The sequence below is a fragment of the Notamacropus eugenii genome, chromosome 1 (assembly GCF_028372415.1).
Source record: "Notamacropus eugenii isolate mMacEug1 chromosome 1, mMacEug1.pri_v2, whole genome shotgun sequence".
NCBI lineage: Eukaryota > Metazoa > Chordata > Mammalia > Diprotodontia > Macropodidae > Notamacropus > Notamacropus eugenii.
Genome location: NC_092872.1, coordinates 430,390,456 through 430,534,634, shown reverse-complemented (window position 1 = coordinate 430,534,634; position 144,179 = coordinate 430,390,456). Strand labels below are relative to the sequence as shown.

Below are 144,179 nucleotides of genomic sequence, written 5' to 3'. Positions count from 1 at the left end.
CCTATGGACCTCTGACTACATCAGATAATCCCACAAACCTATGAATATATTAGGAGAGAAAGATAAGAATGCACCATAAGGTGAGTGCAGTGTCTCTGGTAGCATGTAGTTATATAAACCTATGGATTCACCAATCACTGACCTTTTTTCAGACAGATCTGAGATCTGAACCTGGGACCACAAACCTCCCAAGGTCCAAGAATATAATTCAGGAGGACTGTGAATTTGGATGGGAAGAAAAATATTTTTACTGACTTCTAGCTGAAATTTAGCATTTCCTCTACGTTTTAAAAAGCATTATTATTCTGAGAATGAGCCCCCTAGCTTCACTAGACTGCCAAAAGGGTCCAGGACATAAAATCAAAGAAAAAGCGCCCACCCCCCCCCCACCTCAGACATTCTCTTCAAGGCCTCTGGGGGAAGGAGCCAAGTCTGACTAGCTGTAAAACCAGTTCCTCTAACTATGACCTGAACAAGTCAATTAAACTCTCTGAGACTCAAAGTTCTCTTTAAAACTGAGATGATGCTTCTTGTACCACCTACCTCAAAGGGTTGTTTTGGGGAAAGTTCTTGATAAAGCTTTTAGTACTAGAGAAGTGTGAATTTTCTTTATAGTGGAATAATCCAGGCATCCTGGCCTCATATAGAAAGTGGCTCAGCCCAAGTGGCATCTCCTACAGAGACCCAGTCCTGATACTTCTAAGTACTGGTGCTACCACCTCCCCCTCCCACACACACATTACTTTGCATGTGTGATGTATTTACTTCTCTGTGCACATTATTCTCCTTATATCAGGATGCAAAGTCCTTGGGATCAGGGCCTGTTGGTTTTTGACCTGACATCTCCCAGGTCTAGCCCAGCACAGGCTCGTCACATATTTGGGATGAGATTGGGACTGTACCTGTGATTGCCTTGGTACGGGGCACTCACAAGTGAGAAAACTGCACAGGGTCACACCTTCTCTGCAACATGGTTTTAAGCTAGCTACTTAGACCGACAGTGTCCAACTCAAATAGAAACTGGGGGTCATTACTCTAGACATATTCCTTGTAGGATGCTTATTGATTTAGTTTTAAAATGTATCTGTGTTTTATTGTATTTTTTATTTAAGTATTTCCCAATGCAATAGGAGTGACTGGCCATGCCTTTGACACCTCTAGAGCACTTAGAGGTTAAAGTCATGACTTGCCCACAGCCAGTATATGAGAGGGAGGGGGGGAAAGGACTTGAACTTAGGTCATTCCATCTCTGGGGAAGAGGTGTCTAACCACTGCTCCATACTGCCCCTACATAGCAAGTAGACACTTTACAAATGCTTACTGGGGGGGAAAATGCTTGTTAAATGTTGAATGAATGCAAAGACTTGGCTTCCACTTAGTTTCACAAAGGGACCATTAGCCTTTCTGTGAACTTGGCATGTCTCAGAAAGCTTTTTTGAATCATGACTAACCTATTCCATTTCCCCTAAATATACTTACATGTCTTCTTGTTTGTGCCTACCATAAAATCTCTACCTGCTGAAAGCTGTGCTCCTCCACTGAGGTCAAGCTTTAATTTGAGCTCCTTCAAGAGGTATTCATTCATTCCCTGAAGAAGACAGCTCAAAGGGACATCTGCCACACTCAGCACTGGGCCCTTGGGGAGCCCATGTTTGCCAAAGGATATAGTGCATCTTCACACACAGGGGTCTTATTACCTCACCTAAGCGTGAGCTCAGTGAGTGGAGGACCAAAGTTAGAATCCCAGCCTTGCACTGATGGTTCAACCTAGGACAGTTGTCATTTCCCCCTTTGCCCTCAGGATCACAGAATCAGTATTGAAGAGCTGAAAATGTCCTTGGATCCCTGAGTTCACCCTCTAACTTAAGTATGAATCCAATCAAACACATCCCTTGACAGGTACCGTGTTCAGCCTAGGCACTGTGGAATGCTAATGAAGGCACTGTGGGAATTCAGAAAAAGATGAGCAGTATTGATCAGAAAGGTGGTTCTTTGGGGACAGGCACAGTATCAGGAAGGGCATCCGTGCTTACCAGGGTGGGAATGAGCAGGTGGTGTTTGGGGAGAAAGGGCATGAGAGGGCCCAAGATAGCAAGGTTTAGTCCTAGAATCAGAGCACCTGGTTTACAAGCTGGTTTCAACACTTCAGCTAGAAGCTGGTAGCAAGGCAAAGTACGGGCCTTGGAGTCAGGAACACAAGTTCAAATTCTACCTCACATACTTACTCGGTGCCATGGTTTTCTCATCAGTAAAATAAATAGGTTGGACTCAATGGCCTCTAAGTCCCTTCCTATTCTAACTTTATAATTTCGTGACTTAGCAGGTATGGCAGTAGAAGGGTCACTTTGTCTCTATGAAGTATTTTCTCTTTTGTTAAATGGGAGTAGGAAATCTATGGGATGCAGCCAAAGCAGCACTTAAAGGGAAATTTATATCTCTAAACACATCAATAAAATAAAAGAAGACCAGATCAATGAATTGAGCGTGCAACTAAAAAAAAGAACAAATGAAAAATCCCCAATTAAACTCCAAATTGGAAATCCTGAAAATCAAAGGAGAGATGAATAAAACTGCAAGAAAACCATTGAACTAATAAATAAAAGCAGGATCTGGGTTTATGAAGGAAAAAAAATAAACTATTGCCTGATTTGACTAAAAAAGAAAACCAAATTACCAGTATCAAAAATGAAAAGGGTGAATTCATACCAATGAAGGGGAAATTAAAGCAATTATTAGGAGCTTTTTTGCCCAATTATATTTCAATAAATCTAACAACCTAAGTGAAATAGATGAATATTTACAAAAATATAAATTGCCTAGATTAACAGAAGAGGAAATAGAATACTTAAATAACCCTATGTTTAAAAAAAGAAATTGAAGAAGGCATAAATGAACTCCCTAAAATGGAAGTAGGAACATACATACTCGCTCAAAAGGCTGCTATAGAAGCACAACCAGTTACTAGCAGACAACCCTGTTGATGGGGATGATGTTTGCTTCTGGGAAAAATGAGTTTGGATAGGTATTGTGGGACCAGACTTTGGAGGCCCTTGAATAGCAGGTTCAAGACTTTGGACTTTATTTAGATGACAAAAAAATTGTAGAAGCACTGACTTATGGCATACTCAAGCAACCAATCCAACCATCTTAATTAACAAATGAGAAAACTGAGGCCCATAGAGGTTAAATGACTCATTAAAAAAAGTGATTTTAAGCATCCTTGCAGACACACAATTCTGATTAATCAGTCAACCAACAAATTTTAGTTGAGGGTCTACTTCATGCTTCCTTCTAGGAACTCTGAAGAAGACAGAAGCATGAAACATGGCTCTGAGTCTTAAATTTTTATCCCGTAGGCAAATAGCCGACCAAAGCCTAACTGGATTCATACTTTGTGGAAAGGAAGATTTTGGTGTAAGGTCCTCAGAAAACAATCCAATATCATCAACAGACAGGTATAATACATCTTCTATGCAAAAGGAACACTCTCCTAGGTGCTGGGGATATAAAAAAGCAGAAGTTCTAGTTCTTACCTATCAGATAGTCATCTACACACTCTAGTTGCAAAGACAAAATAAAATAACAGACACAAATAAAAGCCCAAGGTAGTCTATTACTGCCAGTGGGTTAGGTAGTTAAGCACAATGAGAGCTCCAAGAACAGAGATCTTCCTATGATGACATGAGCAATATCTTACTTTGAGCAACTTTGAGTAAAGCAAAGCAGTGTGGTGGAGGGGTGCATTCCTGACAGAAGAGGGAACAACTAGATTAATTTGCATTCACCTTTTGGATTCAAGGGATCACAAAGGGCAAGAGCTATATTAGGAGCAATGGGGAGTCTCTGAGGAGTGGAGCAGGGAAGTATGTTTAAAGCAATGTTCATGGAAGATTAATATGGTGGTCATATGTAAAATGGATTGGGGGCAGTATGGATACTATAGACAGATGACCAGCTAAGAAATTACTACACTAGTCCAGGCATGAGGCAGCAATTGAACTAGGGATAGATATAAAACAGAGTGGAACCAAGAGACACATTACAAAAATGCTCACTTACTTATAGAATCCAAGAATGCCAGAGCTGAAAGGAACTTTGGAACAGAGACTATTGGGGCTGGAAGAGACCTTAACACATAAGCTACAGCTAGAAGATCTTAAAACATAAAATGTTAAAGTTGGAAGAGATCTTAGAAAATAAACTGTCAAAATTCAGGGGGATTTCAGAAAAGAGTCAGAAGGGCCACATAGTGTGGAATGTCAGAGCTGGGAGGGGACTTAAAACAATGTCAGAGTTGGAAGAAGGTCTTAAAAAGAACTTGGACTGGAAGGGGCTTTAAAAAATAATAATTTGAACAGGGAGAGGTCTGAAAACTAAGAATTTGGGAGCTGGAATGCTTTGTCTAAACCAGCTTCTTCATTTTAAAGTTGGAAAAATGAGGTTAAGCAAGGGAAATGAAAGAACTTATTACCACATTTAGTTCTGTCCCTGAAAATCCAGAACAAAGCAAAAAAAAAAATGTCACCACTTGGAAACTTGGGAAAACTCATATTTAAACATGAACACCACAGGAACTGGAGTTAGCTGAATGACAGAGGGAAAATTGTAACACTGACCTGAAATATCTGAGTAACTCAATACTGGCAAAGCACAGAATCAAGGGAAACCTACAATGCCTTTGGCTGAGTATGTTCTTTCTCCTTGTTGAAGCCCATGTGTATTTATTAGAAATTTGAGTTCATGTGCTTCTGATTTATCCACACTTAACTCATCCCTAGGCTAGTCTGTAATAGGCCTTTGATGTGGAAGCAGCCTTAGTCCATAAGCCTCTTTAAGACTTTGTTTAGCCAACAGTAGATACGCTAAAACCTCCAGAAATGAAAAATGCAATCCCTGGCTAGACCTTGGCTCTCAACAGTCGGGGTGGAGAGTGAGACCACTAGAGACAAGCAACAACTCCAGGCAGCCCAGCCAGGGGGAATAAAAAAAAAAATGAGTAATACTGGAAGGTCTAGGTCTGGGTTAGCCCCTAATTCACGGTGCATCTTTTCACAAGGCATTTTTCTCCCTGGACTTGTTTTCTTATCTGTAAAATGGGAGAAGGTGGTTGGATTAGATGATTTCTTTAGGAAGAAAACAATAACATGAATTTGACAAACATCAAACAACATGTGAATTTTCTTATAAAACAAAGAACAGAGAAAGAGAACAGTCTAAGCCACTGTGAGTCAGATTGGATCAGGGATCGTCAACCTTTTTTGAGTCATGGACCTCTTCTCAGTATGTTTTAAAATGTATAATATAAAATACATAGAATTTCAAAGGAAATCAAATATAGTGCAATAGTTATAAAAAATTTTTTTTAAGTTCATGAATTCCAGGTAAGGAACCGATGGATGAAATTATTTCTAATGCTCCACCTCTCCCCTTACCTGGACATGATGCAGTCCAAGGTCCTTCAAGTTCTTAATGTTATAATCAACAATTGGTGAAAAGTGATATACTAGGTTGGAAACGAACACCTCATATCAACAGCAGAGTATACACAACTTCTTCATGTGGACAAGGCAACGTGGTACAGTGGTATAGAATGCTGGATTTGGAGTAGCAAGACCTAAGTTTAAATCCTAGCTCTGCCATCTATGTGAGATGGGCAAGCCACTTACCATCTCTGGGTCTTAGTTTCCTCATCTATGAAAAGAGGATGTTAGGCCAAATGACCTACAAGGTCTCAAAAGAAGATCCAGATCTATGGTCCACTTTTCTTCAAGGCTTTAACCTAAAGGCACTCCTATTCCTAGACTGTCCTTAAAGCATAGCAAATTCCCTCTGCCTCACCCAGACTCTCTTTTCAGGTCCAACCCAAATTCTGATCATCTTGTTTCCCAAACCATTACAAACCCAGGGTACATGGACAAGAGGATTAAGGCCTCTTCTTCAAACCTTTTATCAGACACTTAGATAAGGCAGAACTAGACTTCTAAGGAGGCTGAGAAGATAATGACCTTCACAGGACAGAAGGAGAGACTGAGTCTAGGCTTCCAAAGAACAGAAGTCTTTGAAAGAGGAGCTCTTGGGTTTAATACACAGATATCATTAAAATAGAGTCTCATATGAGAGAATCCTCACTATACATGGTAAATGAATTTTTTGTTTGTTTGTTTGTTTCAGGTTCTGGCTCTCAGGATGCTGACAGTGAAGACTTCCCTTGCCTAATTTCAGGTTAACTCTATTCTGTAGTTAAGACTGCTGGTCTTGAAAGTTTGAGAAAATGGGAGTTCTGAAAGGCAAGAAAGGAGGAGTATAACAAACTGCCTTGATTTCTCCCCCTCTTAATGGTTTAAATATTTGAGACATGGTCTGTATGATGAGTGGTTATTTCATGAATCATGGGTTTATGTGACAATTGTATTAGGCTTCCTAGTACAGAACTGTGACCCTTTTTGGGGACACCGCAGTCCTTGAGCTGTTACTGAGCAGGTCACAAGGAAAATCAAGTTAGCTCTCTGAGTCTTCTTCCTTCAGCTTCAGCAGAAACACTCCATGCCAGCTCGGACCCGTTCCATCTCACTCAGGAAGTTGTAGAACTGAGGCAGGGTTAACTCTAGGGAAAGGAAACTCAGTGTCAGGTAAATGTTTCCAATTTTGATAGATGCCTCAAAGGGTTACTTTTCATAAACAGCTTTTTAAAAAAAAACCAAAAAACCTTCCCTTCTGCTTGGCCTACAAATACTGAAGTGACCAAAAAAAAAATCACATATAAAAGGATGAAAAATGACAGATTTCCACAGAATGAAGGACAGTCTTCATGGTGTTCAGAGTGATTTCTTCTAGAAAGATAGTTTTTAATGTTTGTATTATTTAATTACAAAGTAAGCTTCTTAAGAGCAGGGACTCTTTCATTGATGCCTTTGTATTTTCAGAGTCTGACACAGAGTAGGCATTTAAAAAAATGCTTGCTGACTAATGGATTTACAAACATGTTTTATTTCCCCTAACTATAAGTTTCTTGAAGGCTAAGTCATGCACTGTTCATCCTTATAATCCTTTACATGTTTACCAGAAAGCAGTTTCAATCAGTGTTTATGGGATAGAATTGAATTTTGAAGAATTTTAATCCTTGATTTCTTTCTCTTCTTTTTGAAAATCTAACCCACTGTAGACTGTCCAAAGTTGCTGATTTCTTGTTACAGACCTCCCCACCATATTTCTGATTCCACTTGGAAGGCCCCTAAGTGGGCATAGCAGATACAACACTAAACTGGGTATCAAGAAGACTCCAAATCAAATTCTCCCTCAGACACTTGACTGTGTAAATCACTTACTCTCTCAGCCTCATTTTCCTTATAAGAGCACCTACCCTGCATGGTGGTTGTGAGGCTCAAATGAGATAATATATGTGAAAGACTCTGCAAATCCTAAAGCACTATATAAATGCTGTTATTATTATTAGTATTCTACACTATTACATGCACGGTATTTTTCCTAAAAGGAAGACAAGGACAGAGTTCCTGCTCCCATATTCTTCCCTATTGGAGACTCCAATGCACAGGTTGCCATAGGTGGTACAGTGGATAGAATTCTGGGCCTGGAGTCAGGAACACCTGAGTTCAAATCCAGCCCCAGATACTTACTAGCTATGTGATCCTGGTCAAGTCACTTAACCTTCTGCCTCAGTTTCCTCAACTATAAAATGGGAAAAATAATAATAATAATAATACCTCCCAGGGTTGTTGTGAGAACTAAAGAAAATGACAGTTGTAAAGTGCTTAGCATAGTGCCTGACACATACTAAGTGCCAGTTATTATTATAAATAGAAATTTTCATGTAAACATAAAGATCCTTATTTCAGAGAAGGGAAAGCTCAGGCTCTAAATAGGGAAATAGCTTGTCAAAGCTCACTGGTGATGGCACTAATCCTTGAATCCAGACCCCAACTGCCACTCCCGTTTACCCTAGCCCTCTCCTGAGAGCTCCACAAATGAAGAAAAGCTAAATATGGGTCCAAGTCACAGAGAAGAAATGCTTCTGTTCTGTAATAGCCCTGCTCAGGAAAAGGGAGGTAGGACTCACCTATATACACGTTTTCAGTCTGGTTTCCTTTTTTAACCACCAACTTCAACTGACAGAGAAAAAGAAACCAAATCCAAAGCTGCTGGTTTTTAATTTCATAGTTCCCTGTAAACAATCTGATTCTCCTCCCAAACCCAAGCTTCCTAAGTGTATCCCAGTACTGGTAATCAAACATTTTACACAAAACAACTGAGTTCCATTAACCTGATAGCATTCATTAAGGTCACCCCTCCTTCCAACCCCTCAAAGAATTTCAGAGCTGGAGAGTTGAAAGAGAGCTCAAAGGTCATCTTGTCCAACTCAACCTCACACCAAAGCCCAAACCCTCACTACAATACCACCTGACAAGGGGCTATCAAGGAGCCTGGGCTTGAAGCCTGCCTGTGATTAAGCCCTTTATTCTAATAACAAGTTAGGGATCTATAGGGAGTCCCAAAAGTATTAGTGCAGGTTTAGGCTACTGAAGCTTAAATTTGCTAAGCATTAAGACTTTGAGGATTCCCTGTACTTGTTTCTATGAATATTCTCTGGCAACATAATGTAGATTTGATCCTAATTACCTTCATTTAAAAAGATCAAATGACCAAAAAAAAAATGCATATTTCCAAAAAAATTTTTGGGGGGGAAGGGGCAGAGAGGGAAGACTTACTTACTTGTAAAAATATACTCCCCACTTTCTGCAGTTCACTGCTCCCTGACGTCACTGTGACACAGAAGGGAAAATTGAGCATGAGATTTATTGAGAGATACTCCTGAAAGGCTTAGAAGTGTTTGAGAAGCTTTATTTACATACATATCTTATTGGGCAGCTGCTTTTGGACAGCAGTTTTAGGACTCAGGCTTTCTCCTATGTGTTATTATTCCATTTTTCAGATAAGGAAAAGACTCAGGGAGGTGGAGGGACTTTCCCACTGTTGCTGAGTATGCCTTATGTAATTATGCCACACTGGTTTTCCACAGGAAAGGCAGTAAACTAGTCACTGGCCCAAGAGTTACTTAGAAGATCCAGATTCTATAGACCATCTAATGGATGGATCATCAGGGCCAAGCGGAGACAGCAAAATTAGAAGTTTTCCCAGGACAGTAGGGTCTAGAAGTTAGAGTTATACATCATTTTGTTATTTAGGTAACAGGGTTCCCACTGAATTAACATAAACACCCTTCTATGAGAGGGCAACATCTTGCCCATTTCAAGTTCCCTTTCTTCCAAAGGAATTTATCCACACTTCCCCTAACCCTCCCATTAATTTCAAACCTGGCTGAAGTTAGTTACCTCCAAATTTCCATTCCATATCTATAAGCTGGTTGATCATCAATGTCTGTCCTATTGCCCATCGTGCAAGTGTAGGAGATTTCTGTTTCCACTGCCAGAATAAAACCAAATTTAAAAAAATCACATGAAGAGAAAAAAAATCTTTCTTCTTTCTACCATTTCCCCCACTTCCACCTCTCTGCCCCTCCCAGTAAGAGATTCAGTCCTAGGCAGTAGTCATAAGAGGAAGGCCTACATGCCCCTATCCAGAAAAGGGACAAGGAAGAGGGAGGAATTTAAATTTCTTCTTTCTTTCCAAAACAGCAATGGTAGTTGGTATAAAAATAGTGAAATATCACTTATTGATTCTGAAATGTTTAAATCCAGCCTAAAAGGGGAAAAAAATATGCACTAAAAGCATTACCCCATTTATATGATGATAATAAAAGCTCACAGCAATATAGCACTACAAAGCTCTTTCTTGACAACAACCCTACTGAGTAGTGTAAGTATTATTAAATTCCCTTTTAATATCTAGGGGTCAGAATCTGGTCAGGTCCCCTGACTTTAAGTCCTGTACTTTTTTTCTTTTCTGAGGTGTAGGGAATGCCCAATAAGGAAACTCCCTCTACCAAAGTGGAGAGTACAAGCACCTGCCCCATAACATACAGTCTTAAAGATTTAGGGATGGGGACAGAAGGGGAGAATCAATGGGGCTAAATGACTTGCCAGGGGTCACACACGGTCTTTTTATCAGACATGGGGCTTGAACCTAAGCCCTCTTAACTCTTGCATCGTGCCAGGTAGCTTTTCCCCAGTCCTCTTTTCTAATGACCCTGTGCTACTGAACGAAAACCATTAAGCCAACAGAAGTTATCTGTGGTTGATTGTTTTCTCCAAATCAGTATTTTTCCTTTTATGAAGTAAAACATGAATACCCACATGAATGAGATCACAGATGCACTGGAGTATTGGAAATAAAACAAGAAATCTTAATTAATCCTGATTAAAAGGAATTGAGATACCTTCTCAGAAAAATAAGTGGCTTTCTCTTCACTGAGCCCTGAGGGAGAAAAGAAGGAGGATTAGCATAATAAAAGGCACCAATCACTTAATATTTAGCAGAGGCAAATAAAGGGCCTACCCAGAGTAATGAAATCTGCTCTGACCTGCTCAGCAGTCATATTCTTCTTCAAGGCACCTAGGAAGCAGAAAGACAAACTCGTTTTAAACCTGGGAGCAGTCAGCCTTTGCAGGTTTAATGAGTGTTCTGGGGTGTGCAGGGGACACCGAAGAAATAAAAGACTTAGACCCATATACAGTTTAAAATCTAAAATGGAGAAAGGAAGCAGGCAAGAATTAACAAGGCAATCTGATTGAACATATTAAGCAATGTGCAACACAGTGTACTAGGAATTAGAGGACACAAAATCTGAAGGTCCCAGGACTTAGCAATTGAAGGGATATAAAAGATCGTTTGGTCTTTATTTTGTAGAGAAGGAAACTAAGGCTCAGAGAAAGGAAGTAAGTTGCCCAAAGCAACAAAGTAGCAAGTCTTGAACTAGAATCCAGGGCTAAGGATGAATTTATGAACTCACTGCATGAAAGCCCTGGGACAGATACAAAGGTAAAGTGACATAAATGGTCTTATACTGTGCCCTTAAGGGGCTTCTACTGTAACCAACAGGATGAAGACAAATGGCCTGGTGTAGGGACTGACTTTGTAGAGAACAGAACTGGGGCTCTGTGTGAGTCAAGGTTCTAGTTCTGGTCTGAGAAGTCATTTCTCTTCCCTGGACATCAGCTTCTTCCCCTGTTAAATGAGTTGGACGAGGATTCTGAAGTGTAAAAGGAATAAGAGAACAGACTAACATGGGTAATCTGGGAAGGTTTCCTAGAAGAGGTGGGAATCTACTTGAGTCCTTGAATATGTTATGAATAGGTAGAAAAAAAGGTGAGAGTGGGAGGAGAGAAATCATTTCTAATAAAATTCAAGGCAAAGTAGTTTACAGGGGAAAGCAAGAAAGGATATTTCACAAGACTTAAGGTTTATAGATTATACTGAACTCCTAATCAACTTGTAAGAAACCACCCTTTTCTTTGTAGATTCTACTAGTTTAAAGATATTAGCTGGATCCTATAGGAATTAAACTTGTGGCTAAACTGTCAACCTGCTGGCCTACAACAGCTTAAACTCTAAAGTTCCTTCCTATTCCCCAGACTAAGTCAACCCCTTGAAGCCCTAAGGAACAGCCCCTGCTGTGTTTTCAAGTTCGTGAAGTGATGTTGGAGAACAAAGTGTTTATGAATGTTCAAATCTTCTCTAGGCTTTGGAGACCAACTTTTCAACCAAAATTCTACAGTAGAAAGTCACAAATAAATGCCTGGTGTCTATACCACTGACTTTTCCCCAAACCTCAAGATGACGTTTAAAGAATAAGAAGGGAAGATAAAAGCTCTTTTTGGCCCCAAACTGCCTCCTTCCCTTATTCCTTCAATACTCAGACATGTCTATGGCCACAAACACCTGAAGAGAAACCATTTAAACAAAGAGAGGAAATCTTTCATCTCAGAAATTTGACAGGACAAGGAAGTCTAAAGTGGAGAAAGGCGAAATACCAGGAAATACCAGGAAGCACTGTGTGCATTTGGGCAGCCTGGGCAGGCTCAAAAGAGTCAGCCCACAGTCCCATCTAAAACGCCAAGACACTGGATCCAGTGGGGCTACTCTGGAGGGCCCAAGGAATCTTTTATAACTCCTGAAGTTTGCCTTTGCAGTGGGTTTATTAAAATGAACTTATAAAGTACTATGTAAGAAGTATCAAGTTAAGTAAGCTCTAGAGATAACAAGGAGAAAAACAATACTGTTTTGGCTCTCAAAAAGTTCACACTCTAAATCAGGAAGATGTAGGGGAGTTCAGCTACAGAGCAGTGTCATGGGCCCAAAGACCTAAGGGTATCTCTACAAGGTGTCTGGAAAGGCCCAGATACCTTGGGGATGCATTAGGGTATTTGCCTCATAGAAGTAGCCCACCACGACTGGAGAGGAGAGAGTTGAGCGAGAGGGTCTAAGTGGAGAGGGACTTCTAGGTTTCTTCCATAAAGGTAAGGGGCACTGGCAGGAAGGCAGAGGGTGGGCGGATAGTTAAGTTCTGCATTAAATGCCTGGGTCTTTCATACTTTCTGCCCTTCATTCATCATCCATTCATTGAACAAAGCTTCATTGAGCACCCACTGTGTACACTGCACTGTGCTGGAAGCTATATACAGGAACACAAAGAAAATCCCTGCCCTGATGGAGCTAACAGTCTAGTAGGGGGTTAAGCCACGTACACCTCCAAATAAGTACAAGGGATAAACACAGCATTTCATTGGTGAAATGAGTTCCCAGGTTTGGAAACACTTTCTACCAATCCAGGTCAGTTGCTGATCTGGAACTTAAGAGTTGTCTAGAGTACCGAAAAGGGAGTGACTGGTCCAGAGTCACAAAGCAAGAATGTGTTGCAGGACCTGAACTAGTCTTCCTAGTTCCCTCTCTATCCCCATACCATCTCTGAGCTAGATGAACAGAATACAAACTAGATTACAATAAGTACATGAGATTAAAATGGGAGTCAGAGGGAGAGCCCTTTAAGAGGAGGAAAGCTGCCAGGATTTAAAACCTCATTTGAATTTGAGCTAAATCTTTTAACAATCCAGAGGATATTCTCTCAGGCCCCTTCTCTCCTGGGACAGCATACGGGAGAGCTTTGCTTGAGAAGGGCATGGGCAAGAAAGGCCTGGTGTCTTGACTAGGGTACAGGAGGTGGAATCATCTGAGTGGAACAGTTACAGGCTTTGGGGCCAAGACTTTCTCATTTGGGCTTTGGGTTTGGTGTTTTTGACAGGAATTGCAAAAGTTATTTCTCAGAACCTTGTTTATTATCATTAGAGAAGAAAGGTCCCTAGACTGAGTTATTGTGAAAAAAATTTAGGGATCAACCTAGTCCTTGGTACTTTTACTCTCTACTAAATCAATGAGAGCAGAAAACTTAATCTGTCTGGATCCTTTCTCAAAGCAGGGGCACTCAAGGACATATTATACCTAGTACAACACTCACAGTAATAGGTAGTTGACATGACTAAAACAGAAAGGGGAATGTGTGCCTCAGTTTGCTCATCTGTAAAATGAGGAGGGAACACTTAAGGTCCCTTCCAGTTTTAAAGTATTATCTTAAGCTCCTATGTAAACACTAAGGGTTATAAATCACTGAATCCCATCAGGAAGGGAGAATTAAGATTTTCTTTCCCTAAACACAGATAGATTTTGAACTCAGAGGCAGCTAGACAGTATAGTAGAGAGCATGCTAGACCTGGAGTCAGGAAGACCTAAGTTCAAATCAAGCCTCAGACATTAGCTATGTGTCCCTGGTCACGTTATTCAACAACTATGTCTGCCTCAACTATAAAATGAGGATAACAACAGCACCCTTCCCAGGGTGGTTGTGAGGATCAAAGAAGAGTATTTGTAAAGCGTTCAGAACAGTGCCTGGCACATAAGCTTAATGTATGCTTGTTTCCCTCCTCCTTAGCCAGTTTTGCAGGATACTACAGAACAATGGCCTAGGAATCAAGACAACTGGGTTGAGTTTCAGCTCTGATACTAACTTGCTGCGTGATCTTGGACCTAAGTAACCTGTTGGAGCCTAAGTTTCCATATCTGTAATACAAGGTCAGTAGTACTTGTTCCACTAATCCCATTAGACTGTGGGAGATGAGTTAGAGAAGAGATTGCTAACATATGCCATTACTAAAAAGCCCCAGAGCCTTATTTTTGATAGACAGAGCAATTTTGGTTAGAACCCCCTCCCACCCCCCCACACCCCCCCCATCACTATGATAGTCCAGAGGGAAGTGAAGGGAAGGGCAAAGATTTTGTTTTTGTTCAAATTTGTTGCAAAATTATCAAATATTGTTCCTCAGGCCATCAACCTATATAATCTTGTTTGGTGTAACAAGAGAAGAAGGATGTCAATGTGAGCCTACTGTGAAAAATTCTAGAGGGGGAAAAAGAGAGAAAGAACAGAGTTTCAAGAATTCAATAAATATGTACTAAAAAGATCATCTAGTGATACCACACAGCTTACTATCTACTTAAGTCTCTTAGAACCCTTGTCTACCCCTTCTAGGTTCAGCTGCAAGGCCACTTTCTTTGTAAAACCTTCCCTAATTCCCCCAGCTGAACCAGGAAATCCTTTATATTTATTTAGCATTTACTTATCTTTGTACAGGTTGTTTCCCCCATCAACTCCACTCCCAGGCCAACATAAGCTCCTTGAGGTCAAGTGCACACTTCTATTTTTGTCTTTGCTTCTCAGCTCCCAGGACTGTGCCAGATACAGCCTGGATATCTATTAACTAGTGGGCGAAGTTAAAAAAAAAAAAAAAAGATGATGATTGACTGTACCTGACCCTCTTCATATACTTGGCTAAGATTTTCCCTTGAAAACCAAAAGGTGTGTAACTTCTGAATCAATGTTGGGGAGTGAGTTTTAGAAAGAACTGCTTTTCAATATAAAATTTTTGAAAAACTGCTTTTGAAAATTAGTCGATGTAATGTTTATCTCTTGAATAGCATGTAAATCCTTTTTTACATTTTTTTGCCTTTGAATACCTCACCCCACATAATACCTAGCATATAGTAGGTACTAATAACTGCTGAATGAATATCTTACTGCCTAAAGCTTCCTGCAGCAGTAGAGGTATCTACAACGGCAGTCTCAATTCTAAGGACCATCATCAAACCCTTACTGAACGGCCAATAACAGCAATAAAAGGCTTCCAGAGGTACAAATATAACTTATCCCTATTTAATATGGGAACAGAATGTGTAAGTGACTTGCCCAATGATACCCAGCTGGTGCTCCTTCTATAGGACTATGGGGCTAAGTGTTAAGGATATAAAGAGGTATAAGATGGGGTGAGGAACTTTATCTAGCTGTAAAGAAAAGATAAATCAGAAAATAAATAACAAAAACAATAAGCCACGTCTTCTTCTGTGAGACAGCAGAAAAAAGTATGAGCTATTACAGTAGTTCAGGCAAGAGGTAGGGAGGGTCTGAACTCTCACAGTGGCTTCATGAGGGAAGAAGAGACAGATGTGAGATATGGTACAGAGTTAAAAATAACAGGATTTGGCAACTGATTAGATGCCAGGCAGTGAGGAAGAGGGAGAGAAAAGGGTCAAAAAATGTCTCTGAGATCATGAAGTTGTGTTCCTAGAAGGATAGTGATGTCTTCAAAATAAAAGAGGAAAATTTCAAGTGGAGAGAGGGGTTTGGGCTAGCAAGCTATCTTTTTAAAGTCCAGCTAATGGCAAGCTACCCTTTTAATTCCATCAAGGAAGAATTCCCTGACACTTCATAAAGGATAGCAAAATGACAATCCTTCTTTGCACTGTGTTCAAAACATTAATAGCTTGTCCTTGTTACCTGACTCTTCTGTGATTTCATCACCTAGGGAGGAGGCGGGGAAGGGAAGAAAGGAAGAAAGGGAGAACGAATAACCTTAGTTAGTCAAAGGTGTCCAGACCAACTCCCTCCCCACACACATCCTTATACTTATAATCTATTTTGTATTAAGTTACTTATATCTGTCTCACCTCCACTGTCAGATTGTGAGCTCCTTCAGAGAAGGAACTAGGTCTCTTCAGGGGCTTCTTGAGCACTTAACACTGTCCTTACATATAGCAGGTGCCCAGTATTTGTTGAATGTCAAGACCACAGCAGCAACACAGACATGATTAAGAATCTCGCCTAGGGTAGTTGCAGGGGAGATGGAAAAGAAGAGACTCATAAAGAAAGACATTATGAAGGAAGAACTGAGAGGACTTGCTAACTAATTGAGGGAAGGGAGAATGAAGAGTTAAAATTAATTCCTTTTTTTTTTTTAATCTTAGATGATTAATAGAAAAAATAAAGTCAGGTTTTAGGGGGGAAATATGAGAAAGGAAGAATAATAGCACAAATTAAGGAAAGGGAAGAAAGGCTAAAAATGATAGCCTTAAATCTGTTCAAAGTCAAGGATGTTCCAACCAACTAAGACCCTTACATAAAAACCTGAGAAAATGACAGTTTCAGGCTCAGATGAATGCATAACTAGTCTTCTCTTTTACAACAATAGACATTTTATTTGATATGTTAGCTTTACTTTGAGGAGACAGGAGGCTGAACTGTTAAGACCATGTAATTGTGCTTTCATCCAACATTTCTTAAATGCTGACAGTATATAGGGTGTGTACGTGTGATCTCTACTTAGATATGACAGGAACCCTGCCTTCATGAAGGTCATAATCTAACAGGGGGAGAACAAAATATAGAAAACTGGAATCCACAGAATTACATGATAAAATAAATATACACAAAATACTCTGTGAGTTCCAAGGAAAAAGGTTGTTATTAACAATTGGGTTTGGGGGAAGGGAAGGGAGAAGAGAAGAAATCTTTTTGGGAAAGGCATTTTAGCTGTGCTTTAGTGAAATAACAGAAATCTACCAGCAAGAAAAAAGGAGACTATTTAGGGCATAAGAAAGTACAGAAAGGGGAGGTCTTAGTTAAGCTAACAGGTCTGCAGAGCTCTTGAATGAAGGTAATATGGTTAGAAAGGGAGGGAAAGAGCTACCTAGGAATGTGACAATAGAAGCCACTAAAGATTTCTAAAGAGGTCTAACAGGTATTCCTCCTGAGAGGGACTCAGTACTCCCACTTCAATGCCAACAGAATGTAAGCTGGTGGAGGGTAGGGCTGTTTCATTCTTTGTCTTTGTATCCCCCGTGCCTATCACAGAGCCTGACATATAGGAGACACTTAATAAATGCTTGCTGACTGAGTGAATGCCCAAAGGCATAGTCCTCCTGGACAAAAGATCAGCTCTGAATGTCATTAATAAATATTGACTAATAAACAAATAGATCATGGTAATCGTCTAGTTGGCTGCTGCTTCCCGTTCTCTTCCATTCAATTCATTTCACCTAGACCAGTAATGACCGAGCCCTACCATGAAGTAACCAAAACAACTGCTGGTCCCAAGAAGCATACAGTCTTTTTAGGAAAGCAAGACAGACACTAGTGAAACAGGCCGCAAAAGAAAGACTAGATTAAATGGTGAAACAATACAGATAAGTATTGCAAACATTTATTTAGCACCTATTATGTGCTAGGTGCTAGGGATAGAAAAACTCCTCTAGGAGCTTCTACTTGACTGCAGATTTCTGGATCTGAACTGTGGTGTGAAAGCTGGATGGGCACTGTGCAGGGGAGTTTGGGAGAGGAAGAGGTAACCTGGTATAGGACAAAGAACCTTGGTCTGGGTGTCAAGAGATTCCTGCTCTATATTAACTCACAGAGTAACCCTGGGCAATTTCTTTCACTCTTTGAGCCTCATTTTCCTCTACCTTAAAAAGAAGGCAGTTGTACTTAAGGTCTTTTTTGAGCTATGGAATTCTATGACTGGCTGGAGATTAGGAAATCAGGAGAGCTCTCCTCAGAGCTAAACTGACTATGGTACAGAAACATGATAGCATATTACTGTGTCAGAAATTATGAATATCAAGAAAGTTTACAAACTGAAGTAAAGGGTAAAGTGATATGCACAATGACAATGATGAAAAGGAAGAGAACAACAAAAATCCCTGAACCAAATACTGGTTAACTGTAAAAATCAGGGTTGGTTCCAAAGAGATGATGTACTTCCTCCTTTACTTCTTTGCAGAGGTGAGGTACTACAGGTGTGTGATGCTGCATAGACTGGCAGACTTAGCTGATGTCAATTTTTTTAAAACTTCTTTTCTTTTTAAATGGTATGAACGATGATGCCGAGATGGTAGAGTCTCAAGGAAGAAGTACAGATAAGCTCCACATGCAATTGGGTACAGAATTCCATTTCATTCAAGAAAAAGGGAAAAGGAAGAAGGAAGAATTAGTCCTAAGCAAAACAAACTCTAACTAAAAATATACAAAAATGTCTGTGGCAATTCTTTTTGTGGTTGCAAAGAATTAAAAACTAAGGGGATACCCATCAATAGGGGAATGCTCACATATGGCATTTCATCTCTTATCTCCTTGCCTTTGTCCTGGTTGTTCCCTACTCACCTCCACCTCTGAGAAGACCTGGCTTCCCTCTCAAGACTTCACTCAAAGGTCACATCCATAGGGGGCCTTTCCTTAGCTTTCTCCTAGCTGTTGGTTCCTCTCTAAAGTTACCTTATAGGAATATAGGAATCTTATATGTACCTATTTTATCCACTTGTCCTCCATTAGAATGTAAGTTCCTTGAGGAGCAGACTATTTTTGCTTTTTCTTTGTAAGATCTCATCCTGAATCTCCCCACCCTCACCTTCCCAAGCACTTAGCACACTGCAGGGCACACAATCAGCCCTTAATAAATGCATACTGACTGAATGTCTGACAGAATATTTATTTTATGAGTGAAGGCTGAGGGGGAAAAGTCATTACCAATGTTGTGGAGCTCAAATCAAAGAAGTGCTATGTGGGTTGGGCTTCAAAGACTGGGGGATATTACTAACAAAGACCTATAGCAAGAGATAGAAAGAGAAATCCCACTTAAAGTTATGGTAGACATTATAAAATATTTGGGAGTCTACCTGCCAAAACAAACTCAGGCACTATATGGACACAATTACAAAATACTTTTCTCACAAATAAAGTCAGATCTAAGTAATTGGAAAAACATAAGTTGTTCGTGGGTAGGCTGAGCTAATATAATAAAAATGACAATTCTACCTAAATTAATTTACTTATTCAGTGCCATACCAATCAAACTACCAGAAAATTATTTTTGAGAACTAGAAAAAATAATGTTAAAATTCATCTGGAAGAACAAAAGGTACAGAATATCAAGGGAATTAATAAAAAGAAATGCTAGGGAAGGTGGCCTAGTCATACCAGATCTCAAATTGTATTATGAAGCAGCAATCATCAAAACCACTTGGTACTGGCTAAGAAATAGAGGGGTAGACCAGTGGAATAGGTCAGGTACACAAGACACAGTAGTTAGTGATTATAGCAGTCTACTGTTTGATAACCTCAAGGACCCCAGTTTCTGGGATAAGAGCTCACTGTCTGACAAAAACTGCTTGAAAAATTGGGTAATAGTATGGCAGAAACTGTGCATAGACCAATGCCTGACACTGCACATCGGAATATAGTCCAAATGGGTACACAATCTAGGCATAAAGGCTGATACTATAAACAAACAAGGAGAGCAAGGAATAGTGTATTTGTCAGATTTATGGAGCATGGAGAAATTTATGACTCAATAAGAAACAGAGAACATTATGAAATGCAAAATGGATAATTTTGATTACATTAAATTGAAAAGCTTTTGCACAGCCAAGCCCAATGCAACCAAGATTAGGAGGGAAGCAGAAAACTGGGAAAGAATTTTTGCAACTAGTGTCTGTGACAAAGGCCTCATTTCTAAAATATATAGGGAACTGAGTCAAATATACAAGAATACAAGTCATTTCTCAATTGATAAATAGTCAAAGTATATGAACAGGCAGTTTTCAGAGGAAGAAACTAAAGCTATCTATAGTCATATGAAAAAATGCTCTAAATCACTACTGATTGGAGAGATGCAAATCAAAACAACTCTGAGGTACCACATCACACCTATCAGATTGGCTTAACATGACAAAACAGGAAGATGATAAATGTTGGAGAAGATGTGGGAGAGTTGGAACACAAATTCATTGTTGGTGGAGCTGTGATCCGATCCATCCATTCTGGAGAGCAGTTTGGAACTATGCCCAAAGGGCTAAAAAATGGGCATACTCTTTGACCCAAACAATATTTGACCAATATCACTTCTAGGACTGTATCCCAAAGAGAACATAAAAATGGGAAAGGGTCCCACATGTACAAAAATATTTATAGCAGCTCTCTTTGTGGTGGTCAAAAACTGGAAATCAAGGGGATGTCCATCAATTGGGGAATGGTAGAATAATCTGTGGTATGTGAATGTAATGGAGTACTATTGTGCTATAAGAAATGATGAACAGGAAGACTTCCGAGACATCTGGAAAGACTTATATGATCTGATGCTGAGCGAAAGGAGCAGAATCAGGAGAACTTTATACACAGCAACAACCAAATGTGTGAAGAATTTTTCTGGTAGACTTAGTATTCATTGCAATGCAAGGACTTAAAAAATTTCCAGTGGACTCTTGAGGCAAAATGCTTTCCACATCCAGAGAAAGAACTATGGAATAAGATCCCAGAATGAAGCAGACCATTTTCTTTTGTATTATGTTTTGTTTTATGATATCTCCTATTCATTTTAATTCTTCTATGCAACATGACTAAGGTGAAAATGTATTTAATAGGAATGTATGTGTAGAACCTACATAAAATTGCATGCCATCTCAGGGAAGGAGTGGGGAAGGAGGGAGAAGGAGGGGAAAAAAATCTAAGATATATGGAAGTGATTGTAGAACACTGAAAACAATTTAATTTTAAAAAATATAAAAATAAAAAAAATAAAAATGGGAAAGGGTTCCACATGTACAAAAACATTTATAGCAGCTCTCTTTGTGGTTGCCAAGAACTGGAAATCAAGGAGATGCTCATCAATTGGGGAATGACTAAACAAGTTGTAGTACATGAATGTAATGTAATACTATTGTGCTATAAGAAATGATGAACAGGAAGTCTTCAGAAAGGCTTGGAAAGACTTATATGAACTGATACTGAGTGAAAGGAGCAGAACCAGGAGAATTGCGTACACAGCAATAACCACAGCGTGCAAAGAATTTTTCTGGTAGACTTAGTCCTTCACAGGAATCCAACGACCTAAAATATTCCCAAAGGACTCTTGAGGTAAAATGTCATCTACATCCAGAGGAAAAAACTATGGAACAGAATGTAGAATGAATCAGACTATTTTCTCTTGCGTTAGATTTTGTTTTGGTTTGGTTTTTCTCAAGGTTTCTCCCATTCATTTTAATTCTTCTATGGAACATGACTAATGTGAAAATGTGTTTAATAAGAATATATGTGTAGAACCCATGTAAGATTGCATGCTGTCTTGGGAAGGGAAGGAATAGGGAGGGGAAGAAAATTTAAAACTTATGGAAATGATTATTGAAAACTGAAAACAAATAAAGTAATTAATTAAAATAAAAAAAAGACTGGGGGTAGGCAGTAGGAGGGGAGTAGGGGGTGGGAAGGGAGCAGCCCTGGAGTCAGGAGGATCTGAATTCAAAACCACCCTTAGACACTTGACATTTACCAGCTGTATGACACTGGGCAAGTCACTTAACCCTGACTACCTAGCCAAAAAAAAAAAGATTAGGTAGATATTTAACAAAAGAAGGGGAAAGGGAAAGAAAGAGAAAGATCTCTTGAGAGGGAACACTCTAAGGACACAGCAAGGGGAGTCCAAAGAACATCTTCAGGGAAGACTCCAATATGGCTAGAGCAGAGAGTATAAGGAAGGAAGGAAGATGAAATACAGGTGAAAAAGTAGCATGGCATCAGGGGTCTGTGATGCTAGCAAAGGAATCTAAACTTACTTAGTAGGCAATAGGGATCTGCAGCACTGAAGAGTCAGGGCTCACACATTCAGAGCTAGAAGAGACCTCAGAGGTACTTGTTCCAATTTAACAGATATAGAGGAAGAAAAAGCATCCAGAGAGGTAAGTGGCTCACTTAAAGGTAAGGTGCAGGATTGCAGCCCAGGATGTCAACTTCAGGACCCTTTTCCCTGTACTATACTCTCCTCAGATGTGATAAAACCAGATCTAAGCTTGAAGAAGATAAATTAGTAACATAAAGGATGAATTAGTTGGAAAAAAGATGGATGGAGCTGGGAAACTCCATATGAAGGCTATTTTAGTAGTCTAGGTGTATGTGCGGGAGGGGGGGGGGTCTGTCCTGGGAGGTGGGAGGGGAGCATGAGAAGACAGCTGCAGAGGTAGAAGACATGGCATCCACAGAATCAGCAAGACTTAGAAGTCATCACTTAGGCTGAAAGAATTATGGTATGTAATGGAATACCAATATACCATAAGAATGGATGAAAAGGGTAATTTCAAAGAAGCTGGAAATACTGTATGAACCAATACGGAATATATCAAGAAAAGTCAGTAGAACAATTTACACAATGACAACATCATAAAGATAAAAGATACTGAAAAGCTTAAGAACTCTCCTCAACACAACGGATTAACTACAATTCAAGAGGACTAAAGCATGTTACCAACCTCTTAATAGAGAAGTGATGGATTCAAGATGAAGAATGAGAAATACAGTTTTTTGGATGTAGCCAATACAAGAATTTGTTTTGTTTAACTGTGAGTGTTTGTTAAGAGTGCTTCATTTTTCTTTTCTTTTCTTTTTTAATCAACTAGGGAACAGGGAAGGTGAGAAGAAAAAAGAAATAGTTAATTCAAAGAATTTTGGTTTTGATTTATATTTTTTCAGAAGCCTAAAGGACATATGAATGATAAGGGAGAGAGAAAACACAGAATTAAGTTTCCAACATGAGAGAATGAATGGTAATGCCAATAATGAAAGCATCAAGGGCAAACAATTCACTCACCATTAGGTACCAGAAGAAGGCTTTTCACAATATTTTTTAAGGGCCCAAGGCTGATCTGATTGGTGGCAGCAAAATCAGACAGTTTAGCCAGGAATGTTTCAACCTACAGCACATGCAGAACACAAAAAAACTCCTTACCATTTTAAGAAATTATTTTTATTATAATCTTAATAATCAAATACAAACATTTAAATATGCAATGAACAAAAGAGGATTGTTTATGAAATCATGAACTTCTATTATGTACAATTTGTTTTCAAAGTGTACGTCAATAGAAGAGCAAGGAATTTCTACCTGTCAGATCTGTGGAGAAGGGAAGAATTCATGAGTAAACAAGAGATAGCATTACAAAATGTAAAACAGAAAATTATGATTATATTAAAATAAAAGGGTTTTGTACAAATAAAACTAACAAAACCAAGATTAAAAGGAAAGTAAAAGGCTGGGAAACAGTCTTTATAGCAAATATCTCTGATAAAGGCCTCATTTCTCAAATATATAGAGAACTGAGTCAAATTTACAAGAATACAAGCCATTCTCTAACTGATAAATGGTGAAAGGATATGAACAGCCAGTTTTCAGGAAAAGAAATCAAAGGTATCAATAGGCATATAAAGAAGCACTCTAAATCACTTTAAATTAGAGAAATGCAAATTAAAACAACTCTGAGGTACTATCTCAAACCTATCAGATTGGCTAATGTGACAAAAAAGGAAAATAAAATATATGTTAAAAAGTGGTACCAAAATTACTCATGTCCCCTTCTATAATTTTCCTTTTCTTTTGTATTTTGAAATATTTTACTGATGCTACTTTCTTTCCTCTCTTCTTTCTCTGTTACTACCCTGTAACTGCCCCCTAAAAAAAAAAAAAGGCCCTCTCTTGCAACAAATACATAATGGTTTAACAAAACATTAGACATGTCTGAAAATGCATGTCTCATTCTAAGTCTCTAATCCAGAGAATCTTAATCTTTTTCTGTCATGGACCCCTTTCACAGTCTAGTTAAACCCTTCTCAAAATAATGTTTTTAACTGCATAAAATAAAATACAGAAGATTACAAAGGAAATCAATTGTATGGAAATAAAGATGCAATTCTATACACACATCCCCAGAGTAAGAACTCCAGTCCATCACCTCTCTGCCAAAGGGCAAGAAGCCCTGAGTTACTTTCTAGGCTATCCAAGACAATAGCTTCCCCTTTGAACACTTCTGGTCATCAAGTAAAGGACCTTACCTCCTTGGGTTGAACCAAAAAGTAGAAAATCACTTCGGTCAGTGTGGCAAACTGCTGTGAAAATGAAAATGAGAATTTTAGTACATACATCTACTGAGTCAGATTCCCAATTCAACTCCACTCTAGGCTGCAGTCTCAAAAGAGAAGAACAAGGTAAGACCTCAGAACGTTTGCAGCCCCAAATATCAACAACCTCTTCCTCCCACTCCTCCTCCTGGCTCATTTCCCAAACCAGCCTTTGCCTCCAACACCCTGAAATCTCTTCCCAACAACAAATTACCACCTGCATCCAGTTCACTGAAGGAAAGTTATTTTTAAAAATAGTTCATCAGCACCAGGAAGTATTGACACAGCAGCTGCTGCTACATAAAACTGTGAACTGAGATGAAGACGCAATCTCCATTCTGCTATAGGCTGCAGTACCCGGGCACCTATTATTCTTCAGCAAGGCCCAGCTTCAATGCCACCTCCTTTAAGGAGGCTTCCATATGCCTTACAGTATAGACGACTGCAAAGAGTGCTGGATTTAAATCAAATGAGAGGATCTAAGTTTCTTCCAGCATAGAATATTACAAAGAATGCTGAATTTAAATAAAAGGATCTAAGTTCAAATCCTGGGGCAAGCGACCCAACAGGATTATATGATCACAGATTTAAAGAGAGAACTTCAGAAACCATTTTAGTCCTTAAAGTCTCTGGGCTTCCTTCCAGCTGTAAATCTATATTTCCCTTTGATCCACCCCAGCTGAAAGCAATCTTCACAGTGCCTCTCCAGCTGTTTGCATGAGGCAGTAAGCAGAGACCTAGGTTTGAATACCTCCTGGAATAAGGTACGTGCTCACTGCCCTTGATTAGAAAGCCATGGAACTGTCTCTGAGTTTCAATTTCTTCAACTACAAAATAGGGCTAATACTATTTGTAATCATTACCTCACAAGAATGCGAGGATTAAATCTGAGACGAACGAAAGTAAAGCACTCTTATTTCCTATCTTAGACTACAGGCTCCTTGGGCACAGATCCTAGACTTCCTTTAGCCCACAACACAGTTAATAGGACCCTTACTATATGACTATTAAATGGACAAGAAAACTTCAAAGCTAGAAGACTCTTGGGATCCTCTCCCAATCTGAACCACTGAATGGCTGAATGACCTTTGCTTGAAGACTTTTGGTGACTGTCAACTCTAATACTATTCCATTTTTGAACAGCTCTATTTTAGTAGGATTTCCTCATGCTGAACTGAAATTATTCTAGCAAACATGCACCTAGTAGGTCAGTCAAGCAATCAACTAGCATATATTAAGTGCCCACTACGTGCCAGGCACTGTGCTAAGCTCTGGGGCTATAAAGGCAAAAAACAGTCCCTGCTCCCAAGGGAGAGAGACAACAGGCAAACAACTATATTCAAACAAGATATATACAAGGCAAAGTAGGGGTAGTCTCAAAGGGAAAACACTAAGATTAAGAACTGAGAAAGGCTTCTGGCAGAAAGTGAAACTTTTTACGGAGACCAGGGTAGTTAAGGGGCAGAGAAGACAAGGGCAAGTGTTCCAGGCCTGGGGGTCAGCCAGCGAAAATGATCAGAGATGGGAAATGGAGTATCCGGTTCCTAGAGAGCAGAGTCAGGGGGTCAAAGGGAATGTGGAGGGGAATCAAGCATAAGAATAGAAAAGTGTAAGAATATGGGAAAAGGAGGAGCTGGGAAGGGGCAGGGTGTGAAAAGCTTTGAAAGCCTAACAGGTAGGTCCTAGCCCTCTCCTCCAGAGTAACTAAAGTCCAGTATCTGAATGTGTGATCATGCTGCCCCATCTCTTAGTCTGTTTCCCTCAGAATGAACCCAACATAAACAACCTTTATTGAGACTAAGAAGGGTTTGAATTCTGGAGACTCATGGGCTTTCTTTTAGACTCAGCTCAAACACCACATTTTGCAGAAGACCTTTTAGGATCCAGCCCAGTCCCTGTCACCCCACCCCCAACTCTGCCATCATCCAGAGGAGTAAGCCTTCAGGACATGCAAACTGGCAACTATCTGCACACCTGAGGCAGCCCCCAGACCCTTAGCAGCCAGAGCTAAAAAAGACCAAGGGGAAAAAAAAATCCCAACAAAGTTCTTGGCACCACCAAATACTGCAACATCAGAAAAAACATCGGAGGGGGCAGGGGAGAAAAAGAATTTCAGAGTTTACTTTGTATGGCTTCTCAGCAACTAAGGAATGATTCAAATTGTGGTATAAGAACATGATGGAATATGAGAAATGACAAGAGAATTTCAGAGAATCCAGGATATTATGAACTGATGCAAAGTAAAGAGAGTAACTTATACAAGGTCAGCAACACTGTAAAGAAAAATAAACTTGAAAGACTTAAGATCTCACCTCCTGTCAGAGAGGAGATAGGCAGAGTGCAGAAAAAGACATACTTTTCTGGACATGGCCACAGAATGGACTTTATTTGTTACAAAGGTTTTCCCCTCCCTTGGTTTCTCTGTTAATGGAAAGGGGATTGTTGGGGCAGCAGAGAGGACAGTGGTTAGCAACTGTGATGTCAAAAGAAAAATAAAGGAGGCTATTGTAGCATTTTTAAAAACGCAAAGAGAACAGGGGGAAGGTCAGAATGAAGCATAGCCATCCTGGGCAGTTGTGAAAGTAAACTGCACAATTTATTACATACTTTAAAAAAAACTATCAATATGAAATGGAGATACATCATTTCATAAAGAATTCTCTTATGTTCTGCACTGTGTATGGAAACACTTTTTAAACATTTGTTCAGAATTTTTTTAAAATGTTAAATTATACCAAAGAAAATGTATTGCCACCTACTTGGCTTCAGCAACCTGGGGACCAAGAGACCATTTCCTTTTGACTCGAGGCTAAAACCTCCTTCTTAAATTTGAGTTATGTCTCACATTAGAATATGAGGTTGATCCAGAGGAGCAAGGACCTTTTTGATTTTCCTGGAGCTAAACATAGCGTTTAGAATTTAGTAAGAACTCAATAAATGTTAGTTCTTTCTTTCTTCCTTCCTTCCTTCCTAAGGTTCAGTCATTAGAATGTAAGCTCCTTCAGGGCAGGAACTGTTTTTTGCTTTCCCCCTCCCTTTCTTTCAGTAACTCCAGCAAGGCCCAGGTATACAATAGCACCTAAAATAAATGTTTATTGCTTAATTACTAGCCTTGGGACACTGGCCTCAGTACTCACACAGGTAAAGTAAAATTTATAAACATTTGCTTTATTTATCTTCATGGGTGGCAGAGAGACTCAAATACAATAATATATTAAGCTAATAAGACAATTATCACTTGTATTATCTCCTTAACAGAATTCTAACTCCTCATGGGCAGGGGCAGTCTTATCCATATTCATCTCCTTTAAAGGGTAAGTAAAGAGCCATCACAGGTTAAGTACTCAATAAATATTGTAGAAAGACTAAACATTGAACTCTTTAATTTACAGCCTTGATGCGTTTGCACCCTCAGGGCTAGGCTTCCAGCCCCAAAATAAGCCCAACTCTCGAGTCAACACCCGGGCAGCAATACCAGGGAAAGTTTCTACATTAAGAATTAAGGTTTTAAATCAAATTGCTTACCCTCTCTGGGAAGGCACTGGTAAGGGAGAGAGAGAAAATTTGTAACTCAAAAAATTTTTTAAATGAATGTCAAAAATTGTCTTTACATGTAACTGAGGGAAAATAAAATATTACTTAGAAAAAGAATTAAGTTTTGTGGACATGTGTACTGGTCCAGTCACTGGAAAACTATTTGAAATTATGGGAGAAGAGTCATTAAACTATTCACACCCTTTGACCCAGAGATCCACTACTAGGTATATGTCCCAAAGGGGGGTCAAAGACAGAAAAGGTATGGGGTTTTTTTTGTGTGTGTTTTTTTTGGGTGTGCCAAAATGACTCAGTGGTTGTCGAAAAGGTGCCCATCAATCCATCAATAAACATTTAAGCACATATGATAGTACTTAATAGGCATAGTAGGAGGAAGTGGGGATACAAAAACAAAAGCGAAAAAGACCACCCTCAAGAAGCTTACATTCTATCAAGAGAGAAGTGCAAATAAATAAGTAGACAGCAATTTAGACATTTATCCATTTATGTATGGATATATGCATGCATATACATATATATACATATACACACACACATTATCTTTTACAAGGTATTGGTGGGGAGGGACGTCAGGAAAGACCTCATGCAGAATGTGGCATCTGAATTAAGCTTTGAAGGAAACTAGAATGACAAGAGATGAGATTTTTACAAGCATAAGGAAATCGGTACAAAGATGGGAAATGGGGTGTCCTGTATCATGAATAAGAAAGCAGCTGGTTAGGTCAGATCCTAAAGCGTGCTAGGGAAATAATGCATATAATAAGGCTAGAAAGACGGTCTGTTAACTAGATGATGAAGAATTTTAAATGCCAAACAGAGTTTGTATCTGACTCTAAAGATATGAAAGAGCTACAAGCTTTGATAATGAAAGTAAGAGGATCATACCTGCTCTTTAGGAAAAATAGCTTTGGTGGCTTGGTATAGGACAAATTGGAAAAGAGACTTAAGGCAAGAAGAGTAATTAGGCTACAGCAATAGCACTTGCAAGAGATGATGGGGATTTGAAGGTGAAAGCGATATAAATAGAAAGAAAGAATGGATGAGAAATATGGTGAAGATAGACTTGTCAAGACACATCAATCAATTGGATATGTGGAGTGAAAGAGAGTGAGGAGTGGAAAATGATTCTAAGGTTACAAACCTGTATGACTAGAAGGATAATAGTACTCAAGAGAAACAGAAATATGGAAGTGGGATGAGTTTGGAGGAAATTATGAGTTTCCTATAAGAGATGAGCCTCAAACTGTAGAATTTTGGAGTAGAGCCAATACCGAGTCCTGTTTTGCTTGACTACTCATATTTGCATAAGGGTTTTGTTGTTCTTTTTTCCTTGGCTGGGGAGTGGGTGGGAAGGAGAAAACAAATGCTTGTTGACTGGGGGCAAAATTAATATTAAAAGTAAATATTATAAGTTGTTTTAGACATGTTGCCAGTGGGACATGTAAGCTGAAATGTCCAATAGGCAGCAGGCATTTTTGCATAAGAACTCAGGAGAGAGACTGGGGATGGGTATATAGAAATGTTGGACAATTTATGGAAAATAACTATTATTCCTCTGAAGGGAACAATTACAAATTCAGAGAAACATAGTAAAACTTGTATAACTAGACACTGAAGCAGGAAAGCATTGACTACAGTAATGTAAATGAAAAGAACACTAACAAAGTTAAATATGCTATAATTGTAATAACTAACCTTAGTCCCAGGGGAAATAAGGAATTGCACCTTACTCTCTTTCCTAGGAGAGGAAATGGGGTGGGGAGCAGTGGAGTACAGAAGCTCAGCTCAAACCCCACCTTCTCTTGAGACCTTTTCTAATTCCCCTGTTAGTATCCCCCACAAAAAATTATTTTGCATATATCTGATATTTACTTGTTTGTAGGCTCCTTGAGGGCAGGGACTCTGTTTTGTATTTGTATACCTAACATGCAGCAATGCCTGGCATATAGTAGGCCTATACTATTTGATGCAGTCATTGTCTAAGTAGGTTTTGTTTTAACTGTTTTTGTTGTGAAGGTTCACTGGGTGAGCTGTGATGGTAGGATATTAAAAAATGAATGCTGTAAAAAAAGGAATCAAAGTGTTAATTTTAAAAAGAGGTTTAGATCTTAGTTGAGATTTTCAGCAAGAAATATGATTTATTCTCATTTTTAGTACACAGCTGTACTTTGCAGTTTACACAGAGATCACCTTGTTTTTATTATCATAATATTATCTTAATTTTTATAGACAGATTTTTATGAGACAGCCAGGAAGCAAAACATCCCACTGAGGAATTTGCTGAAGGATTACAATGAAACTTTTATTCCTTACCCCACTGTGGGCAAAGAACTGAGAAAGGCTATGCAGTAATGATAACAGCGGATAACCCTTTTAGGACAGAACTAAAGGTATGATTACATCCACTTTAGAGAGAGAAACTGAAGTTCAGATAATTTAAATGACTTGACAATGGCAACAAAACTAACAGAAGGAATAGGAATTTGAAGGTAGATTTTCTGACCATAAGCCTAGAACTCATTTCAATCAATCAAGGAAGCCTCGAGTTCATGAAACTCACAAAACACGTTAGAATCCTGGAATTTCAAGGGATGCTAGGGTTTTAGAGATCCTCTAAATTAGGGGTTCTAATAACTTGCTGCCTGCAATCTTTTTTTCCCTAAATTTTTTATAATCGTTATTTTTAAAAAATTAATTTTTAACACTGATTTTTTAAAAAAAATTTCGAGTTCCAAATCTCTTTATAACTGTATTTTAATATAATTGGTTATTTTTGCAATTATTAAAAATAATTCTTCTGAGAAAGGGGTCCGTAGTTTTCAAACTGCCAAAGAACACAAGGTCTGCGAAACGTTTTACAAATATTATCACATTTGATCCTCACAACCACCTGTGCGCTAGTATCATCCCCATTTTACAACTAAAGAAAGTGAGTTAGGCAGAGGTTAAGTAACTTGCCCAGGCTGTCACACTTGAATCCAGCACTCTCCACTGCTGCCACCTGGCTTCCTGTAAGAAACATTACCTTAAGTCAAACAAACTTCTTTTAGATGACTTTCTTTTACACGGAAGCTAAATTCGGGAGAGTGAAGGCAGAGAACACACCCTGGACTTACCCAGCCGGCCTGGGCCTGGATGGGGTTCCCTCCCAGAAGCCCTCCGTTCCTATCTGCTCTACTGCACTTCCCGGTCTCTGCAGTCATTCCAATTGTTCCACAGCATCCACACGAGAGCCACTCCTTAGCCTGATCCTCTTCTCCCCACCCCACCACCCATAAAATCTCTTTGACTTTGGTTCAAGGGGTTTTACTTGGGTTTCACAGGATCAAAGGTTCGGGTATGGGATCTCGCTTTACAGAGGAGGTCCCCAAGGGCCAGAGAGGGCAAGCCACTGGTCTAAGGTCACACAGTGATGCGTGCACGGGCAACCCCTGGTCTCCGACGTCCGACACGGAGCTCTTTACAGAACCAATCCGCGCACGCACAAAAGGGAAGCGCGCCCCGAGAACCAGGCCGGGCCCCGCCCCCCGGGAGCTTCTGGGGGACGCCTCTGCCCCTCCCCCACCCCCAGGACGCGCCGCGCGCACCTCCGCGCTGAGTTGGTTCAAGTGCAGCATATCGCTCCCCACGGACTCGGGGATGGGGTCCCGCGTGAAGTGAAAGCGCCCCATGGCCACACGCACGCACGCGCGCCTGCCCTAGGTAGGTGCAGCCTCGTCCCGACCGCCACCGCCGCCAGCCTCGGTTTCGCCGCCGCCGCTGAACGTTGCGCGCGCATAGCCGCGCGTGACCCCACGCCCCTCCCCTGCTCAGCTGGAGGAACCGACAACCTAGTGTCTGGGCGCATGCGTCACTCCACCTGGCCCCGCCCCACCCCATCACAGCTGTGCACGAGCGTTACATTCTCCCTGTAGTTCCCAGCTTTTGGCATGCGTTACACAGCCAGTATTTCCCCCAACTTGGAACGAGTCTAGGGTAGCAGGGAAGCAAACCAAAGCCGAAAGGGTGAGAAGTCCAGTCCAGTCAACAAGCATTTATTACTAAGTTCTTATTTTGTGCCAGGCCCTGGAGATGGGAATACCGGCAGAAAGACGTCCCTGTCCTTCACAGAGTTTACAATCTGACCATTTAAAAGAGGAAGACAACCCATAGAAAAGGAAGCTGAATAGCAAGGGGTGGGGTAGGAGGGAGGTGATGGCAGGGAGAGGCAAAGTATTTTCTATACTGTGTATGCTATATATACTTGTATATACTATGTGTATACTACAGATATGCTATGTATACTTGTGTATACTATGTGTATGCTACAGATATGCTATGTATACTTGTGTATACTATGTGTATGCTACAGATATGCTATGTATACTTGTGTATACTATGTGTATGCTACAGATATGCTATGTATACTTGTGTATACTATGTGTATGCTACAGATATGCTATGTATACTTGTGTATACTATGTGTATGCTACAGATATGCTATGTATACTTGTGTATACTATGTGTATGCTACAGATATGCTATGTATACTTGTGTATACTATGTGTATGCTACAGATATGCTATGTATACTTGTGTATACTATGTGTATGCTACAGATATGCTATGTATACTTGTGTATAGTATGTATATACTACAGATATGCTATGTATACTTGTATATACTATGTATATGCTACAGATATGCTATGTATACTTGTATATACTATGTATATGCTACAGATATGCTATGTATACTTGTGTATACTATGTGTATGCTACAGATATGCTATGTATACTTGTGTATAGTATGTATATACTACTACAGATATGCTATGTATACTTGTATATACTATGTATATGCTACAGATATGCTATGTATACTTGTGTATACTATGTATATGCTACAGATATGCTATGTATATTGTATATACTATGTATATGCTACAGATATGCTATGTATATTGTATATACTATGTATATGCTACAGATATGCTATGTATACTTGTATATACTATGTGTATGCTACAGATATGCTATGTATACTTGTATATACTATGTATATGCTACAGATATGCTATGTATATTGTATATACTATGTATATGCTACAGATATGCTATGTATATTGTATATACTATGTATATGCTACAGATATGCTATGTATATTGTATATACTATGTATATGCTACAGATATGCTATGTATATTGTATATACTATGTATATGCTACAGATATGCTATGTATACTTGTGTATAGTATGTATATACTACAGATATGCTATGTATACTTGTATATACTATGTATATGCTACAGATATGCTATGTATACTTGTGTATACTATGTATATGCTACAGATATGCTATGTATATTGTATATACTATGTATATGCTACAGATATGCTATGTATATTGTATATACTATGTATATGCTACAGATATGCTATGTATATTGTATATACTATGTATATGCTACAGATATGCTATGTATACTTGTATATACTATGTATATGCTACAGATATGCTATGTATACTTGTGTATACTATGTATATGCTACAGATATGCTATGTATATTGTATATACTATGTATATGCTACAGATATGCTATGTATATTGTATATACTATGTATATGCTACAGATATGCTATGTATACTTGTGTATAGTATGTATATACTACAGATATGCTATGTATACTTGTATATACTATGTATATGCTACAGATATGCTATGTATACTTGTGTATACTATGTATATGCTACAGATATGCTATGTATATTGTATATACTATGTATATGCTACAGATATGCTATGTATATTGTATATACTATGTATATGCTACAGATATGCTATGTATATTGTATATACTATGTATATGCTACAGATATGCTATGTATACTTGTATATACTATGTATATGCTACAGATATGCTATGTATACTTGTGTATACTATGTATATGCTACAGATATGCTATGTATATTGTATATACTATGTATATGCTACAGATATGCTATGTATATTGTATATACTATGTATATGCTACAGATATGCTATGTATATTGTATATACTATGTATATGCTACAGATATGCTATGTATATTGTATATACTATGTATATGCTACAGATATGCTATGTATACTTGTGTATAGTATGTATATACTACAGATATGCTATGTATACTTGTATATACTATGTATATGCTACAGATATGCTATGTATACTTGTGTATACTATGTATATGCTACAGATATGCTATGTATATTGTATATACTATGTATATGCTACAGATATGCTATGTATATTGTATATACTATGTATATGCTACAGATATGCTATGTATACTTGTGTATAGTATGTATATGCTACAGATATGCTATGTATACTTGTATATACTATGTATATGCTACAGATATGCTATGTATACTTGTATATACTATGTATATGCTACAGATATGCTATGTATATTGTATATACTATGTATATGCTACAGATATGCTATGTATATTGTATATACTATGTATATGCTACAGATATGCTATGTATACTTGTATATACTATGTGTATGCTACAGATATGCTATGTATACTTGTATATACTATGTATATGCTACAGATATGCTATGTATATTGTATATACTATGTATATGCTACAGATATGCTATGTATACTTGTATATACTATGTGTATGCTACAGATATGCTATGTATACTTGTATATACTATGTATATGCTACAGATATGCTATGTATATTGTATATACTATGTATATGCTACAGATATGCTATGTATATTGTATATACTATGTATATGCTACAGATATGCTATGTATACTTGTATATACTATGTGTATGCTACAGATATGCTATGTATACTTGTATATACTATGTATATGCTACAGATATGCTATGTATATTGTATATACTATGTATATGCTACAGATATGCTATGTATACTTGTATATACTATGTATATGCTACAGATATGCTATGTATATTGTATATACTATGTATATGCTACAGATATGCTATGTATATTGTATATACTATGTATATGCTACAGATATGCTATGTATACTTGTATATACTATGTGTATGCTACAGATATGCTATGTATACTTGTATATACTATGTGTATGCTACAGATATGCTATGTATATTGTATATACTATGTATATGCTACAGATATGCTATGTATACTTGTATATACTATGTGTATGCTACAGATATGCTATGTATACTTGTATATACTATGTATATGCTACAGATATGCTATGTATACTTGTGTATAGTATGTATATGCTACAGATATGCTATGTATACTTGTATATACTATGTATATGCTACAGATATGCTATGTATATTGTATATACTATGTATATGCTACAGATATGCTATGTATATTGTATATACTATGTATATGCTACAGATATGCTATGTATATTGTATATACTATGTATATGCTACAGATATGCTATGTATATTGTATATACTATGTATATGCTACAGATATGCTATGTATATTGTATATACTATGTATACTACATGTACTTGTATGTTATACATAGTATTTTTTATACTACACTCCAAAGAGTCAAGTATGCAACCTAGAGAGAAATGTGAAGACCTGGTTCCCCTGGGAAGAGTTTCTTCTGTCCTCCTCCTCCCTGCTTTCCGATTTTCTGAAAATGATGACAGCCTGCATTCCAGCTTTTCCTTGCTTTCTTCCCAATAGTTTTTGTATAGTTCAACAAATAATCACCCCCATTTTACAGATAAGTAAAGTAAAGCTCTTAAAAAGGAAATTACTCCTACTAAAGTCAGACATTTAAGATAGATATTTGTGTGGATTCCTGGGTACTAGAAAAAGTCCAGTGTGTTTTCTGATTCACCATAAGCCCTGAAAGTGAAATCTGGGTTTCCCTTCTTGGCTCAGCTGTAGGAGCATGGACCCTGAACAAATCACTTCCTTTCTTTGAACTGTTTCCTCATCTGTAAAACAGGCATAGGAATTCTTGTACTATCTTCACAGGGTTGTTGTGAGGAAAGTTCTCTCTACATAGAAGGAATGGGAGCTGCTATCATTATTTCTAAGATAATTAGCTATTTTCCAATTCAATTTAATTAGTATCTATTAAGTACCTGTATATACAAGGCACTATACTAGGTGCTGATATTAAAAGAGAAAAAGAGAGAGAAGGAAAGAAAGAATTGGTATCCTAAAGGAGATACTACCTGTATCTAATAATAATTATTATTATTATTACAAGTAGCATGTATATAGCTTTAGGTCAGGAGAGGGGAACTTGTGGCCCACTAGGTCCTCAAGTGCAGCCCTTTGAATCTAAACTAGTGGATCACAAGTGGCCTGGAAGCCATAGGTTCCCCACCCCTGTTTTAGGGTGTGCAAAATGTGCTAAGTATGTTATCCCATTTGATCAGGAATTGTACTACACTTTAGAGGTTCTTAACCTGAGATCCTTCAACTGTTTGTTGTGTTGAATTGGGTTTTTTTTTTTTTTGAGGTAATTAGGGTTAAGTGAATTGCCCTTGGTTACACAGCTAGTAAGTGTCTGAGGCCAGATGTGAACTGAGGTCCTCCTGACTCCAGGACCAGTGCTCTATCCACTGTGACACCTAAATATCCCACCTTCAACTTTTAAAATTAATATTCTGATAACTGAATATAATTGGTTTCTATTGTAATCTCCCTTATTTTATGCATTTAAAAATGCTATTTTGAGAAAGAGTACATAGGCTTTATCAGACAGCCAAAGAAACCCACTGACACAAAAAAGTGTTAAAAACTCCTCTTCTGGAAGAAATTACTTGTAAGATCTATGAATAGGGGAAGAAGTCGTGGTCAAACAAAAGATAAAGGTTCACAGGAGGTAAAATCAATAATTTTGATTACATTAAATTCAAAAGCATTTGTACAAATCAAGCCATTCCAGCTAAAATGAGAAGAAAAGTAAGAAACTGGGGAAAAGTTTTGCAGCAAATTTCTCTGATAAAGGTCTTATTTCTCAGTTATATAGGGAACTGAACCAAATTTATGAGAATAAGAGCCATTCCTTGATTGATGAGTGGTCAATCTATAAACAAGCTGTTTTCAGAAGAAGAAATCAAAGCTGTCAATAATCACATGAAAAATACTCTAAATCACTGTTGATTAGAGAGATGCAAATTAAAACAGCTCTGAGGTACTCCTTATACCCATCAGATTGGTTAAGATGATAAAAAAGGGAAAATGACAAATGCTAGAGGGAATGTGGGAAAATAGGTACACTAATGCACTGTTGGTAGAGCTGTGAACTAGTCCAACCAGTTTGGAAAGCAGTTTGGAACTATGCCCCAAAAGCTATAAAACTGTACATACTCTTTGACCCAGCAATTCCGCTACTAGGTCTATACACCAAAGACATCAAAGAAAAGGGAAAAGGATCCATGTGTACAAAAATATTTATGTCACCTTGCTTTGTGGTTACAAAGAATTGGAAACCGAGGGGATGCCCATCAGCTGTGGAATGACTGAACATGTTGTAGTATTTTAAGTGATGGAATACTATTGTGCTGTAAGAAATGATGAAGGGAGGGGCAACTAGGTGGCAGAGTGGATAGAGTGTCTGCTCTAGAGTCAGGAGGATCTAAGTTCAAATTTGGCCTCAGACAGTTACTAGCTGTGTGATCCTGGGCAAGTCAATTGCCTCCAAAAAAAGAAAGAAATGACAAAAGGGATGGTTTCATAAAAATCTGGAAACTACAAAGTAAAGTGAGTAGAACCCAGATCACAATGTACATAATCACAATATGTGAAAGATTTGGTAACTCTGATCAATACAATGATCTATCATAACTTCAAAGGATTCATGATAAAACAACTATCCACCTCCAAATAAGGAAGTAATGAATTCTGGGTTAAAACAGATTAAAGCATGATTTTTTTTTCCTTTTTGTTTCAAAATGTGGCTAATCTGAAAATATGCTTTTCATGACTTCATATGTATAATAGATATTGTAATTCTTGCCTTCTTAATGGGGTAGAGGGGGGAGAGAATTCGAACTGAAATAAAGTGGAATTAAAAATTTAAGAAAAAAAGGAACTTTCTTAGATCCTGATACCCTGTCGATGATGTCTTCTTGACATATGGACAGTGATGATAATTGTTGATTGATCACTCTTTGCACCTAGGGTGCAGATGTCAAACAGAAAGCCAGGGGGCACTCCACAACATAGCCAGAACCATATTCAAATGTAATTGGAAAACAACTAACAAAATAAATAAATAAATATATAATTAGATGTAGATAATGTTAATATGTAATTTTCTAAGTCAATATGTGCCAGCAGGGATCCTTATGTATCTTTAGTGGCCCTGTTTCCACTTGTTTGACACCATGGCTCTAGGGAACCACACGTGGAAGAATTGTCCCTAGAAGGAAAGGACCAAGATGAGAAATTCCTGGACCAGGAAGGAGCTGGAAAGTGACAAGCATCCCTGTCTTAGGGATTTGTGATTGTTTTAACATCATTCAGAGCTAGTTCAGACACTTGAGACACATGCACACACACACACATATATACATATACATACACATAGACATATGTGTGTATTCATATGTACAAATACATAATCAATTGATAAACATTTATTAAATGCTTACTGTATGCCAGGTACCATGCTTAGTGCTGTTGATACAAAAATAATCAAAAGAAAGCCCCTGCCCTCAAGGAAGTTATAATCTAATGGGGGAGAAGGAACAACATGCAAAAAACATGCATATAAAGTAACCTATATGCCAGATAAATAGGAAATAATTTATAGAGGGAAGGTACTGGAATTAAGAGGGGTTGGGAAAGACTTCTGTAAAAGGTGGGATTTTAGTTGCAATTTAAACCAGGTAGGTCAATAGTCAGAGAGTATTCCAGGCATAAGGACCAGCCAAAGAGAAGGCATGGAGCTAAGAGATGAAGTTTTTTTGTTTGTGGAACATATGTCCATGTGTATGTACACACACAGGCATAGAGATACATATATACACATGTGTGTATGTATGTGTATGCCCATATACCCTTGGCCTTGGTCTTTTAAAAAATACTGAGTTCACAGGGGGCAAAATAAAAGTTAAAAGAATCCACTAATCACCTCCTGAAAGAGATCCAAAAACAGAAACTCCTAGGAATATTATAGCCAAATTCCAGAGTTCCCTGCTCAAGGAGAAAATATTGCAAGCAGCTAGAAAGAAACAATTTGAGTATTGTGGAAATACAATCAAGATAACACAAGATCTAGCAGCTTCAACATTAAGGGATAGAAAGGCGTGGAATAGGATATTCCAGAAATCAAAGGAACTAGGACTAAAACCAAGAATCACCTACCCAGCAAAACTGAGTATAATACTTCAGGGGAAAAAATGGTCTTTCAATGAAATAGAGGATTTTCAAGCATTCTTGATGAAAAGACCAGAGCTGAAAAGAAAATTTGACTTTCAAACACAAGAATCAAGAGAAGCATGAAAAGGTAAACAGGAAAGAGTAATCATAAGGGACTTACTAAAGTTGAACTGTTTGCATTCCTACATGGAAAGACAATATTTGTAACTCTTGAAACTTTTCAGTATCTGGGTAGTTGGGATTACACACACACACACACACACACACACACAGCACAGGGTGAGTTGAATAGGATGGGATCATATCTCAAAAAAATGAAATTAAGGGGTGAGAGAGGAATATATTGGGAGGAGGAAGGGAAAAATGGAATGGGGCAAATTATCTCTCATAAAAGAGGCAAGTAAAAGACTTTTCCATGGAGGGTAAAAGGGGGGAGGTGAGAGAGAAAACATGAAGCTTACTCTCATTACATTCGCCTCAAGGAAGGAATAAATGCACACTCCTTTTGGTATGAAAACCTATCTTACAATACAGGAAAGTGGGGGAGAAGGGATAAGCAGGGTGGGGGGGATGATGGAAGGGAGGGCAATGGGAGGAGGGAGCAATTTGAAGTCAACACTCTTGGGGAGGGACAGGATCCAAAGAGAGAACAGAAGCAATGGGGGGCAGGATAGGATGGAGGGAAATATAGTTAGTCTTATACAACATGACTTTTATGGAAGTCATTTGCAAAACTACACAGATATGGCCTATATTGAATTGCTTGCCTTCCCAAAGGGAATGGGTGGGGAGGGAGGGATGAAGAGAAGTTGGAACTCGAAGTTTTAGGAACAACTGTTGAGTATTGTTCTTGCATACAACTGGGAAATAAGAAATACAAGTAATGGGATATAGAAACTTATCTTGCCCTACAGGACAAAAGAGAAGATGTGGATAAGGGAAGGGAGGGCCAATTGGTGATAGGGGTTATTAGAATGCTCAGAGTTTTGGGGTGGGGGGAGGGGAGAGATGGGGAGAAAATTTGGAATTCAAAATTTTGTGGAAATGAATGTTGAAAACTTAAATAAAAAAATAATAAATAAAATTTTAAAAAAATACTGAGTTCAGTCTGGAAATGGAGATCGAGAAAATAAGAGGGTGGGAAGTCAAAGATATATAAACCAGTTGGACACTCATGGACTCGGATCCCTGAAGGGAAACTTGTGCTGCCCAAGAGGAGCCATGGGGTCCCAAGGAAAGTACCAGGCAAAAGAAATGGGGGAGCAACAAGGAATTCCTGGGCTAAACCAGGAGCTGCAACTGCACTCCTCTCTGGGAGGAGTTAAGGCATCATTAATGATGACTGATTGATGATTCCTAAATAGTTCTTGTACCTGGTTTACACTCTTGGGGTTAGACTTAAAAGTGTGGGAGAGAATACAGAAGGGCTGCTCTGGGGTCTGCAGAGTACTTGTACTAAGCCCATAAATAATCTCTGGTACCTTCTCTTCCCCAAGAGCCTATATTCCTTAACAGAGTGGTATCATCTAGGTCAGAATAAGGGTCACATCAGTGGAACAGGAAAAGACCAGGATGATTCCTGGGAATGCCCACTTCCATTTCATTTAAGGAGGGAGGGAGGGAGGGCATCTTGAGATGGAGAACAGTGAATGTTGCAAGGAAGCAACACCTAAACAAAATCTTCAAACAAGATAAGATTGTTTAAGAGGGAGAGATGATTGTATTTCAGTCATGGGATAGATGCCCCTGTGTGAAAGCATGGAGGGTACAGATGGAATGTCTTGTTTGGTAGTTTGATTTGGCAGGAACATAACATTCATAAAGGAGAGTAATATGGAAACTTCATTTTCTTCCTCTGTAAAGTAATGTATAAACACATAGTTTACAGAGTTGAAGTGAGGATTAAAGGAAATAATATTTGAAAATCACTTTGCAAAACTTAGAGTGCTATCCAAATTGTAAATGCTAGCAATTATTGGAGTTGGAAGGCCCCTTAGGAATTCAGTCCCTTAGGAATTCAACCCCTTCATTTTATAGAGGAGGAAACTAAGGTCCAGAAAGATGGAAAGACTAACTCAGAGTCATCTATTCACTTGCCAATATCAACCCATAAGCTTTTATTTTGTTTTAGCCTCTAAGCTTTTATTAAGAAACTACTTTCTGCCATGACAAAAAGACAAAAATAGAACAGTCTCTGACCTCAAATTGCTTACACTCTGAGAGAGACAATAGTTACATTTATAGGAATATAGCTTTTTTAAAAAAAAAACAACTGGATTTCTGACGTCCTTAGTATAAGGAACTCTTCCTGAGGAAAATTTCTCTACCAATGTACATTCCATACCTGCAACTTATAGTCTTAAAAGACAGTTGCCTCAGGAACTGAAAAATTAAGTAACTTACCTTGGCCATTATGTAGGAGGTGGGAATTGAACCCAGGTCTTGATTCTGAGATCAATCTTTTATTTCCTAAGTCATACTCCTTCTCTGGATCTCTACGAGGGAGTTGAACTTGATGCTTTGCCAGTCTAGGATTTTATAAGAAAGTATCCGAAATAAGACCTACCATAACCACAAGAGAAATAGTAAATAACTAGAATTACTTAACTGAGAGAGACCTCAATCAATCAAATAACCCACAGGTATTTGTGGAATACACACATTGTACTAAGAGCTCCCTCTTCTCTTTTCTTCTTCTCCTTATCTCATAGCACTCAGGTGCTCCTCTATCCCTGTTTCACATGAAAGTGTCCCTTCTCTTTGCCAAAGCTAACTATCCCTTTATGTACATACATACACAACTGATCCCATTCGATCCTATCTTCTCCAGGAGAATGCCTCCTGCATCATCCCCACTCTCTAATATTTAATCTTTTTATAGCTTTTGGCTGCTTCCCTGTGGCCTACAAGCATTTACATCTTCCTCATCTTTAAAACAAAAATCAAACAAAACAAAAGAGAAAACAAAGAAACCATTCCTCAATTGATCTGACAATCCCCACTAGCTATGTTGTCCTGGATCTCTTCTCCCTCCCCTGGCTAACCTGGAGAAAGTCATTGTTCTCTCACTCTCTTCTAAATCCTTTATTGGTTGACTTTCCATTTTATTCAACTGAATAATGCTCTCTCCAAAATTACCCTTGATCTTTTAAAAAATGTAGTATTTCTTTTTTACTGATTACATATAAAAACAATTTTAACAATTTTTTTTTTAAATTTTGAGTTCCAAATTCTTCTTCCTCCCCTTTTCCCTCATTGAGAAGTCAAGCAATTTGATATAGGTTATACGTATACAGTCATATAAAACATATTTCCCCATGATCTTTTAATTCCCAAATCTAATGGTCTTTTCTCTCTCATCCCCCTTCTTGATATCTTCTTAGCCTGTCAATTACCCTTTCCTCTGGATAATCTCTTCTCTCTAGGTTTTTGTGACATTGTTCTTTCCTGGTTTTCCTTCTATTTGTCTGGCTATTCCTTTTCTGTCTCCTTTGCTGAATCTTCATCCAATCCAGGGATACCCACAAATTATGTGTCTCCCCTAAAGGTCTGTCCTTTGGCCTTCCCATCTTTTCCTTCTATGCTATCTTACTTCATTATCTAATTAGCTCTAATAGATTCAATTATCAATTTCCACAAAGAAGATTCTCAGATCTATTTGTCCAACCCTAGCCTCTCTCAAGACCTCCAATCTCAAATCAATCAATCAACAATCATTTATGTACCAGGCACTGTGCTAAGTACTGGGGATACAAAGAAAGGTAAAATATCCTATTCTCCAGGACCTAAGTCCTTGTGTTCAGCCTTTTGACTGAATCCAAGTTTTACAGAACAAATTCTTTTATTAAGGGGACTTGTTTTGTAAAGTTTGGATTCAGTCAAAGGACCACACTTGAAGACCTAGAGGGCCACATGTGGCCTCAAGAACACAAATTCTCTGTCTCTGAACAAGATCTTCCATAGACATTTCAAACTCAGCAGATCCAAAACAGAACTCATTATTTCCCCCTCCAAACTCTCCCTTCTTCCAAACTTCCTTATTATTATCAAGGGTACTATCATTCTTCCAGTTATCTAGCTATCATTTTAATCTCCTCACTCACGTATTCCACATATCTAGTCTGTTGCTAAACCTGATTGTTTCTGTCTTTGAAACATCTTTCATGCATGTCCCCCCTTCCTTTTCTGATACGACCCCTACCCTAGTATCTGCAATCAACTCATGAAAGTGTTCTCACGTTTCTCTCAATCTATGCCCTTGGCCATTTCTTATGGCACCATAACATTCCATTACATCCATTATGTCATATTTACTCAACCATTTTTCAATTGATGGACACTCACTTTGTATCCAGCTTTCAACCACCACAACAAGTACTGCCATAATTTTTTTTCTACATATTGGTCCTTTCCCTCTGTCTTTGATCTTCTTGTGGTACATGCCCAGTAGTAGTATTGCTAGGTTAAAGTCATAGTTCAGTGACTCTTGGGGCATTGTTCCAAATAACTTTCCAGAAGGGTCAGACCAATTCATAGTTCCACAAACAGTACACTAGCATGCCTAGCTTACAACACAATCTCTCCAACAATTATGTTTTTTCTTATTGTAATTTTTGCCAGTTTGGTAGAAAAAGATGACATGTTCAATGGATCTGTGATCTTATCCATATGGGTATTCTCTCTAACCTCTTTTTAAGCTTTTTTCAGTTGTATCCAACTGTTTGTGATTATGTTGGGGATTTTTTTAGGTGAAGATACTGAGGAAACGGAAACAAACAGGTTCAAGTGTTTTGCTCAGGCTTACACATCCATTAAGGGTCTGAGGGCAGATTTGAACTCAAGAAGATAAGTTTTCCTGACTCCAGACCTGAAACTCTATCTGCCCATTTCATGCTATTACTCTTGTCTATATCCTTTTGCAGATCATCCACAGGACCCATTCAGTACATTAAGAACTTTAAGGCCTCTTCATATTACATAGGATGTCCATCTAGCTCTCACCTTCATTGCATATCTGGCCCACTCCCTTTTCTGGTCATATATTTCTTTGATGACATTGTTCTTGTACAACAGGTTAAAAATGAGCTAGAGCTGATTGAAGCCCATTGTCTTTTGTGTAACTATAATTTTGAGTTCTTGGAGGTTGTGGACTGTTATGATTCATATCTATATAACTTCACTGGGAGAATATTAGTGTTTAAAAGATTGGTTTCTTTTTCAGGGAAAATTTTGAGGACACTGAAGTGCTGAACAATTTTCCAAATACAGTGCCCATACAGCCCATAGCCTATCCTCTTCTTTCTATTCAGTTCTGGGTCTGACTCTTTATTCTTTGCAGTTTCCATCCAAATATATATATATGTATATATATACACACACACACGCACACATGTATATATGTATGTATGTATACATATATATAGGTGAGCTGATGATTTTTATAATGTAATTTATTAGGTCATACTCATTAAAAAAATGTTTTATTGCTACATTTTGTCTTTATATCTCAGTCATTTTGGTGGAGGGAAAACCCTCTCTTCCCCTAGATTGAACTTTCTCTTATGACAGAGAGTAATGATTAAGCAAAAATATCCAGTACAATGACTATATCTGACTATATATATATATATAGCATTCTATCCAAATCTTCCTTCAAATCTCAGCTGAAATCCTACCTTCAATAGGAAGTCTTTCTTAAATCCTCTTAACACTCGTATCTTCCCTCTCTGTTGGTTATCTCTAATTTATCATATATGTGATATATATCATGGGGTGTGTGTGCGCACGTGTGTGTGTGTGTGTGTGTGTGTGTGTATGGAAGCTAAGTAGCTCAGTAGATAGAGTGCTAGGCCTAGAATCAGAGTGATATAAGTTCAAATCCAGCCTCAGAGACTTACTTAGTTGTATGACTCTGGCCGAGTCACTTAACGCTGTCTGTCTTAATTCCTCATCTGTAAAATGAGCCAGAGAAGGAAATGGCAAACTACCCTAGTACCTTTGCCAAGAAAACCCCCAAAAAAACCCAAACAAGGAATCAGATACAACTGAAATGATTGAACAATAACAACTCTCTGTTTCTGTCTCTCTCTGTCTCTGCCTCTTTTTCTCTCTCTCTCTCCACGTAGCTCATTCATACATAGCTGTTTTCCTGTGGTCTCCTCAAGTAGATAGTGAGTCCCCTGAGGTGAGGGCCTATCTTTTGCCTTTCTTTGCGTCCCCAAAACCTACCTCAGTGCCTACCACATTATAGGTGCTGTATAAGTACTTGTTATCTTTCCTTTCCCTTCTAGTGCCTGGAATATTGTAGGCACTTAAGAAATAAATGTTATTAACTATAAGACTGCCTAGGAGTCCCTCATCTCTCTGCCATGAGGAGAGAGAGAGATTTCATTATCTGTTCTCTGGAACCTTTACTGGTTTCTCATTAACTTTTCTCTTACTGTTGATTGCACCACATCCTCCTAGTTACTCAGTCCCACCACCACAGAGTTATGCTTGATTTAGTGATCTTTTTTTATCTTGTCATAGTCATTAAGTATATCGTCCTTTTTATTTGCTTATTTCACTGAGCACCAATTCATGAAAATCTTGCTGTGTTTCCCTGAATTCCTTATATCTGTCATTTCTTATTTCACAAAAACATTTTCTTATATAAATTTAGCATAGCTTTTTCAAATATTTCCCAAATGATGTATACTCACTTTGTTTCCAGTTCTTTGTTATTACAAAGAGAACCACTATGAATGTTTTTCTACATCCTAGGCTTTTGTTCTTGTCTTTGACTTTTCAGAGTGAATCTTTGGGTCAAAGAACATGGACAGTCTAGTCACTTTTCTCATGTCATTCCAAATTGATATCTAGAAGAGCTAGGCTAATTCATAGCTCCTGCCACCAGTTATTATTGCCTCTGTCTTGTTCCATATAGGCCATGTCTGAACTCTTGCAATACCTTTTAGTTGATCTCCCTGCCTCTAAAGCCTTTTTCCTATTCTCTGCTTTGTCAAATTGATTTTTTTTTAAAGCACAGGTCTAACCATGTCACCTCTCTATTCAACAAATTCCAGTGGTTCTCTATTACTTTCAGGCTGAAATTTAAATTCCTCCATTTAGTTTTCAAAGCCCTTTGCCCTTCCTACCTTTCTAGTCTTCTTAGATTTCCTCTCCTCCATAGACCCTGTAATTCAGTGACACCGAGCTCCTTGCTGCTCCTCATAAAAGATACTCCATATCCCTACTTTTTACATTTTCATTGCACAAAGTGCACAGGTTCACCATGGCAGAATGCTCTCCTTCTTCATCTCTGCCTTCTGTCTTTCCTAATTTCCTTCATGTCTCACCTAAGGTCCCACCTTCTGAAAAAAGCCTTTCCCAATCTCTCAATTCTATTAGTTATCTTCAGTTTATCTGGTATATAGCTTGTTTGTACATAGCTATTTCCAAGTAATCTCCCCTATTGCATTGTGAACTACTTGAAAGCAGGGTCTATCTTTTGCCTTTCTTTGTATCCCCTAGCACAGTGCCAGCACAGGCACCTAGTAGGTACTTAACAAATCTTTGTTAAGTTGGACTTGACTTGACAACCCTTAAAGGACCTCATTCAAAAACCACCTCATTCAAGAAGTCTACAGTAGTTCAGGGTTTGATGCAATTAGCACAATCCCAAATAAGAAAGTCTAGAAGACCTTACTATCTAGTAGGGAATCTTTCTTCCATTGGATCAAAAGTACAAGGTGTGAATCAGGAGGATGTTGGGGAAGATAACAAGAAAATCTCATCTATTTCCCTGTCCCTATATAAGACTGTGCCAAAGCCAATTCTAAAGATTTTCAGAGAAATGTATTCTCATTATGTATTTCAGGTTTTTTCTACCCAGTGATATAATAGAAATTAATTTTTTCTTCTTGCCACATTCATAAACTTTATTTCTTCAGCATGTTGAGTGAGCCTCCTTTGGAGGATTTTCAAGAGGACATCTACCAGAATCATACTGGATGAAGGCATAGATATATTGTGATTTGCATCTTTGAAGGATTGTCCATATCATAGACACCCCAGATCCATTGGAGTGCCCAAATTCCTAAGATATGACAACCTAGCATATGCTACTGGCTTCCACTTCACTGTGGACAGCTGGGAATATAGGTCACATGATCCTTGTACCCTAATTACTTACCTCAAGGGCCTTAATTACTCTTGAATAGATATAATAAACTCTTTAGATGGTAAGAACTCTAGATCATTTTCTGGATCAAGAATAATTTTTCTCCCTGGAAATCTAGTTTTGTTCTTTCCAGGAGTTGTACTGAATCACATGGGAACATGGAAAACAAGTTTGTTTTTCTGTAGGTTTTGTATTTTTCTAGGTAGACCAAGAATACTCCCTCTCATCTCTCCTTCCTAACTTCTCTAGTTTCCTTCAAGTTCCAGCTAAAATCACATCTTCTAAGAGAAACCTTTCTTGACTGCCCTTAATTCTGTCCCTTTCCTCTATTGATTATCTCCCATTTATTCATTATGTATTTTGTTTTCATATATTTGTTTTCATGTGGTCTCCCTCACTAGACAGTGAGCTTGTCAAGGGTAGGGACTTTTGCTTTTTTTGTATCTTTAGCATTTTTACGCAGGGTATGGCACATAGTAGATGCTTAATAAATCCTTATTGCCTGGCTACTGAGAATAATATAATTAAGGTATGTGAGAAAAAACCTTAAGAGCAGAGAGCATCAGACCTGGGAGCATTAGCAAAACGTTAGAATATAGTACATTGGAATATAGAATATCAACTCTTAGAGGGACATTAGAACTTAGAATGTTAGAACTTGAAGAGGCATTAATAATTGCATGGCTCAATGCCCTCATTTCATAGAATGCAAATAGACTGCATTTCTTTTTACACGAAGGGTTGTTTCATTTTTGTATTTATGTCTCCAGTTCTCAGCACTGTGCCTGGAATAAATAGGTACTTAATAAATGTTTATTAATTGACTGATAGACAAGAAAACAATTTCAGATAAATTATAAGGTGTATAATATGACTTGTCATTCCAGCTCTATCAAGAAGAAAACTACAATTTTTCCACCGGTAATGACTAAGAATGACTCAAGGAAATAAGTTATGATTCATTTCCTAGACAAAGATTAAAAGAAACTGTCACAGGTATATAATTTGCACTATTTTTTTATTCATGCACCAAGTCCTAATACTACCAGTTCTTCTAAGCCCACTTTGAGCTCCACCTTTTCTTGCAAAGATTTTTCAAACCACTTTAATCCTCCATGATCTTTCCCTCTTGATTTCTCAGTCCTCTTACCAATTTATGCATTTAATCCCTGTCTTTCTTCCATTTCTTCCTAATTGTTTGATAGAGGAAGGAGGATTTAGAAGAAAGAAAACTGAATATGAAGGTCAATGAACTGCTTAGCTTCATTGCCTTTTTAAAAAAAATTATATTTTATTTTTAACATCCTTTTTGCATTTTTAGTTCCACATTCTCTTCCCCCTTCCAGCCCCTCCTCCATCTCTTGAGAAGGCAAGCAATATAATATCAATTATAAAGGTGAAGACATGTAAAACAAATTTCCATATTGTCCATGTTGCAAAAAAAAAGCAAGAAAAATAAAGTGAAAAAAGTGTGCTTCAATCTGCACTCAGGGTACAGAGTTCATTAGTTCTCTCTTTGCAAGTGGATAGCATTTCTCATCATGAGGCCTTTGGCATTGTCTTGGATCATTGGAGTCTAGTGGCACCACTTTGAGGAAGACACTTCCCCTCTCTGGCCCTCAGGTTCCTCAGCTGTCAAATGGGCCTAATAATTTCTATCCGGTCTCCTTTACTGGGCTTTTGTGAGATAATAGAATGAACATGAAAGCAAGGCTTTGTACTTCATAAAGCATGACTGAGTACACACAAATGGAAGTTTTATCATTATTCATGTCTCTCCAATAAGATTGTAATTTCTTCCCAGTCTTCTAGTACTGAGTAAGAATTCTAGATCATTTACCTGTGGTACTTGATAGTTAAAAAGCACTTTTCTCTCTTATGCATGGATGAGACAACTAATACAGGTATTATTATTCCCATTTCAAAGATGAAGAGGTAAATGACTTCCCCAAGGTCACATAACTATAGGCAGCATACTCAGAACTCCAACCCAGGTCTTCCTTCTTGCATTCTTTTCCCTAGTCTTTCATTCCTCTCATTACAAAGTGCTTTATACATTTTTACTGAATGAAAAGGTTAGAATGGGGTAAAGTGAAAGAAACAGAAAACTGCAAAGCCAAGAAGATTCTTGTCATAAATCTATGGCACTGGGCAAGTTCATTTCCCTTCTGTAAGTCTCAGTTTTCTACACATATAAAAAGAAAGAAAGAATAGATTAGAAGGTCTCAGGAAGGTTTGGATTCAAATCCTGTCTCAGACATTCACTATGTGTATGAACCAGGGCAAGTCATCTAACCTCTGTTTGTCTTAGTTTCCTCATCTGTAAAATGGGGATAATATTATCACCTACTTCCCAAGGTTGTTGTGAGGATCAAATGAAGCAGCAAAAGTAAAGAGCTTTGCAAACTTTGAATGAGCTAGCTACTGTTATCTGAGATCCTTCTGACTCTGGTGTTCTGGAATTTCTCATTCTCTGCTGATATCAGTCACTAGAAACCTTGAATGATATCATAATAGTTGCCACTGATAAAAGAAGATGAGATTTTTACCTTTAGATGAGAACCTAAAAGTTGATCATTTCTAGGTTCAATGTTTCTACACTGGGCTGTGGCTCAGATAATTTTAGCTAACTAACACAGATTTCAACCCCATATATGGAAAAATCTTAACAATTGGTGCTATCAGAAAGGGAAAAAGAGTTTCCTCTGGAGGTCATGAGATCTCTATCTCTAGAGGTCTTCAAGAGGTAGAATTGAGAAGAAGCTGGAAAGGAGATTAATGCTTCAAGATGGACTAGGTGATTTCTGAGGTCCATTTCAATTAAGAGATACTATGAGTCTATGGCAGGGGATCTCTAAGGCTGTATAAGAACAGTGGGAGACTAGAGGATAATGTGGAATTGAAAGTGTGATGGACTGGGGTAAAATTGAGGGACAAGTAGATTGGAGTTTATTGCAAATATTATTATTCACTTAAAGTGACGTAACAAGAATTTACTAAGTGCCTACCAAGTGCCAGGCATTGTGCTAAGCCTTTACAAACGTTGTCTCAAAGTAGATATAGGAGGAGTAAAGAATAGAAAAAAATATCTAAGATTATGATCATATAAAATATATTTAACAGAATATTAACCTCATTTGATAAATAAGGAAACTGAAGTAATGGAGGCAATGTGGAAAGAGCTTTGGAATCAGAGGAGGAAGAGGACCTGGGTTTGAATTCTTCTTCTGCTACTTATTATCTCTCTGACCTCAGGAAGTCATCTAACAAGCATTTATTGAACACTTGTTGCTGTTGAGTCCTTCCAGTGATGTCTGACTCTTTGTGACCCTATTTGCTTTCTTGGCAAAGATACTGGAATGGTTTGCCATTTCTTTCTCTAGCTCATTTTACAGATGAGAAAACTGAGGCAAGCTAGATTAAGTGACTTGCTTAGGATAATGCAGCTAGTAAATGTCTGAGGCCAGATTTGAACTGAAGATATGTCTTTATGACTCCAAGTCTGGCTCCCTGTCACTGTGCCACCTAGTTGGCCCTATTGAGCACTTTCTAGTGACCATTTTGTGTCCTTGGATTTGTACTCCTAGCTGTTAGCGCAGTGGCTGATTCATAGACTGGGGAGACAGAACCTACAAAGAAAGGCAAAAATATCCTTACTTTGGAGGAACATGTACCCTAATGGTGGAGACAGCATGCAAATACTCATGTGTATGCTGAATAGGTATAGTGTAAATGAAGGATAACTTCAGAGGGAAGAGACTTGGGGTAGAACAGGGGAGAGGGGGAATCTAGAAAGACCTTCTGAGGAAACTGGGATTAAATGCTGGGTGTGAGAATGCAGAAATCAGAGGAGGAAAAGATCATTGAGGAAGCCAGAAAACTTTATCTTTTGGGGCCTCAGTATCTTATCTGTAAAATGAGAGACTTGGCATAGATAACCTCTCAAACTATGATCCTATGATACGCAGAAAAGTTAAGTGACTCGTCCTGCTTTATGGCTTGGAGCAGGATTTGAACCTATGTCCTTTTGGCTCCCAATCTAGCAATCTATCTTTCATCTCATACTTTTTCCCCTACTATGGTATTCCAGTCACTACATATCAATTGGGTACATGAAAGTCAGGAATCTGTTAAAAAGAGCTTACAAGCAATGGAGCTGAGTCCCTGAAACACTTACATGGTTGGTTAGGTGGCAGCGTATGGAGGCAGAAGGTTGCATACTCTGTGAGCCACGCTCACTGAGAGTTTTCCATAGCTATTTTTCTTTGTTACAGGGGAAAATCCTATGGTAGGGGAGAGTGTGTATGGGAAGCAACTGGTGTGAAGAAACGAAAGTCATCAGTAAAAAAAAAAAAAAGGTTAAATTAAAATTTTTTTTAAAAAACAGCACGGGTCCGGTTTCAAAGACGTTTCTGTTTCAGCTCAATGGATTAGCTACATGACGATGAAGGAATTATTTCACCTCTCCGAACTTCGCTTTTCTCATCTGTCAAATGGAGGTAATAATGCTTGCATTACCTATGTTACAATGCTGCCTGTGATTATCTTCCTAAGCCCCTGCTGTGATTACTATGATTATCTCAATGTCACTCTCTACTCAGAAATTTCTGGTGGCTTTCTACTTACTGCCTATTTAATAAAGCATAATCTCAAGACTCTGGCATTCAACCTCTCTCCAAGTTAACTGTCTAGACTTATAGTACTCTCCTTCACAAGGCTTATGTTCCATCAAACTGAGTCGATCCCAGTTTTCCTTATGTCTTTTCCACTCTCTACATAAATTAAATCTCTATCTGTTCAGTTCAGTAAGTATTGTTTAAGCCCTTTTTATGAGCCAAGCACTCCACTACATGATGGGGACACAAAGATAAAAAAAAATTGGTACCTACCCTGAAGGACTTCACAGTCTACTGGAGGGATGCAAGCATATACGAATAAATTAATACAAAATACCAGGTAGACACCAAATAATTGCCAGGAGTACTAACAACTGGGAGGAGTAAAGGCTTTATGTTGGAGGCAGCACTTAAGCTAAGCCTTGAAGGGAAATCTCTTCCTATAAATCCTGACTCTGGGACCTACCAATCAGTGAACATAGTGCCTTTTGTACGCCAGGCTCAGTACTATTACTTTGGGTCTAAAGACAAAAAAGGAAACAATCCTTGTGCTCAGGGAGCTGACTTTCATGGGGTAAGGATTCAAATCCTGGCCCTGCCATTTATTATTTATATGGCATTGGGCAAGTCCCTTCTCTCCTGGTCTCAGTTTCCTTTTCTGTATAATGAGGGCTTTAAGAAATGTCAATAATCATTTGTTAAGCACTTACTTTGTGCAAGGCAGTGGGTTAAGTTCTGAGGATCCAAAGAAAGGCCAAAACAAGGACCTTTCATTTTAAAATTTATAATCGGAAAAAGTCTTTCTGGACCATTAAGGACTATGAAATACCAAATTTTATTATTTTTATATCTTCCAAGTTGCAAATTCTATGTTTCTATGACTAGATAGATATTTTTTAAGGTCAGGATACCCTTAAGCTATTCAAAAAAGAATGAATGAAAAAAAAAAGAAAGGTCTTTAGTTCCCAAACCATAAATGTTCTTTGTTGGAGGGATGCCCTCCTCAATTTGGGGCATGAGTTCATTTCTTTCAAATTCTGGCCTGCTATTCCATTGCTTTGAATATTTGCTTAACTGAATCCTTTCAGATGCACATGGTCCCCTCTTCCCTCATTAAGGTGATTATAAATTGAATAGGTGGAAAAATGAATAATTATAAAGTCTGTAATGCAAATTGATGGATGTTTGAAAGCCTAGTCTTCTGCCGGCCTTTACCTACATCCTGCTTCTGTTGATATGATCAACAAATTTTGAAATTACCCCAAACAACAAGACCTGTCCTACTTTGCTGGTGGTCATGCAATTTGGTACCAGCTTTTTGGAAGCAATTTGCCTATATTATCTATACCCAAAATAGGTCATGATTTGGACCATTCCATTTCAAATATCTTATCACTAAAAAACTGTGTACAAGGAGGATTCCACTGGTTGTTATAGTTAGTTTAGTATGTGTAAAGGACCTGTGGGATAATGGAAGGAGTCTTGTATTTTTAAGATTTAGAGTCAAGATCTGTGGCACAATGGTTAAAGTGCTGGATTTAGGGTCAGAGAATCTGTGTTTAAATCCTGATTCTGCAACTTCCAAGCTCTGTGATCTTAAACAACTCACTTTAATCTCTCTGGGCTTTGATTTTCTCCTCTGTATAATGGGGATGGGGTGGTGGTGGAAGAATAAATGACCTCTAAGATCCCTTCTAATTTTATGTCTATGATACTATGACTCTGTCCTAAAATTTACTACTTTGGTACTTGGATGGTTACTTCCTGTTTCTGAGCCCCAACTTCCTCATTGGAGAAATGGAACAATATCTGTAGTGCCCACTTTAGAAGTTTATGGTAAATGACAAATGAGAGAACTTTTGAAAAGCCAATTATAAACCTTAAAGTTCTATTCTAAGTGAATTTGAGCCAAAACTATTATAATGATTAAATATCCCATCTGGATTGTAAACAGCTTGGAGGTCAGGGACAGTATTTTAGCCATCATCACATTCCTCAATTCTTGACCCAATTACTTGCAGAGTAGATATTTTAAGAAATATTTGTTGAATTAATTTTAAAGGACTGGAATGTGAAAGAGAAGAAACTACTTGGTAAGGTGTACTTAGAGTCAAAAGGAGCAGCTCTTGGTAAGGTGTACTTAGAGTCAAAAGGAACAGACTTTAGGCAGGTCATATCACTAAGACCTAGGTTTTTTTCATTTATTTATAGAGGATTATATTATTTTCACTGGCATATTGTGAAGAACAAATAAGACAACGTATATAAAAATGCTTTGAGATGGTAAATTGTAAAAAAAAAAAAAAAATTCTCAAAAGAAAAAAAAAGAACCCAAAGCAAGAAAACTGAATGTTGATGGGGTTGTAGAGGATTCTGTAATCTTTGCAAATTTGTAGAATCTCTTTGGAGAGCTGTCTGACAGTATTCAGTCAGTTACAAATGAAATCATGCTCTTTGGCTAAATAATCCCACTGTTTGAAATATACCCTGAATGTTCTAGTCAAAACAACAAGAAAGAGTTACCTGTTTAAAGATCTGCAAGGCAGCATTAACTGTAACTGAAAATACAATTGGATGCAAATTAAATGACCAAGAATAGGGCAAAATGATGCATGGCACATTAACCCAATACAATATTGAAATGCAATTAAGATGGATAAATGTGAGGATAAAGAAATCTGAAAGGAACTTTGTGAAATAATGCAAAGTAGAGAGAGCAGAACAAGTAGAAGATAGGACAGCAACAAGATCAAGTAGAGGAAAATTTATTAGTCTGATTGGACAAAGACCATTGAGAAAGACAGAAAAGTTATAATACCTAAAAAGTTATGTATACCTGAAAAGTGATAATATTTTATGTATTGGAAGGAATTAATTTAAACGAAAATTGTTATCAAGCAAGCTCAGTTAAGTATGTTGCTATTTAACATCCAGTTTATAATAAATCATTTGATCACAAAACTTTAAAATTAGCCCCAAACCAGAACAAAATATCAAGTGCATGTGTTGAAGGGTTTTGCTTTTTGTTAAAAATCAAATCAATCTTCAACAGAACTGAATCTGCATCCTTTAATGACTGCCATTTAAAAGAATATTCTGCAGGCTCTTGATGCTATGCTCAAAATGTCTTCCTCTGTACTTTAAGTGATCATCTCCCTTCCAGCTTTGATACTCTGCTATAAAGTCCTTTCTAGCCTTGATTTCTATGTTCTCTGAGCCCACTCTAGCCTTAGCATTCATCTCTAACATTCTAAAGTGCCTTCAGTGTTTTAATTAAGGTTCTTTCTAGAGGTAATGTTGTATTGTTCTAAGGTCCCTTCAAGATCCAAATCACAGGATCTCAGAATTGGAAGGAATTTCAGAGACCAGTTAGTCCCAACTACACTTAATTAAAAATCTCCTTTAATGGAAAATGCTATTCACATCCAGAGAAAACAATGGTGGAGTCTGAATGTAAATCTGAGCATACTATTTTCACTTTCTTTCTTTCTGTGTGTGTATGCATGTGTGTTTTCCTTTTGGTCTGTTTCTTCTTTCATAAGATGACTCATATGGAAATATGTTTTACGTAATTGTACATATATAACCTATATCAAGTTGCTTACCATTTTAGGAAGTGGGAGGGAAGGAAGGGAAAGTGAAAAATTTGGAACTCAAAATTTTTAAAAAACAAATGTTTAAAATTGTTTTTACATGTAATTGGAAAAAATAAAATACTATTAAAAAAAGAATCCCCTCTAAAACTTGCCCAACAAGTGGGTATCCATTCTACACAAGAAGACCTAAATGAGGAAAAACGCACTACCTCTCAACTACAGGCCATTTCACTTTTAGATTCCTCAAATTGTGCAGAAGTTTTTAGTTATACCAAGTCTAAATCTCCCTTTTTATAACTTCTACCCATTGCTCCTGCTTTTGCCCCTTAGTGTCAGTCAGAACAACTCTAATTCATATTCCACAGATGGCCTTTCAAATACTTAAAGATAGGTAACTTTATCTCAAATTTTGTTTTCTTTTCTCCAGAGTAAATATTCCCAGTTCCTTCATTAGGCCTCATAGAATAATTTTGTTTCCTTTCACTATCCAACTTGCCTTTTTCTGAATTTTTAATCTACTTGAAATGTGATGCTCTGATATTCTTTATTCTGAAATATCTGTCCTATATTCTAAAAGATCTATCCCACATCTGAAATCCCATGTTCTAAGATTTCTTCTGGTTCTAAAATTCCATGTTTCATATTTGAGTCTAAATTTGTTAGGAGTGGTAGCCTAAGTGTAACAGATTATATTGTCACACTTCCACCTCCAACAGGAAAGCTCTGAAGAGGATTACAATCATTTGGATGGGTAAGTTCTGGTCCATTAATTAAAAATGGAATCATATCACTTCATAGTCAGTCATCAGGCCTGCCAAGCAGATCAGACATTGTGAAATAGGCTGGACTCAGGTTAAATCGTATAGGAGATATACTAACAAGTTCTTCCTCCTAATATCTGTCTTTTTAAAAAATTTCTGCCAAGGTTATTACCATGTCTTCCCCTTTCTTATCAAATAGACTTTCTAATCACAAAATTTCAGATTATATTCACTGATTACTTTAAATGCAAATGACTGGTTCTAGACTCCATCTGAAAGAGATTTTAATCCCATCTGCAACCTGTCTTTCAAATCTGAAATCGGGTTCTGATTACTACTTTTTTGCTAAATGTTCACTAGCCATCTACATAATATTGTAGAATTTGTTTCTCAGAAATCAAATTCATTGGCCTACAGTTTACAAAGTATATTCTTTTCCCCCTTTTTAAGGGGTGACAGGTGCTCTTCCCTAGTCCTATGCAACATTTCTTTTTTTTTCTTTTTCTTTATGTTCCAAATATAGCAGTAGTTCAACAATCACATCTACTAATGGGCCCCTGATTAAGGACTCCTCTGGACCCTCCTAACTTTAGCGTGATTATCAATAATAACTGTTGCTGCTTCCCTCCCAGCCTGATCTCTTTCTTTTCTTTGCCTCATTAAAGGGGCTATGCCCTGGCTACTTCTTAAACAGTCCTATTCAGTGAATGGGTGTTGCCTCACCCTAAGTGAGTACCTGCAAAGACCTTGGCCTAAAGGGGTCAGGGTCTCCCAGTGCATCCTAGGTCATCTCCAGTCATCCTGATGAATATCTGGTCACCGCATTCAGATGGCTCTGGAGGAGAAGTGAGGCTGGTGACCTGCACAGCCCTCCCTCACTCAAAACAAAGTCAAGTGCAAGTCATGTCATTTCTCTGATGGCATGGTCTTTTTCGGCAACAAAGAAAGAACATTTTATATATATATGTATGTATATATACACACATACATATATACATATATACATATGTGTGTGTATAAAACTTATTTCAGCATAATTGGTTTCTTTTTTAATTCTATGCATTTTATTTTATGCATTTAAAAACATTATTCTGAGAAGGGGACCTTAGGTTTCATTCAATAAACTGCCCAAGAGGTCTATTCCACTAAAAAAAAAAAGTAGGACATATGCCCTAGATAGAGAAATAGAACTACAAAGCTAGGCAAGATCTCAGAGCTGAGGATATCCTAATTGGGAGGATTCTTAGATCACCATCCTTAGATTCTTAGAATGCCAGAGCTGACTGAGGATGGTCTTATAATGGGAGAACACAGAATGGTAGAGCTAGTATAACCTCTTCATTTAATAAAGGAGGAGGAAGGCCCAGAGACGGGAAAATTATGTGCCCCAGGGAACTCAAGTTGTAGGTTGCAGATCCAATATTCAAATGCAGGTCTCCCATCTCTAACCCAATACTCTTTCTACTAGAACAGGAACTAGGATTCTGATCACTGAAAATTTTCCCCTGGTCACCAAAATTGAGTGCGTGCATAAATTAACAATTGGATTTAGCACTTAAGTAGTATGAATAAAAACAAGAAGTTACCAGATTCCGGGCATCTGAGTACCTAGTTACCTCTCTAGCTGAGCTAAATCAAATTTGTCTTAATTATTTATTGCAATTTTTAAAAACATTATTCCTGGCAAAGGTTGATTTGAGGGAATATTTCATGCTGATTTCCCTAGGGCCTAAGTGTGCAAATCATGACTGCTTTATACTTCAGGTTGACTGCTCCTTAGGGAGTCTGTCATTTTTGGAAGCTGTAGATCTCACCTCTTCCTTTACCATACTCATTTATAGTATCACAGAGCTGGAGATGGAAAAAGGACCTTAGAGGACATCTAGCCCAATGCTGAGGATTAGCAAGGTGAAGTGACTTTCTGAAAGTTACATAGCAAGCTCAGAGCCAAGATTAATTCTAACTGAATGGGAATTAAATAAAGAACTCCTCTTCTTCCTCTGGAAAAAAAAAAGAGGAAGGTCTTTTTAAATAACTCTAAGGTCTCTTCTAACTTGGGGGGTGTCATTATTATTGCAGAATCCATATGAAATTGTCTCAATAATAATCCCTTAGCCATGACCAAAACTATCCAAATTAAGAGTCTTAGACTCCTATATGAAAGACTGTTCCAAATTATGAATAATATGAGAAATGTAAAACATCCTTGAGGTTTCACCTCATACCCAGTAAATTGGCAAAGATGGCAAAAGATGGTAATGGTCAATGTTGGAGGCTCTGTGGAAAGATAGACACACTAATGCGTTGCTGGTGGAAGTATGAATTAGTGTAGTCATTCTGGAAAACAATTCAGAATTATGTAAATAAAGTGGTTAAAATATCCATGTCCTTTGACAGGATAGATTTCACTGCTAGGCATTATAACCCCAAGGATGTTATTGGCAAAAAAGAAAGTTTACATACACACCAAAATGTTTATATCAGTGCTTTTGTGTGTGTGTGTAAGGAACTAGAAAGAAAAAGTAGATACCCTTTAACTGGATAATGGTCAAACAAATTGTGGTTCATGAATGTAATAGAATATTCCTGTGTTACTGTAAAAAATGAATAACATTATAAATACAGATGAATAAAAAAGATGGGCATGAACTGTTGAAAAGTGAAGTAAGCAGAGCCAAGAAAGCTATATATATAAAATGACTGCAACGAAGTAAATAGAACAATATCTACAAAAGAATCAAGATCGAATGTTGTAGAATTAACCAAATCAAACTTAGCCCCAAATTAGAGATATGAGAGGATACCTCTCCCTATTCAGCAGAGGTAGCTTGGTTCTATGGGTGTGGAACATTTGCATGTCAGATTTTTTAAGATGTGTTTATCAATTTTGCTGAATTTTTTCTTTTTTTCCTCTCCTTTTTCAAAATTTTCTCTTATAAGGGGTGGCTCTCTGAGAGGAGGTAGGAGAAAGATACAGGAGGAATTTTAGGTGATGCAAAAACTCAAGACATCAACCTATTAAAAAAAGATTTTTGATGTCAAAACTTCAAACCTATCTTTTAATCCTTTTTTTTTTTTTTTACAAATGAAAAAGGGAGAGAGAATGCTATCTATTATTAAGCTTAAATTTCCCTTAGAGCAGGGCTTTTTAAATTTTTTCCACTCAAGACCCCTTCAGTCCTTCTTAAATTGTGGGTCTTGATTCCAATATGAGGTCTAGACCTAGAGTAAGTTCAGTTCTCTCTTTTGTAGGTAGGTCCTTCAGAGAAGGAAAATTACTTGCTGAAGGTCACAGTTAGCAAGTGGCAGAGCCAGGACTTGAACTCAGGTCTTCTGACTCCAGGTCTAAGAATTTCTGAAAGAATCCCTTTGCTCTTTGTGCTGTAAACTTAAAGGATCTAGAGTCTATCTCAAGTTTACCTCCCTTTGAGTACTCTGGCCTTCAATGATATCCCTTTCCTGAAATCCTATAACTCAGTTTATACCACATAATTTAATGCTTCATAATTATATTTTTGCATTATATTATTAAGTAGTTTTTTAATTATATAGTGACATATTATTCTCTAATTATTTCCTGTGTGTTTATCCTTGCCCTTTTGCCCCAATTAGCAGACCACAGAACATAAAATATCAGAAAAGGAAGATATCTTCCAGATAATTTAGGTAACACCCCAGCCCTTTTTTTTTTAGAAGAGGAAGCTAAAGCTCAGAGATATTAAATTGCTTATTCGACATTATATAGTTAGTACGTAGTAGACTTGGGATGCAACTGCAGGTCCTTTCACTCTAAATCTACAAATGTATTCTAATAGGGTGCCTCTCAAGCTAGACTTCTAAGCAAGGAGTCTGTTCTATATGTTGCTAATGCTTTCTGCCTCTTAAAATGACTCTGTGTGTGTGTGTGTGTGTGTGTGTGTGTGTGTGTGTGTGTGTGTGTGAAAGAGAGAGGGAGGAAGGGAGAGAGAAAGAGAGAGAGAGAGAGAGAGAGAGGTATATATACCCACTCACACTTTATATTGACTTATCTTCATGAAGCTTTTTCTGGTCTTCTCCCTCCCCTCTTTCCCAACTCTCAGCTACTCTTTCATCCCCCTCCCAGATCATTTGGAATCCTTAGAGCTCAGCTGACTCATAGTAGGAGCTTACTAAGTGGTTGATTGAATCATATTGTATCTCTCCTCAACCCCACCGGAATCCACATGCTAGGGTTGTTTTGTTTTTGTCTTTCCTATCTCCGGTATTTAGGCAGAGCCTGACACTTGATGGATGCTTGTTTAGTATCGATATATTCCCCAGTATCCAGTGCAAACTTAGAGAGTGTTGAGCTGAGTAATTACTGTTCCATCAGCTGGAAAGCATTTTAAGGACACATTTGAAGTAAAGTACAGTATAAGGCAGGAGTGGGGAACTTGCATGTGGCCTTCTAGATCCTTGCCTTGGGTGCCTCCTTTTGACTGAGTTCAAGGTTTACAGAACAAAACATTTTGTTAAAGGGGTTTATTCTGTGAAGTTTGGATTGAGTCAAAGGGCCTCACTTGAGGACCTAGAAGGCTACATGTGGCCTTGAGGCTGCAGGTTCCCCACCCTGGTATAGGGTTCCTACCCTAAAGCTTTGTGGATGCTATGGATATATTCTGGTTTCCATCATAGGTGTGGGCTCCTGCCTGTGACATGCCAGTCAGGTGATCCAAGTACGTGCAATTAAATGGAAATGTCCTCAGGATAGGGCAGTCACATGTCTGCTGCCTCCTAGTCTCTAGTGATTTCCATATAGTCCAAAATTGTATTGCCAGGGGTGGGTAGGTGGGATGCCTGGAATTATTTGTTTTGCCCCCAAACAAAAGGGTGTGTGTGTGTGTGTGTGTGTGTGTGTGTGTGTGTGTGTGTGTGTGTGTGTATGCGTGTGTACAAGGGAATTTCAAGGTCTAGAAATGAGCCTTGGGCTCTGGTGCTTATGATAAAGCTTAAATGCCTTCAACCATCCTTTAGAGGATCATAGAGTTTAGAACTAGAAGAGATCTTAAGGAACATGTATAGTTTTACCTTCTCATGTTACACTGAATTTAGTGATACTACTTGATTTAGTGATATAAAAGACCTGAAGATCATTTGACAGAGAAAGGAACCTGAGGCTGAATAAAGGAAAGGAATGGCCCAAGATTATCATTATAAGTTAGCAACACAGCTATGGGGTATCCATTGTGGGGCCAAAATTGTCCAATCTACAATAAAAGAAACTGAGGCAGAGCTAAGAGCCAATAGTACTTTATTAAAGGGTCCATGGCCCCCTCCAATGAAGTGGACCTCATGTCCCTAGGACTTAATACTCAGAAACACAGAAGAGGCGAAGTATGATATGGAATCTCATAGGTTGATAGGCTTTCAGGAGGGCTAGAGATGATGCAGCAGCATGGGTGGTCACAGGATGGGCAAGGCAGGATCATCTCCTCTAACTGAATAGTTATAAGATGGGCCTCTCTTTGATCTAAGTAAGAAAGGTTGGTCTGAAAATGCAAAAATAGGTTGGGGAACTTTTCATATCACATCAAGACATCTCACCCTTGCTAGCCATGATCATGGCAATTAAACAAAAGAGGGTGGAGGTCCCCTAGTAATCATTCTTGTGGAATGGGTCAGGAGAACCTGAGTTCAAATCCAGCCTCAGACACTGATTGCCCTGATACTCTTCTGAGAATGCCTACAAAAGAAGGAAAAGATTAGGTAACTGAACCCTGGAATTTTTATAACAGGTTATTTATTGAACAGTGAACTTATAGCTTCTTATTTATAGTTTGAGACCTTTTATAAGGAAGACTCTATCCTATCTAATTATCCCTAAATATAAAATATATATTAATATAGATAATTCTCATATACAAATATTATTTGACCAGACTGACTAATATATTAATAGATAAATATTCCACTAATAATCGCTCTCCCTATGGAATCACACTAAACTAACTAATACTGATTGGAATAAAATAGGAGTACAATAAATTATTCCTCTCGGCTAAAAAAAAGTGAGTTAGTCAATGAATATTTCTTAAATACTTGCTATGTGCCAGACACTCTGCTAAGTACAGAGGATACAAAGAAGGGTAAAAGAGAGTTGTCTCCCATTTCCTGACTCCCAAGTTTAGTCCTCTTTCTAGAATACTACAAAGGCAGCTAGGTGGTGCAGTGGAAAAAGTACCATTTCAGGAGTCAGGAGGACCTGAGTTCAAATCTCACTTCAGATACTTGACACTCACTAGCTGTGTGACCTTGGGCAAATCACTTAACCCCAACTGCCTCATTGTGGGTCATCTCCAGTCACCCTGATGAATATCTGGTCACTAGATTCAGATGGCTCTAGAGGAGAAGTGAGGCTAGTGACCTGCACAGCCCTCCCTCACGCAAAACAAAGTCAAGTGCAAGTCATGTCATCATTTCTCTGATGGCATGGTCTTCTTTGGCAACGAAGGATGAACACACACACACTACAATGCTTCCCCTGTTTCTTTGGTCTCTTCCTACAAAGAAGCATGATGGGCGTTTAACTCCAACTTGTCTTCCTATCCAGTCACAAGAAAGTTGCAGGTTTCTGAAAAAACTTTAAATCTAAGGTTCCTTCCAGCTGGGGAATTCTATGATTAGATGTTAAGAGGGAAGAAAGTCTGGGATCTTTGGAATTTTATCCACCCAACTCTCATTCAGTCTTGGTTCTAAATCAGAGTAACTCAGTAACGCCTCTCATTTGGACCCTGACAATCCTTCTCTTATAGTTATCAACCTCTTAGTATTCTAGGGTTTATAAAACCCTAGGAGAAATGTTCCTGCCCCAGGGAAGACAAGGTCCTGATCCCAAGAGCCAACACCCCACCCCTCAGGCCAATAACTACTAGCAGGGACAACCCAAATCCTAAGCAAAATCATAAAGTAGAAACAAAGAATATTCTGGCTGGAATAGATTTAGAATACAGAAAATCAAAGCAGGAAAGAACCTTAGAACATAGAATTTCAGAGCAGGAAGAAACCTTAGAATGCAGAATGGTGGAGATGGAAGAGACCTTAGAGATCTTCCAATGCAGGTGCCTGAGTTTACAGAGGAGGCAGTTGAGGTCACAAGAGAAAGAAGGGCAGGGCAGGAATGACTCTTGACTCCAGACTTAGTGCTGTTTCTATACACCTCACTGCCTCAGGTTTCTGGCATGGATGCAAATAATAATTATAATGAGCACAGCAACTCATTTCTCTAGTGCTTTAAGGTATATAAAACAGTACTTTTTTCAAAATAGCCTTATGAGGCATATCATGCAAGTATTATTATATCCTGATTTTACTGATGAGAAAGCTGAGGCTCTCATTCTGTGTGTTGGAGATTTGAACCTTGGTCTCTAGAAATTCTGGAGGTCTCTTCCCTTTATCACTAAAAAAAATAGTGGGGATAGCATGTGATGGGATGAGGAGAAGAAGAACATGAGTTATGTATCTATTTTTATGGGACAGTTAGGTGGTACAATAGATAGTGGGTCAGGCCTGGAGTCAAGAAGACCTGAGTTCCAATATGACCTTAGTCATTTAATAGTTGTGTGACTCTGAGAAAATCACTTAACTCTATTTGCCTCAGTTTCCTCATCTGTAAAATGAGCTAGAGAAGGAAATGGCACCATGAAGAGTCAGATACAACTTAACAACAAAAATCCCCCTTTTATATCCAGGGTGTGTGGAGGGGAGGGACTTGAAGGAAATTGGATCTCTTCTCCTGTCAACTCTGCAACTCTGATCAAGACAGATGGTGAAATGGAGAGGATAGGCAGGGATAGGGAGCTGCTCTGGTCTACTTAGTCTTGGGTTCTGCTACAAATGTCTGTAAGTTAGATATCTGGTGCAAAAGATCTTCTAACTTCTCAGAGTCTCTTTGGAATCTCTGTCATGCCTGGGAAAGCCTGGCCCAAACACCTGCTGCCTGGAGATTGACTCCGAAAGGGGAATGAGTGGGTCTTATAAGGGGAGAGAGAAATGAGATGAGTTCCCAGGTAAGATAGGATAGACTCATTTTATGATTTAGAGTCATAAGGGATCATCCAGGCAATCTAATCCATATTCCTCAGTTTACAGATGTAAAGACTGAAGTCTTGCGGTATAAAATCAGGAACCCTGACTCAGGAGTTAATCACTAACTAATCTAGAGACTTAGTTGTGTCTTTAACTTATCAAGTCAACAAGCATATAATATAATTCTGCATGATATGATAACAATACAATAACTAACACTTAGCTAGCACTTCCAATGTCCCAAGCATTATACTAGGTCAGGCATTGTATCCAGATATTGTTGTCTAGTTGTTTCAATCATGTCTGACTCTTTGACTCTTCATGACCCCATTTGGGGTTTTCTTGGCAGTGATGCTGGAGTGGTTTGTTGTTTCCTTCTCCAGCTCTTTTGACAGATGAGGAAACTGAGGCAAACAGAGTTTGAATTCAGGTCTTCCTGACTCCAGGCCCAGCAGTCTGTACATTCTATACACCAGCTGCCTCCAAAGAGGCAAAAGTAGTACCTGCCCTCAAGGAGGTCACAATATTTGTCTATAAAATAAAAGAATTTAGACAAGATGATCATAAGTTTCTTTTTAGTTCTGACATGATTGTTGAGATTAATGACTTATTTTATTCCCATGCATTTGGGGTTTGAGTTTGGGGAAGTTCTCTCCCTGTGCTTTGTTTCAGTTTTTTCAGCTAAAGGACCCTAGACTTGGAAGTCAGAAGATGGGTCCAGCTCCAACACTTGTTAGCTGTGTGACTATAGGTACAGTACTTTGTTTCTCTGAAACACAGTTTTCTCACTTGTAAAATAAGAACAATAAACACATTCTGCTCTCCACATCCCTAAACAGCTATGAGAAAGTATGATAATAGTTGATATTTATGTAGCAATTCATGTTTATAAGGCATTTTATAAGCACTACATTACCCTGTGAGATAGGTACTTCAGATTCTGTTATCCTCATTTTACAGGTGGGAAAACTGAGGTTCAAAGAAGGGAAATGAAATGCTTAGGTTTGATATCTGAAGTGGAATTTAAACAAGGATATTCCTGACTATCTTAACTGATAGGCACAACAGTTTGCCTCTCTATGAAGAAGGGAACCCCTCATTGTTGGGTTGTCCCAACGAAGCCTATGACTGAGGTGGTACACTTCTTCCTCTTCAGTGAAAGTAATAAGAGGGAGCCTTCTTTAGTTTAACCCAAGTGAATGCCTCCTTCTCTTTCTGAGGCAGGGGTGAGCCTGAGATCTGGGGATCCATTTCCAGAAAGTTCTGCAGAAGGCCAGATTCTAAAAAGACATTAGGTTTGCCTGCTTTGTGAAGAGAGATGGATTAGACCCATCTTGTCCAACTTGACTGAATTCTCCAGCTGATTGGGTGACTGGATCATGTTATGAATTGATTTTGTACCCTCTTTCCTTGCTAAGCTTTTGTTCTCTGAGTGGAAAACAAAAACCTTCTCAATGGGGAAAGATGGATTGTGGTATGTGTATGAATACAGGCCTTGCCAAGGTAGGCAGGACTGAAACATGACCTACCTTTCCCACTGTTTCTTCTAGTTGCTTGTAAAGCCTTTCTATGTCACTTTTAGTACAAAACAAATGTTTCGTATAGTCTCTGTTCTATTTTTTGAGAGAAGGAAGAGAAGACAAGAGGAAAGAGAAAAAGAGAGGAAAAAAAAAGAAGGGGAGAGAAAGCAGAGAGACAAGGTCCAGCAATGAAATCCTGTGATTCAACACTATTCAACATGTAAGGGGGAATTGGAGGGCATGCATCTTTGTAAATATATGTGTAGAGTGATGTCCTACATACCCTCCAAATTCTATGTAGGTCTTGAAAAGAATGTATTTTACGTCAATAAATGAAAGGGTCTCCTTGGATAAGTTGCTTCCCCTCTGGGTCTTAGTTTCTTCCTCTATAAAATGAGCTAAGGTCCCATCTAGTTCTGACTTTCTTTGGCTCTATGAATTCCAAATGATTTCACAGCATGGCTGAGAAATCCCTTATTTTTCCTGATTCTCCTGAAGGTTCACTTTTCCTTTATAGTGTATACCCTCTAAAAGTTTATGTGCTGTTTCTTAGGACCATGATCCTTAATAGATTGATTTCATGTTTCATTTTTAGATTTGTAGAGCTTGAGGATAGAGTTTGGGAAATGCCACTGTGCATCTCTATGGGAGCAAAGAACTATTTTAGCAAGAGGCCAAGGCTAGTGATAGCTAAGACTAATTGATAATTCTCAGTAAGCGTGGAAGGAAATCCTTTTTTTTTTTGTCATTTGAGCTGCTAGTAGCAGTTGCAGATTTAGAACAGAGGATAAAGGATTGGTGAATTTACCTTTTTGAGGACAGGTCAATAGTTCATCTATTGGACCTTTGGGAAGCTGGAACCAGTTGAAAAAGTAGCCAAGTTTATTGTTGCATCTGTCCCATAAAGAGTTATTGATCATCTTCTCTGTGCATAAAATTTAAATAGGCCACTGGGGATACCAAATGAGTTAGATTAGACTTCATCCTCCATCCCTAACCCCCATCTCTACCTTTACTCTTTTCCTACCTCCTAGTTCCCATTCCCTTTCTACACCTTATCTCCTTTTTCTCCTCCTTCCTTACCTCCACTTCCACATTCCTCCATTCATAAGAAAGTGGGAGTAGTTAATGAATCCAGGTTTCTAAAGCTACTATAATAATAATTCAGTTTCTGTTTTGAACAGGTGGTTTTACAATATAAAGTGACTTTCTAAGTATTAGCTCACAAGTGTTTTTCAGCATCCCTGAGCTCCTAGGTAGGGGCAAGGAAGATCTCTGCTGCAAAACAATTTACAAGGTACTCTTTTTCTCTATCTTCCTCACTCCCCACCCTTCCTGCCTCTAACACTACTGGAGCCAGGGTCAGTTGTGGTTAATTTTTATTTTTTTGTTTGAGATTTAAAAAAATTAAGTAAATATTATTTTCAATTTTAAAATCTTTCCCCCCCTTCATTTATTGAGAAGGCAAATAAAACCAAAATCTATATGTATAGTATAGTCATTGAAAATAAATTTCCACATTAACCACATTTCCTCCCCGCAAACCCCCCAAAAAAGAAAAAGAAGAAAATCAGTCTGCATTCTCACTCTATTAGCTCTCTGTCTAGGTAGCTTGGTGGGTAGCATGTTTTATCAGGAGTTCTTTGAAATTGTCCTTGGTGATTGTGTTGATCAGTTACTAAGTCAAAGTTGATTATCTTTACAATATTGCTGCTATTTTAGAAATTGTTCTTCTGATTCTGCTCACTTCACTTAGCATCAGTTCTTCTAAATCTTCCTAGATTTTCCTGAAACCCTCCCCTTCAGCATTTCTTTCAGTACAATAGTATTCCATCACATTCATGTACTATAACTTAGTCATTTGCTAATTGATGGGCATCCCCTCAGTTGCCACTTCTTTGTCACCGCAAAAAGAGCTGCTATAAATAATTTTGTACACATAGGCCCTTTTCCTCTTTCTTTGATCTTTTTGGGGTATAGCCCCAGTAGCAGTGTCACAAGTCAAAGGGTATGCTGTTTAACAGCTTTTTAGGCATAGTTCCAAATTGCTTTCTAGAATGTCTGGACCATTTCACAACTTGTATTTCATCTTAATACATCTATGATCCTGAGCAACTCACTTCCCCTCTCTATTTCAATTTTTCTACCTACAAAATGATGTTGGACTTGATAACTTTTAATATCTATTCTGGATCCTTGAGATATGACCTTTATCTACTACCACACAGACCATGGAGACAAAGACTTTCAAGGGGCATCATTCTAGGAGACCGGGTTTCCTGTGCTGAGGGACCAGCATCCTCCCTTCCCTCCCCTTTGTGGTCTGTGCCACAAAGATGACTTGGTAAAATTCAATCTGAAAGAGACTTGTTAGAAAGCAACTGGGTAGGAAGTCAGATCTGAGAGTTAGTTTCATCATGAACAAATTTGACCAGTTTGGTAGAAGAGGTTTTCTCCCCTTCCTCTTCCTCCTATCAGGTCATACCTCATACAGTGCTTTATTAGTGTACCCTGAGCAGGAGAGGATGATGACTACTGATTTAACAAGTTTATGTTACCTCTTTCACTTTTTGAGGTAACCCAGAGCTGTGATACAATTTAACTAATGGGGGAATCCTTGTTTCACAACTGATTGTCTCAGACCAGGTGACTGAGTTGGGCCTTTTAGGTAGGAGTTTTAAAAGGGGAAATTTAACTACTGGGTCAGTTCTGGGGAGGAGACCAAGATGTTTACCTCTCCAGGAAGGAGTAGGAAGGGTTGATCATATGATATGGCATCCTGTGGGTAAGGGAGTTACATTTGTAAAGGACTTTTCAATCTTCCCATTTGCCATTTCCAATGAGCTCCCCTCTCCCTCTTTTCTGAAGCAGATTTATATAATTACCCCTCTTTTAGGGATTAGGATTTTTGATGGACTCTTCATAAGCATGGATCTCAAGAAATGGAAAAGATCTTAGACCACAGAAGGGTCATAGCAGTATGGGGCCTTTAGCAACTGAAAAACATAGAGAAGAAAGGGACACAGTAGAGACCAGATACTCTGTGGCCCTCTTCTACTGAGGAAGAAATCCAGTCCCATAGAAGTGTGGCTTACCCAAAGTCACAGGGGAAAATGAGAGAGTTGGGACTAGAACCCAGGTCTTCTGATGACTGTGCCAGGACTTCTACAACAATACCAGGCTTCATCTTAAGCCCTGAGACCCACGTGCTTTGTCCTTAGAGCTTTGTGGTTGAAACCTCAGAGGTGTGGTTTCTCTTCCATGTGACCCGTTGAATATGAGTCAGGGGCCTTATGCCCTGCCGCCTCATTTCCAGGTACTATACAATGATATTAATGTACTCCCTGAGAATATCATGTTTTGTCATCAAGCTTTTCAAAGTATTTCATGTTTATTTTGTTCTAGGAAAAGCTTAATGAGGGACTAAGACAGACAGTGGGCTCTTGAAAGGGACCTGGGCTCTTGTTTTGTCTGTTCTACAGCTAACTTGCTGTATGATCATAGGCGAGCCACTTCCCTTTTTTAAACTCTCAGCTTCCCCATCTGTAAAATGAAGGGGTTGGGCCTCATTTTTATAGGTGATTTAAGTTCCCTTTTCCACTCTGCCAATTCACCTCCATAGGTATTATAATAAAAATCTCCATTTAATAACTGAGACCCAAAAAGTTTGCCTTGTCCGAGCTACCAGCTAACTAGTTGATTGGGACTTGGGAGTGCAGGTATCCTCCTCTTAAGATCCATGACAAAAACAGGATGGCCTCGGGCAAGAGAATTTGGCCAGTAAGACTGTGGGGAGCTGTTGGGAGAGATGGTCATTCAGAGTCCAGGTGGTGACAATTTCTATCTGTCCAGGTGTGTGTGTTAGGGAATAATTTCTAAGTAGCAAGGAAAAGAGCTGAGCATTTAAGCTTTTTTATTGGGGTTCTTTGCCCTGGCCTGCGGTGTGACTTTCTTGGAACCCGTTACCCTCTCTGTGCCTCAGGATAATGATTTCATATTGCTGGTACTCTAGGATTTGGATGGTCGAGCCAGCAAGTCTTCCTGGGCTAGGAGAAAGAGGCTTTGTGAACTCTGAAATGTTCTAAAGAGTAGCTCTAAACAGTTTAGAAAGTCCACTATCCCTCTGTTCCAGGACTGGAAGATTTTTTTCGCAGGGATTTTCCTTCCTGGGGATGGGGGTGGGGGGGTGGGGAAAGTTTCAATGAACTATTTCAAATTTCCCTCTCTCCCTCCCCTCCAGCCTCCGCCCCATCAGTTCTTGGGATGCTGAGTGGTTGGCATCTGGGGCTCCCTCCTCCCCTGGCTGGGGGCGGGGCTAGGCGGGGAAGGGCTTGCTGGGGCTTGGGACTCCGCCCCCTCCCCACCTACTTCAGCTGCCCCCTGCTCGCGGCTTCGGTCTCTGCGCACCGCCCACTGTGCTCCGTACTTCTTTACCGGAGCCCTCCTGTTGGAAGGGAAGGAAGAACTCCAGCACCTGGAGAGTTAACCTGCTGCCAAGTAAATATAGCTTCGAGGTCGTTGCTTTGAGATTCGAGACCCGGGAAAACTGAAGCTTTGAGGATCTTGCAAACCCCACGCGCAACCCAGTGCTTCCCAGTCCAGCCGGCCCAGCGGGCAGCGCTGAACTGCACCGAACCTAGCACCGCATTCCCATTCTCACTCTGACCAGTGGAGCAGGTGAGCACGCCCCCAACTTCCCTGGATCCCAGCATGGTGGGAGGGTGGGTGGGGCGGACTGGTGGCATGTGTACTAACTTTTCCCTTGGGACCGAAGTAGTGAGGGGCTGTCTGACTGGCCTTTCAGGGTGGGAGGAAGGTGAGGGGTACCTTCCCTAGGAAAATAAAGGACATCCGCCGGCCCCCACCCCCCACCCCACTCAGATGTGCCGGGGTTTCCGCCTAGAGAGCAGAGGGAGGGGGATATTGGTCTCTCAAGTAAATGATAGTGAGAGAGGGTAAGGAGAAGCATCCATCCTTGTGAGAAAGCAGCTGAGGAAGAAGATGGGAAGTGTATGTCCACTTCCTTGCCACCTCCACCTCCAAGAGAAAAGGGAAAAAAGGGGGTGTTAGCTTTACTAACCTTGAAGGATAAAGGAAGAAGCCCTTCCAGCCCCTCCCCAAGGAAAGCTGAACCATATCCATCCGGGTAGAGAAGGGAGAATAGGAAAAAGAGACATCTGCCTGCTTTCTCTGCCACAGACAGAATGAAATCTCTTATTTGAAAAAAAGGGTTTTAGCCCTAAGGGGCAAAGGATACCTTTGCAGAGGGGGCGTCCATTCTCAGACCAATAATGTCCTTTAGATGGGGGGGAGGGGAAATGGGAAAATGAAAAAACTATTGCATTGGGGAAAGTGGTGAGGAGACACCTCAATATTGAGAGAAGAGGCCTATATTAACTTGGAAGAGAAAGGGGGCAATGGGCTATTGAGAGGGGAGAAGAGAGTCATCCTTCTTTTGGCGTAGTTGAGTTAGGTCAGGAAAAGGAAGGGGGTTTGGGGAAAGAGATGCTCCAGGGAACATTGTGAGAAGGGTCTTTTTTTAGGCTGGAGATGGGGAAGGGGCTTGAATAGTGGGCAGAAGCAGGCAGGATTCAAGATTCAGTAAAGCACTATTTTCCAGTCTCAGTCTTCTCTACTGGCTAAACCATTTCACTTCCCTTCCTTTAGGCCCACCTGGGGCCTCAGATGGGGAGGAGAGGAGGTGGCTATCCTGGGGTTTAAACATCCAGACCCTACAAGAGTTCTGGTTTGTGAATTCTGTAACTCAAAAGGCATTCCCAAACTAAGTCACTTATACTCGATTGGGTTCTTAATGTATTCCTGGGGTAGGGGAACATAGTCAGAACTCTTAAAACTGAGACTGGAAAAGGAAGGCAAAGATGTGGGGATGAGAGAGAGGAGCTGACAATAGAAATAATCATTTATGTGGAACTTGAGGGTTTACAGCACATTTTCACATCTGTCCATGAATTTGATCTTGTAACTGCATGGGAGTACAAATATTATCCCCATTTTACAGATGATCCAAGAGCTGGGCACTTAGAACTCTTATTTCTATAGCACTTTCTAAAATTTATAGAAAGCATTCCTCACAGTCCTTTGAGCTAGGCAATAACACCAGGATCATTTGTCCCCGTTTGGAGATGAGGAACATGAGACATAGAGGTGGAATGAGTTGCTGGACCCCACCTCAGGTGTTTGGCACCAGGGCCACTTTCCACTACACTGCTTCCCTTAGGCAGTAGGGGAAGACAGGATCACTCCTTGTTTGTGCTTGTTGCTTGGGGAAAATTTTTGAGGAGAGGCTGGAAGAAGTTTGAGCAGTGCCATTTTGGATGGGGAATGGAGGCAATTTGGGGAGCTAATGGGTATCTTACCTTATCTTAGAGTTGAAGCACCAAGCGTCTTGGGGGGAGAGGTTCCAGTTCTTGAGAAGCTTTTTTGGAGGGGGATCCTGATTTGGTCATCTGGTAAGTCCCTGGATTAGGTAGGTTATAGTGAAAAGGACTGCATTTTGAGCCAAGAGGACCTCGGTTTCAATACTGGCTCTGCTCTTTACTAGGGTGACTGTGGTAAGTCTGTCACTTAAGCTCTAGGTCTCAATTCTCTTTTGAAAATGAAGGTCTTGGCCAGATGATGACTGTCTCCTTCCACTTCTAGTTCCCAAGGTCTTAGATTTGTTACCTATTTAATTTGGGAGCCAAGTAGAATAGGAATTATTCCTGGAGGGAGAGAACATCTGTTAAGAAAAAATCCTGACTCATAAAGTTGTCACCACTCAGCATGCTCCAACTTACTGCTAGGTGAGGGAAGAGAATCTAGAACTACCGGGGTGTTGGATTGGGGGGAAATAAAAAGGGTGGAGGAAGGGACATCAAGTCTAGCAGCCTCAGTTCCTCCAGAGCTGGGGGAATTGAGGGGGTGGAGAGTAGGGACTGGACTGCCCTCTACCCCATGACCCACTGAGACCCCTGTCTTTCCCAATTAGCACATCCTGGCCTTGTGCTGGGGAAGACCAGGAGGGGGTCTAGTTAATGTTCCCTTTGCCTCTAACAATAGAAAATGTCCAGGGAATAGCTAACTTCTAACCAGATCTCTTTTTCTTCTAACTCCTCTTCTCTTGAAGTATGACATTTTCTCCGTCCTAGTCTCACCTTGGGATTCTTTTGTATCCCACCTCCTCCCTCTTTGCTCGGGGCTCATCTTTATTTTTGTCTCTGTTGGCTCTTGTTAATCTCAACCCCTCCCCCAAGGTCTGGGATGTGGGCTGCAGGCCAGGGCTGGTGTAGAAGCTGCAATGGCTTGGCGGAGGACCCTGGGAGGCCTTCCCCACCCCCACCTTTGCATTATAGCCTTAGGACCTGGAACTAGAAGGTACTTGAGAATGTAGAATCTTAAAGGCTAGACCAGAAGGATCCAAAAGACCACAGATTTTCCTCACACCTAGTCCATCGAGTACGTAGTCCTAAGGATGATCATTCCCATTTCACAGATTAGGAAATTTGTAGCAATGGAAGTGACTTGGTTGAGTAATGCTCTTAGTGCTAGTTTCTGTTGCTATCCCCCTGGGAGGCTGGGGAGACTCCTGAATCTTAGAGAAGGAAGAATGAAAGCAGAACTGTTCCCTGAAAAAAGCTCCATTCTTTTAATAATGAATTTTTATTAACATCTTTTTACATCACCTCTATTTCCTTTCCACTGCATCTTTCTTGATTCTCACTTTCAGAGAGCTATGCCTTGTAACAAAACAGTTTAGGGAAAAAAAGTTAATAATAAGGAACTTAAAAAAAAGTTAGAGGGAGAAGGGCAAACAGGATAGAGAAGGAAAGCACAATCCAAAGAGGATGAATTGTGACATCAGGTGTTTCCTTGCTAGTGGCTAGAGCAAAATAACAACACTAATGCAGTCACCTCTTTTCTTGCAGCCCTGGAATTCTAGGGAAGGTGTTGATCTTAGTCCCATTTTATAGTTAAGGAAACTGAGGCCCACCCAGAGAATGAGAGAAATGCTTAACTCCAAGGCCAAAAAAAACCCCCCCAAAATCTTGGACCCCCGTCTGTATTGTGAGTCTTAGCAACCAAGAAAATTCTGTCTCTATAATAGTTAGGCACACTGGACAGGAAGCCCAGTTCCTAGGTATGATTTCTAGGTTCAAATATCTATTCCCAGGCTCTCTAGATATAGTAATGGGGAATGTACTACAATACCCCCAGTTTAAGTACTTACCTCTTTATATCTCCAACACCTAGGGCACCCACAGATCACTTTATTTGAATGCTTATTAATAAATTATTAATAAATGCTTATTAATAAATTTTTAATTTTTATTTAAATTTTAATTTCTAATTAATAAAATTATTAATAAATGCTTATTAATAACATTTGAATGTTTATTAATAAATAAACACTTTATTAATAAAGTATTTGAAGAAGATAGAAGTTATTTCACTCTGCCGGAGGAAGAATAAATGGAGGGTCTTCACTTGAAACCATTCAGTTTCCTTTTTATGGGTCGCTTTACCCACAAAATGAAGTCAGACTTTTTGTTATTTAATCATTTTCAGTCATGTCTGATTCTTCAGGACCCCTTTTAGGGTTTTCCTGGCAAAGATACTGGAGTGATTTGCCATTTTCTTCTCCGACTCATTTTACAGATGAAGAAACTAAGGCAAACAGAGTTAAGTGACCTGCCTAGTGTCACCCAGCTAGTAAGTGTTTGAGGTCAGATTTAAACTCAGGAAGATGAGTCGTCGTTATTGCATGTCCAACACTATCCATTGTGCCTTCTAGCTAGGCTAGCTGTGCCTAATGTTTGCAAATGCTTTGGGCTTAGTAGTATCAGGGTCACTGATGCTAAGTGATCAAGTGGTAAGTAAGGAACCCAGTAGAAAGCTGTCTAGAGGATCCTAGATTGAAAGCAGTAAGAGGTGATAGACTTAAAAAATTGGGATGTTTTCCCCTTTGCTCCATTCTTCTTCCAAACAGCCATCCTTTATAAAGAAAAGAAAAGTTCTATAGAAAATTGAAATAAAGAGGATTACATAATTTCACATCTCTTCTTTGTAGCTAACATTGGTCATTATAACTTGGAATATTCAGATTTGATTATTTTGTTCTTTTTTTGTGTACATTGTTGTCATCATGTATATTTTCCTCACAGACTCATCAGTTTTAGGTCTCATTTTTATAATGCTTTAAAGTTTATAAAAACAACCCTACAAAATAGGCAGTATGCATATCCATTAATTTGTAATTAATATGAAAGACCATCTATAGATCTCAATCCCAATTTTGTCTGGTAAGTCATAACAATTCAGAGCCTCAAGTTTTCTCAGTCATAAAATGGGGACTGCACAGTGGGAAAGGGGGCTGGTTGTCAGCTCTACTAATTTTTTTTAATCTACTACTCTGGACAAATCGCTGACCCTCTAGGCCTCAGTATCCTCATCTACAAATTCAGTTTCACTGGATGGCTTTTCCTTCCACAGACTGCCTTACCAAGGTAAGAAAGTGATTTGGAAAATTTCAAGGCTTAGAGAAATAAGTGAATTTAATGGTCCTGATTTTATTTCATTGATTTCCTAGAGTAGCTGACCCTCTTTTTAATTTTCTAACTTTGGGCAGGAATATGGAGGTGAAGGACAGCTTGGGCAGAAATCTAGAACCAGAAAAGTTTGTAGCTCACCAAGTCAGAACCAACTTGATGTTCCCCAATGTCAAGTAATGTTCTTTATTTCCAGGCCTGGGGGAGGTCATGAGCTACCAAACTGGAAGTTTTTCTTGGTTTTAGTCATGTCCCCTGTCTGCTTGGGCAGGTCTGTATCCTCTCAGTGTCCCTTCTCTCCCCCATAATCCCCAATTCACACTTAGTTGCTGATGACTTAACATTTGGCCTTCTCAGGACTGCACCTTTTTAAACAACTTGCAGTTGGTCTTTTATTCTAGCCTTTAAAGACCTTTGAAGCTGTCTTGCAATGACCTACATATGGAAAAGGGATTAAGCTCTGAGTTTGTTCTACATGAGAGAACTGGGAAGGGGTGTAATGGGGTTGCCCAGGGAGGCAGACACATTTCAGTTTTGGGGGAGAACTTAATGAAATAGGCTACCTCAAGGTAGTGAGTGACCTGGGTGAAGTGTAGTGGAGATGGTTACCTTTCTGGAACTCTGAGAATATGATTTCTGCATGGGTTGTGTGGTCAAAATAGATGATATTTGGAGATTCTTAAAATTCATCAGAATTGACCAGTAGAGAAGTGGAACTCTCAAGAGTGCCCTTTTTTTCTTAAGGGAAAGGGGTAGTTATTACACTGCATCAAAAAAAGTTTCAGAGGTGTCAAACACACATGTACTCTAACCAGCACTTAAAACAGATTAAAATGTAATTGGGAAAAATTTAACAAAAACACATTGAAACATAGATCACATTACTTTTTCTTGATTTACAAGAGAATTGCTTCCCAACTTCCCACCCCCCTCATATTTATTAAGCCCTGGTTTCTTCTGTATGGTGAGGGGCATTAGTGTTAGGTTCTGATTGTGGAGATAGAAAGCATCTTAAAAATTAAACCAAATCCTCTCCAAAGCCCAAGGCTACAGTGACCGAGTTAGGATGTATAAGCCCTGTACCTGTGAATGTGGTACCTGCCATCTAACTCTTTGTGTTTTCAAAAGCAATAGAGGCAGAAGGCCTGGGTTTCAAATTTTGACTTGAATAACTCTTATCCTGACTAGTTGAGTGATTTTGGAATGGTAAAAGTGACTTATCCTTTCCAGACCTCAGGTCTTCTCATCTATAAAATGGCGGGGATTATGTTTGTACCACATATACACCACCTCCCCCCAGGTTTGTGAGGAATGTACTTGGCTAAATAAGATTGAAAGAGCACTGGCTCTGAAATCACAGGGCAGTGGTTCAGAATTTAGCCTATGTGTGCAAGGCAGTTCCTCTCCTTGGTTGGGGACTTCATCTGTAAAACAAAAGGTGTTGGAGGGAGGGGGTGGAGCAGTTTGCACCAGATGACAGTAGATCTAACTCAAGTTCTATGGTACAAAGTACCATAGAAATGTGGGCTAGTTTGGTTGTTTTTTTTTTTTTTCCTGGCAATGTTACTAGGAGAGATCATCACAGGCCTCAGAGGAGAAATTTTGGAGATAATGGCAAGCAAGGTGACTTCCTGATCATTTTCCAGATGAAGAGAAAATACCTATGGGAAATTTCTACACCTAGTAGGAATAGGACCTAGACTTACAAGGTGCAAGGGCAGGCCTTTTATGATGCTAAAGCTGTTGGTAGAATTACTTTTAGTCTTTATGGATTGATTATAAATCTAAAGTTGAAAGAGACTTTTTTGTTCAGTCATTTCAGTGATGTCTTGAGTCTCCATAACCCCAACTGGGATCTTCTTGGCTCTGAAAGATTAGTCTTCCTGGGTCTAGACCTGGTGCGGCGTCCACTTTGCCACCTTGCTTCCCTGGAAAGAACATTAGCAGTCAGTTGACTTCATCTGACTTCCTTTTTCAGTGCTTGGCATATAGTAGACATTTAATAAATGTTCGTTGACCGACAAGAAAATGGGTTTGGAGAAAAGAGGTCACACCAGCAGTAAATGGAAAAACCTGATTTTGAGCCCAGGTCCTTTGCCTCTCCAGATGGAGAGCCATTTTAACTGCACCAAACAATCATTTCAAAGTCAGTTTTACTGATAGCCAAATAATGCTCTCTTCTCCTGACTTTGATGCTAAGTCAATTTAACCTTGGACAAATCTCCCTCTTTGACTATGGAGCCTATTTCCTCTCAAAAATGCAAGCTAAGGGATTGCATGAACGCAGAGGAATTCTCCCTCCTTTGACATGTTTCCATGTCCTTTCTACGTGCAGATCATTTCTTCCCTCTTTGAACCTAACTCCCTGAGGGTAAGGATTCTTTCCTTTTTTTTTTTTTTTTTTTGGTCCTCCCTCACCTCCCCAGGCTTTTGGAGTTAAGTGACTTGCCCAGGGTCATGCCACTAGGAAATGTCTGAGACTATCCACTATTCCACTTAGCTCCACCTCTTTCCTTTTTTAATATTTACATTCCTAGTAGTTCAGTTTGGTGTCTGTTGTAAGCTCTTTAAACTTTTTCATTCATTCACATATCTATCCAGCACTAGCCTACTTCACATTCCACTTCTGTGATATCTCATCTTCCCAGGTGCTCTACGGTTATCCCTCCCCCATTGCTTTCGTCATTGATGGTTCAGTATATTGAGGGTCAACATAAGAAATTAAATGGGAATTTGGGGGGAGTTTTATGGAAATTGAAGATGACAGTGAAGGCCAGCAGAGAACACAGAAAAAGTTTAGAAAGTCAGAAATGCCTAAAAATTATGTGTGGTATTGTATAATATCAATATATTTTATCTTTTAATACCACAAATATAAACCTTTCTTCTTTAAAGTTAAAATAAGTAAAAAGTTTAATTTACGAAAAGAACACAAAAGCCAGCAGGTGATACAGAAAGGCTAGAAATGTAGAAATATAAAAAGTTTAGTAACTCATAATTGCATAAAATGCATATACTATTGTATATTATATTACCTGTACTTTTTACTGTTTAATAACACAAATGAATACACATTTAATTTCTTAAAATTAAATTTGTAGAAAAAACAATTGGTTCCACTGTGGGGATGCCAAGCTTGTTTACAGCAATCTCTCACATGACTTTGAGGTGATCTCTTAAGTGACCTTTGCATCTTAACTTGTATTTCGTGTCATTTAAATTCCATAAACCCTACTAAAATCAGGTCCCAAGCATAGTATTTCTAGTGGTTTGAAAAGTGTTCTCAAGAAACAGGAAAGTGATGAACTTTAAGAAAAAAGTAGAATTGTTATATACTTCATTCAGGCAAAACAGCTGTTGAGGTTGTCCACCATTATGACGTTAATGAGTTGATCATAAGGCATATCAAGAAAAAAGAGGAAATCCTGGAAGCAATTGCTGCAGCTTCACCAACAATTGCAAAGTATTTGCATAAACCCAGGGAGCCACATCTTTCTTGAATAGAAAGTGCAATATTCTTTTGGGTGCAGGATTGTTATTAAAAAAAAAAAAAAGACATTCCAGTAGACTCTGGCATCATACAAGAAAAGGCTAAGTCCTTATATGATTTCCTATAGGAAAATGAAGGTCAAGGGCCTACCCCTATGGATTTTTAGGCCAGCAAAAGCTGGTTTGAAAAATTTTTTAAAACGATATAGCCTATGCAATGTGAAAGTACCAGGAGAGCCAGTGTCTTTGGATCGAGACAGCTTGGGAGTCTCCTGAAATCCTGAAGAAACTGACTGAAGAGAAAAGTTACAAACTGGAACAGATATTCAGTGCTGATGAAACTGCCCTATATTGGAAAAAAATGCCTCAGCCAGTACATCAGCCAAGAAGAGAAGCAAGCCCTAGGTTTTAAAGCTGCAAGGGATAGGGTAGCCAATAAGGTATTGTAAAAACTCCAAAAAGAAAGAAAAAATTCAAGCTTATCTGGTGCAAAGGGGTGGGCCAAAAATTTTTAGGAAGATTTTCCAGATTGAGGAGCACTGCACCCCTGACCCCCACTGATGTACAAGGAATAACTATATTATGACCTCTACTCACTCACTTGTGCTCTGCCTGTAAGCATAGACTTAGACCCCCTTGATCTTTCTCCCCCTTTTCTCCATTAAGAGCTTCCCCCCTCCATCCCCCACCCAGAAATTGAAAACCAAACCCGGCCCCCTCCCCATCCTCACTCCCTTCCTAAATTGTTTTCCCATTTGGAATATAAGCCCCTTGAGGGCAAGGACTCCTTTTTGTTTTTGCATCCTCCACATTCCCCTGGCTTTTTCATTCATTCTTCTGGGAGCTCAGATGGAAATCATGTCCCGGAGCTTGTCTTCTACCTGGCTGGCCCCCTCACCCTTTAGGGATACAGTGAGGGATGTTGAAGTCCTTTTCATCTTGAATTATGCTCTTTTACAAACAACAATGACTAGGAGGACAACCAAACAAAAAGCCCAACGAAGAATATGGTACGTTAGATACAGGATATTTTGGTAGCACTTCCTTCTACATACTGGTTGGTGGATCTCAAAGAGTTATTCAGGATACTGGGGAGGTGGGAAAGGGAGAAACATTTATTTTAGCCTGATGGATGAGAAGGCTTAGAAGTCAGTGAGACTAGAAGAAAAGGGAACAGAAAAGATTAAGGCCTATTCCTTCCACTGGGGGTGGGTGTGCTTATTTACTTTATGCTAATAAGCCAACCTTAACTGGATTGGGATACTGATATGCAAATTTATTAACCCTAAGGTTGTGGCTGGTTGGAAGCTTGATTAAAATAAGGGAGGGAGTAGGTTTATTGTTAATTATTGTTTATTGGGTTAAAGTAGTTTTGGGGTTCAAGTGTAGTGCACAAATACACTAGATCTGCAGTGTTTAAGAGCTCTATTCTTACCATTCAGACTAAGGGGTATGCAACCCTTTGAGTTTTTTAGTTAGGTGTGTCTACTGTGCCGAGCCCTAACACTTAGGGTAATACAGAAAGCTACTGAAAATTTGAGGAAGGGTATAAGTGATCAGAATTAGATCATCCTAATTCATCGCAGCTTTGCAAATCAATCCGAGTTGCAGAACTGGTAATTGCTCAAAGTCATCAGTGTGACAGTGCTTGAAACAGCTAAATTAACAACTGGCTACTGACCTTTAATCATCTTTTTGTTTTACCTGCAGGATTTAACCATTTCCCAGGTCAAAGGGCAGAAGGGAAAGCTGGTGTGTCGGGTAATGGTGCCCTCTGTCTTTATGATATGTGTGTAGGCTTTGGTTCAGGTATGATTGTGGGCTTTGTAAATGTTTAAAGAAGAGTTCCAATGCAGACTATCCATTATCTGGAGGGAGTAAACCAGGTAATATAGTAGGAAGACCCTGTATGACTTGGAATCTGGGGATTTCAGATCTTAAGCTTACTTAGCTGTGGTATAGCAGATGAATTCAATTCATTCTTTTCTGTGTCTGATTCTTTGTGACCCCTTTTGGAGTTTTCTTGGCAGAGATTTTCTTTTCCAGGGCATTTTACACTTGAGGAAATAGAGGCAAACAGGGTTAAAAGTAAGTTACCCAGGGTCACATAGCCAGTTAAGTGTCTGAGGCAAATTTCAACTCATGATTGTTAATCTTCCTGACTTCAGGCCAGGCTCACTTAGCTGCTTACTATGCTGGTAGGTATGGTGTGAAGTGCTGGGGATAGAAATACAAGCTGGAGGGATGGAAGATGATACCTGTGTTGGGGCATGATGGTGAGGTGAAGAATCGCTGATCTAGGTCCTTTCTCAAAATGAAGATTCTGGGGAAAATTGGCTTTTTGGAGAGGTGGCCCCAGAAGCAGAGGGAGAAAGCAACTAAAGCATGGTGCAAAGTGATGTTGGTGTGGGGGAGGAAGCAAACATTTATTAAGCTCCTACTTTGTGCCAAGCACCATTCTAAGTTCTGCAAGTATTTACCCCAATGGAACAGGAAAGCCTTTTATCAGTGTCTCTGATAAACTGTCTTCTGATGGTGGACTCTTTGGTATTCTCCACAATTTTTCCTGTCATCTTAGAGGAGAAGCTGAGGGACCTTACAGGCTATTGAATCTAATCCCCTGATTTTGCAGATGAGAAAACACAAGAACTGAATTAAAGTGACCTGTGGGTTGAGGGAATTCTAACCAACATCTTCCTGACTTCAAAGTCCAGTACTTGATCCACTAGATCATACAGAAGGCTAAGTTCCAGTTCTAGTCTACCTGTTTTGGCCAAATTACTTTCCTTTTATGTGCCTCATCTGTAAAAATGAAGTTAAGATGATCGCTTCTCCTCTGACATTATGTTCTAAACACCTGTCTAGCTCTTAAAAATGTAAAAAAATTTAAATATTATATTTATGTTGTTTTGGGGCTTCCTTAATCTACTTTTTATCCCATGACCATTTAGCCTTGCCAATTCTATACATTTTTTTTGTGTGTGTGTACTTAATTCTCACAAGGTCTTTGTTCAGTGCTATGTGGGGGCATACAGAGAGCAAGAAGACATGGTCAAGGAGTCATAGAATTTATCCAAGGGAGAAGGGGGATAGAGGTTTAGAGGAGAGAGATCTTCACTGTGGACTCAGTATGGTCAAGGAAGGTTTTGACATGATATTGAGAATTGAACTGGGCCCTGGGCCATCAAGGATCTTATGATTCAGAGGATATGTGTAGGTCTAAGCAAAGGGGCTAAGCAGTTAGAAGGGAACTAAATAGAAGTGGAAGAACTGAGGGATGCCAGTCTGGCTGGAATTGGTTCAACAGCTGGATGCGACTTGAAGGAATGAGTCTCTAAAAACCAGGAAATAGAAGCCTGGAGAAAGGAAAAAAAACTCCATAGCACCATAGTTCTGCTTACTTTGTGCTAATAAATTCCCATGCATCTGGGTTCATTATTTGAAGTCAGCAATTTTTTTAATTTAAAATTTTAACTTGTTAATGTAATTAATATATTAAAAAATACATCTAGTTAACAGTGTTGTAAGGTACAGTAATCTTCCATTATATCCATGTATCACAATTTGATTAGCCATGCCTCACTTAATGGATATCTACTTTGTTTCCAGCTCTTCAGAAATACAAAATATGCTGCTATTATGTCATTGAGGCCTTAAAAAAAGGTCAGTGACCTCCTTGGACTATCTCTTACTAGGATCTCTGAGCCAGAGCATATGAACACTTTGTTAGTACTATTCCTAATTGCATAGTGAATGGCTGGACCAATTCACTAACAGTATGGAGGTTTTTCTATGATTTTTACAGTGTTTACTTTTATTTTGCCATAGAGAAAGTTAAGAAAAGAAATGGTGGAGGTAAGAAGAAAGCACATTCTGGGCAATAGAAACAGCCTGTGGGAAGGCAACAGTGTAAGGTAGAAAACTCAGAAGATTGATTAGTTTGTCTGAATGTGTGCGCATGGGATGCTGGGGAATAATACAAAATAAGTCTACAAAGGTAGCCTGAAAGTGGGGCTATGCTGTGTTTGACAGTTTTAAATGTTTCATTTTGTCCTGGAAGCAACGGGCAGCCCCTGAAGAGCTTTCAGCAGGGTAGCACATGGTTAGTCTCCCCGCCTTCCTCATTCCCTCTGCCCCCCCCCATAATTATTTTCTAATTTTCTTTTTTCAAATTACATTTATAAAGAATTTTTAAATTTTTTTAAAATTGAATTCCAAGTTATCTCCTGTACTTCCTTCTCCCTCCCCGCATTGGGAAGGTAAGTAATTTGATAAAGGTTATATATGTGCAGTCATGCAAAACATATTTCCACATTAGTCATATTGTGAAAGAAAACACAGGCCAAAAAGAAAAACCCATATAAAAAACAGAGTAAAAAAAAAAATAGCATCCTTCAGTCTGCATTCAGACTCCATCAGTTTTTTTCTGGCTGTGGATTACATTTTTCATCATAAATCCTTCAGGATTGTCTGGGATTATTGTATTGCTGAGAATAGCCAAGTGTAGGCCAAAAAGTCCAATCTGCAAGAAAAAACACTGAGGCAGAATTCTGGGCCAATAATCATTTATTAAAAGGACCTGGCCTCATTTAATGAATAGGACCTCAGACCTTCCTCATGATCTGAGATGTACCCTTCCCCCAGGATCTTATTTTTATAGTGCTAGCTATCTGGGCAATACAAGTAGAACAGGCCAAAAATAGAGAGTCTGGTGCATAAACCCTCCTGGAGGGTCTGTACAAAATACAGAATCCCATTGGTTGTTAGATAGATTGTCCAAAAGACTTTAACAGACCTATCTTGCCCTTCCAGAAGGTCCTATCAAAATTGAAGGGCAGGTTCATGGGGTTAGGCTGATGAATGGATGTCAAAACATCTGGGGCTGGTAGAAGACAGGTCACAGCCTGGCAACCAGGGTCACTCAATGACCAAATGCTCATAGCCATCTCCTCATTTGGGACAATAAGGAGATAATGAAGGGTGGAAGGGCATTGGAATGGCTGGAGAACTTTCTATGTAATTGAGTCACATCTGCACTCTGGGCTTAGTCCTCTGTTTAGCTGGAGGAAGGGGCAACCATTCCCTAGCTGACTTCCTTTGATCAGGAAAGTGAGCTTTTTAGTTTGCTTATAATAATATATGTATTATAATAGCAATAATGATACTGATTATGCAGTATGCAGTTGGGGGTCTTTCATAAAAGGTTTGAAGCTTTTTATAAGAGTCTGGGTTCCTTTTATAAGGGAGAATATCCTATTTGATTATTCCTGATTAGTTGATTAAATATATATAAATAAATTTAATGTTAATTGAATATATATATATATAGATAGATAACAGGCATAAAATATTAACTTGATTAACTAAGACTAAATGTATATTGATTGGTTGGCTAATTTGATCAGCTAAATGTATATTGATTATGGGTATATATTGATAATTACTACTAATCGCCAATCCTTTAAAGTCACTAACTGACTAAGATAAAATAGGGGCATAGTCATCTATTTCATAAGTCGTTTACAGCTGATCATTTTGTACAATAGTGTACACAGTGTTCTGCTTCTTCTCACTTCACTTTGCATCAGTTCATGTAAGTCTTTCCAGATTTTTCTGAAAGTATCCTAGTTGTCATTTCTTATAGCACAATAGTATTCCATCACAATCGTATACTACAACTCATTCATCCATTCCCCAGTTGATGGGCGTTCCCTCAGTTTCCAATTCTTTGCCACTGCATAAAGCTACTATAAATATTTTTGTATATATAAGTCCTTCTTATTAAAAAAATCTCTGGAATATAGATCTAGTAGTGATGTTGCTGTGTCAAAGGGTATGCACAGTTTTATAGCCCTTTGACATAGTTTCAAATGGGCGTAGTTAGTCTTGTGTTAAAATAATTTTGAAAGTTCTGTGAAAGATGGATAGGAGACGGATGAGATTACCAAAGCAGGAAGAATCAATTAGGCAGGTGTAATAATAACCCATAGAAGAGAGACCATGATATTAACAGCCTTGACAACTGATTGGATGTGGATGAAGGATATGAATGAGTTTTTGAGATTGGAACCCTGGATGGTGATGTGGCCCTAACAGAAAAGAAGATTGGGGAGGGTTGGATTGAGAAGAGAAAGAATAAATCTTTAGGCCTAATGAGTTAAGAGTTGCTGATGACATTCAGTAGATATCGCAAAACATAGTTCTTCAGTCCAAGAATTTGTAGGCTGAGGTTCCTCGGTGACTGAGTCAAGGGATGTAGTTGAATGACCGTTTTATATTACTATCCTCTTACCCTAATTATCTGGTATTTTGGTTTATGTTTTGTATATATGAATATATGGAGGTTGCTAGGTAGCACAGTGAATAGAGAACTGGACCTGGAGTGAGGAAGAACTGAAGACCTGAGTTTACATCTAACCTCAGATATGGTAACCCTGGAAAATTAATTTAACCACTGCCTCAATTCACATCTGTAAAATGGGGATGCTAATAGCACCTACCTTCCAGGGCTATTTTGAAGATCAAATGAAATTAATATTTGTAAGGTACTTTGTAAGCCTTAAAGTGCTATATAAATACAAGCCATTAGGCATCATAATATGTACAAGTTCTCTCTGTAGAAAATAAGTAAAATTGAACAAAGATTTCTTTTTTTGTCTTCCCTCTTTTCTAGTAAGGGAACATGCACATAGTAGGCACTGAAAATGCTTATTAATGATTGAAAATGGAAAGACCACTGGTTTTGGGGTTAGGAATCCTAAATTTTAATCTCAATTCTCACATAACATGGGCTAATTTGAGTCTTAAATGATTGTGAGAATCCTTCAAATGCTTAGGATATTTCAGTTCCATGATTTAGTTGTGTAGGTGTGTGGGCTTCTTAAAACAAAGGTAGATTGTAGTTCAACTTTATCTTTTCACCTTGCTTAATTACTTACTATGTCCTGCAAATCCTCCCTGAGATAGCACCATGCACTTGAGACTTTTTTTAATACCATCCAATTCTACCCTCTCCCTCCCATTCTTATCTCTTAGTCTATATACATTCTCTCTCCCTACCAATCCTACCAAGATGGCCTTTCCCCCAGCTCCCATTTAACTTTAAAATTGTAGTTATAAGGGGTCATTGGCTCTAAATCATTTTACGGTGGAGAGCTGAAATACCTTGTTCACTCTTGCACATACAAGCTAGTAACTGACAGAATGGAATGAATGAAAAAAGATTTCATTGGGCACTTCCTATGTTAGTTCCTTATGGTAGTGCTACGTCTTTGGGGTTACAAAAACGAAAGCAAATAAACTCCCTGCCCTGGAGTTTTCCTTCTAAAACTAAAAAAGTAAGTAGTCTGAGAGGCATATTTTGCTCTTAGCAATCACAAGCATGGTAAGTAGAGTCATTGATTGGCATGCCTATTCCTGTCTTGCGATCTAGAGAGTAGAGCCGGAAGCAGGGTTCAGACGATTGCTGACCATGTGATTTAGCAGTCAGGACCCCAGGGTGGTGCTTGTGGAGCTGAAAGGACTAAGCTCCCCAGAAGGAATGGTGGATGTCTATGTCACTCTTCCTCCAGCTGATGATTTGTTTTACTTTTCTTACCCCAGTGATTTTGTGATAAGTTTTTAGGCTCAATTCTGAATCTACTTTCCATTGCTTTTGGGGTCAGTTAGAATTTTGATTTAATAAAAATATAAATAATCCTATTTTTATCATTCTTTAAAGTTTACAGAACATTTTTCTCACAAACAACTGAAGTTGTTTTCTTACGAACAACCTCTTTCCTTTATTGAGTCTTCAAATCTTTATGTAAAAGTTTCTTTTTTAATCCTGTGGGCTTGAGCTATTATTTTCCAAGTAGGCATTGGTATCTTGGAAGGTAGATTGGTTTTGGTTCCTCTTCTAGGGGTGGGTGGGTGGAGTGATGGTTATTAACTTTTCGTCCACCTCAAAGAAACTTTTAACTTTAAACCTGGACCAGCAAAATTAATCAACTTGAGCGTGGTCTTTTTAAAAAAAGTTATTTTTATTAAAAGACTGCTTAAAAGCTCTAACTTCTTTGAGTACAAAGAAAAATAAGTTGTATTAAGGCTGCTGGAAAGCATATAGGCCAGTTGGATAGTGGGGGAGGTAGGAAGTGTAGTTTTTTCTTGTCTTTCTTTAGACAACACAATGATTTCTCCACTTAACTACTTCTCCCTATCTAATGGGCCTAGTAGGAAAGGGAGGGGAGAAAAGGGGATAGAAGGGGCAGGGGGGATGGGCTCTGATTCTCAGCTCCCTTCAGAAGCAAGAAGCAGCAGGGGAGAGTGCTGGGGTTGTTCATGCAGAGAGCCTAGCATGCATTCCTGAGCCCTCACAAGTGGTACCGTGAGTAACCTGGAAAGTTCCTGAGTGCTGGAGATGGCAATACAATTGTTAAGGACTTCCCAAAGAAGAAGTTTATCAATGACCTGAGTCTGGTTTTGGAAGACCAGGGAGTAACTTCTACAGGAGCTGTTGCTTTAAGTGGAACCCAGGCACCTTTTGTAGCAGACATAGCTTGCTACATGTGAACCCCTGGACAGAATTGTTGCCTATTGCTTGTTCTTGCTTCTTGTGATGATTTTAAACATTGTTGGTTGCTCCCAAGCAGCCTCTGTTAGTCAATGAGTGGAATTAGATGATCACAAATGTCCTGCCTCTGGGTGAGGCAGCTCTAGGCCACAGACACACAGAGACTGGTGGAAACATCCTACATGGTTGTCAAAATTGTGAGTTGTCTGGATTTTCTTGAGCTTGGTTTTTTCCCACCATCTCCAATTGTTCTCTTTTAGCTGACATTTTTGGTGTATAAAACTGGTTGAACAGAATTACAACAATGTCCTGGGAAGAGCTTTCTTTTCAAAAACACAACCATAACTGATTGGTCCTTGATTTCCTCCAGGCCAGGATGTTGGGGGCCTGGGTTCTGTTATGGGGAGAATGTGGCAAAGATTTTGGCCTTTCTTGGAACATAAGCAGGGCTATTCCTATGGTCCCCTGGAATGGAATCTTCAGGGCCTAAGGCAGTCTCTGGTAGCTTCCAGCCTCCTTAGACATGTCCTTTGTACCTCTTGCAGTGCTGCTCTTGTGCTTCTGGGGATTGTGTGTGTGTGCGTGTGTGTGTGTGTGTGTGTGTGTGTGTGTATGTATGTATGTGATATTTTATTGACTGGTCACATTTCAGACATTTTTTCTCAGCCTGGAAACAGATTTGCTTCTGTCCCTCAGGATCTGTGAGGTCATTAAAAACTGCTTGAGGAAGAGGGGGTTGTGTTTTTTTTTTTCTCCAGTTAAGGACTTCTCTTACTTTTGTATCTTTTATTCTAATATTTGTCAAGTTCTAAAGCTATCAAGGAAAAGTGCATCAAATTTGTAGTCAGAGGCCCTGCCTTCAAATCCTAAATCTAATTATTAGGTCTGTGAAATTAGATAAATGCCATTTCTTAGGCCTCAGTTTCCATATCCATAAAAAAATTGTCTTAAAGCAAACTCAATCATCCTATAGACTGAGCATCTGGTGGGAAGAATGTTTCCTGTCTGGTTAAGCCCATTAATCCCTCTTTGGGGGAAGAACTAGTTCCCCCAAAATCTCTGACCATTTTTCTAGATGGGAAATTGTCATATAGGAGTTACTTTTCCTGGGTACCTTCTTCTGTGGCCTAGGGCTTATTTATCTGTCTTGTTCTTTTCGGATAAAACTCATCAACTGTTCATTCTCTGAGTCACAGGATTCTAAATGGCCATTTATGTTGCATTTTTAAAAGTTGACTTTTTACATACATGATTTTATAAATTTCCTTTTACAAAGCCCAGAAACCCCAAATAATTTAACCATGGTCACCTAGCTCTTAAGGGTCTTCCTATCCTGGTCTATGAAGCTATGAGAATCCAGTTTATTATGATGGAAATAGTACTAGATTTAGAGTTGTGACTCAGATCTAAATCATATGACTTTAGACTTCACTTCTCCCTTTCAAAGTTTTAGTTTTCTTATCTCTGGATGAAGGAGAGAGATTTGTTCTAGTTAAGCTAGACACCCAACAATGAGAAGATACATGCATCCCTTATGTATAGGATGCTGTCCTCATGGAGCTTAAGTACTTTTTCCAAAGCTTCAGCCAGACCTATTGGAAGTTGTTAGCTTCTTCCTATATCCCTTGGCACAATTCCTATTGCGCTTATTGTGGGCCTTTTCCAGTCTTTCAAACCTAGATCTTCAACTGTGCCAAGAAGCCTTCCTTGAAGAAACCAGCCTCTCCCAAAATCATCTTGTACTGCTAAGTAATACCATGATATCCTTCCTAATGCATCTATGAACTTATTTGCATTTCACTTTATAGTTACAATATTTCTCATACATTTTCAATTATGTTAATTTTAATTAACCCTTCAAATTGCTTCTTAGAATTGGAAGGACCTTAAATGCCATTTCTCAATCTGGTTACATCCAGCTTGTCTTGAAGATCCCTCTCTGCCCCCTTCTCCCCAGGCGAGCCAACTGTCTCTTGAAGCTTCCTATCCCCCCATTTAAATAAGGAGGTTATTTGACTTGATGGAAATTTGGTGTACTTTACCATTTTCCCTATTTTTTTCCCTCTTGAGTGAAGCAGAAGTGACATAGTTTCTGTTCTTTGGATTAATCTATATGTTATTAATGTCTACTACATGTTATCTTTCCTCAGTGGTGCCCTCACTGATGAGGGACTGGATTTTTTCCACTTAGACCTAGGTAAGGCAGAATTAATGGGTGGAAGTTAGAAAAGGAAAATCTCAGGTTTCCTCTGACAATATTCTTAATTATTAAATGACAATTTTCCTAATTATTCAAATTATCCCAAAGTGGAAAGAATAGTCTACCTTGCTAAGCAATAGGATTTCTTCCTCACTGAAAGTTCTCATTGAAATGTTTACTTTCTCCTATATCTCATGGCATATTGGACTGAATTTTGGTATAATCTCATGGTCCTTCTCTTTTCTTTCTGTCCGTCCTATATATCTCCTTCTTCAAATGCTGTGTCAACAACCGGATAATAGTGCAATCAGGTCAGGGTATAGCAGGGCTATAACTTCAATACTTTTAGACACTGACTCAGTGGGCATCCTCTTTCTACAACTAGCATAATTTGGACCAGAAGAGGTTAGTAAGTAGTAAAGCCAGGCCTAGAACTAACATATCCTAAGACCCAGTCTGAAGGATCTTTTTTATAACAACCTCATAGCTCAAGACTTCTAGCTCTGAGGTCCTTCATACTCTAAGGTCCTGAGTGACCTTTGGTTCACATATTTTGGTTTCACTGTCATTCTGCTCTGTCTTAAGGTTGCTCAATTAGCACATCAGGACTTCAGTCACATGAATCTTGTTAACCAATCTCCACCTTTACCTCTCTGGTGCTAATTTGGTGTTAGACCCTGGTCCATGCCTAACTCTCTTGACTAAAAGGTGGAGCAGGAAGGGACTGTCCTGAATCCATTTTAGCCTCTGTAGAAAAATCTCTCTCCCTTACCCCCAAGGAGAGAAACTTCCCATTTCTGTTGGGGACTGGGTGAACTTGCTGTTGCCCTTGTGATTTCATTCCATTCCCTTCCCTCTCTGTCATCATGTAGAGCCAGTAGGGGTGGGGGACAGGTCCCTTGTGGTCTCAACATAGAGTTCTGTGCACTTGATGGGTTGTGATAGTTGGTCTACTATGAATTCATTTGGTTGCCATACTTTCCTCTACCTCGATATATTCATTTAACCAGTACAAGCAGAGTGGTGTACCTTTAATGGATTTACAAATGTATTGTGTTGGAGTAGACAGTGTAGTAATAGGGCATTGACCTTATCTTCAAGACATCCTGGAGTCCTAGCTCTTGTTTGCCATACTGTGTCCTCTGGGTCAGTTACTTAACCTGAGGTTTGTATAATATTTACCCTACCTACTGGTATTTTGGGGAGGGGAAGGGGAAAAGGGAACAGTTGAAACTGATTTGCTTTGGAAATGGGAATTATTCTCCATGTTGTCTTCTAGAGGCAGCATTTTATAGTGGAAAGGATGCTGTACTTACTAGCTGTGGCCTTGGACAAAGCTCCCTGAACCTGCTTGCTTATCTGTCAAAAGAGCATACTATTGCAAGAGGAGCTGGTATATCATTGGAGCTCATGTTCCTCCTTTGGTATCTTCTGTGTTCTGCAATCCCTGCTATAATAAGACTCCTTCCTTCTAGGTGTCCATTTCACATTCTTCACATTCCCATCTTCTGACCCTTTTTGGAAGTCTGGCCTTAGAAAATGTTGCCTTGGGCTTGCAGGGAAGAGTCTTCATACTCGTGGTTCTTTGCTACTACTTCCTGAAGTTTCCTCATTTGCAAAATGGAGACGTTGACTCTTAGTCGATAACCTGATAGGGTTATTATAATTATGAAACTATAAAATGCTATAAACGTAACATAGCTGTGACAGTGCTTTAACAGTCAAAATACCACTGCTCGATAGAACTAGGTACTTCCCTCCCTCCCCTGGATTCCTAGCAAGGACATCCTTAATAACCCCTAGGGCCAGTAATAAGAATTCTGGACGGTTCATTTTCTGGGAGCAAAGAACAAAGCCTTTCTTTCCCTTTCCTCTTGGCTGCTTCCTTCTGAAGAGATAAAGTGGGCTGCCCCTGGGCAGCAGGTTGGAAGGAGCTATGGGTTGTCGGTTAGGAGGCTTGAATGCTATTCCAGCTACAATCTTCCCCAGCCAAATTCACCTGGGACCTTGGAAGATTCACAGAGTAACAGAATCTCCACTCTGAGTTGGACACCTTGGGCCATGTAGAAGGCTATGGAATTGCTCTGTTGGACCAAGAATCGCCTTTGTTAACAGGCCAGGCAGGTTGTCCTCCAGCCTCTATTTCAATGAGGACTTTCAGTGAAGGAGAAATCCTATACTTAGCATGGTAGCCTATACTTTCCACTTTGGGATAATTTTAATAATTAGGAATGTTGTCTTTAGAATAAACCTAAGATTTTCTTTTGATCACTTCTACCCATTAATTCTGTCTTCCCTGGATCTAAGTGGAACAAATCCAGTCCCTTATTCGTATGGGCCCAGTTGATAAAAGATAGCACAGTTCACATTACTTACTACCTAGAAAGCTCAGGCACCTAGAGTTGAGGATTAGAAGGACATGAGAAACTGTAAGAGTGGAGGAGAATAGTCTGTAGTTAACTTAGGGTCAAGACTACTAAGAAAAGTTAGGTTAGCCAGGGTAATTGGGAGAATAGTAGTGTACTTGAAGAATTATACACTTAAATGTCAGCTATATAAGGTTTACAGAGTGCTTTATGTTATTTTATCTTTATTTCTAATTTTTAATGTTTTCAGTGAACAAGCATTTTCTTTCCTCATGTCACTCCATCCTACCCCTTCTCTCATGGGAAAAAACCAGCCCTTCTAATAGATGCATAGTTGAGCAAAACAAATTTCTTACATTGTTTCCAAAAATAAGAGTTATTCTATGCTTGAGTGCATTACCTCTCTTAGGAGGTGGATAGAAAGCATTCCTCATTTTCAGGAATTTGTGGTTGGACATTGCATCAGAGTTTTTAAGGATTTCAAAATTGTCTGGACAATTATTGTTTATCATTCCAACATTAAAACAAGCCTGTGAACCTGAGTATAAGATTATTTGTCCCCATTTTATAAATGAAGAAAGTAGCATTGGAGGTTAAATAACTCTCTTTCCCAGGAAGTAATATTTATATATATTAAGCAATCTGGCCTGCCGTGATTTTAAAGCTATGGTGTGCTTGGGGTAAGCAAAGCTGTGTCATGTGATGAGGACCCAGTGAGGGTATAGATTGAGTCAGGGCTGTGGGTTCAGAGAAGATCTCCCATTTCTAAAGCACTGAAGCTATCCCTTAAAAGATGGAGTATGATTTGGCTGTAGGAATATGCTGGATTAAGGCAGGTCAGGACCTTCCCTGGAAAGAGAACTGATGAGTTTGGTATGAAGACCAATCCAACTGCTGAATATTTTAGGGGAGCAGTATCGAGTAAAGCTGGAAATCTGTGGGGGGTTTTTGGGGGGAGGGGCTTTGAATATAGGCTTAAGGAGTTTAGATTTGATGCTGTAAACTTTGGGCAACCTTTGAAAGGACTTATGCAAAGTAGCCAGCTTTAATATTAGCCCCTTCTCACAGGAGTTCAGGAGGATCTGAGTTCAAATCTCACCTCAGACACTTGACACTCACTAGTTGTGTGACCTTGGGCAAGTCACTTAACCCCAGTTGCCTCATCCTAGGTCATCTCTAGTCATCCTGATGAATATCTGGTCACTGGATTCAGATGGCTGTGGAGGAGAAGTGAGGCTGGTGACCTGCACAGCCCTCTCTCACTCAAAACAAAGTCAAATGCAAGTCATGTCATCATTTCTCTGATGGCATGCTCTTCTTTGGCAACGAAGGACAAACACACACACACATGAGGTCGGTAACGTAATTAGTATTCCTTTCATATTAAACATGAAGAAACAATCTCGAGGCCTAGACATTTCTTGAACTGTTTCAGGGGCTTTTTGAGTTGATGGTGCTCAAGGAACCTTGCTTAAAAGGTGTTACCTTTTATAAATGAGAAACAGACTTGGAGAGCTTGGCTGACTCACTTATGATCATATGCCTGGAGTTAGAGTCTGGATTTGAACCTGTCACTGGCTCCAAATTCAGCCTGAACTCAAGCTATCTCTCAAGGAGGCTTCTTGGACCAGTCCTGGAAATGACCACAAATATATGCTTAGATTAGAGCCACCTATAAAAACTTGGGAACTGAATGGACCTAATTCACTAGATTTGCTCCAAACGTTGAAAATTATTATAATTTGCATTCATTTACTAGCATTTACATAATAGTTGGGTTGACTAGGGTCTTTGTCCCTGTGCTTAGGAAGGTTAAGGATGGATTAAGCACTAGCCTATTGACATATTTCAGACGTGGGAATAGATCTGGCTTTCTGTGTCTTGGGTCTTAACCATTGAAGTGAGAGACCTCTGGTGTCTGTTGTCTCTCGATTTCTTTGCTTATCAATTGGTTAGACTTGGGGTGGGTGGAAGTAGTCAAGAGCTGTTTGCGTTTGCTTTTACAGAGACAACTTTATTCTTAACATTATACATCACTCCTACCCACATTACCTACCTACATTCCTAACCTACATTACTCCCTAACCCAAACCTGCACAACTTGGCATTAGGTAGGGGTCAAAATTAAAATAGGCTAAGCTTCTTTGGGTCACAGATTAGTCATTAGACTAGAGACAGACTGACAATCGTTGGTTGCCATGGGTCACCTGAGAGGAAAAAGTGAACAGTGGCAACCCTATTTTTTTCACAGGCCACCTGAAATCTGTAGGGCCAGTGGGCCATATGTTGCGCAGGCATGTCCTAACCCATCTCTCCCCTGCAAACTCCTCAGACTAACTCCTCAAACTCCCTGGGCCATTCCATGACCATTCCTGGTGTATCATCTTGGAGGGATGGGGTGGGGAAGCATGACTTAAAGAGTGAGGAGACATTCAAAGTCCTCTACCGAGTATAAGCCCTACATCCAACAATAATAACAGCTAGCATTAATATAATGCATACTGTGTGCCAGGTGCTGTGCAAAGTGCTTTATAAATATTATCTCATTTTATCCTCAACAACCCTACAAGGTAGGTACTATTATCATTCCCATTTTACAGTGGAAGAAACTGAGGCAGACAGGTGAAGTGCCTTTATGGTCTCTAGTGTCTGAGGCCAGATTTGAACTTAGGTTTTCTTGATCCTAGGCCTGGCCAGCCAGGTGCCACCTAGCTGCCTATTATTACTATTCTAGTTCACAGTAGAAGAAGGGAGGGAAGAAAAGGGAGCTTAGGCTATCTCGTATAACCTGTATTTGAACCAGGATTCTTCCCTATTACAGTGACAGCAAAAAAAGCCAACCCATTTTAGTAATTTGACTCCTTGAAGTCACTTTCCATCTTCGATTATAAAGTATCATAGTGTGGTTTAGAACTGTGCTTGGGAGACTTGCTGGTCACTTAAGTGACCGGCTAAATCTGTACTCCTTTTTGATCGCTGATATGATCTAATTGAGGTCCGTTTCACAAATAAGGAAACCAAGAAACCTTAGTGCCTTTAGGTAGTGATAAGTAAATTTCTTTGCATTTTTGTTTTTATTTTTGTACAAGGTTTGTGTAAGGTATAGTTCTCTTATGTTATAATTTTAGAATGTAGTAAGGAAAGGAAGGCAGGTGATAGCCATTATGAATCAAGTAGATACCTTGATCAAATAGCCAGTTAGACCTCCTGATTCCCTGTCTTTAAAGCAGTTTGACCAATTGCTGGAAGGCTTTCAGAAATCCCTTAATCTTTCAAAAATGAGTTATTTGAAAAGTGTTTGCACAGAGTAGTCAGTTAATAAATGCTTATTCCTCTCTCCACTCCTCCTCCCTTTCCCCTTCTATTGTTGGAAACATGTAGACCCCAAAGTTGTGAGGGCCAGATTGTTGGGGGTACAGTCTCTATTCTGTGTCTGCCCAGAGGCAGGCAGGTAGGAAGAAAACAATAGATTTTGGAGTCAGGAGGCCTGGATTCCAGTATTGCTTCTGCTTATTGTTACCTATGAGACCAGCCATTTTGGGAAAGGAAATGCAGATGAAGCTTTGAGGCTTGAGGTTAGCTGCAGAAGAAAGAATGTAAGATGTTATTTATTGCAGAGGGTGGTGGTTAATCATTGTTGGGCTTCTGGAGGAGCTGGGACAACCTGGGCCCCTGGTGTCAGGAATTAGAAAATGGAGGCTCTAATTCTGATTGCTTCATGGTGGGGAGGGTATGTGTGTGGTTTGATGGGGACCCAAATTCAGTCGCTTTTAAAGGGTACCTCAGGGATCAGCCCTTCTGATATATATATATATATAAAACCCAAAGAAAGATTTGTTCTCTAGAAAAGATAAACCAGAACTGGAGGGGAGCAGAGCTCCTGTTTCCTCCTGAGTTTATGGTAAAAGGATGAGGCCTGCCTAGGGAGGTATGAGGGGATCTGGAGCTTCAGTGCCTGTGTTAAGCTGGGGCCAGTTACTACTACTATTCATTTTCCCTCCCTTCCCTCCCTCCTCTCCTTCCCCCGCCCCTCACAGGAGGAAAAGGCAAAGTGGCCATGCTTCCTTCCTGTTGTGGACAGAGAATTAAAGCTGAGAATGAAAGCCGCAGCCCTGGATCCAGGAGTTAATGTGGCCCGGGGCTTGGGATGAGCTGGGTTAGCTGGTTAGATAGCACAGGGACCAGGTAGGAGGGAACCTGGCATGAAATAAATGACTACTTCCAACCCTGAAGGTAAGGCAGCCCTAAAATAGCCAAGGAGCTGAGGTATGTTGGTAAGCATGGGAGCTGGGTTGGAATCCTGTTTCCAGCACTCTCGGTTTTGGTGTGGTGACCTTAGGCAAGTCATACTTCTTCAAGCTTCTATTTCCTGATGTCCCTTCTAGCTGTAAATTTTACTCATTTCTCAGTCTGTTAATTCAAGACCACTTTGGAGGGACTGTGTTGGTCAGCTGAGTTTCTGTGTGTAAATGGCTTGTTTGGGCAAATATGCACAGAAGAGGGAGGCGATCTAGGTAACTGAGTGGAGTTGACAGTTTAACAAATGCTTGGCTTAGGGGTAGGGAGATGGTGGTGAAATAAAGGTAAACGTGTCCTTCAGTCCAGCTCAGAGATACACTAGTTGTGTAACCTTAGGCAACAAAGTAGAGCAGCATGGTGATAGAAGGAATAAAGAATACTTAGGGCTTGAGGTTAAGATCAAGGTTCAAATTCTGCACATTTGATCCTTGTCAGCTCTGAGACAGCTGACATTTATTTATTCACCCAGGTTTTACTTGATCTAGGGGTGAGTCATCTCATATGTCTTGATGGAAATATCTATGTAAATGTGCTTATCATCTATGTGTACTTACATGTAAATAATTGCATTTCCTCAAAAAATTATGAAAACAACACAAAGTAATACTGTACTATGTAGGCAGTGAGAGGCTGAGAAACATCTCTAAGTCAGTTTCCCTGTATCTACAGACAGTAAGTAAGTGATGCTACACCTCTCCCTGTGTTCAATAGTGATCCTTTTATTTTCACCATGGCTGCCAGCAAGCATGCTCTTCAGGGGAAAAGTCAACCATCTTGTAAGCATAAACCTACAGACTTGGAAATGAAAATGAAAATAATTCAAAAATATGAAGGAGGACACAAATGGTCATCCATAGCACATGAGCTTAGTGAAGGATGCCGTCCTGACATGGAGTAGACAAAAGACAGTGCTTGCATGAAGTTGAATTGTCTATGGAAACAAAGTGAAGATGTTATTCTAGAGGTGGAGAAACTCTTAATTATGTGGACAGAAGGCCAGAGTCTGAAGAGTATTCCTTTAAGCTTTTTGACAGTTCAGGGCTTTTGAAGCCTCTTTAAAGATTTAAAGGTAAAGTACTCTGAAGGAGCACAGGTATTTCCAATAAAGCAATGGTTGGTTTGCCCAATTTCTAAATGGTGCAGGATTTTATAATGTGCAAGTTGTCAGGAGAGGGTGTTGGTGCAGATAGTGAAGCAGTAAAGAAGTTCCCAGAATTTCTGCAAAAAATAATAGATAGAAGTCCCTACTTGTGGGAGCAAATTTTTAATGTAGTCAAAACCCACCTATTTTATTGAAGAATACCATTTTGGACCTCTACATCTCCTTGGAGGAAAAAATCATGCCAGGGCATAAAGCTTTGAAAAATAGTCTTCTGCTTGGTGGGAATGCACCTGGGACTTGCAAATTAAAACCTATTCTTGAACCATTCACTAAACCCAGAGTGGTGAAAGGAATCTGAAAGCAACACTGCTTGTGCATTATTTCTCTAACTCTAAGATTTTATTTGCATGTGACTTTGTTATATAGGCTAAGTGAAGTGGATGGGGAGGGGCAAATTTGCATTATGTGAACTTCTCTTTACTGTAGAGGTCTGCTGAAAAGTAAAGCAAGAACTGTGAATGTTTTCTTGAATCCTAGGTGAGAATCAAAAAGACAGAAGCAACCACCTTGTGAACTTCCTACAGGTGGCGCTCTGGCACTCCTACTGCTTGTGCTACACAGCGCCGCCTTGTGACCTTGGCCACTAATGCAACCTGATCCTTCCCCTCTCCCCACCCCCATCCCTTCCACCTTCTGCCCTTAAGGCAGGGAGGGAAGACGGTTCCCTAACTCTTAACTCCTGCAGGACTTTCTGTGGCTGGGGGTAGAAGACCTTGGAAAAGGTTGGTTGTCGTGGTCTAACTCCCGACCTCATTTGCATCCCTTTTCTCCCCAGTCCTTTCCCTTTGGCCTCCAGCACTTGGTCAGACCAGTGGCTGGGGGGCCAAGCCCAGGAAAGGGTGTGGCAGCCCCTAACTCACAAAGGTGATACCAACCCTGACACCCAGATCCAGTCGCCCCTGCTCATTTGCAAATGAGGAAACTGAGGCTCAGACGTAATTGGTAATATTTGTGGTAACCAACTGGACACAATTACCAAATTGAATCAGAGCTGATCTTTAGTGTAAAATGTAAGGATATTCTTTAAATATTACTAGTTTGACTTCCTGGAATTTTAAAGTTGCAGGGCCTCCTCCTCGAGCCCAGGCCAAGAGATAGATTAAAAAGGAAGCAGTTCCCTTTAGGTAAGCGTGGACAGCAACAAAGAAACAAGTGATTTCTGTAGGAAAGAAGTGACCAAGCAGAGTGGTAAGTGAATTAACCAAAGAAGTAGACCAGGTAGAAAGAGCACCCCATCCTGGGGGTCTTTAGTTTTTTCAAATAGGGATAAGAATATTTTTAAGTTTACAGTCTGGACAATAGTCTCCTTTTGGGTAAAATCCTGGGTAAAAAATAAGAGATGAAGAATTACAGGGAGTAAGGAGCAGAGAGAGAATGCCAATGATTACATTATGGTATTGAAGAAAGGGTTTTCTGGGGTTTGACCTTTTCTTGAAAAGAATGAATGGATGGTGACAAGGTTCAAGTTTCACTCAAGGAGAATTGCCTCTTGACTGCTCCCTTTATTATATTTACACATTCATTAAGCAACTCTGTGTTGCTAGTATGAATATGAGAGAAAACCTTTTCTCAGGTGTCTTATACTCTAATTGCTGGGAAAGGGAAGACATTAGTCATGTAACCTGTGGAAGAGAACTTGAGAAAAGAAGCAAAGGAGGGGAGCAGGCAAAGATATTTGAGGAGAGATTGCATTAAAATGTCTTTATCACCTTAATTTCTGAGTATATTCCTCTCGTAACAATGCAAGTCTCACAGTGTATGTGCAGTATGCTGTGGTTTCCCCACCTCTGACAGCGAAAAGGGAAGTACTTTTTTTTAACTTGAGGAGCCATCACTTTCTGCTTTGGGTTGAGGAGTGTCAGTAAAGGCTTCCTCAAGTCCATAGTATTTGAATTGTGGCCCTAAGAAAGAAAAAGTACTTAAAACAGAAAAAGATAGTTGTTGGGAGCTTGTGCTCCCAGCTCATCCAGGCATAGGAGATATGGATAAAAAAGCAAAGCAAAGGAAAGGCAGGAAGCAGAAAAGATCAGGCAGCAGGAAGAGGGTTGTGAAAGGGTCTTGAATGCCATAAGAAGTTCTTTTTTTTTTTTTTCCTCTCTCCAACTTTGGGGAACTGAAGGTTGTTGAATAGTACTGTAGAGACTGGAAGATAGTTAAAGAGGCTATTATAGTAGTGGCTGGAGGCCCATTTTAATATGACTGAGCCTGGAAAAGAGGGAACTACTACCGTTGTCTATTCTGTCGGGGTCTTTGGGGATATGAAAAAGTAGAAGTCCTTAAGAGTTACTGAAGGAATGGTTGATAGTCTTTTTTTTAAATGGGTAAGTGAAAAATTCTCTTTTTTTTTTTTCAATTTATTTTTAGTTTTCAATATTCACTTCCATAAATTTTAAATTTTAGGAGTGGTTGATAGTCTTTAGACCTCTCCTTGCCTCTCTTTCCCACTGTAAATTCTTCTTTCCCTGGCCACTTGCCAGTTGGTGACTTGCTCTTCCTTTTTGGAATTTGAATTCATAGAGCCTCAGTTGGGGAAGACTGGTGAGGAAGGACAGGCAAAATGATAGACAAAAATCTTGGCCAATTGGTTCCAGAAGATTTATCTAAGGTAGGAGTTCTTCCATGGAGAGGAGAGAAAGTGGTTCTTTGGGAGAAAAGAAGGGAGAGAAGAGGGCCTGGAGAAAGAGGAGGGAGAGGAGAGAAGAAACAAAGGGATAGGAAAGACAATTAATTCATTGAAGCTGAAAGAAAGGGCTTGAAACTAACTGAAAAAAATGGCTTTGGTACTTTAAATTCAAGAAGACAAAACTTGTGGCCAGGACTGGCATTTGAGGAGGAGAGAAAACTTGTGGAATAGGATTGAATCTTATGGTTGAGAGCGGGAGGTCAGAATGGCACTAGCTGCTGGAATTGGGTCCCACCATTTTCCTTTTCTCCTTTATCCCCACACGTCACTGATTCCTGGTTTCCCTATATGGTCTCAATGTTTCCTAGGCATTCTTGGTGGCAGGGATTTGTCTGTCCAATGGAGTTGGGTCTGGTTTACCTGGGTCTCTGTTGAATGGACCTATGACAGGACCTATGAAGCTTATGGACCAATGCTGCATAGAGGGCAGGATTTCCTTTGAGACCACTGAATGATCCTAATCTCTCCATCAGATGCTTTCAGGAATGGAGTTGTGGGTCATCATCTTATTAAGTTGTTTTATCCTAGCCTAAAAGCCTTGTCTACTATATGTTCCTCTTCTCCACCCGATCCCCCTGCCATTCCATATAGGACACAATGAAAGGAGAAACTCGAAGATATAATGGTGAGGAGGCCAACAAAGAAGAATTTAGTTTGGTCAATGGCAGCGATGATGACACTCTCTCTCCTCCAGTTCTGGAAGCAGTGGAGAGTCTGGAGAGCAAAGGTAATTTTTTTTTTTGTTCTCATGATATTTGAGAAACTTGGAAGGGGGATGGTCTAAATGCATCCTTAGGGTTCTGATAACGAGGAGTCCCCAGATGACTTCTTATGCTATCCAGTCATGTTTTATCTGTATAAAATAGACGATGCTGCAAGGGCCACTTTAGCATTGGGAAATTCACAGAATGCCATATTTCATGATGCTTATTGGGGCAGTATTATCATTAGGCATCTACCAACACTTTTAAAATGTTGACCACTGTCTGTGAAAAATTCAGGATATATTAATAGGCCAGCAAAAAATACGTGATTGAAATCTCAGACTGTGAATAGAAGTTTTGAATGAGAGAGGAATCTTTCCTCTCCTGTTTGGACTTACTCTGGAGTACTGTTTCCTGTCATAGGCATCATCCTGAAAGGATGGACTGTGAAAGCTGGCAGTAGGGCATCTGAGTCTCTAGTGCTGAGACTTCCATGGTAGGGGGGTTAGGAGAGAAGAGGAGAACGTTGTGTATACCACCCCTAGAAACCTGATCTTTTATGTGGACTAGACTAAGGGTTTTGGGCCCCTTATGGAGGACTGGCCATGATCATTTAGAATCCTATGGAGTAGAAATTCAGTTTATTTGTCAATTGATATATTTTGGTATGTAGTACTATGAAGAATAGACAGACTACAGAGGTATTAACAGAAGAAAACACAACATTTAAATTCAGAGGGTATGGGCTCCAATCTACAACTTAACTGCCTCTTTGATATTGGACAAGTCCCTTTTGCTGACCTCCCATTGCCTCAGTTTCCATATCTATAATATGAGGGGGCTGGACCTTTTAAAAGCTAAGCCCCATGAACATAGTCAAGTAAAATTTAATTTAGTAAAAGTTTTAAAAAACATAAACCTGAAATTACAGAGAAGGCAGGTGACAGATCTGAATTAGGACCTTGATTGGTCATATTAAAGACAAATATTATTTCTACTCTCCCATCCTGCCTTCATGCTTATATTATAGTTCTCTTACAAACCCTTCAGAGGGGGATCCTTTATTTCATTGTGGATAGCTCTAATTTTAATTTTTGTTTGTTTATAGAGCCAATATCTGCCTCCCCATGAGCTTTATTATTCCCATTTTTGCAAATGAGGCAACCGTGGAGTTGAAATGAGGGGCAGAACCAATCCCACTGATTTTTTTTTATTGCAGGACATAACTTTGGGGCACAGGACCCTGGGGTGGAACAGGGGCCTTTTGGGAAAAGACAAGGGAAATCTGAGTCTGCCAAAAAAACTTACATGCCATACCTATCCTTGCCATGGTGACCATCTTGTTACTTCCACAGGTCGTAGGGTAAGCCGACGGGGACTATCGAAAAGGGAACTCTCTCATATGATCACCTTCGATGAGGTACCCATCTAATGAGTCTTTTACCCCATTATCCCTTTGCCCTTCTCCCAAGGGGCTCAGGGGCCTGGATCAGTGCACAGGTGCTTTCTTGATAATGAGGTAGGAGACCTTGTTGGCTTTTAACTTCAAGGGGAAGCTTCTCTCCTCACTCACTGGATTTCTAGCTATTCTCCTGGAGCCAGGAAGATTGTAAGAGATGCCTAGGATTCTTTTTCCCTCCTGCCCTTTCCTCACATCCTTCCAGAATGGCATCATCATTATTCTCTGACCCTCAAGAATCAGGATAATGGAATGGTTTTTCAAGCAAAGGTCCTCCTTGCCCAAGGATTCTTCATTGCCTTCTAAACTCATCACCAAAATTCAACTCTTTCTCCAATCCTTTCCCCTATGTGGTCTATATCATCCATACCCCCTTTAAAAGAGTGTGTAGGTGGATAAGGGTGTTGAAAATCATGCCTTTAAATGTTGGAAAGGGCTTATTTGGTAGAGGATATATGACTTCTTTTGCTTGATCTCAGAAGTGAGAGAACCAGGAGCAATGGAGAGGCAGATTGAGGCTTCCTAACAGTGAGAGCTGTCCAAGCAGGTATGGGCTATCTTAGGAGGTACTGATGTTATTTCCATCACTGGAGGTTTGTTACTCCAGACTAGATAACTCTGATAGAGAGCGGGGTATTCCTGTTCCGGGAATGAGTCAGATGAGGTGCCTATGAGGTTCTTTCCAGCTCTCATGATTCTGACCCTCAGGCCCTTAGAGAAGAATCAAATAGACAGAGCATTTTGGATTTCAGTGGTCTGGGATGACTTGGGTTCATTCACTTCTTTGTTTCAACACTAAGGAAGGGATAATTGTATGAGTACTGTAATACACATTGATTTTAGGGGGTGGAGGCTATAACCTCCTAACCTTCATAGAAAAAAGTTTGTTATATGGAAATTTTGTTTACAAATTGGCCTAATGGTTGGTTGAGTCAGTGTTCCATATTTAATAATTAACGTTTTTAATAGTGCTTTAGTGACTCTAGAACACTTGACTTATAATTTTCTCATTTGATCCTCCTCACAAATAATGTGGTGAGGTAGGTATTACTATTCCTATTTTATAGATGAGGGAATTGAGACTTAGAATTTATGTGACTTATCTATGATCACAGAGTTAGTAAGTGCCCAGTGGCAGCATTTGACCCTCAGGTCTTGCCGACTCCCAAGTCCAACATAGTTTTTCATTGGATTTTTCTTTCCTAGTATCACACTGTGATTTAGTTTTACTTGGATTTTCTGACCTGCTTGCCTCGCTATCCAGATTATAATGTCTATTCTCATAGACTACTAAGGAAATATTAGTTTAGTTCTTAATGTTATGTCACTTTAAATCAAACTTCATTGGGAGTGTTAGTGGGGAAAGAAGGACTTTTTTTTTAGTTCCATTCTTTTAAAAAATGAAAACTTACAAATTTGCTCTCTGTAAAAGGACCTGACTGATGATTCAGAGGTATCAGAAATCCCTGTGATGCCAAAGCTGTACAGAGAAACCAAGATTCAACCTGAAAGTTCAAAGGTAAGTCATCCTTGAACCTGAACAGCGATCTGTGTTATGCAAAGAATCTTGAATTGATCAATAAATAAATGGAACATTTTCTGTGGACATGCTACACCATGTACCTGGATCTATGGGCACTTACACAAACATATCTGAACTGAAAAATTATTATCAAGAAAGATTTAGGTACCTACGGCAAAATTTCCAAGTTTAAAACCTATGAGTTCTTGGCATTAATTTTTATTGTACTAAGTAATAACACAACTTGATGGTGCTTTTACAAAAGAGTAAAATAGAAGATACAAATAGTATTGTACATTGATGTACATCTGTACATTGTACAGATGAGATTCTGAAGACTTAATGAAGGGACTTGCTCAGAGTCTGATCCCAGTGTATGAACCCAGTTTTCTTGATTCCTAAGACCAGTTCCTACCCAAATGTTTTATTCGGTACTTAGCTTTAATTACTAACAATTTAGCTTCATTTTACCTATGATTTGGAAAAAGAATGAAATTATACTGAACTCTTCTTTTTAAAAGAGTTTTTTTGAATGTGACCTCAGATTCTTGGGAGCCTGATTTTTTTTCTTTAGAAAGGGGTTCACTTCTTGAATCTTCTTGTAGAGAATACATAATAAGACAGCTGGTGTTCTTAAGGTTGTGAGTCCAACCAACTTGCAAAATTGTTGCCTCTTGTGACTACTCCCACAGTAGACTCCTCCAAAATCCCACAAAGAATTCTTAGGCTGTACGTTTTGAGTGGATAATCAGCTGGTTTGAACACTAATCAGATCTTTTTATAACTTACCACTGGGTTAGTTTTAGCCATTTAAAATGGGGGAAATCAACCTGGGAAATAGGACATTTTATGCAGGGGTAGGATAGTTATTGGGGATGAGGGAGTTTTCGATGGAAGGGGCGAGTTATGCTTGTCAGAGAGTAGGGGACTCTTTCAAAAAACCTGCTTAGAGAACATCTGCTTACATCCTTTGTAGTACTTTATCTCCCAATAAGAAAAATGATAAGACTCCAATTACCTTGAGCTCTTACTGTTGATTAAAGATTTAATGAAAGAATTCTTTTGTCGTTGCTTCTTTCCCTTTAGTCTAGTCAAGTCTTTTATTGAGACCACCTGGACATGTCCTCTTTTGGTTCCAGGTCCAGTCCCGAAGTGAGGATAGTCCCAATGAGTGGGGAAGACGTAGACCCCCCCCACGCATGGCCTCACGGGCTGAGCACAACAAGCCCAACAAGAAAGAAACTGAAGATATCAGTTCGGACTTCAAAGAGACCCCTGTGACCAGGGTTGGTTCTGCAAAGGGCACAGTTCCCTGGCCTTTCCTCCCCTCCCCCCATTTGATTTCTAAGCTAGAGGGTGGGGAGGGAGATCTGGGCCTGTCTTCCTCATTTGAAGATTCCTCTCTCGCTATTGTCTTTTGGTGCCTTTCTTCCTCTCCTGGGGGGTATGTGGCTTCCATGCTGGAAATGAGCAAGCACACATAACTCTTCTCTTAGTTCTTTTGGGCTACAGGACATCCTATCTAGTCAGTGACTCCCTCCTCTCCCCCAGTGCCTTTGGAGAGTGGTCACTTTCTCCTCTTCCCTTTCCTTTGACTTTTCTTCTGTCTTGTACCTCTTCATGACAGTGGATATGTTTTACCTGATTTATGGGTGGAATACTGTGACTGGTCAGTTTTAATCCTGTTTACTTTTGATGGTCTGTACGAGCTACTCAGTTTTAGGCTGAAAAGATCTTAAGGTTTGAGACTATACAAAATAACCTTGAAAAATAGTCACACCTATTTGTCTATCTGAGCAGTATCTCCCACAAAAATTTTGTGCCCCCTTACCTGTCCATTGCCCTTTGGGGCTAGAGTCTTATCTCACCCTACTGCACTTAAGGAGCTTTTCATTGATCTTGCTCAAGTTTCAGGACTTTTATGTACACCCAACTTCATTCTACTCATCTAATCTTCAGTCACTTCAAGGGTTTTCCCTCACCTCTTTTCCTCACCTCTACCCATGGTTTATTTGTTAGAAAAGTGATCTCAAAGCCAGGAAAATTAGATTTTAAGTCCTACAATTAGGACTGAAGTAGGAATTTCCTCTCTGTTTCCAAGTTTGGTCCTTATTCTATCTATAATTGGCCTAAATACAATTAGTTCATATTTATGCGTTTATTTGTGTGTATGTATATTTTTATTAATCTATTCTTTGGAATCTTTTCCCACTGCCTTACCTTTGTTTTTGCATCTACCATCTTCACCCTGGCTTTGATCTTGACAGCGTTATCTCCTTTGATCACTTTTTGATGACATTGTTTTTGTCAGACTGAATCCCTTCGTTCTACCATTTTGATTCACCTTGTTCTAGAGCAATAGGCGTCGACAGTTCACTGGCACCTTGCCTGCTGCTATCCAGTCTTCCCTGAACTCTTCTTACCTCACCATTGATCTTACCGATGATCTTGGGAACAACGCGACCAGCAGACGTAGTGCTCGAGAAAGACGTCGTCATTCTCTGGATTCTCAAAGTGTGATTTCAGAGGACCCTGATCAGATGGAATACCAGGTATGGAAACTTAAGGAAACTTAACAAGAAATGGCCATTTCAACGTCACATACTATTAGAGGTGAAGCAGCCCATTGGTTACCAAGTGTAACCCTTCCATTTAACCTCTAGTGAAACATTAAGCACTTATTAAATGCCCTGTGATATACTAGGCACTGTCAAATCAAAGTGTATTGAACTCAAGGAAATGGCCTTCTATGTGGGACGCAACATGTGCATAGTTCTGTGTGATATAGATACAAAGTGGTTACAAGGTAACTTTAGGAGGAAGACAGCCACAACCAGTGAAAGCCCCATGGAGGAGGTGTTGTTGAAGCTGATTCATGAGCCAAGCTAAGGATTTGGAAGAGAAAGGAGAGAATGAATTGTAGGGGTATATTGATAGCCGGGGAAAGACAGATATGAGAGCGAGCCCTTGAGACACTGTACATATGATGGGGCTGGGCTGTGGTGAGAAAAATGAGGATCCAGGATGGATTATCCATAGAGTTGCTACTTAAAAACCTCAGCCCTCCCTCCCTCAAAACAAAGTCAAGTACAAGTCATGTCATTATTTCTCTGATGGCATGGTCTTCTTCAGCAACGAAGGATGAACACACACTGGCTTAAAAACCTAGGTCTTGTAAACATTTTTAAAGTCCCAGGTTGCTTTTCTTTTGGAAAGAAGCTGTCTCTTCTTGCTCAGTATAAACTGCAGGGTACAATGGAAATAACTGAGTCTCAAAACCAGGATTCTTCTTACAACTCAGTTCATGCTGTATGCCCTGGGGCAAATCTCTTAACTTTATAACCTCCAAAAAATGAGAGGGTGAACCAGAGCAGGGGTCTCAAAACCATCAATAGAAACAGATCTCCGTGGGAGGAATCCTCAATCAGAAAACCACAAATTAATATATTACAATGTATGTTTATTTATTTTGTTAAAAGTTTCTCCATTAATTTTAATCTGGTTCCTGCTGCTCTCACAATTATGGCCACATGAACTAGTAGACTTGAAGTGATGACCTTGAGCGTCTTGCAGGCTGGTGGGAGCTGGAGGAATGGATAGGAGAATAATCAAGTAGATAGATGCCACTGGTTGACTTTGCTTACCTTTGTCTTGATATCCATCTGATTTTGTGTTAATTGATTTTCAGGATGGAAAAGAGTTTCACATTGGTGAACTTGTCTGGGGGAAGATTAAAGGTTTTTCCTGGTGGCCTGCTATTGTGGTTTCCTGGAAATCTAACACAAAGCGCCAGGCCATCCCTGGCGTAAGATGGGTACAGTGGTTTGGTGATGGCAAATATTCTGAGGTACGTCCCTGATCTTGGCAGTGTGTAGTGACTTGGTGCCTGAGAGAGTCCCTTATGAAGGGGGTGAGGCTTCAGTTCTAGGTTCTGTTACTCTGGGCATTCCATTTTCTCTACAGGCCTCCTTTTTCAAATGGGAACTAAACATCAAACCCAGTGGACTGTAAGATCCAAAATGAAAAGATGTAAATTGCTTTGAAAACTTTAAAAACATGATACGTGCATTCAGTTAATAGCCTCTATGGTGGAGTGGACAAAAATATTGTGATGAGTTTTTAAAATATGTCATGAAGATAAAATCTTGGCCTATTTTCCCCTTTTTCCCTCTCCCCCCTTGGCCTTTCCCATGGTAGAATAGCAAATGCATCCATTAATTCCTAATTACTTGCCCATGCCAACTGCTGGGCCTAACAATTGAAGAGAAAGTTCCTGCCCTGGAGGAACTTTCATTTGGAGACAGCATATAAAGGAGAATAGTGACCACAGGTTTTTGGTTTGGTAAGTCAGAAGGGATAATTATTGGAGCCATAGAGTATACAACCTGAAACAGTGATACTCAGAGTTTCATTACTATTTTCCCTTGGAGAGAAATCCCCATGGTAATCAGGGGACAGTACTTAAGTAGCTTAGTAGGAGGTCATAATACTTCAGTCACTGATGTGTATAGTCTTCAAGCTAAGTGAGTTTGCATGCGGCAGTCAGCAAAGTCTCTGAGTAAGGATTCCCGCTCTAAGTGGCCTTGTTCTTGGGTTCATGGCCTTTAGGGCTCCAGGCTGTAGGGTTCAAGGATAGCTGAAGAAGCAGCAGTGGGGCTGGATCCGAGGTTTGTCAGATGCTTGGAAGACAGAAAGAATATCAACATTTGAAGAGAACTGTGTGCTAAAAGAAAGAATCCCTGTGTAATTTCCTGAAAATATTTCTATTCAAAACTCTAGGAGCAATGGAGTGGAAATTAGTCATAGTTATAGTTACATGAACCACCAGAGGGAGCTTTGGGTCAAGGAATTAGGACCAAGCCTAGATTCCAGAACTTTTCTCCTAATTCAAATTGAAATTGCTTATTTTTCCCTTACTAAAGAGAAAGATTGATTTTAAATATGTGTTTAAGAAGTGTAGGAGTACAGAAATTTGTACCTTATACCTGTAAAATGTGAAAAGAGGTAGCCAAAATATCCTCTAGTCCTAAATCTAAATAAATACATACTTATACACATATGGTCATATGGCTTTACATGGATATGTTGAAGAAAGAAACACTGTGTTTTAGATGCTAGACTGCCAGAAACAAATTTGTTAAGGTAACATTAAAAACATCTAAATCTGACCATTACTTGCTCAGAGAGAGATATCCCCTCATACTCTTGGTAATATCTAAAGCACGAGACAATTTGAGATTAAATTTACAGGAACTGGAAATGAGGAAAAGGGTGCAGTATTTTAAGATGGTTTTAGGTTGACATTTTACTCTTATCTAATAAAACAGTCACTTTATCTTCCTAGCCCCTTCCCCTCTAGGATTAATTCCTCCTTGTGATCAATTCATTTCCTTAGAATATTTTCCATGGAATATTTTCAGATGAATTAGAAAGGAATTTTTTCATAAGCCATGCTGGATTCATGGAAAGCAATTATGTACTGCCCCAGGAAAGATGTGGCTTAATAATAATTTAAAACAAATTAGATTTAAGTGGATATTCCAGAAATGGAGACTCTGCAAATTAAGGTACTTGATTGTTAAAGAAAGCTCAGGTCCTTGATCACTAAACTTCCTATATACACTGAGATCATCCAAATGGAGCAGATCCTGAAGGTGATTGAGACTTCTTCATTTCAGATAGTAACCACCATATAACTAATGCTTAAGGCTCTGAAACCATCCAGAATTAGTGTTAGCATAGTATTCCCTTCTCTTCCTCTCTGTTCACATGCTTATGGTTCTGTTAACTTTGCTTTCTCACTGCTTAAGGTGAGAACAGGGGCTGAAGTTACTTGAGTGCTGCTGGAAGTGATTCCCAGTGTATGGGGCATATAGCCTTTGTCCACTGAATATCCATGTGTTGTCCTCTTACATAATCTCTAAATGACCTTAAGTAGATTCAGATTCAGAAGGACCTGAAGTCTTAGTTCAGAATCACAGATGAAGGAAGAAGACTTGAGGTTTTCTCCTCATCTATAGATGCCTTCTCTTTTATGAAAGCAATTTTTTGTGAGTGGGCTAAGGAGAAGGTCCAGGGTTTTGAATGGATCTGCATGCTATACATGTGTCTGTAACATTTTTTTCTCTTTTTAGGTTCCCTCAGACAAGTTAGTGAGCCTTGCATTATTTAGCCAACACTTTAATTTACCTACGTTTAACAAGCTGGTATCTTACAGGAAGGCTTTATTCCAAGCCCTGGAGGTAATTGTGGGATTGTCATGGGATAGTTGAATACATAGAGACATTTGGTTGAACCCACTTAGAAAGATCTAATTCACCTCCTCAGAAACTGTTACTGAGTTTGCAACTGGGAAAGTTTTGGGGTAGGTGGAAAGCAGTGAGTTTTCTTCGATATTGAGTAAAAGGAACAGAAAAGAGATTTAGGGAGGATTAGTTTGGAGCAGGCCTGCACAGCTTGCAACCTGCCTGTGGTCCGTGAAGAACGTAGGGGAAAATATCCTCCTTTGGCATGTGGGTCACAGGTTGTGCAGGCCTGGCTTAGAAAAAAAATACAATTATGGGCAATCATCGTAGCATTCAGAACTGGGGGATTCTTTAGTCCACCTTATCTTTCAGTAGGGGGAACCTTGAGTTTCAGCCAGGAGAATTAACTTGTAGCAAACTTACTCCAAATTCATTGACTCTTTTCACTGGACATAGCCTCAGGCTAAGGAATCTCAAGGTTCTCCCCTTATCCTGGCTCCTTCTGTCTTTTTTGTGCTGTTGTATAAACTTCTGACATCTAGGGAACTCAAGAAATCACTGCCCTGACTGCTTTTCTATTAGGGTCCATTCATGGAATGTTAGAACTGGGAGGGATGTTAGATCATAGATGGAAAGTGCCTTAGGAAGAAACTTGTCTCAGAGTAACCCTAGACTTTGGGTGTTATTTATCCCCATTTATGGGTTTTAAGGCAATCATCACTGACATTAAGGGGCTTAAAAAAATATTTACTAATAAGTTTTTTGGACTGGTGAACTTGAGTCTCTCAATCCAGCTATACTTTTTTCTAAATCCCCTGTGCCAATACTTTTCTTCTACCACCAAGGACCATAGAACACCAAAGGCTGTAGCTGGAAGGGAATGTGATCCAATTTCCTTCCATAGCTAGTTATGTGATTTGCCAAAGGTCAACTTCTGTTGTATCTAACTTTATTCAGGATGATATTAGACCTGCCTTTTTTTTTTTTTTAAATTATTGCTCAGACCAGGAGGGCCTTGACCCATCCCCAAATTCCTCATTTCTGACTGGTGCATATGGGGAAAAAACAGTGTAAGGCTTCTCTTCTGTCACTAATCACTCTCCCCCAACTGATTTTCAGCTGGTTGGCAAAGCTAACCAGCCACACCCCTTTATGGAATCTTCAGCCTTACATGTTTTTTTCCCCTTGCCCAACAAGCCCCTTCACCCCCCACATACCACCCCAGCAGCTGTCTTTGTAAGACACTCCTATGAATGAAGTCAGTGTTCGCATAAGATCTTGGGGTCAGAACTTGATTCCAAACTGAGGCATACCACCAAGTGCTGCAACTCTCAAGGCAGAGTCATGAAGTAGCATGAATGTGGTGCAGGAAAGATCCACAGAGCATCTGCTTGAAGACCTTCCAGTGACTCAGAACTTAATTCAACTTTGAGATAAGTCTGTCAGGAAGGTTTCCCTTAACATTGAACCAATATTTGCTTCTCAACAAGTTCTGTACTTCTGGGGCCAAGCAGAATAAGTTTAAGCCTTCTAAATTTTAAATCGCGATTACTCATATCTCTTATTTTTCTCCCTCTTCTCCAATCCCCCTCCCCACCCTACCTCCTGCTCAGTGACTAATCTTATTCAGATAATACTTTCCCTGTTCTTTTAGTACATGCTTAAAATACAGTCTTCTAGCTGTCTTCTTGGGTACATTCTACATCTTGTCAACTTCCCTTCTAAAATGTGGTACCCAGAACTCTATTATAATATGGATGGTCTAACCAGTTTTGGGAATAGCAAGTCCATGTCCTTACTCACTCTGGACATAAAACCTTTCTGTAAGCCTTGAGATTACCATTGTATTCTCTTGTCCTAGGCTTGACTCATTGGACTCATGTTGGAGTTCCCTTTGATGTTCTCCCAAATCCAAAATTTTCCCTGTAGTCATTTAGTAAATTTTTTCACGATGGCTTATGTTTTGATAAGTGTCTGTACTCCTAAACTTTCTGAGAACCACGTTTTATAATGAACAATGCTTTTTAGGAAAAAAAGAAAAATTAATACATCACATTTTGATATTATATTCAATGTACCATATCCATAGGCCCTGACACCTCTAAAAAGGAGGTGGGGCCTTTTCGTTTCTTCTTTGGGACCCATTCGTCTTTTGATTATTTTGCAAATTCACTTAAAACAAAACATTTATTTCCCCACCAATTACACGTAAAAACAATTTTTTAACATTCATTTAAAAAAAGTTTTGAGTTCCACATTCCTCCTTCCCTCCTCTTTTCCCCTTCCCTATTAAGAAGGCAAGCAATTTGATATAGGTTATGTGTGCGGTCATGCAAAACATATTTCCATGTTCATGTTTTAAAAGAAATAACATGCAAAAAACCCCCAAGAAAAATTAAAAAATTAAGGAAAAAGTATACTTCAAATTGCATTCAGACTCTATCAGTTCTTTCTCTGGAGATGAATAGCATTTTTCATCATAAATCCTTCAGAAGTGTCTTGGATCATTGTATTGCCAAGAATAGCCAAGTCATTAGCAGCAATGTTCACTTTTGATTGATTGAGGTGGTTGTTTATGAAGTAGCTGGCTGAGCCCATCCTTTTTGGCCCCAGGTGTTAATTTGTAAAAAATATTTTGCCTTGCAGATGGCCAAGAGCAGGGCTGGCAAGAGTTTGCCAGCTGTTCCTGGTGCTTCATGGGATGAAAAACTCAAGCCCTTGTTAGACTGGGCTCATGGAGGCTTTCAGCCAATGGGAGAAGAGGGACTCAAACCAAAAAAGAAATCGGAGGGACCTGTCATTCCAGGTTGGAACTATGGCTTACACCATGATCATCTCTGGTATTTGCAATGGGATCTAATGATTAGATAGAGTTTTATGAGGGTTGATGAGTAGAAGCCAAGGAGTTGTGTTTCATTTGGATTTGTGTGATTTCCATCATCAGACTTATGAAATAAACACCTCCTTTGTATAGAACACTCTAGCAGATATAGAGGGACCTTCTTCCCTTCCTCTCCCCCAAGCTTTTCATCTAGTAACCTGAAAGTGTTCAAGAGGTATGAGCTGTGGACATCTGAGGACAGTCTAGCTAGAGGGTTGTTAGGAAGGCTCATGGAGCCAGATAGTGTTATCACAACCAGCAACTTAGGTGGTTTTGGTAGCCACAATTTGCCAGTCTTTCCTGCTTACTTGTGGGAGTAATCCTTAGATCTCCATCACAGCTGAAGGAGAAAATGATGGTTTTGCTAAAACCTCAATGGAAAATTTAGGTGCTTAATCCTGGATTTAGAGAAGAGTTAATATAAGACTTCCACTCTTGCAGAGAAATATGTCAACATGGTCCATGTTTTGGTTTCACAGTGTTTTTTTTTCCTGAACATTTACTCTACATAGAGGTAGGTTCAGAGAAGTGTTTGATGCCAAGCTACATTTTACCTGAAGATGAGTTATCATGGGGTATGATTGTCTTTAGGAATATTGGGGGCTTACTAATTAAGTCTGGTCTAGCTTCCAGCCCAGGCCCCCAGTTGAAATGAGTAATCTTTTATAGAGCTCAAACAGAGAAGAAGGACTCTAGAGGAAGTCATTGTCCAAGATGGCATACCTCCTCCTCCTAAACGCTTGAGGACCAGCTGTTTGAACAACAACAAAGAGCGAGTAGAGGAAGAGCAAAGCCGAGGTGATTGTAGTTGGCATTCAGCTTCTGGGTTGAGTTCATTTTGGGATAGTGGGGTGAGGAAAATCTGTTTTTTCCCTCTGTGGGTATTTGTCTTCTCTGTGGGGTCATAGCAACCTTAGAGCAAAAAGATGCTCATTGGAATTAAGTATCATTATTCTTGCTACTACCCACTACTTCTTATGTAAACTGAGTTCCTTGTCAAAAATAGGACCATGAGTTGAGTGTCACAAAAGCTTGTAAGATGTTAACCAAACCATTTCTTATCTTCCCCCACCCAAATTTCTTGTTTATTTAGAAAAAATGGTTTCTGACATCATGAACAACAAAAGCAACCCTGATGGTAAGTTGTCTTTTTTAAATGCATGCAATGCTGTCCTACTTGGTCTCATCTAGATTTGATTCCTTGCAGAATTTCTATGTGTTTGTGTGTGTGTGTGTGTGTGTGTGTGTGTGTGTGTGTGTGTGTGTGTGTATGCATAACAAACATTTTTTACTCTTATGTGTTGATCACTGTGCTAAGTAACTGTGTGACCTTGGGCAAGTCACTTAACCCTGATTACCTCAAAACCAAACCAAACCAAAGGAGTACTGGCTCTGAAAAAAAGAACGAAGAGGACCTAGCATCAAATTCCAACTCGGGTACTTAAATGATTATAGGAGAGACACTTTCCTGGCCTCATTTTCTCAATGAGTGTGCTCTATTGTAATTCTGATCTTACTTCTATGTTCCAGCTAATGGTGACTGGAATGTTACTAGATGTTATCATTGGTTGTCATCAGATTAATACAAGTTTAGAGCTACAAGAGGCACAAACAAACTGTTAGAATCCAGAGTTATCTAGACTAGAATCCAGACCCCATTCCTTGATCCAGAATGCAGAAGATCTTTTCCTGGAGATTCCCTGCCCTAAGAACCAGTTTAGATAGTTGACAGCATATATTTTCAGTCTAAATATGAGCTGGGGTAAATATGATGTGCTTGTTCCTACCCTGCCTAGGAGACAGGAGTATGTGCCCCAGGTGTGTGGTAGGAGAAGAAAATTCCAGTCACTGCTGAGAAATGAGATCATCATTATTTATGTTTTTGGTCAGGTATTGACTGAATAGAACAGAAGCAGTGAGCCAGGAAATTAATGGAATGACTAGATTGTCAGTAATGATGATTTTTGAGTAATGAAGGAACAGAGGAACGGGATAGGGAGAGAGGTGATGAATTTAGCCATAAGGAGTGTCATCAATCACAGGTGAGTAGGTCCAGATCAAGAACTGCTGACTCTAGACCCAAGTATGACATTTTTAGATCTTGTCCAAGTTGCTTGTTGTAGAGACTGAAAAAACATTAAGTTTGAGGATTTGGTATTAGGAGGCAATCTAAAAGATTGGGGCTGTTACAGAGCACCTGGTTTCAATGCCTGGCTCTGTAAATTAATGTTAAGAGTCTTTGAGAATCAGAGAGGACTTTCAGCAGATGATAGGCTAAGATTTCTTAAAATGAAGAAGCAGTGATAGTACATGCGTAGCTATGAATATTTCTAAGAAGTAGTGAGTATAAATGTTATCCTAAATTGGGAACCACCTCATGTGTCCAAAGGGGGTTTAGGTTGTTGTTAAAGACATATATCTTTGATTCCACATCTTGAGTGTTTTTTTTCCCTCCACCCTAATTTAATGTTCAGGACATAAGTTTTAGAGCCTCATAAGACTAAACCTTTTTAGCATCCATTTGTATATTGCTATTAGAAAGGAGTCTATCTGTATCTTGAAGGATGGCAATTTTGAAATCCTATTATTCCCTATCCCTCTAACCAGTCCTTTTTCATTTAGGTGGGGAAGTTAATGGGGGCAAAAAGCTGCTTAGGGATTGGGAAGCAAGGAAATGATTGCCCACAGAAGTTTGTAAGAGTGCCACTTTATATGTCAAGGCATAGATGATTAGTATCATTCTGTAACTGGAAGTATTAGTTGGTTTTTCTCCTACTCCCTATGCTTCCTCAGCACCCCCTTACCCATCATATACCTATTGAATTAGGCACATAGGTATACATTTTTTAAAAAATTATTGAAGTTGTTTGTTTTTACAGCATCTACATATTCCATTGTATGCATCTCTTGCTGTCCACAGACTCATCCCTCATGACATTCTATATGGTGTTCTGTAGCCATGTCCCTTCCTACCCCACTCTTTTTCACCTTTGAAGGGCAGAGATGGGAGGGGAAGAGATGGCTTTCTTTATCCTTTGGTCATTTTAATTTCCTAGCATTTATTTACATTTACGTTGTCGTTGTCTGTATTCTTTTCCTAGCTTTGCTTCCTTCACTTGACATCAGTTCCTATAACTGTCTTTGAATTCTTCTTTTGTGTGTCTGAGTGGTATTATTTTTATAATTCCTTGGAAGATTATATTTATTCTGAGCTAAAAATTTCCCTTCGTGGATCACCTACTTTTGATAATAAGTAGTGCCTGGAATTAATATTTACCAAGCACATACAATACAGATAAAAGCCCATATCCTCAAGGAATTTAGCATCCAAATGAGGGGAGACAGCACATATTAGCAAATGGTATAGAAGACTGTTACAGTGGGAATGGAGTTTGGGATATGGTGAATCACACAGATGGGAAGTTGATCCATGGAGCAGTCAGTTGACAGGCCCTGTTTCCAGAACATAAAGCAGAAGGAGTAAGATGAGCAGGTGGCATGGCCAACAGATTAACAGTGAAGCCTGGTCTGGGGCCCATGACATAAAGCAGACTAGGTGAGTTTGTACTCTTATCACCAGACATCCAAGATCCAGGGCATGAATTTCAAAGTTGAGTGGATTAATTTCTCCTTTCCCCCTTCCCCCAAATCAGGGCATTGTTTCTACTAACCTCTGGGTTTGGGGTACCACATATCTGAATTCTTTCATTGGGGAGTTTATGAGTGTATTTCAGGTAGAAGGGCTGTGATTCCTATTGATGTATCAATCTCATCTCATCTTCCTCTCCCTTCTTCTGTGTGTTACAGATAATTGCATAGCCTGTGGAAGAAAAAACCCACTGTCCTTTCACCCTCTCTTTGAAGGGGGCCTCTGTCATACATGTAAAGTAAGTCTTGTAAAACACATGGATTGGCCTTCTTATAGTGCACCTGTTCCCTTCTGTGTAGATTCTCATGTTACTTGTTCCTGATTTGCTCTATTCCTTAGAACAGGGTGAAGGTCATGGATTTCTGTTTTTCTCCTTCCCCCACCCCCCACATCCCCTCCCCAAAGGGTTAGTGAATTCCATCGGTATAGATCAGTCTCTTAACCTCATCCAGGTATTCAATAGGTAGGTGGGAGACAGTATTCTGAGATCTAAAGGCAATTCTGCCCAGACATGTTTCTGCCTTTCTATTTTCTCTAACCAGGATAGATTTCTAGAACTGTTCTATATGTACGATGATGATGGATATCAATCATACTGTACTGTGTGCTGTGAGGGACGGGAACTGTTGCTATGTAGCAATTCAAGCTGTTGCCGGTAAGTCCTTATCTTGTGTCTGTCTCTTTTTCTTTAAAAGACCAGTCTGTTATGTACTTGAATTTGACTAGATGGCTATGGAGGAGGTTTTACTTGCACAAAGTAAACATAGGATGTGCAAATTTGGGATATCCACTCCAAATATTCACACAGACTATCTGTGCCCATCCTGTGGTAGAGCATTCTGAGCTCGTGTTGGTTTGATCAGCTCCAGTCAGACACTGAAATTTCACTGTATTGTGGTGATGTCATTTTGGTCCTCTCGAAGACTAAGGACAACCACCAACCAGTTACTTCAACCTGAAAATGCCATTACTCTTAATGAAATCACTACTACTTTAGTTATTTTGTAGATTACACAAAAGTGAATAAATTTTGAAAAGCATTAAGCACTATTTATAAAGCTTCATGCTAAGCAATGGGTATACAAACAGAAGAATTCAGTGGCCTCTCAGAGCTTACATTGAAGGATGAAACAGCATGGTATGGTGGTATGGTGATGGACAAGTCCTGGGCAGTTCAAAGGGTATCCCGGCAAGGCAGAATGACAAGTGACCTTCCAATAGCATATACACAATGTTTGCTCTTCGCCCTTGGACTGGGAGCAGGGACGTGGTATCACAGAGATCAAGGTTAGTTATTGCAAGTATCATTACAATTACAGCATTTTAAATTGCTATTTTATGGTTATTCAGTACGTTATGAGTTCTGTATGTTTTCTCATTTCTTCATACTCCCCTCTGAATCAATTTATGCCAAGTATTCTCAAGTTTCTTTAAATTCCTCATTTTGTAAATTCCATTAGATTACTATACTATAATTTAACTAGTTCCCATATGGATGTCTCAGAAGTTTGTTTCCAATTTGTTGCTCATTTGAATATTTTGATGTGCCTGGAACTGTTAATTAATAACAGCTGACAAACAGGCAGGTAGATGGTGAAATGGATAGAGTTCAGGCCTGTAGTCAAGAAGACCTGAGTTCAAGTCTGATTTCAGACACTTACTAGCTGTGTGATTCTAGGCAAGTCACTTAACCCTCTTTCCCTCCATTTTCTCATTTGTAAAACGAGCTGAAGAAGGAGATGGCAAGCCACTCCATTATCTTTGTCAAGAAAACCCAAACAGGACTAAATAACAACAATAGCAAAAGTCCCAATAAATATTTAATAAACATATTCTGTGTGCCAGGCACTGTGCTCAGAACTGGGGACACAGAGATGAAAGAAGAAAACAGTCTTTGTTTTCAATAAGAAAGTGAAAAGTGGGAGTCAGGGTGGGAGTGGAGAAGAGGGATGTAGATCCCTGCTGTAGTTCAGCCAGGTAAGAAATGGAATTTTCTGAGCTGGCTGCCTGCCTGGAGGTCATGGCTCTACCCTTCAATTAGAGGGGCAGAAGGTAGTGAAGAGGAGGAATACCAAGGCTGATGGGATCTTGTAGGATGCTGAGGTTCCCCAATAATGGCCTTCCTGGGGCATGGCAGGAAAGCCAGAGAAAGTTCCAGAGGGGTATAGCCAGTTAAGAATGTCTTGGACAAAGGATTTTGACAGTGAATCACTTCCGTCACATTCATTCCAAAAAGTTTAAGCAACTGTCATACATGTTATGAATAGTTAGGTTAGCTTATGTATAGAGAGCTTTTACATTTTAGGTAATAGTATTCAGAGCTAGAAAGGTGAAGGTTACAGAGGCTATAAGGAATAGCCTTTGAATTAGGGGGCTTCTGAGACCCAGGCCAGTGTGTTTTCCTATGCCTGGTAGTTAAAATGTGAATTTCCTTCTAAAGATTACTGGACACCATTGGATACTACTTTCCAGAACAGATGATCTCCTAAGTTCCTTCTTCCAGCTCTCCTAGATTTATTAATGTTTTTTCCTTTTAGTTCTAGTTAAAACACACTCATTGCTTAAACAGAATGCTTTTTAATATGTGTTCCTAACTTTTTAATTAGTTGGTAAAAAGGAAAATGATTTCCTAACTCCTCCCTTTCCAATCATTGGAGGTCTTCAGGGGAGGACCTGACATCAGGAATGTTGTAGGGGTTTCTATTTTAGGATTTTGAGGTAGAAATTTAGAGTGGATTTAGAAATAAAGTGCAAATCCCCCTCATTGAACAGATAAAGAAGTGTTGTCATGGAAGGGGTCCCTGATTTAACTAATATCTGGCAATGAACTGTCTAGTTCTGTGATTCTAGTGGCAAAAATGGTGATGAGTGGGGGAGAGGGAGGGAGGGAGGGAGGTTGCACATTGGTTAAATGGAGATGGTAGCCTGGCTCAGCCTTCTTTTGTCCACTAGGCTTTGAGGATGCTCAAGAGCCTATGTAGCTGTAATATATAGGAGCACTTTGGCTAACCCTTTTCTCTCCTCTCTCCTGGGTACAGGTGTTTTTGTGTCGAATGCCTAGATGTGCTGGTTGGGGCAGGGACATCAGCCAGTGCCAAAGCACAAGAGCCCTGGAGCTGTTACATGTGCCAACCTCAGCGGTGCTATGGGGTCTTACAACGTCGAAAGGACTGGAACATTCGCCTTCAGGAATTTTTTACCAATGATAAAGCTCAGGAATATGTAAGGCATTTGTGGAGTTTCTCATCCATGGTGTGTACACACACACACACACACACACACACACACACACACACACGAAGAGGTAACTGCCACAACATGTTTGGCCAGGGACAGTTTTTGAATCCTCATGTCACAGCTTTGACATTAAAGCTTCATGAGCTTTTAAAGGAAGGCTAGGAATCCATACAGCTATTTAAAGAATGGGTGTGTATGGAAGAAAGTAATCCAATCAAGTGAATGTAACTCAATTCCCTTAATTTTTTTTCTGGGGACATAGTTTAAAGGATAAAGTGTATTGTAGTTTGTAGAAAGAGAATACTCACTAACTTTTTGTCATAAAATAAGACATAGGATTTTAGAACTTGGAGTGTTAAAAGAGACCGTAAGATATTACAACCTCTCTCCACTTATAGAAGAGGTCTAGGGCTTAAGTGACTTGCCCAAGATCATCTAGTTAATAGTACTGCTTTTTCTAACAAGGTCAGAAATTTTCTCACTTTTGCTTCTGCTCTGTGGTACCTCAGTTTGTTTCTCTGTAAAACAAAAAGTCATGAAACTTGGAGATATCCCCTATTAGGTAGTCTGGTATTTTAGAGAAATGATAATGACAGAAGCTACATTCCTCTGACAAAATGAATCTGTCTGAAAATGAATTCTTGTGAGAAAGGACCTTATCTGTATAAGATTACAAAACCATGAGGCAATCTGGGACACTGAAAAAGGGAGGCTTCCTACAGTTGATTGTATTTTATGTCCTTTTATTGGACTCTTCCTCCAAAACCACAGATCTCCTGTCACTTCCAGTTCTGAGTCCAGGATTTTAGAATTCGGGATATAACCAGGCCTCTCTAGAAAGATTTCCATCTGGCAAAGTTTGGGGAACAATATTTATTTTAAAAAAAAGTTTCCCACAAGATTCCCTTCTCAATAGCTTTGCCAGAACCCCTTTAAGAAATAGACTTTATAATGAATCCCAAACCATTGGCTATTTCTCATCATATAGGCCTTTCCCAGCAGGTTTCACATTTGAAAGATTATTGCATGAACTTCCAACAAGCAAATCAAATGATCCCCATTTATCAATCTGAGAAACAAACAAGTTGTGTAGAGTAGATGTGTCAGAATGCACTGCACCTCACAGACCAGGAAAAGGTGATAACCATTAACTCTGGAAAGCAATAGGTGTACTGGGTTTGCCTGCTACACCCAATTTAAGGAAGTGTATTTAATGTTTTTTCCTCTGAGATGCTGGACCAATACTATCAATCAATCAGTAAATGTTTATTTAGTGCCTACTATGTGCTAGGCACTGTGCTAAGCACCAGGAATACAACAAGAAGCAAAAATAGCACTTGTCCTCAAAATATGGATAGACAAACAAAACAAATTTATACATTGCCTTCACCTAAAAAATGTCTCAATTTGTACCCTGACCCTTCACCTCTTTGTCAGAAGTGCTTACTGTTTTGTCATGAATGTTCCGAGATCAGGGCAAAAGGTTGAGTAACTTTTTGGGCATAGTTCCAGATAAATAGTTTCTCAAATGACTGAACCAATTCAGAGCTCCACCAACAATGTGTAGTCATTAAGTCCCTGGCCACCTGGGAAAAAGAGGGAAAAAATATAGCATAGGTCAGTTATAGTAGTTTATTCACATATTCATTTAGTAGAGTGGGTATATGATACAAACAGGGTTTTTTTGGTGAACAAGGGCAAACTAGGAATGCAGATTGTTATTGATCTCCATGGTAAATTGTCTTATCCCAAAACTTTTGAGTTGATCAATTAATTATCAGTGGTACTATCTGAAGGTCTATTTCTTTGCTGATGTGGCAGTAATTGAATAAACGACAAGGAATCTGACTGAGAATATGATTTAAAAAAACCGGGATGTTGTCATTTGGAAAGTAGCTTATTTCAGTCAAAAAAAGTCCCAACGGTTGCTCAGGACCCACTTGTTAATTATTTTGCTCTTGTCTTGTTGGACAGGCAGTTCCGAAACTGTATCCTGCAGTACCTGCATCAAGGAGACGGCCAATCAGGGTCCTATCCCTTTTTGACGGTATAGCTACAGGTGAGTTTTCTGAAAATGTTCCTCCCTATTTCCTCCTGAGTCTGGGCTGATAGTGAGGATGGTGGCCTCGCCATCTCCATTTCTGTGGCAGCGAAGCTCCTCTCTGCTCCTTTCCCACAATTGCAGTCTATAATTAATGATGTGGGAGAAATCAGAAAAGTTTGTAATTTTTAAACTTCCTTTGTCCACAAAATGAGGTTGTTTATGGTTATGGCCATGCCTGTGCTCAAGGAATTTATGTTAGAGAGTCCTTAATAGGTGGGATCTCTTTTAATTTGCTTGTCAGATGAGGCTTGATGGGAGAAGTTGGCACCTAGCTATCCTTGAAGGAAGAATAGGAATTTTAACTACATTTAAGACAATTTTAAAAATTATTAAACTAAACATGTAGTATAGTGTCCAAGGTCCATGTGTTGTAGGTAAGGAATCCTTGCTTATATTTTACTGGTTGGAAGGCATCTCTGTAGTAATAAATAAATGAAAAAGATACGAGATTCAAACAGTTATTGGTTATGGTTTAAAGCACTTCAAACTGCAGGGAGTGAGATTAAAATGAAATCTGGTAAGTGTTGTACATAAGTTGAGCCTTCAGAAAGGTGAAGTCTTTCCAGGCATGGTGAAGGAGGAGGACATCTCATGCAAAGCATGGTAGGAGTTGGAATGCTTGGGTATTGGTGAATAGGCAGGGAACATGCTTCCACGTTATAAGTAATGAGAGCCTGACCTAGGTCTTTTCAGTTAAGAGGAGATAGAAATAGAGCTCTTACATAATTAGAACACTTGAGTCAGGCAAGAATTCTGCTGGAAATGTGTGTGCATATTTAATACCCCCTTCCCCCATTTGTTCCCCTTTCACCTTAACCCCATACCAAACAAGGTTACTTTTGATTTGACCTTGATCTGAACTCTCATAGTCCCCTCCATAGGCATGACCCTTAACTCCCACTATGCTAATGAAACATTTGTTCTGTCAGACCCTCCCAAACTGCGAGCTTTCGAGCTTAACATTCCTGGTCCCTAGTAGACTAAATATTCTTAGCTTTCAAGAAGAAGCCTAGATAAATGAAAAAAGGATTGGTACTAGAGGGCTGATGGTCATTGAGCCCAGTATAACATATTTGACCTTTAAGGGAGGGACCAGAGTTCAATCTTTCCTACTTAAAAACCAGGTGTTCTTGGGGAAGCCACCCATTTCTCTGCTCTTTGGGAATGAGATAGCATGGACCATGTACATGTGTGTGAGCCCTTCTAGCTTCCCCATTTAGTTAGTTCATAGTCAATGAATGAAAAAGTTCACATCTCTTGTACCCAAAAGCTTCATTTACTTTATTTTTATAAGAGCTGTTCCTTCTACTTATCCCACTTACCTCCATGTCCAGTAGATAATTTCCTGAGTTGTAGATGAGTGGGATAGGTTTAGTGAAGACTTCTCAGATTGTGGTTCTTCTCCCAGGGGTGAGGTAAGACTGAGAGGCTCAAGGTTACTATATTTTTAGAACGGAATAATTCCATATAAGGATATAAAACTGTGTAGTATATTAGGGTCTCAATGATTGGATAAAGTTTACCTAATTCTTCAATGTCTTCATTTCAGAAGGGATTGGTTAGATTTCGTGTCTAGAATGTAAGATCATATTCTCAGCTAATGAGAATAATGGTCAGTGGGGGGGGAGGGACTTGTGTTAGAGTCTATATAAATCACCGCCTTTTCTTTGTCTTCGGCTTTCCTACTCCAGGTGAACTGCTGTAGGATTGTCCAGATTCTCGAGAATCGAATAAATCTCTTTTCTGTCATCACTTTGAGAGGCCTCTGAGTAATTGATTTATGTAGGGACCTGAGCCATCCCACACATAGATATGACCAGTCATCTAATGTATTAGTATTTGTTAAAGATGTGCCTCAGGTTTCCACTTGGTGGTTTGGTTCATGGTGAAAGTCTTTACATTCAGAGTTTCTGGTTTTTTTGGATCAATCTCTCTCTCGCTCAAAATTTTTTATTAGGGGAACAAGTGAGTACCTTGTCACCTTTGTTTCCAGATGTGTACACATTTGCATCCAGGTAAATTAACCAGCTCTACCATTATATTATCCCACATAGCTCTAGTTGGTTATCTTGGCCATATGAGGCTATAGATTTGTGAACCTAGAGGGGCAAAAATAGATAGTGAGTCCTCATTGCTTTCCTCTATATTTGACAGGCTACTTAGTGCTAAAAGATTTGGGTATTAAGGTAGACAAGTACATTGCTTCAGAGATCTGTGAAGACTCCATTGCAGTTGGGACAGTCAAGCATGGAGGGATCATCAAATATGTTCATGATGTCAGGAACATTACAAAACGCCAGGTGAGTGAATGTTTCTTTTCTCTCTTTGTCTGCTCCCCTTCCCCCCCCCCCCCCCCACACACACACTTAGGCTCAGGTCAGTTCAGTAGCTGCAGGTCTAGTTGGAGGATCTTTTGACTTGACTCTTAGTCTACCTATATTTGGAAGTAGATACTGACTACAGTTTTCTTTCTTGGCTTTCTTAAAGGACATGTTTTGATATCCTGTCCTTCTTGGTGCATGTGTGATATAAAAAGACTACCTTTGTAGTTGGATTGGGGGAACAAAAGGCTTAGTTTTGAATACATAGAGGCATCTCTTAATTAAAATCGATGTGTATCACTGGAGTGGAAATCTAGTAGGAAGATAATATCTCTTATATTTAACATCTTTCATATAAGCCCCAACTTGTCTCCTGACCTATTCACCACTCCTATTGCATACTTTAATTTCCTTATGCCTCAACTGCTACAGTAGCCTGCTGGTGGGATCTGTTTGCCTCAAGTTTCTCCCCATTCCAATTCATTGTCTTTTCAGCCACTAAAGTATTTTCTTAAAGCACAGTATAGATTATGTCACTGCTTGCACTCCATCTCCCAAGAACTCTTCTTAGTGCTTCCAGGATCAAATACAAAATGATGTTTCATATTCAAAGTTCTTCCTAATCTAGTACCCTTCCCAGATCCCCTTTTAATCTTTTATTACCTCACTCCCTAAAATGTACTCTTTGATCTAATGTCACTCTTGGTTGTTTCATGAATAAAACACTCCATCTCTGGACATTTCCTCTGGTTGTGTCCCCCATACCTGGAATACTTTCCCTCCTTCTCATTGATTACTGACCTTTAAGTCTCAACTAAAATCCCACCTTCTACAGGAAACCTTCTCCAACCCCTCTTAATTCCAGTGCCTTCTCTTTTAATTATTTCCTTTTTATAGTGTATACAACTTGCTTATATATACGTTTGTTGGCTTGTCTCCTCCTCCCCCCATTAGATTGTAAGCTTTTTGAGGGCAGGGACTATCTTTTGCCCCAGTGTTTTGCACAGTGCCTAGCACATAGTAGGAATTTAATTAATGTTTATTGATTGATCAATAGTATTGTTTGTCATGTTCAAGGAAACGACATTATATGTCTCTTCCTGAAATGGAATGTGGCAGGCAAATCCAGTATGCTTATTGCTTTCTTGAGTTTATGGTTATTGCCCTTTCCTAGTCTGTTGAGTGCATTCTGATATAGCTGCAGAACATGACTTGTTTGTTTCTCAGATTGATGAATGGGGGCCATTCGATTTGCTTATTGGTGGAAGTCCATGCAATGATCTTTCAAATGTGAATCCTGCCAGAAAGGGACTGTATGGTGAGAACCATTATTTCTGGGTTTTCTGAGGGGTTTGAGGGCTTTCCCAAGGGATCAAGTTTTATGCAAAGAAAATCTGGTGGTTCAGGGTTTATTACAAAGGTTGACTTCTTGAATCTATTGTGAAAAAGATACTGAAAGGGCAATTTTATGAGGATCTTTTTTTTTTTTTAAAAAAATAAAATTTTATTGTTCCTAACAGATTTGGTCCCTATGTTCCCTAGGTCAAACTTTTTTTTAAAAAAACACAAAACATTTTTGTTGATTTTTTTTTGTTTGTTTTTATGTTGCTTAAATTTTATCCATATCCTCCTTCCTCCTCTTCCCTCTGCAAGCCATTCCATATAACAATGAATATTTTTAGAGAAATAATCTTTTTTGAATCACCAAAATTTCCCCCAGCATTCCCTACTTGCCAGAGAGCCACTCCACATAATATAATATCTTTAGAGATAAAAAATCAGCATAACTAATATATCAAAAGTCTAAAAATATGTGCAATGTGCTACACCCAGGGACCTCTGAAAAGAACTGGAGTGGTAGATACATCTTCTGTCTCATTTGGAGCGATGCTTGTTCTCTGTGTTTTTGCTTTTGATTGATTTGTGGTTCTTTCAATTTTCATTTTTATGGTAGTCATGGTATATATTTGTTTCTTTGCTCTTCTTGCATTTACTCTGCATCCCTTTTGTGACAGTAAAGAATTGGAAAATAGAGGCCCATTGACTGGCACAATATGGCACTTGAGTTAAAGGATCAATACATTTAAAAAGATAGGAAAATTTATGCAATGATCCATACCTGTGGACCACAAACTCAATATGCTCCAAGTGTTATAGTATGTTAAATTCCTAAAGAAAAAAAAATACCACATTACAAAAAGATAGGTACCATAATAATTTTAATGTTTCTTTCTCAGATTTGGACTAATCTGACAAAAAGGGATACAGAATTGAACAAATTCTTGCGATGTATTGCAAAATGATATAGCCTCATACTTTAAACAGACACTAGTTACTTCTGTATGGAATATTGGAAATGAAGAAAACCCTGTATTTCATCTTGTCATTTTGTAGGTGAAGAAATCTAGTCTCTAGGGGGTAGGCTAAAACTCAGTTCGCAAATCAGTGGCAAGCCTGGGCAAAGGCTATTTTTGCTTTTCGGCTTTATTTACTATCTTTCTGGCCAGAATCTGATTTGTATTTCACTTGTTCAGAGCAATAGGATAAGTCCTAGATATGAAAAAGAATCAGGAGTCAAAGGGTCTTTTCTTAGTCAAAGGAGGTAGGAGGTTTTACAATCCCTTCTAGTTCTAAATTTTATGGTTTCTCTTAAGGTATTGACAATTAACATTTATATAGCAAAGAGAAAGGAACAACATAAAAAAGTCTGCTACACTGGTATACAACTGCAGGTTTTTAAGAATGGAGGGTACATCACTGAATCTACCATATACAAAAGATGGTGGGATCTGAAATGGAAAGGACTGGCATCAGGGAGTTCCTCTATCCTAATATCCCCATCTTCTCTCTCATCTATCCACAACAGAGGGCACAGGAAGACTCTTCTTTGAATTCTACCATTTGCTCAATTATACCCGCCCCAAAGAGGGAGATGAGCGCCCTTTCTTCTGGATGTTTGAGAATGTTGTGGCCATGAGGGTCAATGACAAGAGGGACATCTCAAGATTTTTGGAGGTGAGTGATCTCATTACTTAGGAGAAAGGATGGTAGGATAGGATTATGAAGTATCCTCAGATGTTTGTGATCAGGGCAGTGGTACAGGGGATTGTGTATCATTATTTAAAGTACCACAGGTATATTACTTCTCATAAAGGTAGTGGATCTGTCCTAAGCTTCTGTTGGTTTTTAATTACTATTCTAAAGTTGTATCAAGATTGTTTGCAGAATTGCAGAGTCTACTTTCTTACCTCAAAGAGGTGCTTTTCATTTTAGAGAATATAATCTTAAAACACTTCCAAGTATGACCTTATTTATCCTCTCCTTCATTGTACACCAGTAGGTGGGGAGAGGGGAATAAGCTGTTACTTTACGATCTTTTCTGAGATTATTCCAACCCCAACCCCTCCCTCCAGGTCAAAAAGTCTAGATAATTGTACCTTTTTTCCCCTTGCCATGTAGTTAAAGCTATAAATCTTTAGAATTCATTGTGACAATACTGCCCAGGCCTCTGTCCTGTGTAGTGCTGTGATTAATAATCACTATCAATAATTCCAGGTTGGATAGAAGTTGTGGCCTTGAAGGTAGCAGCCAGGGTCTCAGTACCCACTCCGAAGGCTTTTCTTCTCTAGAGACAACCCATTTTCGTTTTGGTTTCCCCCACAAATATGTTTTGAATTGAATGTCATCCCTTCCATATCAGATCTCTAGTTACCCAGTTTATGTCAGTTCTACATTGATATTTGGTTCTTTATTTTTTTATTTAAATTTCCTTTGGTCTACAGTGTAACCCAGTAATGATTGATGCCATCAAAGTCTCAGCTGCGCATCGAGCCCGCTATTACTGGGGCAACCTGCCTGGGATGAACAGGTAACTAACCACCTCCTGACTTCTCAGGTTTTGTATATCTACTCCTTGGGGCCCTTACGATGAACTTTTTACTGGGGCCTCTGACTGGAAAGTGTTCTGAAGAACACTAAAACACAAATGTGCTTCTCTCTGTCCCCTCTCCACAACCCCCATTTTAGGTGACATGGAGAGTGTTTCACTTCTCCAATGGGATGGGTCAGGCAGGAGTGACATGGGAGAGACCACATCATATCTCTGGTGTGGGTGCAGAGTTTTATAGAGATTGAAAGGGTGGTTATTCCCCAACCCACTTTAGTAAACTAAGAGTTTCTTCTTGGTGGCAGGCCACCTTGCATCTGTTATCCATTTAATTTACCTGTTTATTATGAGATTATATTGGTTCTTAATGATGCAACAATAGAAGTCTTCTCTTTAGAAAGTTTCCTTTAAGACTATGCTTCTGAGATGCATAGATTACCAAGAGCTTCTTGGAGCATTCCATGGATGGGAGTTTTACATTTTTTGGTGGCTTCATTTTATCCTGATTCTAACACCCCAGTTTTCCTTTTTTTTTTGAAAAGTAAGAATCCTATTTCTAATTTTATAACTGACTGGATTTGGGAGCTTGGGGAAAAGCTCCACTTGGTGACTCTGTAAGCTGTGACAGTAAACTTTCCAGTGAACTGGCAAGGTAGGGCATTTAGGATTTTCATTAGTCTAATAAGATTTATTCTAGTAGGAGGTTATGAGTTTGACCCTCTATAAAGGTCAATAGTTTTCTTCTTAGCTCAATGAGATGCAGTTGCAAGGTTGTTTTTGAAGTTTGAGAGACTTCCTCACCTTCAGATGTAGTTCTCTGTGGGTAGCATAGACAGACTAGTGAGGTGAGCTTACATATGACTTAACCTATTCAAATATGTCTTATCTCCTTCAGGCATTTTTGAAAAAAATTTTGGGGGGCAGTGGGGAGAGAAGATTCCTTACTGATTTATCAGATGAGTTTATTTTATCCCAAACTATCATGGCCTGGGATGAATAGGTTCAGAAGTGAGTCAGTCTTTCTTGACAATTCATAAAACTTTGCCTTGTTTACCATCGGTGAATTTGTAAGTTATCATTTTTGGTTTGAGTGGAATGTGTGAGTAGAGAAGAGACTCAAAGATCACAATAATTTGAAATTGAATAGAGATAATGTCCTGTGCTTATAATGCCTGTCCTATCTCTGATTTTCAAGTACAATGTGTTCATCTGGCAATGTGATGTTGCTGAATATGAATTATGATAGTTGTGAGGATCACATTGGTCACGTTGGAGAGGAAAAAATGTGCATCAATTGACATTATCACAATTATCTTTGTATATTTATAGCTGAAGGCCTATTATTTATTGAGATTCAACAAAGCAGGTTCCTACTATGTGCCAAGTACTTGACCACAGTGGTATATTAGATTTATTCCTTCCAACTCTAGAAGGTTATACTAGATTTAGCAGGTATAATGCAGAGAGATTTAGATTTTTGACTCCACTACATGATAACATTGGTATTGCCTCTGGAGGTAGTGATCTTGTCAGTAGGAATAGTCAACTCTGACATATGGATGTGATTCTAGAAGTGAGAATTTGGAAGACTAGATAATGTTGAAGGTCCCTTTCTGGTCCTTTGTTGTTTGAGAATTTCTGAGGAGGGACATTCATAGTATTCTTCACTCCCACAAAAGGGAAGGGTGTTAAGTGAGCTTTATTTTTTGTTTTTGGAGGTATGTAGCTATTGAGAACTAGGTGCAGAGTGCTTTTGTTAGCCTTATAGAGAAAGGGGCCTGGCTTGACAGGTGTCTAATGCTGTAATCCCTGAATTGGTAAAATATCCTTATATGTGATTTCTTGCTGTTACATCTTGCTTGTTGTAGCAGTCAAGTAGGTATCTTTTCAATTATAATTTTGAATAAATAATATGTGTTCATAGAATCCTAGAGTATAAAAATAATGCCTAATTTTGGGTTTGGCTTCCTAATAACATTCAACCCAAGGTTGAAAATTTTCTGGATATTAGTCATTGCAATGTAGTTTGATGGGATCATGTAACTGGGCCTCTATATTTCTTGGACATACATAGACATTTGAGGTAATTTTCTATTGTCTTGTCAGCATTTAGGTGAAGTAACTGAGGCCCTGAGTAAGGAAAGTGATTTATTATTCACCATGATTCAGTGTGAGAACCAGGGTCTCATAAATTGTCCTTATATGTCAAATTATTCCCTGTGGTGTTGGGTTTTGTTAAGAACTCAGGACATTTCCTTTCCTATCTGTGCATGTCAATGGTACTCTCTCTTGCACTGTGGGGTGGACAAAGTTGCTTCTCTGTATCATGAGACATTTGCTTCATGAGCTAGGTAGTATGATTCCTTTTTTATTCTAAATCCTTGATCACTACATTTCTTTCCTCTTAAGTCTCATTAATGCAGAGTCTTGAAACTACAGCTGGGAAGCTTTTCTCTATTTCAGTATTCTCTGTGTAACAAGCGATCATGAAATCTCTTCTTGAAGACTTGCAGAAAAGAGAATTTAGATGAGGCTGAATGAGCGTAGTCTCGATCTGTACAGCTCTATATTCATTATTTGCCTCTTCAATTTAGCCTTTCAAATTATTAAATGAAACCTTCAGTTGTGTTTGGTACTCCCCTCTTCCCCTTCCCCCAAAGTCCATTCTCCAGTCCTAATGACTCCAATCATTCCCCTGTCCCTTTTCTCCACCCATGCCTCTCATAAAAACTGCTACTAAGGCCAGTCTATGTGGTATGTTCTCATCTTCTTTTAGAACTTAGCTTCTACTCAGGCAGTCTTTGGGCTGCCTTATCAAATTGTTTCATTGCTTGCTACTCTTAACACTATTTGAGTCTACAAAGGGATCACTGACTTAGAAGGCAGTTGGAAGCAGAGTAGCTTCATTTGCGGATTGTAGAACATAATGAGTTTTGGCTGTTCCCAGGCCGGTGATAGCATCAAAGACCGATAAACTCGAGCTTCAGGACTGCCTGGAGTACAATAGGATAGCGAAGGTAAGCTTGTTCTGAAACAATATACTCTTCATTTTGAATACCTGTGTGCCCTTGTATAAGGGTCTAAGGATTTCATGTCTAAGGGTCCTTTCCCTTAGGAAAGGGATATCCTTTCGGACTCTTTACTGTGAGGTCATTGTCTTTTTTCAGTGCCTTCCCTGTCCTTTCTGTGCCCTGTAAAAGTCTGGCCAGATTTATGAGGCATATTTCACATGAACTTCCTTTCTTTTGGCCTCCAGATAAATGATTTCTGGAGACTAACAACTTCTGCTTTTGAACTGTCACATGGAACCTTCCTGAAGACCAGAAACTCTGAGCTGCTTTTTCTTTCTCTTCTATCTGAGAAGATAAAGGAAATGCCTTAACATAGCCTAGAGGGTTGGGTGCTTCAGTAAATTGGGTCAGTTTAGAGTTCTATTGATTGTGACTGACTTGACTTCCATCCTCTTTTCTCCCTGCCCTTGAGTTCCCCAGATAATGCTTCTGCCCTCTCCTCACCATGATCCCAATCAAAGCTTTGTCTTCCACTTGGATCAGACTTTCTTTCACTCACATACTGACCCTATAGCCTTCTTTATTCATTACCTGATGTTTTTGTTTCCCAGTTAAAGAAAGTACAGACAATAACAACTAAGTCGAACTCGATCAAACAGGGAAAAAATCAGCAATTCCCTGTTATCATGAATGGCAAAGAAGATATATTATGGTGCACAGAGCTAGAAAGGTGAGCAGATTTGGGGTAGAAGGTACAGAGAGAAACAGAGAAGGTGGGTTGGAGGGGGGTGTCAAGTACAGATGAATGATAGAATTGGTGATTTCTTAACCTACTCATTTGTGACTGACAAACTGTGTTGCTTAACACGCTTGCTTTAAGAAAAGTAAGAAAATTCAGCTACTTGACATATTTCTTGTATGTCTGTTCCTGGCCTTCACTTTTCTCATTTCCTCACTCCCTATTTCATTCAACATATTTTTATTTTTCCTGTGACCGTGCTTGACTTAGGAGATAATAGGATCTCTGATCTTGGAGAGCTTGTCCTGTCTAGGAAGACAAGGCGTCTGTGCATATCACTACAATATATATTGGGATATATGTATAATCGGATTGACATTTCTTAGGAGCTGGGCCTCATGTAAGGCAGGTAGACTTGCTTTAAAGGAAGAGGTGGAAGTGTTGTAATAATCAAGGTATAGAAATGTTTAATTTTTGCTTGAAGTATATAAAGGGAGAATATCAAGTAATGTTTAGTCCTGTTCTCCATTGATCTCATGAAAGATGTGATCAGCGTGTTAAATGGTTTGCTAATTTCCTATTTGGAAGAGACCAAATGCAGATTTCCACAGTACCAGCAATTTTGTGTCTTTGCTGATGTCTTGATAACTGTTCACTGTGTGTTTCTCGGAGGGAAGATGGGATTGGGTACAAGGAAAGGTGCATAATTTCATTATTCATTACTATATTAAAGTTAGGCAGATCTCTAGGCTTTTACATCATATAATGCCAGTCTTGTGTCTGGCTCAGAAGAGTAGGTGATCTCTTCCCATGTCTGGTGGTAGTGATCTTATACAAGTGTTTATTTCAACCACATTATTTCATAGATAAGGAGGCTTATGTCCTCAGAGGGTAAATGACTTGCCTACTGTCATAGCGTTAAAAAAAATTCTTTTCATCTCCAAATTCTTTCCCACCTTCTTCATTCTCCCACTGAGAAAGCTAGAAAAACAAAAAGTACTACAAATATGTGTAGTCAAGCAAAACAAATCAAGCAAAACATTCCTGCATTAACCATGTCCAAAAAAACTGCCTCCATCTGCACTGAGTCCGCTTCTCTGTCTGCAGGTGGGTGATGTGTTTCGTCATGCAGTATACATTTCACAATTGGAGCCCAGATACTCTGACTCCATGTGCTGCTCTCTTATCTTTAGTGTTGTTAAAAAGACAATCACAAGTTGATTATGGTATTCCTAGCCATATGACTTAATGGATGCTGTGCTATGCTACTGGTGAGGTGCCTGGGGTGACATAGTTATCTAGAACCCTGGCCTGAATTGAAATTCAGTCACAGATAATTACTAGTTGTGTGACCCTGGGTAAGTCACTTAATCTCTGTTTGTCTCAGCTTCCTCATCTGTAAAATGGGGATAATGATAGTACCTCCCTCCCAGGGTTGTTATGAAGATCAAATGAATTAATAACTAAAGCACTCAGCACAGTCCCTGGCATATGGTAAATGCTACCTAGATGTCAGTTATCATCATTATTATTACCATTATCTGTAAAATGTTTTGCAAAACTTAAAAGGGCCAATGCTAGTTATTAGCTATTATTGGTATAGGATAATGATGGCTAGGGGTATGTTGAGGAGTTAGTTGCAGGTCTAAATTGAATTGTCCTTAAAATTGACTTGGCTTCCAATTGCAACTTTAAACTTGTGTTTTATGTGTCCAGATTGGGCTAGGTCAATTTTGGGAAGTTTAGTATAGACAGATGTACATTAAAGGACCCTTATCCTTCCTTTAACTATGGTCTTGCCCCAAGAAAATTTGGCTCCAACCTTAGAGGAATAAATTTTGCTGCCTCTCATGTCCCCATATTTTGCCTTATTCCTGCTCCCAGAATTTTTGGCTTTCCTGTCCATTACACCGACGTGTCAAACATGGGTCGAGGTGCTCGCCAGAAGTTGCTGGGCAGATCCTGGAGCGTCCCTGTTATCCGGCATCTTTTTGCCCCACTGAAGGACTACTTTGCCTGTGAATAACACATGGGCTGGAACTGACAGGTGGAAGGGGATTTTGGCCATTGGAGGAGGGTGACATTGGGGAAGAACCATGACCAGGGACGGCAGAACTTCTGGGTCTTCTTCCCCTCTCAGCTTCCCTTCCCCAAGTTCTAGTCTCTGCTATTCTTCAATTTTGTTGCTGTGATGAATAAGGTCAGACTAAGACCTAAACTATCGTCATTATATGTACCTCAGACTTTTGCCCATTTGCTCAGTGGGAAGCTTGTTTTTGAGGCACACTCCTTCAGAAGACCTGTGCAAACTGTTTCTCTGAAGCCTACAGACAAGTCTTACCACTTGATTGTGGCCACTGGGAGGGGCAAGATTGGTGCTTCTGTCATTTTTTTTTAAACTACACTTGAATAGAGATTTTTAGTGTTTTTTTTCTCCTCACAAAATGATGGCTAAAGTTGTAGGAATAAGGTATCAAGCCTTGTTAGGTCATAGTCTGAAGCAATAAGATAACACAGGTGTCAAGATTGTGATAAAGAATCTTTTTCTTTTTGGTTTGTTGCTCCTTGTTCAGTGAAATGTAATCCTGGTGGGAAAGATGCAAATGTAGCTGAATGAAACTACTGACAGACTGATACACAGATGTAACTGCAAGAAACTGAGCAGCATATGATGGTTTTTCTAGTCATGAGAAACAATAATTTTTGTATATTCCCCTTTAGCCCAATATTTTCTACTTCACTAAAATAAAAAAAGAAAAAGAATAAAAACTCCCTCACCCTAAAACTAAAAATCAAGAACTAATGATTTTGGAAAGCTCGGGTGCAAGTCCAATCCCCGTGTAATACCTCCAGGCATTTTGGAAAGTGATGAATCCAGCAGGGCTGGTTTCAACTTTTCTAATGCATTTAAAGAAAATCATTGACACAAACTAGACCCAAATTATCTATTGTCCTGCTATTACTGCAAGATAGGCCTAAAAGCGTGGATATGGGGAAGACAGAGGGGCTGGAATAGTAAACAGACACATTCATTCTTTGTCAGGATTTTGGGTACCTTGTCTCCTGTGTGATATTGCAGTCAAAGGCCCAAGACTGAACAGGCAGCTAAGTGAATATGTGCCTTAAAGGGTATGTTATGGCTCTCTAGGCTGTTCACCTCCCTTTCACTTCAGCTCTCACTACTCCCTCTCCAAAATGTGGTGGAGGAAGAAAAAGTCCTTATCTTCTCCTTACTCAGGTGGCACTTTGCTTAGTAACTGCTAGGTGCATTGTTTGTGGCTTCAGAGGTTGTTTGCATGATGACCCCACAGTCTTGTATTTGCATCACCTTCCCCTGGACAGTGGTCATGTTTAGGGTTCAAATGCACATTTTTTTTGTTTTTGTTTTTCATCTAAAAGATGGAAAGTCTGTAATAACCCTGAGGCTTCCTCCAGAAAATTTTTATCTGCCATAACACCTGTCTTTTAATTCTATGTAGGAACCATTTTAAGAGGAGGAAGCAATTGGGGAAGCAGCATTTCAGAAATGCTATTGTAATGGTTTTAAGGCCTTTTACTCTTACTGGTGCTATTTTGTAGAATAAGGACATTACTGTTGACAGTTTTTCTATCCTTTTTTATGTTTGTGTTTCATAATTTTTTTTGTAACAGTAGCCAAATAACATGAAAAACTGCCTTGTTTAAAGTTTTTCCAGTTTTTAGAATGGAAATTGATGAATGCCTAGAGTTTACCTTATTATAATGGTTTAATTAAAAATCAGTATTTCTCTATGGCCTCCTTTTGTTCTTTTTATTAAATGTCATATAAGGGGAAGATGCTTGAGGGTGACTTGCTCTTCAGACAAGACGAGAGGGAAAGAGGGGTTATAGCACTAAACTGCTGGGAAGCCAAGACACATTTCAATGAGGTGTCTCTCTCTCTCATGGGGAAATGCTTCTGATTTCTGTTTCTTTGTGTCTTTCATCTTCCCTCCTCAGAACTAAACAATTAAAAACCACAGGCATATACATTTATCACAGATGAGTGATTAAAGAAACATGCAATGTTGCCCTTTTTATGAAAAGAAGTGGTGAGTGGGGGGATCTCTGTCATAGCCTCACTGAAGGTCTTCAAGAGGATGCAGTTGCCACTATCATCCATATTTTAGGTGCTATGTAGGGGTTATCTGCTGAGGGATGCTGTTAAAGCCTTGAGAACTAATAGGCATCTGCTGATCCCCTCAGTCTAACCCTCTCATTTTGTACTCTAGGGAGAAGATATTGCTCAAGGGGGTAGCTAGTAAAGCTAAGTCCTCCAGAGTCTGATTGTACCTGTGGAAAAATGCCTTCTGATGCCAGGACTCCTTTAGGAGTTAGAAACTGAGAGCTCGAGGTTGCTAAGAGAGACAGTGAGCGAGTACCTCCTTTCTAATGAGCTAAATGAGCTCTTTAGCTCAATTAAAGAGGTTTCACCTCTGTGCCTCAAACCTGGATCATCAGAAATGTTTATTGCCCTTAGACACCAAGCTCAGGCAACAGACTGTACTCTTTTCAAGGCCAAGATAAAATGAAACAGACCAAACAAGTGCGTTCTCGAAAACCCAAGAAGGAACATGGACATACTTTGGAGGTGAGAGGTTAGGGTCCAGTGGGTATGCTACAATGACACAGGGATGAACAAAATATCATTGGTTGGCAACTAAATTGCATCTAATTATTGATTCAGAATGTTAGCATTCTCTTTGTAATGTCATTGGAAAAGACAATGTATCAAAGTATTATAATGTACTCTGCCTAGAGGGAAAGATTTTCATCCTTTAAAAAATTCTGTCAGAAATATCCTTGTTTCTGGCCTAAATCGTTCCCAGTCTAATTCTTCATGCTTGAATTCATATCCCTTGTAGAAGAGGGTACAAATCTGGTGATCTACCCCAAGGACATATTGGATATAGTTTTCACAGTGCCTCTTGGAATGTTTTATTTTGCTTCCCATTGGGTTTTGAATGACTCTTGTAACCCCTTTCTGTTAATACCTAGTAATCATTGACTGTGTTACCAGAGGGGCTAATGCCATGATGAGAACTCTGCATGCAGGATTCACTGTCTTTTTACTACCTCCTTGACTAGTCATGTATAATTCTAGGCTGTGAGGCATCCACACTGCTATAGGCAAACTCGATATTCAGTTTCAGAAAAGATGTTGACCTGCACTGGTAGAGAAATTCTTTTTTTTTTTTTAATTTTCTTTTCAATTTTCAAAAAAATTTAATTTTCAAGTTTGCATCCTCTCCCCTTCTCACCCCCTCACTCCCATTTACAAAGAAAGAAACAAAGCCTCTTACAAACATGTGTAGTTCAGCAAAGGAATTCTACATTGACCATGTTTAAAATAATGCATTAATCTGCACACTTGAGTTCATCACTTGGTAGAGGAATTTTCTCTGTTGCTCTCTACACCAGTGAAATCAGAAGTTCTTTTCATATAATATGACTTTGGTTCTCAGTTTCCTCAGCTGTAAAATGTAGATCAACTTCAATCTAATCCCATGAATACTGCCTTTGCTTGCTCTGTTGGTTTCAATTTCTTTAAAACAAGAGGGTTAATAGAGGCACTCTTATCTTTTTCCATCACAGATTTTGTAGTCAAGTTGTATTTATGCTATTTATAACAATCTATACTTTTGTAGTGTGAGTCTTATAGCACTGTGTAATACCCCTGTTATGTAAAGTTCAAGCATTATCCCCCCTTTTGTAGGAAATTGACATTCAAAGGTGTAGTGCATTACCCAATGACTCTCAACTTATGTCATTTAGATAATTATTGAATCCAGATTGAGCATTTTGGTCCAGCATTCTCTTGACATATTGCTACCTCCATTCTATTTGCAATGCTATTTATTTCTGGCTTTTTTTAACCACCCACCTTGCTCTGTTCTGCCAAGGTGACCTTTAATTAGTCTGTGGTCCTGTTCCCACCATTCTCCTTTGTAAATAAGGATATCTGAGCTTCCCAAATTCCCTTTGAATTTAGGAATATGGTAGCCTCTGGATCCTCCTGGCATTACCAGGTTAGGCCAGTTGTTTTGATGGAGGTGTTATTAGAAGCTTCTGTGAAAGGGAGTCCCAGTCTGTTGTTGCATTAAAAATCTATGCTACACTTTAAAAAAACATAGCACTTTTTTCTTCTTTCCCTCTCATATACCTTCTCCACCCACTACTTAGCAAAAACAAAAATTCAAACCCATGAGGCAATTGTGCGTGGTCAACAATACAAGTTCACACATTGTTCATATCCAAAGATATGTAATTTTATGATGAGCCCAGAACCTCAGTCAAGAGTTGGGTAGCATATTTCATAATCAGAACTCTGGAATCATGGTTATTGCATTCATCAGACATCTTTCATTTTTCATTTTTAAAATATATTATTATATAATTGTTCTTGGTTTTGCTCACTACATTCTGCATCAGTTCATATAAGATTTTCTGAAACCATCCATTACATCATGCCTTAAAACACAGTAGTATTCTATTCATATTCATATGGCACAACACAGCTTTTCCCCATTTGTTCTTAGTCACTGAAGTCACTGAAGAAAAGTTGCTGTATTTTTGTACGTGTCATTTATCTTTGGTTTCTTGGATCACCGTATATATTCTGTTACCAAGTTGTCATTGATTTTACCTCTACATCTTTTCCCTCCAAAGGAAAAAAAAAACCTGATCAATGGAACAAGTTAGCTACAATATACAGGAGTAAACAAACTAGCCTAACCCTATAGTGTGATAAAGCCAGAAAATTAAGGATTCACTATTTGACCAAAAATTTGACAAGACGGGGAAGCATTTTAGTAGAACTTATATTTAGGTCAACAACACATTCTATATCCTATGGTTAGCCCTAAATAGATACATGACTTAGATATCAATAATCATATCATAAACAAAGGAGCAAATTAGAAATTACCTTTTGCATCTATAGTTAGGAGAAGAGTTCATGACCAAAAAAGGAATAAAGAGGATCACAGGAAGTAAAACATTCCCATTTAAATGGGAAAAATTTCAGAGGCATGTTTCTCTCTTGAAATGTTTTAAAATTTTTATTTAATCCTCTCCATTCCTCCAATTGGACAACAGAAACAAAGAGAAAACCAAACCAATAAGAATAGAAAATTCCTGAATTGATCAGTGCTAATAGGTATACTTCATTTGGCTTTTTGATTTCAGTAATCTTGTTGTCAGGACATGGTAGCATGCAATATTTTGGTCCTCTGGAATCTTGGTTTGTCACTGCATTGATTACAAATCCCTCAAGAGTCATCTCCCAGTTGATGTAAATAGGCAGTTGAAAATCAAAAGGCAGAAATTCAAGCTAACGTTTATATGAAAAAAAGGGTCCCAGGTAACTTATAGAGATTCAAGTTAAAGCAGCTGTGAGTTCTACCTCCCACCCATCATGTCGACAAAATTGACAAATGTTGGAGGGGTGCTGTGTGACAAATAGGCACACTAACACTGTTGATGAATTTGTAAGTTGGTCCATCCATTCTACAAAGCAATTTGGAACTGTGCCACAAAGGTTACTAAACTACATATCCTTTGGCACTTGAATACTACTAATAAAACCGTTCCCTTAAGAGATAAAGAAAAAAGCACCCTTGCCTTCTATTACAGTGCACACATGCCTGCCATTAGGGATAGCTCTATCCTTAAATGATGGACTCATTGGAATGGTATGATGGATATGATTTTAAATGAAGGAAGAAGTGGATTCCTATGATAAGGCCCTTGTTCTCAAGTTGTCATTCACAGAGAGGCAATATTCATATAATACAAAAATAATTACCTAATGTGTGGTGTGGACAATGCAAGAGGTGTTAAGAGAAGATGATTATTGAGTTAAGACTGTCCTAAAACAAAGTATTCTGACCAGTTTAGTTCCCAGGAGACAGAATTAATAGCCATGGGCAGAATTTGACAAGATAGTAAGACAAAAAAGTCTGGTGCCCCTAAGAGTAATGAGCTATTTAATAGCTAGTGAGTTTCTCATAGCAAGGGATTTTTTAGCAGAGATTTAATGCCCTCTAGCTTGGATATTGTAGGCACTATCCCTTTTCATCTACAGGACTACACATCCTCTAGGGTCCCTTGTGATTTTATGGAATGTGAATTGGTTCTTAAAGGATTGGAAATACTTTGAGGAGAGGGAGTAGGAGGGTCTTTTAAACCTATTTTACTCTATTTTTCAATTAAGTATTTTTTTCTTCCTTTAACCCAATTTAAAAGGAAAGAAAAGACCCTTATAACAAATATGCATAGTCAACCAAAACAATTTCCCACATTGACAAAAAAAGTATATTCATTGTGCATCTTGAGTCTACCCACCATGCTAGAAGGTGGGTAATATTTAGTTTTCTTGAATTCATGTTGATCTTTGCATTGATCAGAATTCAAGATTTTTAATGTTGTTTGTCCTTATATTATTATATAAACCATTCTAATCCTACTCATTTTACTCTGTATCAGTTCATATAAGTCTTCACAGGTTTCTCTGAACTTATCCCCTTTGCCATTGATTGTAGCACCATAGCATTCCTTTACATTCATTTGCCACAATTTGTTAAGCCATTCCTCAACTGAGGATCACCTCCCTTAATTTGTAGTTCTTAATACCACAAAATAGTTATCAAATATGTGTCCTTTATTCAATTTCTTTGAAGTATAGACTTAGTAGTGGTAATGCCACATCATTTTTAGGCAAATTTTATTCTCTTTGGGGTCATAATTCCAGGGTGAGCCCAAACAGAAAAAAATTCTCAAGAGATTCAAATATCAATAAAGACTGATAGAATTTTCAAATAAAATATTAGCAAAGAGGTTACAGCAATATATCAATAATGACAAAATCAAAAAACAAATGACAAGTTGAATTTCTAACTGGAATGCAGAGTTTATTCAATATTAGTAAAACTATAAGCATAATAGGTCATAAGAAAAGAACAAAAATCATGATGATGTGATTCCGAAAAAGCTTTTTGACGAATTACAACTGTCTAAAGAGGAACAAATGGAACTTTCCTTAATATGGTAAGTATTTTCTATCTAAAACCAAGAACCAGCATTATTTGTAATGGGAATATAATGGTGGCCTTTCCAATAAGAACAGAGGCAAAGCAAGGATGTTCATTTTCATCACTACCATTTGCTATAGTGCCAGAAATGCTGTCAGTAGCAATAAGACTAAAAAAAACGAATAAGTATGGGGGAGAAGAAACATTATTGCTTTTTGCAGATGGTATGATGGTTTGCTTGTTAAATCCTAGACAATGATTTTTACTCTAACAATCATTCATCAGTACTTTATGAAAAGTGTCGTGTGATAGGTACTGTATGTTAGGCACTGTGAATAAATAAATGAAAATGAAACATCAATATGCTCAAAGAACTTGCATTTTATTAAAAAACAACATTAGAAATAAGTCAGAAATGAAATATATGTAGAGTTAATGCAAAGCATTTGAAATGGGAAGAATATTAACAAGTGGAATAGTACGCAAAGGTAGCACTTGAGCTTAGAAGGAAGCTATAAATGCAAATGGATGGATGAATGCATTCCAAACATGGAGATCAGCAAAAACGCAGAGCTGAGAGATGAGATGTTTTGGGAATAGAGAGTAGGCCAACTGGCTGGATTATATACTTTGGGAAAGGGAGTAAAATACAGTGAGCCTGGCAGGATGGTTTAAGCTGGATTGTGCTGAGTTTTAAATACTACACAAAGGGGCTTGTATTTTATCCCAGAGACAATACACAACAACTTCCACTCCTGAAACAGATAAATGTTTTGGGAATATCGGTTTGACAGCTGTGTGGAGGTTGTATTGTAGAGGGGAAAACCTGGATCCAGGGATAACAATTAGACTTTTGTAATTGTTCTGATGAAATATGGTGAGGCTCTAAGCTAGTAGGGTGGTTATTCTGTGAGTGGAAAGAAGGGAATGAATGGTAGAGATATCTGACAGGTAGAACTGAGGAGAATCAATGAAGGAGAGTGTAGAGCTAAGGGTGATGTTTGTTGACTTGGAATAATGGTGGTACCCTTGAGAGAAGTAAGGAAGAGAGATGGTTTTGGAGGAAAGATTTTTGGAATGTCTAAGGCTATTTGGTATACTAGTTAAAAATTAGAAAAATTGGTTCAGAATCATTTATATTAAACATCTGTTCAATAAACACAAGAACATAAGTATTGATTATATTTTATATTCTGTATATATTAAGATGTATGTATAGAATGTAAGTTCTTAGAGAGTAGGACTTGTTTAATTTTTTATCTTCTTATCTGCAGCATTCCAACAAAATGCCTGAGTATGTAGTAGATGTTCAAGGCTTGAAAAATGTTTGCTGATTGATTCATCCTTTGATAAATTATTTGAGGATTAAGCCCCTTGCCCATCCCCACCCCCTTTTTTCCCCCACTCATGACTCAGGTAATTTTTTTAGCTCACAAAGAGAGGGAAGTTGGAGAAGAAAGAAAACCCAAAAATAACTTGTCAAGTTCATGAGAATGAAAAAGGAAGGACTGGATTTAGAGCATTTATAAAAAATTCTGGGATCACATAATTTTGCTGATGAAAGGGACTTAAGGATAATTTCATTCTGACCATTTGGATGAATGAAAAACATTTACTGAGTGCTTTCTGCGAGCAAACTAGTATAATAAGTGCTAAGGATACACATATAAAAGCAAAAACAATCTCTAAATGATCATTATTCCAGTGGGGGAGATAACCCTTAGAGCAGAGTGATGGGCCAGTGAGACACATTTTGAAAGTCACAGGTATTCTGAGTGCAGCCACAGGGGAGAAGATTTCCATCCCCTTTCTAGTAACTGACAGTACTGATTTTGTATTGTTTTGGGAAGTGGAAAACTGGTAGAAGATAAGTACTCATAATATGTGACCTAGTGAGAAGAGGGGCATTTTATAAATGTGAAAATGGATGTCCAGAGGGCAAGTGACTTACTAACTTACACATTTAGTAAATTACAGAAATGAACTGAAAGCCAGGTTTCTATAATCCAGTCTAATGCTCTTTCTCCCCTTTGTCTCTGGTGAAAAGAAGTTTCATTTGCCAGATGAGTGTTAGAAAGTGTTAAAAAATTCAAATGACTCATCCCTGGTGGCACATGTATCAAGATGCAGAGCTGTAACTGTATCCAAGTTTTGTTAATGTTTTAAAGTTTTAGTCATTCATTCATTAGTTCATTCATTTATTTGTGTTTAAAAGTTTTTATTAATGCTTTTTGTTTTTATGTTACAATCATTTTTGGACTTCCCCTCCCCCCTGTTTTATTTCCCCTCCATTACACTCTCACCATCTCCCTCTTCAGTAAGCCTTCTCTTGTTAGAGAGAAAAATGGTTCAATAAAAACCAACTGACACAGTGACCACAGCTAAAATCATGTACAACATTTCATGCTCAAAGCCTCCAACAAAAGGTGTGTGATAGATCTCTTTCTCTCTTTTCCTGGGCCCAAGATCAGTTACTACAATTGCTTAGCTTCTGTTTTAATGTCCTTTTTATTTTCATTATAATCATTGTTCTCCTGTTTCTGTATATATCATTCAGCTTCAGGTCATTTTAATCCTCATATATTTCTGTGAATTCCTTCTAATCATTGTTTTTATAGCCCAGTGACTTATGTTAATATGTGACAACTTGTTCAATCATTTTTCAATTTTATAAGTAGATCATCTGATTCCAAATCTAATGTTCTTTTCACTGTAGAATTCGATGAATTATGAGCCCATGGAAGAAGGATTTCCTTTTCAGGAAACCTCTCTTCTGTCTCAATCACCATTTTTTCTCCTAAGGAGAAAGGGCTTTGAGGTCAGTCATCCCACAATCTTGGTAGAGTAGAGTTGCTGTCCTGAGAAGCAAAGGACTGAGGCATTTGGGTAGAGGTAGTATGCCCAGTACTGTTTGCATGCGCTGCATATTTCCACAATGACTTCATAATAAGGAAGGTTCTAGTTTTCAGATGATTCTGTTCAGGTTTTTGAGGCAATGTTCAGTATGATAGTCTATTTCCATTTATACAAGTGTTTTTAAGGTATTAAAATTTATAACAACCCTGTGGTTTAGGTAGTACAGGTATGATTCTTATTATTTGTTTTATTATATTGTTATTATTTCTGTTTAAAAGCTTCTCAGTGTGAAGGAGCTCCACAGCATGGCTCAGAAACAGGGAGAGAGTTTGCTTAGAATCTTGGTTGCTTTACTCTGTGGGTGATATTAAGCTC

The 144,179-nt window shown here is 39.1% G+C and overlaps 2 protein-coding genes across 11 annotated transcripts; one reads left to right on the top strand and one right to left on the bottom strand.

Moving 5' to 3' along the window:
- Positions 1-6,057: 6,057 nt before the first annotated feature.
- Positions 6,058-31,633, bottom strand: COMMD7 (COMM domain containing 7). 8 transcript variants are annotated; one of them, XM_072631587.1, is made up of 10 exons: positions 31,372-31,590; positions 30,743-30,793; positions 24,164-24,217; positions 22,926-23,028; positions 10,471-10,527; positions 10,352-10,389; positions 9,348-9,438; positions 8,728-8,777; positions 8,075-8,123; positions 6,058-6,604 (listed from the first exon to the last, which is right to left on the bottom strand). In XM_072631587.1, exons 1-10 carry the CDS (start codon positions 31,453-31,455, stop codon positions 6,528-6,530), a joined length of 654 nt encoding a protein of 217 aa, XP_072487688.1. In that variant the 5' UTR covers positions 31,456-31,590; the 3' UTR covers positions 6,058-6,527. The 8 variants fall into 8 exon arrangements, with proteins under 8 accessions (XP_072487688.1, XP_072487689.1, XP_072487692.1 ...); XM_072631588.1 differs by having other exon boundaries at positions 24,164-24,214; positions 31,372-31,559; XM_072631591.1 differs by lacking the exon at positions 30,743-30,793 and having other exon boundaries at positions 24,164-24,214; positions 31,372-31,633.
- Positions 31,634-70,210: 38,577 nt separating this feature from the next.
- Positions 70,211-135,667, top strand: DNMT3B (DNA methyltransferase 3 beta). 3 transcript variants are annotated; one of them, XM_072631580.1, is made up of 22 exons: positions 70,211-70,522; positions 100,732-100,867; positions 102,200-102,264; positions 103,736-103,822; positions 104,965-105,111; positions 106,180-106,377; positions 107,514-107,672; positions 109,960-110,067; positions 112,717-112,876; positions 113,621-113,749; positions 114,045-114,089; positions 116,759-116,838; positions 117,143-117,255; positions 119,639-119,822; positions 121,812-121,896; positions 124,096-124,241; positions 125,490-125,580; positions 127,129-127,277; positions 128,045-128,130; positions 131,096-131,165; positions 131,771-131,889; positions 133,783-135,667. In XM_072631580.1, exons 2-22 carry the CDS (start codon positions 100,738-100,740, stop codon positions 133,922-133,924), a joined length of 2,493 nt encoding a protein of 830 aa, XP_072487681.1. In that variant the 5' UTR covers positions 70,211-70,522; positions 100,732-100,737; the 3' UTR covers positions 133,925-135,667. The 3 variants fall into 3 exon arrangements, with proteins under 3 accessions (XP_072487681.1, XP_072487683.1, XP_072487682.1); XM_072631581.1 differs by lacking the exon at positions 70,211-70,522 and having other exon boundaries at positions 92,348-100,867; XM_072631582.1 differs by lacking the exons at positions 131,096-131,165; positions 131,771-131,889 and having other exon boundaries at positions 70,223-70,522.
- Positions 135,668-144,179: the final 8,512 nt, after the last annotated feature.

Bases quoted from the DNA above. Each gene is read 5' to 3' on its own strand.
- DNMT3B (XM_072631580.1), top strand. From the start codon at position 100,738: ATGAAAGGAGAAACTCGAAGATATAATGGTGAGGAGGCCAACAAAGAA. The intron at 100,868-102,199 runs GTAATTTTTTTT...TTACTTCCACAG, and splicing joins GGAGAGTCTGGAGAGCAAAG to GTCGTAGGGTAAGCCGACGG. The intron at 106,378-107,513 runs GTATGGAAACTT...ATTGATTTTCAG, and splicing joins CTGATCAGATGGAATACCAG to GATGGAAAAGAGTTTCACAT.
- COMMD7 (XM_072631587.1), bottom strand. From the start codon at position 31,455: ATGGGGCGCTTTCACTTCACGCGGGACCCCATCCCCGAGTCCGTGGGG. The intron at 9,439-10,351 runs GTATCTCAATTC...TTATTCTGGCAG, and splicing joins CCACTTATTTTTCTGAGAAG to TGGAAACAGAAATCTCCTAC. The intron at 8,778-9,347 runs GTAACTAACTTC...TCTGTGTCACAG, and splicing joins TATGGAATGGAAATTTGGAG to TGACGTCAGGGAGCAGTGAA.